Source organism: Aethalodelphis obliquidens, unplaced genomic scaffold (genome assembly GCF_003676395.1).
Source record: "Aethalodelphis obliquidens isolate GAN/ISIS:26980383/991018 unplaced genomic scaffold, ASM367639v1 scaffold82, whole genome shotgun sequence".
Lineage (NCBI taxonomy): Eukaryota > Metazoa > Chordata > Mammalia > Artiodactyla > Delphinidae > Aethalodelphis > Aethalodelphis obliquidens.
The window spans coordinates 7,567,681-7,680,601 of record NW_020838026.1 but is presented as its reverse complement, the minus strand read 5'-3'; the positions used below and the strand labels follow the sequence as shown (position 1 = coordinate 7,680,601).

At 42.5% G+C, this 112,921-nt stretch overlaps 2 protein-coding genes and 1 non-coding gene across 3 annotated transcripts; 1 reads left to right on the top strand and 2 right to left on the bottom strand.

The window, feature by feature from the left end:
- Window positions 1-15,313: 15,313 nt before the first annotated feature.
- On the top strand, window positions 15,314-28,319 carry VSIG10L2 (V-set and immunoglobulin domain containing 10 like 2). Its single transcript, XM_027092931.1, is given in 18 exon segments — window positions 15,314-15,479; window positions 19,520-19,672; window positions 21,258-21,356; window positions 21,359-21,471; window positions 21,473-21,509; window positions 21,512-21,619; window positions 21,879-21,912; window positions 21,914-22,002; window positions 22,005-22,151; window positions 23,092-23,096; window positions 23,219-23,339; window positions 24,028-24,285; window positions 25,854-25,897; window positions 25,899-26,140; window positions 26,573-26,680; window positions 26,682-26,838; window positions 27,530-27,653; window positions 28,222-28,319. Coding segments are annotated over 18 exon segments (2,103 nt in total).
- A 1,663-nt stretch (window positions 28,320-29,982) lies between these two features.
- Window positions 29,983-90,513, bottom strand: CDON (cell adhesion associated, oncogene regulated). Its single transcript, XM_027092917.1, has 19 exons — window positions 90,241-90,513; window positions 88,142-88,414; window positions 86,708-86,854; window positions 85,670-85,813; window positions 84,749-85,036; window positions 82,189-82,458; window positions 77,522-77,875; window positions 73,004-73,293; window positions 71,222-71,396; window positions 68,980-69,108; window positions 65,397-65,600; window positions 63,646-63,827; window positions 63,055-63,160; window positions 58,133-58,255; window positions 54,795-55,016; window positions 52,539-52,789; window positions 49,517-49,596; window positions 33,812-34,086; window positions 29,983-33,215 (listed from the first exon to the last, which is right to left on the bottom strand). The coding sequence occupies exons 1-19, from the start codon at window positions 90,386-90,388 to the stop codon at window positions 33,052-33,054; spliced, it is 3,825 nt and encodes a 1,274-aa protein (XP_026948718.1). The 5' UTR covers window positions 90,389-90,513; the 3' UTR covers window positions 29,983-33,051.
- TRNAA-UGC (transfer RNA alanine (anticodon UGC)) lies at window positions 62,298-62,370 on the bottom strand. The gene has a single exon. It is a non-coding gene; the product is annotated as a tRNA-Ala (tRNA).
- Window positions 90,514-112,921: the final 22,408 nt, after the last annotated feature.

The window sequence follows — 112,921 nt, the reverse complement described above, 5'->3', positions numbered from 1 at the left end:
TCAAATTAGAGAAGATTTAATCCATCATCGTTTATGTCATAGTCTCTGGAAACGTGGCTTTATTATAGACATTTCTTAAAAACAGGCAGTGGAGGTGGGGGGAACCCACTTGCCTTAGTAAAGAGGTGACACTTCAGGGAGCCAAAGGGTTTCACTTTTAAGAACTTAAAGGTGTATCTGAGAATCCTGGATGTTTTCCTGCAAGTCCCATTGAGATGCTTCTCATTTCTCACATTTGCTCCTAAAAAGTGAAACAGTGGGCTTGAGAAAAAGGGGGGGAAATTGATACTCTCCCAGAAAGCCCACAGCCAGAGCTGGGCCCCAGCTCTGTCACAGCAGACTGCCACCAGCAGCCTCAGTGAATGCGCCTGTCATCCCGGTGTGGAGGGGTGTTTCTGGCCTATGTCTTCTGATATCCCATGTGCACGTCACCTGCCCATGTTGTATCCTGTGGGCAGGGCTCAGAAATACATGAAAATCGTTCAGCCTCCTCACCCCACAGCATATATTTATCGTGCACCCTTTTTGCTAAGCACCAAGGAAGAGAGATGAATAAGATGTACCAGTCATTTCAGAATTCAGAGTCTCACAGCAGAGACTCAGAATAAGCCAACATTATTTTAATAATGGTCTTTGCTTAAGGAAGGGGTTCAGAGGAGGCACCCCAAACGCCGTCGGGGCCAGTTTCCCAGAGGAGAAGACATTGTGTCTCCTCTCATAGGAGAGAACGTGAGTTGCACGGTGCCTCTCCTCAGGTACTTAGCACCCCCTTGCAGTCCCCTCAGTAGATCCACTGAGTCAGTGTTCCAGATCCAGCTGATTGCCAGAATTCCCTGGAGAACCTGGGGAGAAAATACAGATTTCTTCCCCATACTGTGCACCAAAAAGCAAACTCTCTTAGGGTAGAGCTCAGAAACCCAGTTACCTAAGGGAGCTGAAAACAGGTAAAGCAACAGCTCTTACAGACCACTGTCTTAGGGAGGAGATGTCGAGGCAAAGAGAAGTCCCAGGGACAGAATCTATAAAAAGTAGAGCTTCCGCCTCTGAAGGTCCACTCGTGTTCTCCTCACGGTATGTCTGCCTTCCTCTCTGGGCCGGATCAGCGTATCCACTCGATACCCAGCCCCCAACACAGCGCCCAGCACGTTATAGGCAGTCAGTGAATACTTGTTCCGTTGAGTGCATATTCCCTTGCCATCTCTTCCTTCACTAACGTTCTTCCTTGATGTTCGCCACCTTGGTTTTGAACCGCAGTCATATGGCGCAAGATGAATAAACGGAAGTGTTTCGAGAGAGTTTGCTCTCTCTCACTATTCGAGAATTGAGTCGGACTTTCCATCATAGTCAGCTGAGCACTGGGGCCTCTTAAGTAAGATTTTGTCACCTCCCTTTCCGGTCCAGATCTGACGGGGTCTCTGTCAGTTACCCTCACAGGCGTCTTGAGCGATTTCCATTTGACAGCCGTTCCCGAAGAGTCTGCAAATAGTGGGCACTCTTCCTGCCCCTTTGCCCCTCACTTCCATTTGTCTCTCCACCTAGGAGGCAGAAATCCAGCCCTGTTCTGTGTGCATCACAGCCTGTCCAGTTGGGCAAGTCGACACTCCCAAGGCGGTCTTGCGGGGCACAGCTCCTCGCTCAGAACTGCCAGCAGCCTTCGCATCTCCGTGCCTGGCCGGGCCAGGGTTGTCTTTCTCCGTGGATGCCGGCCTGAGGAAGAGTACGTGGAGAAGCCAGGAATAGCCGGATGAGTCAGTGCGTCCATGAGCCGGGCTAATCAGCTGTGTGTTACTTGGCAGCAGACAGTAAACCAAATCCATTCGGTTTATGTTGGCCAGCTTCGGACTGTGAGCATATTGAAATTCCCGATGGCGTAGAGCAGGGCTGTAATTTCCAGCGGGAGCCGTGAGTGAACACCTCGCCGCCGCCGGGGGCACAGATTCCTTGGATGCTAGGTGCTGGATCTGAGGCAACCATGAATAACAGGAAAGGCAAACGTGTGGGTCCTAGTCTGGTAGGACGTCTGACAGCCCTTCTCGGGAGACATGATTGCTTTTGCTCTTGAGAAAGTGTTGACGTTCCCGGCAGACATCGGGCCCCAGGAGAGCTCTGGCAGACTGCACGTGTGGTCAACAGTGGAAAGTCTTAGAGGGTCGCTGGGGGTTAAGCGGTACCTTTCCAGGGAAGACCCTGGGAGAGGAGCTGGTTGTGTCCAGCCTTGGTTCGGCTCCTGGTCCCCTGAGAGGTTCAGCCTCCTTCCCGTTGACTCAAGCAGGGGCCCAGGTCAGAGAGAGGACCGAGGCGGAGACAGCGCAGTTGCCGGGGTGGACGCTGCAGAGGGGTCCAGAGCAAGGGGCTCCCCGTGGGCCTGCTGTTCTTTGCCCTCCGAGCCCAGGGGCCTTCCTGCTGCGGTACGGACAGCCCTGCAGGCTGGTCCGGAGGGCACATTCATTTTCTCAAGGGACAGCAGAAGAGTCGGGTCCTGTTAAATCCTAAACCCCACTCTACCCCTCTACCACTTTCAGGGAATCGGCATGTGTTGAGGACTGTTATCATGTTGCAACCCACAGACTGTGAAACGTCACAGCCTTGCCCTGTGCTGCAGGGAGCGTCAGCTTTCTGCTCTGTGAGGAGCCCAGAAGGAGCTCATCCCCGCGTCTTCCGTACTATTTTTACCCACGGCTGAGAAGAGTTGGGACTCTCCCTCCTCCCTTCTGCCTGCTCACTACCCCTCTCTCGGGGGCACTGTCTTCCGGCTCTGAGCCCTCCTGTGGTCCCCGCATCGCTAAGGAGGGATGGGTCAGCCCGGCCGGCCGTAAGAGCCCCTGTATCTGGATGCTGCCGTCTTCCTCCATCTCCCTTACTGCTTCGTGTCTCGGTCGGCTCGGGCTGCTGTAACAAAATACCACATAGACCGGGAGGCTTAAGCAACAGAAATGTAACTCCTCAGATTTCTGGGGGCAGTAAAGTCCAAGATCAAGGTCTGGCAGGGTCGGCTTCTGGTGAGGTGAGGACTGGTCTGCTTCCTCACGGTGTCCTCATGTGGCAGACAGAGAGGGACGTGCATTCTTTCTGGTATCCCTAATCCCACAATCCCACTGTGAGGGCCTCCCCTCATGACCTAATCACCTCCCCAGAGCCTCACCTCCAAATACCATCACATGGTGATGGTGGGGTGGGGGTTGGTTTAGGGCTTCAGCATATGAATTTGGGGTGGAGGACAGACATTATGCCCCACCCACCAAATAATACTTTTCTATCCATCGTTTGAAAATCTGGGTGGGATTGAAGCACCATTATCTATGTTTAATGTGGTTGGTCTTCCACCCCACCTGTAAACATGAAACTTTTAGACTCTTCTCATGAAATACAGGAAACACACCTGAAATGGGATGATTCTTGGTCAAGAGAAACACTGATGTGTCCTGTAAACCCAGGGCAGAGTCCCACTGCCCACGCTGGGCTGCCAGCCCTGCCTCACCGCTCATCAGCCTTGCACTTCTGCTGCTGAGGTTAGAGACAACCAGAAGCGCTGGGATAATGAGAAGAGGATCACGGAAAAGATGGGTCTCCCGCTCTGGTGTTCAGACAACTGAAAGAATTTTCTAAATGAGAATCTTTACACATCTCAAGTCTTTAGTCTTTAGGGAGAAGCATAGGCAACTCTCTGTTGCACTCTTCTTTGGGAATTCATCTTTTCCCGTAATTTATTTTTTTCTATTCAGTAGAATAGCCGTGGGTTTCTACATTCCCAATTCTAGAATACATTTGTCGTGAATGGGAGTAGTCTCTTATTTTGTGTTTAATGTTTTTCTTTTGTCAGGAAGGTAATGCAGTCTCACTCAGTCCCTTAGTTTGTGATTTGCGGCTTGAAATCCCAGTTGGAAGGAAGTGACTGACAAGGGAGCCCTGCTTTGTGGGAGGGTTAGAGCTGTGGTCCTGTACAGCCGCCTCAGGCATGGGTGAGAAGGCGGAGCCTGAACAGGCTACTCTGCGAGGTGGTGAGCTCCCTGCTTGTGGGAATATTCAATCATTCGGAAGCATCCATTACAGTTACTTGGAATGGATGCTGTAGTCCTGGTTCTTGAATTAGCTGGGATTTGGGAATAAAATGACGTCTGAGACTCCACCCATTCTAAGATACCACGTTTCCCTGACGCCACACGGCAGAGCTATGCACACGGAAAAGCATGAGCCACAGGAGCTCTGTACAGAGGAAGACCGTTTCCCACAAGCAAAAAGAAAATGGAATGATTAACTCCTACCTGTACCCTGTCTTAACTTTCAGATTCACTGGCTTCCCCGTGTGACCATCTCATTATACCTATTTTCATCAGCTTATGCAGAATGTGGATCATTTTTAATTTAATATTTACCTTATAAAAGCAATAAAACAGCAAAAAAGTGGTAAGGGAAAATTATCAAAAAGCTCATTACTTCATCATAACACTTATTGTCTTGAAATGGTCCTTTTCATCTTAATATGACTTAGTTAATCATAGTGCATAGATGGTATTGTGTCCTTTTATTTGAAACATTCAAGTGGTTTTTTATTTCATGTTGCTACATAGTCTTTGGAATTATTATAATAATAATTGATCATATTATCCTATGAGGTGAATATAACATAATGCATATTATCATCCTGGTTGAACATTTATGTGGTTGTCGGTTTTTCAACGTTGTAAATAATGCTGCAGCATATCTTCTTGCCCATTATTTTGAATTATTTCTTAGAATTAGAGATGTTATGTTTGAGAACTAGGTCAAAAAACAGGAGCATTTTTATGGCTTTTGATAGTTAGTGTCTAATTGCTTCCAAAGACCAAGACTATTTCAGTTTATGTTACCCCACTGATTTCACCTCACCTAACCAGCAAGGGATATTTTCATTTCAAAATTGCTTGGTAACTTTTTCTGGTTTACATTTCTTTTAATACAAAGTTGCATATTTTTATTTTTGGGCATGAGGTTCATTGTTTGAAAAACCTCTGTGGTGTCCTTTGCCCATTTATCGTATGAGATCTTAATATTGTCCTTACCAAGTTTTGTGAAATACATGTGTGACTTGATTTTTCCAAATAACGATATTAACTTTTTACTGAACATATATTTTCCTAGTTTGCCTTTTTAATTTTTACTATGGCTTTTACACACAAACTATCTCATTTTTGTAATGAAATAATTGAATAATTTTGTGGTTTCTGTCTGCTGGTTCTAGAATGTCAGCCCTGCTCTAGGAAATATTCAGTTTTATTCCTGATTATTATTGTGATTTTTATCTTTAAAAAAGATATTTGAGTAATCCATCTGAAATTTATTCTGGTGTGAGGTATAGCAAATTGGTCACATGTTCCCTTTTTTAAAAAAATTGCAGCCCGCTCTCGCCGCAACTAGAGAAAACCCGCGCGCAGCAATGAAGGCCCAACGCAGCCAAAAATAAATAAATGAACAAATTTATTTTAAAAAAAGAATTGTACGTGTGTAGACAAGAGACTTCGAAACAAAACCGTTGGATACATTATAGGAATGGTGGGGTTGTGGGTGACTTCTACATGTTTGTTGCTTTCAAGTGTTTGCAAAGAATACAAACTCTAAAGAACTCTCAGTGAAGGGAAAACAAAAGCAGTTCTTGGTCCCATGGCCACAGGGGCTGGCTAGGCCACACCACTCATTGTCCCTTCCCTGAGGGACTGCACTTCCTAGGTAAGGTTGCTCTCTGGCTGGGGGTTTTCAAAATATTTTCCAACAGCCTGTGTGAGTTTGCTCTCGTTTAGAAGCATTTGAGGCTGTACCCACGGCGCAGAGTGTGAAGTGTGACAAGCTGCCCACCTCTGGTGCAGATACTGCCTTTATGGACTGCAAGAAAATCCCTCGTGCCCCATCAGGGTTAACCCACAGCCTGGCCAGATGACCAGCGATGCCCTCCACCCACTCCCCTCCCCCGAAAGCACGCTCAGGAAAATCTTGGAGTTAAAAGTTTGCCTTTCTTACTGGAAGAATTTTTATTAGGCCAAAGCGTTGACAAGTTTGTCATTCCCAGAATCTAACACCCTCCCCGAACTCCCTTCGATTTTTAGTACTTTTTCCCTCCTCATTTCTAAAGGGGGTGAAAAACTGTCTCGAGCAGGCAGAAAGTTTTATCCAAGGTGTTTGGCAGTGACTCCACGTGCTGGGAGAGATTTATGTCTCCGTTCTCTGGCACTGCCTCGTGTGAGCTCACTTAAAACAACCGAATAAATGAGTTCACTTTATCCCGTCAAAATGGAAACGAGGGCGGCATGGTACCCAGCTGGGGTCCTCGGGGACCCTGAGGCAATGTTCCTGTCTCAGTCGCTTGTGCTGAGCTCAGCTGTTTTTATGTCTGTCTGAGATCATTAAAACAGGGGAGGGCAGGGAGCAGAAAGACCCGTGGAGTTGGTGGTAGGATGGAAACACCACTTGGAGTCTGGAGGCCTCAGCCGAAAGCATGAACCCAGGGGGTTCGTTTAAATGTCTGCCTCTCACCATCTGGTTTGGCCTGAGTTCCCTGAAGGGCGTCCCCCCAGAGAGGTTTCTTCGTGCCGATGGTCAGAAGAATATTGGTTTTCCTGTCTCATTAAGTCATATTTTTTTCTTTCCTGCGGCCCTACTACCGCTAAGACCAGGGCCTTGTTACTCTAGAAGATCCAGGATTTTCTGGGCCAGGCCCAGGTCCTTCCCTCTCACGTGGGTCGGGGCTCAGGATTCGCCAAGCAGCTGTGTTATTAGCAACGTGATCAGAAACATAACAGCTTCCCCAAAGGGAAGGACTGTGGAGCAGAGGGAAGCTGCGTCTGCCCATCCAGGAGAGGATGCCTGACCCTCCAGTATCCCCTAGGCTAGGGCTTATTCCTCCTTCCAGAGTCCTGGGCTGCAGCTGAAGGGAGGGATGGCTTCTGTCTTAGGGTGGGGACCAGGACCGTAATAACCCCTACAATTTCTCAGCTTTTGAAGATGACAGCACGTCTCCTAGACTGTAAGCAACCTAAGGGTGGGGATTGTGCCTGCCTCCTTAGGAAGAAGGGAGGGAGGGAGGGAGGGAGGAAGGGAGGAAGTAAATCGATCCTCACTAGTCCTGGGAAACTCCCAAGGAAACATGCCATTTGATAAATGCAGAAGGTGAGAGGTCATGGTTTCCATCCTGCAGCAGAGCTGGGATTGGACTTCAGGCCTGTCTGAATCCTTGTCCTTTGGCCCTTCCCCTTCATCAGTATTGCCCAAACTTCAATCACTCTTTGCCTTCGCCTTCTTTGCCAATCTTCACGCTACATAGATGTGTAAATATCTCCTTAAATCAATTTATTTTTACTTAAAAATATAACTACTTTGACATGCTTGTTGTATTTTCTAACATGCATTAAAGCATGATGAGATAACAATTGTCATCCACGTATCACCTTGCAAGCCGCCCAGAGCCGCTCCCCTGACACCAGAGCCATGGTTCTCAGTGTGGTCCCCAGACTGGCAGCATCAGCACCTCCTGAGAACTTCTTAGAAATCCGAATTCTCAGGCCCTACCACAGACCTCCTGCATCAGAAACTCGGGGGTTGGGGCTCAGCGAGCTCTATTTTTCAAACCCTCCAGGGGATTCTGATGCCTGCTAAAGTTCGGGGACCATTGCACTGGAGTGTTGGACCACTCAGGAGTGTCCTGGTTGAGTCACCTTTGCCCCCCCCCATCCTGGATCCTCGCGGTGTCCCCATGACCACAGAGCATATGAAAACAGTGAGTGAAGCGCCACATACATGTTAAATCATTAGTTAGGAAAGACAGGAAGTGTGATGTGAAGGAACATCTGCATCAAGGAAAACACCTTGAAACGTATACGTAAGGATACAAAGAGCCAATGCTGGCTCACTTCTCGGTGACTCCTTGGGTCAGAATTCAGACGTGATGGGGAGGACCTAGCAAAGCAGCTAGCTCCTCGTTGCTCAGAGCAGCTCTGTCCAACAGAACTTTCTGCAACAATGGAAGTGTTCAATATCTGCATTACGCTGGGAGACAGTTCTCCACGGGTCTTGCATTTCTGCGCATTTGAGGCACTGAGTGCCCTTTTTCCTGGACACTTTTCAAGAACCTTTGTAGAGCCAACAGCCTTGGAAGGTAGAGGTAGTGTCTTCCTCCAGAGCAAAGGACAGCACGGTTCCTGCCTGTTATAAAAGATTCAGGTTTTCTAAACTCAGGGTTCTTGTCTAGTTATCGTGACCCACTTCATGCACATATAAGCAGGTATCTCTGACCCTCTTCCTGTTGCCCTGTAGGAATTGGAGCTCAGAAAACTAGAGCAAGAAAATGTTGATACTCTGACTACTGATACTGCTATAAATAATAAAGCCCCTTGTCTCAGACCCTGGAGTCATGTCTTCTGCAGCGTTCACGAAACTGGCAGATTAACTTGTTACCTTGCAACTAGGGCAACATGTGAGATCCCTTGAATTTCTTGACACGTTGTCCAACACGTGGCTATTGAGCCCTGGAAAGGTGGCTAGTGTGACTAAGAAACCGAATTTTTAGTTTTAAATTTTTCCCAGTTTCATTAGGTATAATTGACAAGTACAATTGTATATATTTAAAGTGTTGAACATGATGATTTGATCCATGTATACATTGTGAAATGATTGCCACAATCAAGTTAATTAACACATATTTAATTAACTCACCGTTACCTTTTTTCTTTCTTTCCTTTTTGTGATAATTCTCAGGAATGACTCTAGGCAAATGTCAAGTATACAATACAGTATTACTAACTCTAGTCACCATGCTGTACATTAGATCCTCAGAACTTGTTCATCTTATAACTAAAAGTTTGTACACTTTGACCAATGTCTCCCCATTTCCCTCACCCCCGCCCCCTGGCAGCCACCATTCTACTCTCTGTTTCTCTGAGTTTGACTTTTTTTTTCTTGTTTAAAAATCCCACATATGCCATACAGAATTTATCTTTCTCTTTCTGTCTTATTTCACTTAGCATAATGCCCTTCAGTTTCATCCATGTGATCACAAATGGTGGGATTCGTGATCCTTTTTATGGCTGAATAATATTCCATTGTATATTTATACCACATCTTCTTTATCTTTTTTTTGATCCATTGGTGGACACATAGGTTGCTTCCATATCTTGGCTATTGTGAGTGTTACTGCAATGAAGATGGGAGTGCAGATACATCTTTGAGATACTGATGTCATTTCCTTTGGAGATATACCCAGATGTGGGATTTTTTTTAATACATTTATTTATTTATTTTTGGCTGCATTGGGTCTTCGTTGCTGTGCGCAGGCTTTCTCTAGCTGCAGCAAGCGGGGCTGCTCTTCGTTGCGGTGTGCGGGCTCAGTAGTTGTGGCTCACAGGCTCAGTAGTTGTGGCGCACGGGCTTTGTTGCTCCGCAGCACGTGGAATCTTCCTGGACCAGGGATCGAACCTGTGTTCCCTTCATTGGCAGGTGGATTCTGAACCACTGTGCTACCAGGGAAGTCTGGGATTTATTTTTAAATAGCCACCTGGGGCTAGGGACTACCATATTGGACCACATAGCTTAGAATGTTCAAGTGTCAACTGTCATGACCAGTGGTCAAGGATGCTGTTGAGGGAGTTTCTATGTTGAGAGTGAGTTGGGACTTAGGTGATCTCTAAGTTATTTTCAGTATTTGAGTTTTGATGATTCTGCAGCTCTAGGAAGAGTGGAATTGTGAAGGGATACCTTTTCTTTTTTATTACATCCAGAGGGGTTTTGTGGTACAGGTGAGAGATGAGAGGAAAGGGAAACTGGGCTGAGTTTGGAGCTTGGGGATGGGGAGATGCTCCTGCTGTAGGATATGTCTTTTGGAAGAGGCTTGGAGGCTAGAGAGAGAAGATATGGCCAGAGAAGATGAGCAGACCAGGGGCCCTTAAAGAATTTATCCAGCCCTGCATCCCTTTCTCCCCTCAGCTTGAGAATACCCGCATCTGCCCCAGGCTGGCTGAAGACTCCCTTGGGCCCTTCTCAGCTCCCCAGGCTCCTGGCCCTCTCACCTCCCGGCTCAGAACAATCTCGCCTTTGATTGCTGGCTCAGGCCTTGCTGACAGGTCAGGTCATATGTACCTAATCAGGAGGAGCTGGGGCCTGACGGATGAGAAATGGGGTTTCCCATTTCAATAAAGTTTGTGCAGAATATTGGAAACAGCTGTGGGCCTTGGCGGGCAGTACCAGAGCCTGTGGGGACCTGGTGTTTGGAGGAGGAGGGCTGAGATGGGGGAGCACCAGTGCAAAAGTCTAAAGGGTGCTTTGCCACCCAAAGGCTGACAGAGCTAGTGAGCTTAGTTCAACGCCAGCCTGGAATCCTGGACTTTGAGGAGGGTGAGAGCGCTCTGGAACCAGAGGACACAGATCACGGCCAAGCAGATCTGGACTACCCGACAGATATTTATGTACATCCATTGCCATTTATTTCACAAATACCACACTGATTTCTCTGAAAGTTGCTTTTCTCACGTAACCTCATGAAAATCCTTCTAATTTATTTGTTCTTAAATTGTGGTAAAATACACATAACATAAAATTTCCCACCTTAACCATTTCTAAGCGTACCTTTCAATAGTGTGAAGTATTCACATTGCTGTGCATCCGACCTCCAGAACTTTTTCATCTTGCAAAACTGAAACTCTGTACCCCTTAAACAATTGCCCATCCCCGCTTCTACCCCAGCCATGGACAGCCACCATCCTTTCTGTTTCTATGAGTGTGAGTACTTTAGAGGTATCTAAAGTGGAATCATACAGCATTTGTCTTTGTGTAAATTATTCTTTTGTATAGCTGCATAACGTTACAGTATATGGATGTATGTGTATCACTCAACAATTACCATTATGGTGGGAAAACGCGCCACAAAAAATGCTATAAGGAATTTTTTGTATGCATAACCTTGCATACTGGAGTTTGCCGGGGTTTTTTTTTCCCCATAGGATAAATTGCCAGACATGACATGACTGGGTCAAAGAGATGCATATTTTTAGTTTTTATATATGTGACCAGATCCCTTTCTCAAAAATCCGTGGTAATTCACATACCTGCCAGCTGTGATTAAGAGTGTTTTCTCTCCCACATCTTCCCCAGCCCTTCCCCTTCCCCTTCCTCATTCTTTTGGTTATTCCAATAAATGAAAAGTGATGTCACACTTTAAAAATTTGCATCTTTTTGACTATTAATGACGTTGAGCATCTTTCCATAAATGTACTGACATTTGTTTTGTCCATTTTCGACTAGGTCATTTCTCTTTCTTATTGTGTGTAGGAACTCTTTGTATATTATAGATGTTAACTCTTTACTGGTGGTAATTGAAATATTTTCTCCAGTCTATAATTTGTCTTTTGACTTTGTATATGTTATCTTTTATCCTTCTCAAATTTAAACATTTAAAATTTTCCTCTATAGCTTCTGGACTTTCTGCTTTGTTTAGAAAAATCTCCTCAAACCCTAGATTGTATAAATATTCTCCTAATTTTTTCCTCATTAAATTGTTTTAAATATTTAAATTGTTTTAAATATTGTTTAAGATTGTTTTAAATATTTCCTCATGAAATTGTTTAAATATAAAACCAATATTTAAATTGTTTTAAATGTTTAAATTTAAATACATTTAAATCTTTCATCTATTTGAAACTTGGTTTTCATAACTCATGAGGTAGAGAGCTTAACCTTGTTTTGTTTTTTCAGACAGACAGCCAGTTGTGTCTATACAATTTATTAAATAAACTATCCTTTTCCCCTCTGGTTTGAAATACCACCTTTATCATATACTATAATCCATATGTACTGGGATATATTTCTCGACTGGTTTCTATTTCTGTCCCCTGGATCTATTTATCTTGTCCTTTACCTTTAATGCATTATTTGATCACAGAGATTTATAGTTAGTTTTGTTAAGTCCACTTTTACCTAAATATTTCTTCACTGATGTTGTTTTCATCTTTAACATTATACAAATTCCTTCCAGCTGTCAGAGCCTGTGAATGTCAGTAACTCTTCCAGACAAGCCAGAGTAAGTCCAGGGAAGCCCACGTGCCTTTTCAGGAACCAAACAAGGCAGAGGCCAGAGAGTGATATTAGATGAGCACCTACTATGTGCTCAGCACCACTCTCTCCGCTAAAGCTGGGGCTGGAAGACCAGAACTTCCTGCCCCCCAGTGGCTAATACTTTAATAAGAGTCTTGCTTCTCAGCTCCACACCCATCCTCTGTCCACTGCTTTGCGACGCTGATCTTGGGCCCTGTGAGCCCCATTTCTGCTTTGCCAACTGTTTCCTCGCAGATTCCCCAGTAGGAGTTGCTAAAGGGAGGTTGCAGGATGGAGGAAGAAGGGTGGGCCTCTCCTTGTGTCCGTGTGTTCTCCGTTAAGCGTCATCTCAAGGACACTTCTTCACCCCAGGCCCACCCTGAAGCTGCAGCTGAATCCAGTTTGCAGTTTTTCCAACACTCGCAGCTTCATCATCCACCACCCATCCCCACGTCCCTGCCCCAGAGACCCCACCCCCAGCTGGCAGGAGCCCCTTCCTCAGAGGTCTGGGCACAAGCCCAGGGGTCCTTGCTTCCTACTCAGAGTCTCCTCCTCAGAGGTCAGGGTCCCAGGCTCTGGGTCCCCCTTCCTCGAAATGTCTAAGGTTCAGTGATTCCAGCCTCTTCCTTTGTTTTCCCAGCCCCAGCAGTTGCCCCCCCCATTACACCCAAACGTCTCTTTTGCTCTTTTTTTTTTTTTTTTTTTTTTTAGGTGCACGGGCCTCTCACTGTCGTGGCCTCTCCCGTTGCGGAGCACAGGCTCCGTACGCGCAGGCTCAGCGGCCATGGCTAACGGGCCCAGCCGCTCCGCGGCATGTGGGATCTTCCCGGACCGGGGCACGAACCCGTGTCCCCTGCATCGGCAGGCGGACTCTCAACCACTGCACCACCAGGGAAGCCCTCTTGTGCTACTGAATTAGCAACTTTATATCCAGTTACCAATTCTTTATAGTAAGTTCTCTTCTCAACTGACTGATGGGCCTCTGTCTCCTGTCAGGACCCTGACTGACACAGGTCAGAAAGAATTGAAGTTTTCTGGGGGCCGAGGGCCTGCTTCTCTTGGCCAGCCTGCGGAGAGCTCCCCTGTCTCCTCCATTCCCAGAATTATTTGGCTGCCGGTTGCCAAGGAGATGGCTGACAATTTCCAGTTGCCAAGCCTCCCCCTGGAGCTCTACGGAGACATTCTGGAAACTCCCTCCTCCTTCCAGCTCCCCAGCCAGGGAACTTGGAGAATCAAGCCAGGCTGGGGAGCGGGGGACTGGGAAGGGGGGAGGAGGGAGCAGACCAGGCCTGAAGATGGAGTTAGAGGCAAGAGTTTTCCTTGAGCCCTGGCTTCCTCCACAGACCTCAGTGCCTGGCCTGGCTCCCCCTCAGCCCTGTCCAGACAGACACCCACTGGGTCCAGCCAAGGCTGAATTCTCCAACCAGGCCCTCAATCAGAGAAAGCTGTCCTAACACTGTCACTCCAGACATGATAGAAGCCCCATCGCCAGCTGGAGCAGGGAAGGGCCTGGAACATCTACAGGGGAGGAACCTCAGCCTTGCCCAAGCTTTCTTCTAGAGGAACAGCATTCAACACGCACTCCAACCTGGTGTCACGGCGCAGGCTCCAGGCTATTTCATAATAGACATAACAGCAATGCTAATGATAATAATATCAGGGAGGTGGGTGTGAATCTCACTCCACAAACATATGTGTGCAAGAGTATCTGTTCCTTTATTTCATTAAAATCAAATAAAGTGGATTCCGTACTGGAGTCCCTGCCCCTCCCAGGGTCCCACCAGAATCTTGGAGGTTTATGAGTTAAAACGGAGAAGCTTCGAACCTCGGGTCCCTTATGGTTGCTGCAGACCTTGTTGCCCGAGCCTCCAGGGGGCTCTACACTTCTCTGCCCCCCTGGGTCATGGGCCTGGCCTTCAGATTCATCCTGTCCCAGGGACCCAGGAACCTCTGACCTGTCCCCAGGTCAGGGAAATCTCCTCCTCTCCACTTTAAGTGCCTCCAAATGCTCTTTCCTTTCTCCTGCCCACCACTTCCACTGAGAACACCTGACACCACTTTTCAACGAGTTTAGGCTTTTACAAAAATAGGGAAATGCTAACTTTGGTGTCAAGCAGGTTTTGCATCTGCCCCGTAAAAATCCCTGAACCAATATGGAACTAAAGACCTGGCTAAAGCTGCTTCATTGATTTTATTTTCACGGAGGTGTTTTAAAGTAAAGGTACCCTGACCTCTCATCCTTGAATATCCTAGTATTCATTAAAAAAACAAATAGAAACATTGTCTTACATAAACACAAAACTATTATCACACATAACAAAATTAACAACAATTTTCTAATAGCAGCCTCCTTTTATAGGGGAAAAACTGAGACTGGGAGTAAGTCACTTGTTTGCTGTCACCCAGCTAGTGGATGATGGAGCCAGGATCCGAACGCTGATCTGATTCCAAGATCTGCTCTCGTTTCACCCCCTACTTCTGTACAGTGGTTTTTATGCTTTTTGCAGACCTCTCCTGCTTCACCACGCAGCCAGCTCTTACAGCAAGTCAGAGAAGCGGCTGGTGGGCATTACGACCACATTGTTCATCCAACAGGAAACGGAGGCCCAGAGAAATGGGGTGTCCTGCCCACAGCGGCCCAGGAAGGGCTGTTTGTGGAAGGGCACCGAGAGTGGTCGAGCAGATGGAAGGAGGGCTTGTTACCAGGCAGAGCTGGCACAGACACCAGGCCCCGAGGGGGCTCTACGTCTCCCGCCTCCCCTTCCTTCTTCCCCTGCTCTGTTGTTCTCCCTCTCTTCACCCCTCCATCTAGGGCCCCATTCATTTCCTCTCTGGTCTCCAAGGAGCAGTGTACAAAGTGACTAAGCCGTGACCCCTGCCGGACCCTCTGTCCCTCCTGCCCCCATCCCCTCCTCTCAGCCGTGAACGCAGCGGGAGCCATGTGGACTGTGGAGCCTCTGGCCCATTTCCTCTCCAGCCCTCAGCTCGTCTCCCGCTGGGGTCCCCAGGGGGAGCCTATGGTTGGCCTCCAACAAGGCCCACGTGGACACACATGGAAAAGCCATTTATTTCCAGGATCATCTTCTTCCTCTGCTCCAGCCCAGCTGTCCCCATCCTTCCACATTCTGCTCTTCCCAAGGCCTGGGGGTTCAGAATCAGGCCTGCAGGTTGGCTCAGAGAAGCAGAGATGTGAGTGCAAGACAGGAAGAGGCCGGGAATGAGAATCCCCTGGCCCCGAGTTTAACAAGGGTCACAGTCTGGCGCGATGCTGCCCATAGCGCTGCGGAGGTTCCTGGAAAGTGAGGCAGTGGCCGGAAACCTGGACAGTTGCTGCACCACAGCTCTCCCTCGTCCAAGGATCGGGGAGCCCCACGGAGGTGCTGCGTCCTCTCAGAGTGCTGAGTTCTGTCCAGCGTTGCTCATGGGCCTGGGTGAGGGCCCAGCAAAGCAGTGGAGTCAACATGCCCTGGTACATGGTGGCCAGGAAACAAATGTTTACTGGACTGATAAACAAAACCCTAACAGTACGTAACTGAGAAAGATTTTGAGTCTTCTTGTCAGAGAGAAGGAACTTAGCGGTTCCACGGACCCCTGGTCAGCTCAGAGGTGACATAGCTTCAGGTGGGTGGGGACAGAATGGAAGAGGCCCAAAGGTGGGGAGCCAAGTGGGGCGTGGGGAATGAAGCCGCCGGGGGAAAGAGAGGAGAGAATTAGAGCGCATTCGCGAAATGTGGACAGCAGTGCTGTCTCCTGGAGGGTGGAAAACACATGGCACACCCACCACACGCCTGGCGACGGTTGGGAGCTCAGATTACCATCCAGGTGGAGGAGAGGAGGGCTGGACATGCTGTTTCAAATATTGGATGACTTTCATTTGGAAGAGGGATTTGAATCGTTTTGCAAAGTTTCATGGGAGGAACTCAACCCCTAGGATAGATGTGTCAGAAAAGCAGATTCCAGTTCAACCTAAACACAAAGAGGGCGAGAACGAGCATTGACTGATCGTGCACTGTGGACCGTGGGCTTACGAGGTGCTGGATGTGTGTGGCTGCATCCTCTCTCTCCAATACCCTGAAGAGGTCGTTATTATTATGCTCGTTTTAAAGATGAGGACGATGAGGCTCAGAGCAGGCGCGTTGCTTGCCCAAGGTCGTGCTGTAGTACACTGCCCACTTAACGTTGGTCAAGGGCAGAGGCTGAAGGGCACGTGTCCCGAAGGCTGCAGTGGGGACTCCTGTGCTGCGAGGGAGGTCCCACTGACCCACTCGGAGCCTTCCGCCTGGTTCTCTAAAACTTCAGCTCAAACTAGTCAAGAGTCTGGGTCCTCAAGCACGTCCTCATGCCTCCTCTTTCCTAAGTTTAGTTGAGAGACCCCTGCAGGCTGACCCCTCATAGCTCCTGACTCACACTATCTCCCCTCCCTCCCTCCAGAATCTCCGAAAGCAATGAATATGGGTGCTGATGGGAGCCCTTGGAACCAGGTGGGCTGTGGATGGAGGTCCCACCGTGAGGGTGGAGCTCATAGGGCCTGAGCAGGAGTGGGAGATGAGAAGCTGGGACCAAAACCTGAGAGCCTGCAGCTCTATCTGCTCCAGGGACTCGGCACTGAGCACGCCCAGGGCAAAGAATGGTAGCAGGTTATGCTGGCTTAGCTAATGCTCCTTGGAAAAGGAAGGAGGGGAGAAAGGGAGGCGCCAACCGTATACAGCACAGTACCTTGCTCTTCACTGATGCAAGATCACACGGTGATGAAGAGGCAACGCTGTGTTCTGATCACTGTACTCTTTTGTCTCTCAACAGTGAAGGACCGGGACATCCCTGGTGGCACAGTGGTTAATAATCTTCCTGCCAATACAGGGGGCACGGGTTCGATCCCTGGTCCGGGAGGATTCCACATACCGTGGAGCAACTAAGCCCGTGCACCACAACTACTGAGCCTGCGCTCTAGAGCCTGTGAGCCACAACTACTGAGCCCGTGTGCCCAGAGCCCGTGCTCCACAACAGGAGAAGCCACCGCAATGAGAAGCCCGCGCACCACAACGAAGAGTAGCCTCCGCTCGCCGCAACTAGAGAAAGCCCGCGTGCAGCAATGAAGACCCAACACAGCCAAAAATAAATAAATATTTAATAAATAAATTAATTTTTTTTTTAAAATGAAGGACCCCCTCAGCTTGTCTCTCCAGGGCCCTGAGCTCTGCCATTCCAGTCATGCCTCCTCTTCCCTTCCAGACAGGCTGCAGCTCTGCCCGGGATCCTGGCCTGGCAGAGCCAGGTGAACTGTAGGTGCCAACTTCTCTGGGCCATGGCGGGTTGGGGGTGGGCTGGGGGCTCAGATATTCAGTCAAACGTTATTCTGGGTGTGTCTGGGAGGGTGTTTCTGGATGAGATGAACATTTGCATCAGTAAAATGTTCCCCCTCGCACTCACGTGGGCCTTGTCCCATCAGCTGAAGGCCTGGATAGAACAAAAAGTGGACCTTCCCCCAAATAAGAGGGAACTGCTCCTGCCTGAGCACGTGGAGCTGAGGCATCCGTCTCTTCTCGCCCTTGGACTCGAACTGAAACAGCAGCAGTTCATGGGTGTCAAGCTTGCCAGTCTCTGAACCGGAACCTACACCCTCGGCTCTCTCCCCTGGGCTCCAGCTTGCCGACTGCAGACCCTGGGACTTGCCAGACCCCATAATCACCTGAGCCAATTCCTTACAATAGATCTCTTTCTACAGACACACATCCTATTGGTTCTGTTTCTCTGGAGAATCTGGACAAGTAAACTCCTTCCCCGACTCTGCCTTCCAGGGTCCCCCATGAGACACAGTGGGTTCAACAGCAGCTCCCAAGTCTTCTGTGATCCTGGGAGAAACAGAAGAGAAAGGGTAGAGAGGCTGGGGGAGAAAAGGTAGAGAGGCTGATTCCACAAGCAGAATAGGTTAACTGCAGGGCCAGCATAAACCCTCATTACAAGCCAGAGTCTCCTTTAAAGTTTTCCTGATTTACCCTGCCTGAATTCTCACGTTTTCTCTGGACACAGGGGCTGCTGCCCACCCTGAGGTGGACGACAGTGCTAGATCACCATTCTTTGCTCCCCAAAGAACATCTAACAGGGTTCTGATGCTTTCCCAGTTAGGGTGGGGGGATCAGAATGAGGGGGGATATAGTCAATAGGGTAGGGCAAATAGGGTAGTGCCACCCCCACTAGGTAGGACCCTGACCCCCAGGGACATCTGCCATTCTGCTCAAAGCTGAGTTAGGATGGCATGGGGGCTGAAGACCCTGTGGAGAACATGGAGGAAACTTGGCCGTGGGCTAAGTGAGAGTGGGACACCTGGCTGTCCATTGTCCTAGGACAAGTGAGAGGCCGAGAGCACACGGCGAGCATCTCTGGGCCCAGGAGGAGCCTGCCCGGCATCAGCTCTGACAGCTCCTGTCCCAGCTGAGCCCTGAGGAACCTGACACCAGACATCAGAGCTCATCTCACTGGGGTCCAGGAATCTCACCCTCCCCCCAGCCCCTCCATCAGATAATGGAAAACTCTGATCTCATCTCAGGCTCTCACTCAAAGACAGCTATGGCAGCAGGACATGCTGAGAGCAAGAGGGAGAGAGAGAGAGTGCTGGGATTCAGAGAGCCCTGGACAGCAGGAAAGCTGGTCTCCATTCCAGCTCCAGGGCCCTGACTTTGCAGGTCACATCTAGTTAGGAGCTTGAAAGCTGGTGCACCGACTCTGTGCTGGGCATTATTCGTGTGTGTGTGTGTGTGTGTGTGTGTGTGTGTGAATTTTATCAAGCATATGTAATAGTATATTTATAAAATGAATGTACAGCTTGTAAACTGTAACCCCTACCCAAGACAAGAAATAGAACATTATGAGAGCCCAAGAAGCCCCCCAATGCTAGTGTGAGTTTTTTGTTTAATATTCACAATAATCTTTACAAGAAAGGAGGTACTATTATCCCCATTAATCTGTGAAGAAACTAGAGCTCAGAGAGGCTCAGAAATGTCCTAAAGTTTCAGGGGTCGTCAGCCAAATCCAAACTCTGGAGATGTTTGAGTCCAGAGCTCCTGGCAACACTCCACCAGCTTCTCCCCGCGAAACCTGAGGAAAACATGAGAGGGGTCAAAGGGCATTTAAAGGCGTGTCTGCACCTCCTGATCTCCATGGTCTGGAGGGCTGCACACGGGGGTCCTGCACTGGGCAGGTGGTTGGACTTGATGAGGTTGGGGCCTTTTCCACCTCCACGCTCGGTGTTTTAATTTCATAATATCATTAAAATCAAAGTTCAGAGAGTACAGGGTCCTCCCCCAGGTCTGCCCCAGCCTGGTCCTGCTCTGCACTACTCTGCATTATGGATGGAGTGAATCATCTGGTAAACAATTCATCCGTAATTGGGACAGTGAGGGTAACAGGAGATCAGGGGTGGAGGTGTAGGGAGGGCCCAGGTTGGCAACCTGAGCCAGACCCCCCATTCTTCCAGAGCTGGGCTTCCAGGGAGCCCAAGAGCCAGGCAGGAACCTCGAAGGGGCAGCCACCCAGGGAGACGGGGCCACGGTGGGTCAGAGGGCCCTGAGCTGACCACTTAGCCTCCTGCAGCGGGTACCCCTCTGCCTGCTGCATCCAGGGGCCTCAGGCGAGTCATGCTCAGGCCACTCTGTGCCGGTGGGTAGGCAGGGCCAGGGCACAGAGAGCACTCTGCTTTACCTTAACAAGCCATTAGAGCTTATGCTGAGGGCCGCTGTCAGGGAGTAAGCATGGAGTGACATGGTCAGATCTGGGTTTCAGAAAGTTCCCTCCAAAGCTGACAGTTTTCAGGGAGCTGGGAACAGTGGGGAGACCTTTGCAATAGTCTAGGTGGGAGATGCTGGTAGCGTGGGCCAAAGCAGGGTCCATGAGGTTGGAAAGAACCAGTTTCTGGGTTAAATGTCTTTCTTTTTTCTTTCTTTCTTTTTTTTTTTAGCTGTGCCCTGGGGCATGTGGGATCTTAGGTCCCCGACCAGGGATCGAACCCGCGTTCCCTGCAGTGGTAGCTCAGAGTCTTAAGCGCTGAACCGCCAGGGAAGTCGCTACAGGTCTTTCTTCTTGATCAGTTGAACATCAGAATCTTGCCTTTGATCCCTTCCCTCCAACTCCATGCTGGTCTCCTCTGCTTCTCTCTCTGCGGAAGCTGCAGGGACAGCAGCGGGGAGAATCTGAAGTTGGGAGTTAGACCAAGGCTCCAATCCCAGCTCCTCCACCTACTGTGTGGCTTTAGACGAAGTGATTTCATGTTTCAGAGTCTGGAGGGATGTCATCGTCATTACAGTTAAGATCAGTAGGTGATGCAGGGGAAGAGCCCAGTGCAGGGCACGGCACAGGGGGGCACTCAGTCCACGGAAGCTAGTGCGAATGAGCCCCGTGGCTCGGTTGTCCTCCGACGCACTTATTTTCTTAAGTTTGCTGAGGCTCTTTACAGTATGCTGACCCCAAGGGACAGAAGAACGGGGTGCTCAGGCAGGTCCTGGGGTTCCATGCTGGGCCCCGAGCAGGAAAGAACGCCTGCTGGCCTGCCTTGTCCACGATGACTGTTTACTGCCTGACTCCCTGGAGACTGGGAGCTCCATGAGGGCGGGGATGAGTGGCTCACTTGTCACTGTAGCCTGTGCCTGGCCTGGAGCACGTGCTCCGTAATTAACAGTTGACGAGTGGATGCTCGATGTGCTGACGGCAGGCTGGGGTCGTCTTCCTTTTGCTGCAGTGGGTCTGGAATCCCCCTGGGATCCTTACTCAGCGATCTCGGGGGCCTGAACGGCCGGCGGCCACGTACATCTCCTGAGTCTCGGGAGTCATTTTCTGGCTGATCATCAGATCGACTCCTGGATGCTTGTTAAAATACAGATTCCTGGGCCCTGACCCCTCCCCCCCCAACCCAGGGGATTCTGACTCAGTAGTCTGGGATGAAGCCCAGGAATCTATATTTTTATCAAGCTTTCCGAAAGGTCTGATGGGAAACTCTGCTCCAGTGTCCCACCCCACCCACTTCTACAGCACAGCCTGACAGGAAGCTCCGTGGGCTCCCTCAGAAACCGTCTCTTGTCCACCAACTCCAAAAGGGCTTATGCTGCCTTGTCAAACCCTGCGCAGCCAGCCCACCCTGCAGACCGGAAACAGAGATTCTGGGCAATGACGGGGAGCAGGGGACCCCAGAACTGCCCAGCCTGCATTGCCTCTGTCTCCAGGGCAGCCCCAGGCGACCCCAGGACTACCAGAGGAGGCCCCCTCCACCCGAGGAGTGCAGGGCGGCTCCGTGGAGCTGGGCTGTGGCTCCCGGCCTGCCCCCCAGCGGTCTTCTGGAGCTTCGCCCCCCAAGGCCCACTGATTCCGCAGCTCGTGGCCGTCACCAGCAGAGCGGAGTCTAAGGTGGAGGCCGGGGCATTGGCTCTGGGGGCCATGAGTGAGTCTACAGAACAGAAGCCTGGTGCTGGGGGAGCTGGGAAGGGGGCCCACGGCCACCTGCTGTGCCAGGCCCGACACGAGGCCGGAGGCCAGCTCCACACCGCCCACCCCGCCCTTGCTCTGGCCGTGCTGGCTGCGGGGCTTGGCCAGGGACCCAGGCTGACTTGAGCTGCATTGCAGGCTGCTTTGCATCTATTTGCATGTGTTTCCCATTGTGTTCTGCTGGGCGTGGGTTCTACTGGGCCCTCCTCCAGGCAGTGGGGAAACCTGGGATCATGAAGAAGGGATGCTCAGGGCCCGGTGGGCAGGCCAAACCCTGCCAGCAAGCTCTGGGCTGCTGGACACAGCTGGGCATGACCCGGGTCTGTGATAACAAACACAGGGCCTCTCCTTCCCTTGGCCAGTGCCCGTATCGAAGCCTCAGGTGCAGCTGAGCGACCTGTCCCACGGAGGGGACCTCCGTGGTGGCCACATGTGCAGTGTGGGAGGTCACAGAGCCCGTGACCTTTGCCTGGTAGCATCAGGCACCGGAGGCCCTGGAGAGGCCCTGGTACGGGTCACAAAGCATCTGATCCAGCTGGACCCCGTCAATCGGACACACTTGGGCTGGTATATGTGCCCTGCCCACAACACCGTCAACTGGCTGAGCAGTGATGGAGCCTTCCTGGATATCATCTGTGAGTCAGAATGGTCTTGGGGGAGGGGTCAGGGCTTGCAACCACCTACCCACCTGGGCTTGGCTTCTTGACACACCTCAGGGCCCCTAGGAGTACCCTAGCCCTCCAAGAGGCTCCAGTAGGCAGGAGCTCAAGGCATTGTACCCATTGGTGCCAAATATGGCTCTACTACAAGGGGTTTTCACCTTTTCAAGGTCATGGGCCCCTCTTACCAGGAAAATGTGCATACGTTCATAGTCACAATTTGACCCATAATTTCAGGGGTGGCTCAGGAAGTCTACCTTTGACTGGCTGAACCCTGAAGAAACAGGGAGGGGGCCACAGTGGGAAGAGAGGGTGACAATTTGGTGCTAAGTCTGAGGCTGAGAAGCTGAAGTTAGAAATCAGAAGCTTCTGTTGAAAGCAAGCACGCATAGCAAACAAAGGATTACTTTTCAGAAGACATAAAGATTTCCAAAACAACCAGTGAGGAAGAAGCAGCAATCCATACAAAAGTGGACAAAAGACTAGAATAGTTATTTCAGTGAAGAGGAGAACACATGAAGCTAATTAACTTCTAAAAATTTTTTCAAAAAAATTTTTTAATTTAAAAATGAAATCAGTGGTCTGTGATAGTCTAGAGCTGCACTGTCCAGTAGGGTAGCACTTGCATGACTTTGATCATCTGGGATGTGGCTGAACCTGACTGAGATGTGCTCTGAGTATAAAATGCACACTAGATTTTGAAGACTTAATCTAATATATATATATGGGCTCATCAATACTTTTTATTGTACCTTGAAACTATAATATTCTGCATGTGTTTGGTTAAACCAAAAATATTATTAAAATTGTTTTAAAAACTATTGGTGTTTTTTTGCTTGGTTGGGTTTGGTTATTTTTCCTTTTTGAGATTTGGAAAATTTAACACATCTGTGGCACACGTCTACCTATTGAACAGTGCTGGTCTAGAGGATTTAAGGAGCTAGGGCTCTGTCTAACGATGTCCACTAAGGATGGTGGTCTGTGCAAACTGTGAACTGAGGACTGTGGAGGAGACAGGTGAGCAGTTCTTGGGAAAGAGGTAGGAGCAGAAGGAAGCAGGCAATGTCGCCTGGAGTCACGCAGCCACCCAGCTCCCCAGCAGCAGGGTCCTCACCTGCACCAGCCGGCACCCAGCCCCGGCTCTGCCTGCCCTCTGCGGATCATGCCCTGCGAGTACACGCAGGAAACAGCAGGGCTCTGCCATTCTAGGCAGAGGAGTGGGCAGGGGCCAGACCAGTGGGACCCTGGGATCCGGGGAGGGACTCCAGACCACAAGCTCCAGGACTTGCCGTGTAATGAGGAGGTGACAGCACTTGCTCAGTCCCCACCTCCCAGCTTTTCTCTCCTCTCCAGCCCCGGTCTCCACCCACACTGTGCCCTGTCCTCAGTCCGGGCTTAGAGCCCTGCAACACCCTCCTTACTGTCTCCCAGCCTCCAGGGAGGCGCTCATCCACCCGACCCTCTACTTCTACCACTCTATTATTGCATGTTGGTCTTGAAATATGCCTTTGGCTTTCTCTCTGCCTTGGAAACTCCTACCCGTCTACCAAGACCAAGTGTACATGTCATCCTGTCTTCAAAGTCCTCCTCCCTGAAGCCCCAGAGAGTCTGTCTTTCTACCTGTACTCTAGCACTCATCAGATTGTATTGCAATTGTTCGCTTAGCATCTGTTCCCACTATTTCCCTGGCACATGGTCGGCCCTCAATAAATGGAGAATGAATAAATGACTGAGTGACTCTGTACATGGAGGAATGAGTGAGTGAAACAGTAAATGAAGGAGGGAAGGATGGGTAGGGCTGCCGGCCATTCCTCCTCCTGTAGGGCCATGCCGTGCCGTGTTCCCTACCTAGGGCAGCCCCTCTGGAGCCCCACCTGCTGGACCATGGCCACAATCAGAGACTAGTTCATCATGCTGAGCTGTGAGTGGCCTGGAGCTCCCTGCTGTGCCGAGCTGGTCTGATGGATGGCAGCCGACCTCGGCACCAGCAGCCGCTCCTCGCTGGCCGTCCACCTCCTCCAGGCCCAGGACGACCTGGCTGGCAGAGAGTTCACGTGCCTGGGCACTCGCCCACTCAGGGTCCCTGACGCCCTCTGCCGGCTCCAGCTAGGTGAGTGGGGGCTGGAGACTCGGTTCTGGGGCAGGGTGGGAGCAGCAGCCCTTTGGAATCAGGATGAGGGGCTCTGGGGGACAGCTGTGCTGGAATGCAAAGTACGTCAAGACACTGTGTCACCTCACCTCCCAGGGACTCAAAGTTTTTGATCCATACAATCAGGGGGCTTAGTCTAGGTCTGTATTGTCCAATAAAAATATAATGTGAAGCCTGGAGGGGTGGGATAGGGAGGGTGGGAGGGAGGGAGACACAAGAGGGAAGACATATGGGAACATATGTTTATGTATGACTGATTCACTTTGTTATAAAGCAGAAACTAACACACCATTGTAAAGCAATTATACCCCAATAAAGATGTTAAAAAAAAAAACTATATCGCAAATTATCAGAGAGAGCAAATGAAAAAAAAAATATAATGTGAGCCATATATATATATAATTTAAAAATTTCTAGTAGCCACACTTAAAAAAGTAAAAAGAAACAGTGAAACATTTTATTTAGCTTGATATATCCAATATGTTATCATTTCAACATGTAATGATAAAATTATTAATGAGATATTTTACATTCTTTTTATTTCGTGCTGTCTTCAAAATGTGGTGTGTGTATTTATAGTGACAGCACATCTCAACGTGGACTGGCCACATTTCAAGGGCTAAATAGGCCCATGTGTGTTTGGAGGGGGGAGCCATTACTGGACAGCACCATCTAGACCATGAGGGATCCTGTCACCCTCCTTTGCATCAATTTGCATGAAATGTGCCTGACTATATTCTTGACGTGCATTAATGTTTCAGGTGCCAGAGGTCTCTCTCTGCCTCTCCCACTCCCTCTGTTCGTTTTTGGTCTGATTTCTTTCTCTGTCTTTGTCTGGCCCTGGCAGTCCTATTTATTGCCAACTCAAGAAAAAAGGAATTAAATATTGAAGTAAAAATTTCAGAAAAGCAAGCAGCAGAGCTGTCACCTAGAACAATTCTCACAAAATGATTCATATCTTGGTTTCCAAACGTTGGGTGACTAGCGTGTTTGCAGGGAGGTCCACCACTCAAAATATTTCCTTCCCTTCTTACTCAGTCTCGGGACTGGAAATTCCATCATAGGAGATTCATGGACACCTGAAACCCTGGGTCTCTAGGAGTCAGTCCATAAAAACTGAGCACCTGTTATGGGTCCGGTCCTGTGCCCTGGTGGAGAGGTTGTGGGCCTTTAGGGGGAAGGAGGCCCTTTGACATGTGCTAGGAGGAGGTGCTTAATGCAGAGGTGAATAGGGCAGGGGCCCCACCTGTAGGAGCTGCTCTGTGGTCGGGTGGGAGAGGAGCATCGAGGAACACAGCTGCTATCAGTAAAGCCTGGAGCAGATGGTGACAGGAATTCGGCATAGAATGAGAGCCTGTAAGAGGAGGCAGACCGGGCCATGACAGGCTTCACTGTCAACCCCACAGGCCCCGTCTCCTCTGTCCCCCACCATCTCCTCCACTGCCGGCCAGCACCTCACCTCCAAGCCTCCCCACTAGCCCAGACACAGGGGGCACCTTCTAGCCTTACCCTCTCCGTCCCTGTGGAAGCCCCACAGCTGGCAGTGGCTGAGCCCTGGGTGTCAGTGCTGGAGGGGGGGAGACGCCTGGCTGGGATGTGCCCTCCTCGGGGGCACGCCAGCTGCCCAGCTCCTCTGGCTGGGATCCCAGCAACGGCAGGTGGAGCCAGGCACTTCGGGGTTCATGCTGCACCCTGAGGGTGCCCAGCTGCGCCTGGGTGTCCGGGATGCGCACCCAGCACGCCACACCTGCCAGTGCAAGGCCCGAAATGCCTTGGGCGACAGCAGTCGGAGCATCCTGCTGTAGGTGCTGAGTGAGTGAGGGGTGGCGTGCGTGTGGAGGGGGGGATGGGGAACCTCCAGCCATCGCCCTCTAGGTGGAAAGGCACAGCGATTCCCTGCTCCAAAACTTGGAGGCGTTACCTTTCTCAGACACAGGGCCTCAGAAAGCACAAGCCCCACGTGAACGTGAATCGGATGCACCTGAGTTCAGGCAAAAAGGACGCCACGCAGTCAGAGTAATCTCCTGGTTCTCCATTTGTAGAGGAGGAAATTGAGGCCAGTGTGTAAGTCTAGGGTAACACAGACTAAAACTACACGGAAGTGGTCAACGCTACAACCCCGATCTGCACGTCACCAGCTTTTCTCAACAAAACCGTAATAAGCATGCGCGCGCACGCGCGGACATGGTTGTTGTTAGGTGCGCACACGCCTGTGTGTGTGTACCCACCCTCGCCCCGGGATATCCAGCTACCCGCAACGTCACCTCACCGTCAGCCGCCTAACCTACGGGAGACGCCAGAGCGAGGTGCAGCTGCCATGGGCCGTCCGAGGCCCGGGGGCACGCAGAGCATCTCTTTCCTGGGGCTTGGGAGACCGCAGCTGGTGACATCGAGCCGGAGAGCAGTGGCCGGCGGCCGGGGGGCTTGGACCCGAGGGTCCTCTATGCCTTCCACGTCCTGGCTCTGAATCACCGCACAGCTGGATACCCCTCTGAGGTGAAGACACCAGGTGCCGTAAGGCTAGCGCCGTGGAGCAACCCAGGTTTGCTCCACCGAACCAAACCCGGGGGCATCTTCCTGTCCCCACGGCATCCCCGACTCTGTCCCTTCGCTTCCTTCCTCCTGAGTCCCTCCACCCCCAGTCTCTGTCCTCTTCTGCACCCTCCCCTCAGGTGACCCCCACTGCTATCTCTCCCCTCTGTCCCCTCCTGGGGAGGTTCTGGAGGCCCAGGCCTAGGGGTGGGAGCCACAGTCGGCTTGAATCAGAAGAAATAGGAAAAGGGGAGGTGCAGGTGCTGGTGATTAAATAAGGATGGGGGCCTGACTCTGCGCCTCAGTCTCACCTCCTGGGACAGAGGTGGGCTCTTGGCTTCCTGCTGCTCTTTCTCCACGCTGGGAATTCCTTGCGTTAAGGCATCCTTTCCTTCAGCCCCAGGCTGCCGAGATAACTGGTCTGCTGCCTCCCGTGCCAGATGTAGGGGGCTTGGCTGGGGACTCAAAACCTCAAGAATACAGGCACACAGAGCATCTCTTTCCTGGGGAGACACCTGGTCTCCAGATTCTCTGTGTCAAGGCTTGCTCTTGATCACCCACCTCAGGTAGAGGGGGAACCGGATGAGCAGGGCACAGCCTGCTTGGTACCCTATAAGCCACTGTTGCCAAGTTCAGCAGCGGCTCTAAACCTATCCCGTGCAACCCCGCCTAGCGGACCACCCCCTTCAGCGCCTATCCTGCAGTGCTGGATGCGGCAGGCACAGGAATGGTAGTGGCAACGGTGACCTCTCTGCTGGTGTTCCAGTATGCTGCCCGCCACCTGGACACCTTCCCCTGTGAGTGGGAAGCTCAAGGGCAGGGTTGCTTGACCCTGTAAGGTGGCCCCATAAGATATAGACTCCGCTGGGCAAGGAATCTAGGCTCTTCCTTAGTTGTGACCTCTCCCCAGTGCTAGATGTCCATCAGGGCTTCAACCCCCAACCTCAGGCATCTAGGGCCACCCCCTTCTGGGTTCCTGAGTGTCAGGGAAGGGAGGGTTATTCTCCCAACACCTGTGCTGGTTGCTCAAGAAACGCACCTCTTCCTTTTCTTCCTACCGGCCTTGGGCGGTTGCCTGTTCCCAGGTGAGTATGGAAGCCCAGTCATTCTGGAGGTCAGGAAGGCTGGGAGAGTGTAATTGCCACTAACTTTACTCTCACACTTCACCCTCAGGGAGCAAAGTCACCAATATCGGGGTTCAAGGGGTGGCCCCGAGGCAATGACAGGTAAGCTCGATTTTATCCCCAAAGCCAGGAAACAGTCCTGAGTTTCATGCGTGATGCTCAGTCTCTCTTGTCCTCTGGGAACAATCTGGGGCACCCCCAGGGCATCTCTCTCTCCTTTGCTTGTGTCTGTTCTTTGTAGGCACTGAACCACCACCCACCACCCCAGGTTCGCATCCTGCACAAGAATCCCCAGGGGCTCCAGTAAACGTCACCATCACAGTGACTGCCAAACCATGAGGCCTCAAGGGGAAGGTGCCAACACGCTTAGGGGAGAAGGTGGGGACGGGAACACCCCCTCGGTCATACTGAGTGTTAAAGCCAAGGTAGCTAAGACCCCAGCTACCCCTTCCCACTGAATATCCGGCTTTTACAACCAGCACGAGGCTCAACTGCAGGGCTTCTAAATGACTTGATTATGAGACAAGTCCTGGCCCAGCTTGTGGAAGACAGAGGTGGAAAGACGAGGAAGACACACGACTGGGGAGAAGACGAACCGGCTGTCTGAGGGCAAGTGAGAACCACGGTGCCGGGACCAGTGTCTGGTGCCGTAGGAGCAAGCTGCCTGCTTCCACACCAAGTCCGTGAACCGAGAAATCCCTCGATAAGTCACACGTGATGCTCTCACCAGTGGAGGATTATTCCGATTGCAGCTCCCACAGGGAAAGGCTGACCTGGCTTCAGCTGGGCTCCAGGTTGCCCTACTGGGAGGAAACTAGGGGATGGGAAGCAAGATCTGCAGGCATGTGTGCCCTTCATTCAACTCTAGCAAGAGATGTGCTTGTCTAGTTCTTTCCACATCCCAAGTTCCTTCCCCAAGAACACGAGCTTCTACTGTAGGACCAGCTGAATCAGGGCTGGTAGCAGAGCCAGGTGCCCAGGGCCTTTGTCTCCCTTTCACCTTTCATGTAGGAATAGCACCGAGCCTGTCGTGGGCAAAGGGCCTCACAGTTGCTAGACCCCGGAGTCCGTGCCAACGAGACGGGACAGGGTTCTTGCCACCAGCCTTGGGGAGCTGGCTGAGAGGGGACCCGGCCAAGCCAAAGTCACACTTTGTCAGCCGCCAGCATGACTCACTGACTCCAAGCGTGTGTGTCTGACATCTGGGTGAAACACAAATGCGTGCTTGTTCCACTGCCTGGAAGAGTCAGCAGAGCTGCCTCCGCAGGGGACTCAGATGAGAAGAAACAGCGAGAGAGCCAAGGGATCATCCTGCCAGGAATCAGGAAAGTGGCGCCTGAGAGGAGACGGAAAACTGACAGAAACTAAGTTCTCCTTAGGTTCTCACAGATTCAGACTTCATTAGACGAGGGGTTTCGAGTTCCCTCACAGCTCTCAGGACGGGGGCTGAGGTTCAAGGAAGGCTCTTTTAAATCTGGGGAATACAGCAGAACAAGGCGGCCCCACCCCGTGCAAAAGTCCCTCTTGGCTTTCTGGTCTAAGCAGCCCAGACACTGAGTTTTTCAGGGCAGTAAAGCAAAGCTGCTTCTTGAGACTAAATTTCTACCCTGGGGTTCATAGGGACATAGGTAAACGGTAAAAATAGGTGAGGTCTCAGAAGGGACCCCTCTTCCTCACTCTCCTGCTGCTTCTCTCCTAATTCTTGCTTCCTTCCAAAGAAATACTGAGTTCCCCAAAGGGAGTCTGCCTGCTTCGACAGAGCTCCTTGGTGCACGTATTTTCCCAGCCTCCCATAAAATACCTGTCCTGGATCTTTTTCCTTCGGGGCCTGGATCTCTGCAGTCAGAACAGAATGGATTAACTCACTGGGCTCTGGGATGTGCATAGGGGATTTTCAGGGGAGGACAGGGGTCCAAAAATGTCAGAGTGAGATGTACACCCACCCCAATCACAGGCTATAAGCAGCTTTACACAAACAGGGAGCAGTCAGAGGATCCCCATCTTCACGTGCTATTCTACATGAAAGCAGCGTTCTCGTTTAATATAAAATCAAATCAACAAAATAAAACCTGTCAAAGCTACATCATTTAAAATATGTACAATTTCAAACATTACCACTTTAAGGAAAATAAAACATACTTTTCAATATGATACAAAAACATGCATCTTAAAAGTCATTGCTTTAAAAGAGAGCAACGCAGATGAAATTCAGTTATAAAGTTAACTTCTTGGCAGTACTGTAGCGGGAATGAGATTTGCATCACAATCAGCTTAGTAAGGATGTATTGGCCCTTGAGGACTCATTCAACAAAAACAAAACCCAGAAAGAGTTGCTTTTTCTAAAGACCACTTCAAAAGGTTTAAAACATTGCCGTTCCACTTACATCTTGTAGCGCACCCATCACCAGACGATCAGCGCATAACCAAAAGAAGGGAAAAAGGAGCTAGTGAAATAACATAGTAGGAGTGGGGGGAGTTTTATGCGAAAACAAAGACTCACAGCGAATTCTAAGAGGAGAAGAAACAGAGAGGCCTGACGGATTACAGGATCACTATTACGCTGAGAGAAGGTCAAATTCCCGTGCGCGGATGGTAGTGAGGGGGCGTCATGGAGAGAAATGAGGGCTCCGGGAAGACCAGGCAATAGGCTCAGAGCTCTGCCTGTGGAGGACAGAGGCAGCTTCTCTCGTTGTGGAGTTAGAGCATCCGAGGAATCCCATGGCGGGGCGGGCCAGGGCTTACAGAACTGGACCAGTTCCATCAGGAGAGTGAACCACAATGCTTTCGGAAAGCGGTATGGAAACACGGAAGGAGCTCAGATTACAGCTCCAGGTAAGTTCAAATGCTGGCTCTGTGGCTCACCTGTGTGACCTGGGGACTTTACCACCTACTTTGTAGATGTGTCTTAACAGTTAAGATTTGAGATAGCAGTAACAAGCACCAGCACAGTGCCTGGTACACAGCAGTTACTTCACAAATGTCAGAGCCATCGCCCACGCTGTACTTTCCTCTGACTTCCTGGCAAGTGACTTAGGTAGGACTGTTTTGGGTGACTGTGCAGGGCTAAAAGTTCAGAACAACTCACGGTTAGAGAGCACTCATAACTCCTAAACATGAAGGCAATTATATATATATTTATATTTATATATCTCAATATATAAAGGCATTTTTTATAAATAAAATACAATAAAAGGGATAACACTTAAAACAGCGTTACTAATAATATAAATAAAGCAGTCCACAATGAGATTGCCCTAAAGGTAAAGTTGTTTTCTCTTCCTAGTGGACAAATCCCGTATTCAAAGTCAATCTTTAAAAGCAGTTTATGACCTAAGGCTCATGCTAATACACCTCTGTTTCCTGAATCAAAATGACTGCCTACAAACATTTACTCCCCAGTTTTCTAAAACTCCCTTTGTGACTGTATTGCCGTAACTTGACTGGAAACACAGGGTTATGTCTTTATATTCTGTGTGCTAGGACTTTGTCCTTTGCTAGCCACAGAAGTAAGGGACACAGCTATCCCCCTCCAAAGCTAACTGCATCTAAGCAACATGAAGAATAAATCCAGTATACTGCAGGCATGGACGTCTGGAATGGAGAACTTGACTGCAGCATCCCTGATACCCGACTAGGAAATCGTATCTACTACATTCTACTCAAAGTAATCCTTGCATAGTGACCCAGCTCACAAAGCACATTCCACTAACAGTTCTATTTATAAAGTATATAGACATATGTAAGGGGATATTGATGCATTTATATAGAAAGTCGATTAGTACAGTATGCTAGTCTATTTCACTGCAATTGTTGGGAAACTGTAAACGTTTTCCACTTATGCTGGAATTGCTTGACTCTTAGGTAGGATCTGTTTCTTCCCCAAAGGGATATGCACAATCCAGAAAAGAGCAGTGATCCGTAAAGCTTGACTCAAGCTATTAAATACACTTAGAGTGTTGTTTTGTTTTGTTTTAGATGTGGAGAAGAAAAGCCTTCCAACGACAGCTGCAAACGTCCTCGTCACTCAGAGGCGGCAACAATTGTGATTTATGAGCTCTGCTAATCGAAGCTTTCGGTGCCTGTTACAATGATGACATTCAGAAAAAAATGTCTGGAAACTTCAAACCTCCAGATTCTTTTCTGACACTCCCATCTTCCAGGTATTGCCCAAGTTGGAAATCAGAAAACATCGATTTTCAGGGGCTGTGGTACCATGACACATCCTATACTAATGGGAGAGCTTCCGCCGAGATAGTCCCCCTGGAACCTTCCCTTTTTTCTTAAAATGCACATCTTTCTCTTCCAGTCACTACTCGCAAGTCTTATTTTGCTCCTACTCTTAGAAACAGTCAAAAAGAGCCCCATGGTGACCATGTTATAAACAAATGCAATTTAAAATTTTAGTAGGCATTCTTTTTCTCTCTGGCCCTGGCTCCCTTTCTGCTTCTGCAATAACCCAACCAGACTTAACCACCACCATGTCCATGACACTCTTTGTGATTAGTGCCTAGAAAGCTGGACATAACTTGTGCCCATGTGCAGACGGTCTATAGGTCAACTATCACTTCTGTGGAAGGCACTCATCAAATTCACAAGACATCTGCTATTACAAACATCAGGCTACAACTGTGGTTGACTACAAATGTTCTCAGAAAGTCTGATGACATGATAGTGAAAGACAGCTTTCCTTCTGAAAAGTTCCAATGGCCTGTGCAATTCTCTCTTAGATGAGTCAGCCAATAGGTGGGATCATTGTAGGAGGGGCTCTTACTGTCGCTGAGGCTCTTGGACAACGTGGAATGATCCCACTGCTATCATATGATAGAAAACTATGCCAAACCAGGTTGTTTACTACTGAGGGGGAGGAAGAAATAGGGAGGGAAACTTTTAAGGCATAAATAATATAAAAGGGCACACATTTTAAGATACATTCATATGACATTACTACTACAAAAAATAAATAACGATTTTTCTCTGAATTGAATTAATGTCCTTCACACAGTCCATCCCCAGGCCTGTTTTGTGCAGTTACTGGCTTGAAGTGGAAACATGACGAGGCACCGACACATCCTCAGGTTTCCTGGGATTGCTGAAGGACCCCTGAAGGGCTGTCTACAGGAATGCCAGGAGGAGACCATGGTGTCTTTTCAGCGCAGTCCTTTGAAACAGGTGGCAAAATAAGAGGATTCCAACTTAAAATTTTGTTCTCTGTTTCTGAAGGCACACAGCTGTCTCCTGAAAAACAAAGGTTTGGAAATGATAAAGGCTGATTTTTATCAAAGCAGTCTACAAACATTACCTTGAGCAATAAAGAAAGAATCATGAGCAAAATCAGAGCCCAGTTACATTTAGTTTGAATTTGAGGGAGACAGTAGGTTTAAAAGGTTTAAAATAAAGTTGAGCTCTCATGAACAGTTGTACAATTCATCTCAGGGTTAAAGGAAACCCCTTAAAAGCCCCAAAATTACCATCTTAAAGAGAGGCTACAACTCCAGAATCAATTCAAATGAAAAAGCTCAGGATCACAAAATGCATCCTTCTAGCAAGTCTACTTTCAGGTACAAACTGAATCAAAGCCTATTTGGATTTATTTTCCAAAATGTTCTCAGGATGAACAACCTGAGATGAATGGTGTGCATAACAAAATTTCAAAGAACTCTTTATTGAGTCAACTTTTTTTTAAGTATCCAATATCCCCCCCCACCCAATATCTAAGAAATATGTGAGTTGATCACAGGGAGAACATTCTGAAAGCATCACCTTTCCTGATAACAGTTCTTAGTTAACTGAAGACTATCTAGAAACTTAAGATTTATAATGTCTTGCTGTACCTCTGTTGAACTCTGCTGCAACTTCCACACAATCAGAGCTGGTCTCATTTCTATTGTCTTGACAGCAAACATGCTGAGCAGGTCTTCGTGCCTTGTCATCTTTGATGCCCTTCTCAGGTGACTGACCACAGTCGGGGACTGTGGAAGCCAGACATACAGGCATCTTCATGTGAATGAGGGGCTTCATTTCCAAACCATCCTGAGGATAAGGTGCTACCACTGGGACCACAGGAAGGGGGCTGCTGCTGAAAGTGCTGTTGGTTTTGGTGAAACACCTATAAAGGGTAAACCAAAAGAAATAGAATTGTATCTAGAGGGATCAATAATTAAAAGTCACTCATTTTGAAATATCATTTGGTATTTTGTATTCACAGATTCTTAAGAAAGATTGATGCTTAGAAATAACTAAATGATTCACTATGATGTGAAATATCAAAACTTAGAGTTAAAGTGAAATACAACAGGAGAATGCATCAAAAAAGCAAACCAATTAAGAATGGAACTGTATATGATGACCTATCCCATGTTTCCTTTGCCCTAGTCCGCTGTCAGAAGTTGTCTTCATAATTAAATAGCTCCAGAATGTAGCACACAGATGAAAAAGGCCATCCACACTGGAAGGAATGAAAGAAAAAAAGAGGAAGAGGACAGAAAGCTAAGAAACTTTGGTCACATGAGGGAAATGACCTTATGAAAGAAAGCCAACAAAAACACACTGCTTTGAAATCAGATATGTTCCCTCTCACTCTTGGAAAAAACACTACAAGAACTAGACACCCAAAATCCAGGTTTTATTTTTCAATTTTTTTCTTTGAAGAATTAATTGGTAGAATTTATTAGTACTGAGCATTCACTTCAATTCTGCCCTACTTTTATTTCTTGCCTTCATCCAAGATACGTGTTTTCTCTAATTTTTTCCTTCCTGTTCTTCAGATTGGATAATTTCTATTGATCTTCCAGTTCATTGACTCTTGCTTCTGTTTTCTCCAATCTGATTTTAAGCCCAATCAGTAACCTTTCCATTCCAGTTATTTATACTTTTCAGCTTTGGAATTTCCATTTGATCTTTTTAATTGTTTCTATCTCTCAGATGAAATTCCCCATGTGAATTCATTGTGTGTATATCTTCAAGTCCTTGAGCATATTTGTAACAGCTGCTTTAAAGTCATTGTCTACTCGTTGTGATATCTGGATCATCTCAGAGTCTGTTTCTATTGACTATTTTTTTCCCTTGAGTAAGTATCACATTTTCCTATTTCCTTACATGTATAGTAATTTTTTTAACTGGATTTTTCCCTCTGATTTTCTGGTTGATCTGTTGGCCTCGACCTCCATCCTTCAACACCTTCAGTTTGTGTTCTTGACCCAAGATTGGAGAATGCCCTCAGGCAAAAACCCATAAACAAATGTCACCCATTGTCTTTCAAGGTTAGATTTATTCAGTTTCTGCCTGTTTCTGGTTACTCTACAATACTTTCAAATTGTCCAATTTCATCATTATTACCTGTGGATGATCAAGCTAGTCCATCATTAACAGAAACTGGAATCTAAGAAGTATTTATATAAAAAATAAAAATATTTTTTATTTATAAAATTAGGAGTGAGAAAGGTCTGGAGAAGACATTTCATTTGGCTTTGATCTGGGTTTGTTAGGTAGGAAACACACAGGACTGACCAGTAGTATGATGGAGCTAGGCATGTTAGGGAATAAAGATAAGAATTCTTTGGACTTCCATCCTTTGAACATGGGATGGTATGTTTCTGGAGCGTAAGAAAATCAGTAGAAGGAAGTCCATGCAACTGTTACCAGCATTTCTGTTGGTTCAAGTTATTAGAAATACCAAATCCTAAGCATAAGACTCGGAACCTGGAAGAGAATAAGACATCTGTCAGGAAACCAAATCCTTAATTTAAATAAGTCCAACTTTAATTTCAAATAGAGAACTATATTCACTCTACACTTAGTAGAATTCAGATACCAGTCACCTGGCATGAAAGCAAAGTATGTCTGTCAGGTATTCATCTGCACAGAATAATTTGACTACAGCATTATCTAATATGACTGTAATTTTAACTTTTAATAGTACAGGAAAGATATATACCTGATTGAAAGAACATCTGTGTTCCCATGCAAGTGTTAAGGCAGTCAAAAGTGGAGGGAGCACTGGTGTGGAAGAAAGTTCGTCGGAGCACTGCGCTGGACAGATCATGACTCCAGGAGAGTGTGGCATTCCTTATGGGTCTGATGTACATTTTATTCAACTCTGAACTTAAAAATTTTTTCCGGGGTGCTGACGAGGGTGAACACGAATCTCTTGACATCCATTTAAAAACGTCCATGTTATCAGTCTCTTTTTTCATTAGTCTCTTCCACTGTCGCAACACCCAGGGAACCTGAAAATCCCCCTGAATGTATTCAATTCATGAGAATCCACAGACTGTAAACAGGGTACTCACCCAAAATGTGGGGCAAGTCCAGGGGAAAAATCTTCTTGTTATCTTTTTGTTTTTTGTTTTTTTTGGCCGTGCTGCATGGCTTACAGGATCTTAGTTCCCCGACCAGGGATTGAAGCCGGGGCCACAGCAGTGAAAGCGCTGAGTCCTAACCACTGGAGCACCAGGGAACTCCTGGAAAAATCTTTTTGCATTCAAACTACTACTAATGAGAATTTAATAGATATTATATATCTATAAATAATGTTACTTAGAAGAACCCTTTATTCTAAAGCCATTTGCTGATACTTTCTAAATGTCAGACACTGTGGTAGACACTGAAAGTATAAAGATAAATACAACAGGTTCCAGCTCTCAGTCTAGCAGAGGAGAAAAAGTAAACAAACGGTTACAATATAATGTAGTAAGTGTAATATAAGAAGGTATAAAAGACACTGGGAGCGCTCAACTTTGAGATGGGCTATAGATGTATAGCTGATGAGAACAGGGTACTTCCCACATTCCAGCTAGAGACCAGTGTGTATTCCTCCATGCTATTTCAGACTCCAGCGTCTTATAATTGAGGAAATTACAGTAGATGGCAATTGTGGAATTAGAGAGTAAGAAGGATTCTGATTTCAAAAAACCATAAATATCTCTGGTCAGGGGAATCTATATGGCTACCATGATTCGCTGGAAATCATCCTTAAAAATTAAGTTCCTGGCTTCTGGCTATGGCCGATTAGTTTATATCAGAACAACTCTCCTGCCAAAAGCAACTTGGCAACTAAAAACGATGGAGAAATTTTAGTTTAAATCTGTCAAAATTATCAGAGAGCTACTCCAGCACTTAAGTGGCTGAGATTCCAGAAAGAAGGTAAATGTGAGTTTCAGCACCACTTTTCCTCATGAGGCATCTGCCCAGTTCAGTGCAGGATGAAACGCTAAGACGTCAGCAGGAAGTGGCTAAGGAGCTGAGCAGAACTTCTGGCAGTTTCCTGGGGCTGGGAAGACAGATATTGTAGCTCAGAGCCTACCAAAGAGAAGAGGCTCCGTAAAACCCCCCAGGCTTTTCACTGGGACCCTTGAAGGGTTACACTGTAAAAATAACAGTGAAGCAGGAATAGACAAGGCTTTTAAAAAGACTGAAACTCAGCATTAAATCAGCTCAATCGCTGATTGGGTTAAAATGATCTGCCCGTTGCCTAACTGCCTGCCAAAAGCAAAAGTAAATTCTTTCTGGGGCAAGAAGACATCTTCCAGAGACTCTATGAGTTTTTATATGCAATGTCCAGAATTCAGTAAAAAATTACGTGGCATTTCTGGAGACAGAAACAAGAGAAAACTAAGTGATGCGGACATTGAGTTAGGAGACAAAGATTTTAAAAGAACTGGATGAACATATTCAAGAAAACAGGTGACAAGATGGAGAATTTTAACAGAGACTTAGAATCTAATAATAATTATCATTTGGAATTTCTAAACTAAAGAGTAGAATACCTAAACGAAGAACTCAATTCATGGAGTTAAGACCAAATTGAACACAGATGACTAGAGGTTTACTAAACATGAAGCATGTCTCTGCACGGTCTTCAGACTGAAGCACAGACACAAAAGGATGGAAAATACATAAAGAAGCTTAAGAGGCATACGAGGCATAGAAAAAAGCTCAAAAATATATGCAGGCACACCTCATTTTATTATGCTTCACTTTATTATACTTCGCAGATAACGCGTTTTATACAAACTGAAGGTTTGTGGCAGCCCTGCATCAAGCAAGTTGATCAGTGCCATTTTTCCAACAGCGTTTGCTCACTTCTGTCTCTGTGATACATTTTGGTAACTCTTGAAATATTTCAAACTTTTTCATTATTATTATATTTGTTATGGTGATCTGTGATCAATGACCTTTGACTGTAGTTGTTTTGAGGTGCCACAAACACTGTTGTCTTATTTTAAGAAATTGCGACAGTCATTCCAGCCTTCAGCAACCATCACCCTGATCAGTCAACAGCCATCAACATCGAGGCAAGACCCTCCACCAGTGAAACGATTATGACTCACTGAAGGCTCAGATGATGGTTAGGATTTTTTTAAGCAATAAAGTATTTTTAAATTAAGGTATGTACATTTCTTTTGGACATAATCAAAAAATTCATGTGACTCACTTTATTGCAATATTCAATTTATTGCAGTGGTCTGGAACCAAACCCTTGATACCTCCAAGGTATGCCTGTAAAGTTGGCATCTCTCTGGAGGACAGAAAAGAGAGAATGGGATAAAAGCTGTATCTGGAGAGATAAAGGCTAAGAATTTTCTAAAACTGATGACAGTTCAAGCCACAGATTTAAGAAGTTCTATGAACCCCAAGCAGAATAAATACAAAGAAAATTATACTTTCAAATGTGAATAATTAAACGGCTGGAAGCAAAAATACAAAGTGAAAATCATAAAAGCAGCCAGAAGAAAAAGACATTATCACCTTGAAAGGGAACAACAGCTGTATAGATGATTCTTCAATAGAAACAACAGAAGCAACAAAATAATGGAATGACATTGTTAAAGCACAAAAAGAAAGTAAATGCCAACCTAGAATTTAATGAACAGCAATAAATACCCTTTGAAAAGGAAGATGAATTGAAGACATTTCCAGACAAAAAATCTGGGAGAATATGTAACCCTCAGACCATTACTACAAGAAATACTGTAGGGAATTCTTCAAGTTGAGGGAAAATGAGTACCAGCAGACAACAGGAAGAAATACAGAAAAATCTACAAACAGGAAATGAGGGAGAGGGTGTGGAGAAAAGGGAACCCTCCTACACTGTTGGTGGAAATGTAAATTGGTGCAACCACTGTGGAGAACATATGGAAGTTCCTTAAAAAACTAAAAGTAGAGCTACCATATGATCCAGCAATCCCACTCCTGGGCATATACCTGGAGAAAACCATAATTCAAAAAGACACATGCACTTCAGTGTTTATTGCAGCACTACATACAATTGTCAGGACATGGAAGCAACCTAAATGTCCAATGACAGATGAATGGATACAGAAGATGTGGTACATATATACAATGGAATATTACTCAGCCATAAAAAAGAATGAAATAATGCCATTTGTAGTGACATAGATGGACCTAGAGATCATCATATTGAGTGAAGTAAGTCAGACAGAGAAAGACAAATATCATATGACATTGCTTATATATGGAATCTAAAAAAATGGTACAAATGAACTTATTTACAAAACAGAGTCACGGATGTAGAAGACAAACTTATGGTTACCAAGGGGGGAAGGGGGGTAGGGATAAATTGGGAGATTGGGACTGAAATATACACACTACTCTATATAAAATAGATAACTAATAAGAACCTACTGTATAGCATGGGGAACTCTACTCAAACCTATATGGTCATAATCTAAAATAGAGTGGTTATATGTACATGTGTAACTGATTCACTTTGCTGTACACCTGAAACTAATACAACACTGTAAATCAACTATACTCCAATAAAAACTGGTTAAAAAAAAAAGAAGGGATGAATAGCAACAAAGGTAATGTTGGGAATTGTGACTAAATATCGACCGCAAAAAACAGTAACTCTACTGTCTTAAAGGATTTTAAATATTTATAGAATTAAACCACATGACAAAAATAACAAAACACTGGGGAAGGAACTGGAGTTAAAATGTTCTAAAGTATTTTATTGTCTAGGAAGTAATAAAAGTACTAATGCATGTTAGACTCTAATTAAGATCATAAGGTCCAGCACCAAACACACAGTAAATGGCATATTGTATGACCTCAAAAATGCTGAATAAATAATAAACATTAGAACATCAGACTTTTTAAATAACCTTTTCTGTAAGCAAGTAAATTTATTATCAAGGAGCAACAATTAAACTAATTGGTCAAGATACCTTATAACAGACCATACCTAAAACTAAGATAATACACGTAGATTAAAGTGAGAATGAACCAAGGGACTTCCCTGGCGGTCCAGTGGTTAAGACTTCATGCTTCCACTGCAGGGGACACAGGTTCGATCCCTGGTCAGGGAACTAAGATCCCGCATGCCGCTCGGCATGGCCAAAAAAATAAAGTGAGAGTGAACCATACACTTACCCCTTAAGATTTTTGTACCACAATAGTAGTTATCTCTGTCCTTGTTCCATACTAGTTCTGTTGTTCAGTCTTTCTTCTACCTGTTGGCTTCAAAGTTCTCTGACTTAAAATTCAGTCTTCTGGAGGACAGGCAATGCCTGTCCTAGGTGGCAGAGAAAGCTCTTAGTGACACAATGGAGCGCAGTCAGGCACTTAATGAAATCCCCAATCATGATGTAAAACAAACTAAGTGAGCTTCTGGCTTGATGTTCCATTTCTCTGCAGGAATCTGGAAGTAATACAAAGGTGCTAGAAACCTGAAAGACAAAAGAGGATCAGGTCAGAAAGAGAAGTTTTCATTTAAAAAAGTAAAGTTAAGGTGTAGGAAAAAAATATACTTGCCAGGATTTGAAACACCAGGGCAGTTCCCTAAACACAAGATATTATAAGTTAATAATTGGCTTATATAGATCTAATATGAATTTAATTTCATAATGCTGACATAATATAATGAAGACTCACCAGATAATAAGATGCCTTAAGTTCTTCTGTTGTTTTGTTCCTTTTAGTTTCTTTTCTGTCCTGCTCATTTCTTTAATTTAAAGCAAAGGACGAGATTTTTAAAGGAAATCTAAGGGTAGTCTAACAGTTTGAGTGTAGAGCACTTTCGTGAGAATGAAGGTGAGCTACATGGATGGGACAGGACCGAGGGATGGTCAGGACAGAAGAGCCAGGGCCAACTACGATGGATGGTAATTAGAGAGCTGATACTGTCACCTGGTTTTATGTGCTGGGAGTGAACAAGCAGAATACACATATGTTTTAAAAGAAATTACAGATATTTAGCAAGAGAAAAGTGCAATTTCCTATTACATATTCTTTAGCAGCTATTTTTCAGGTAAGTGATATAGAAAATCACAGCAGTGCATACTTTTATTCCGAACTGTGACTCTCAATTAACAGGGTGGTGCTGGTAGTAACACCGTCATTTGAGTTAGACTGTTAACATGATTATAACCCAAATTTCAACATGATAAACCAAACTGATTTAAAATTTTATAGTATGCCGAACCCTAACTCATAATCATCAGTAATTAACCACATAGATAACCAAATATAAAAAATTCAGTCACCTTACTTTTAGTTCATTTCTGGATGTCTACATGTGTTGACATAAAAATGGCTTCAACTTGGGGGCTACATGCTAAGATATAAGCACAGAAGTCATAGTCGATAAAAAAGGAATATGATACCTGTTCTGAATATAATTAGGCATATAACATGTACAACAATTCTTTTACTGATAACGCTTTAATTAAAATTTCTTTTTTTAAAAAAAAAACTGGCTTTATTTACTTATTTATTTTTGCCTTTCTGCGTGGCATGTGGGATCTTAATTCCCTGACCAGGGATCGAACGCATGCCCCCTGCAGTGGAAGCACAGAGTCTTAACCACTGGACTGCCAGGGAAGTCCCTAAAGTTTCTAAAGCAATCAGATAATCACAAAAATAATACCTGTATATACGTAAATGTAAGAGACCCAAATCTATAACAAGTGAGAGAGAGAAAAGGGCAAATGTCTGTGTCTGCAAATGTATCACATTCATTAAGATGCTCTTATAGGGGCTTCCCTGGTGGTGCAGTGCTTGAGAGTCCGCCTGCCGATGCAGGGGACATGGGTTCGTGCCCGGGTCTGGGAAGATCCCACATGCCGCAGAGCGGCTGGGCCCGTGAGCCATGGCCGCTGAGCCTGCGCGTCCGGAGCCTGTGCTCCGGAACGGGAGAGGCCACAACAGTGAGAGGCCCGCGTACTGCAAAAAAAAAAAAAAAAAAAGATGCTCTTATAATGTACATCTTACAGTTTACACGATACAAAGAGCTTGTAATTTTACTATCTTAGGCTTCTCAAACAATCTTTCAACTGCAGTTATTATTGGCTTAAAGTGGGGTGAAAGTTTTCACTGAGTTGTCTGTGGCTCAATGAAACGACTTTTCCTAATTTTAAAACATTGAGTAAATAGAACTCTGTGCATCATGCCACATACAAAAATCTGTGCTGTTTTGCAAGAATTCAGGTAGTCTGGGACCTGTTAGTTTATTACTAAGATATCTTTTAGTAAACAGGAGAGGCCTGTCTGACCAAGCTGTAAGATAGGAGAATGATTATTATAGTGTCATAAAAATAAAATATTCTTCCACCAACAATCTGAATAGCACAGACTAGGAAATAAGAAATTGGAATAGTAGCATAGGATTGTTCTCGAAAGAATACATTGCTTTAGTATTTGACGAAACATATTTTGGACATTCCAGTAAAACTACACAGCACCTCTAAAATATTTTGCAGAGAAGTATTCCATTTCTGATTACACAGCTGAATATTTGTTAAGCATGATTATGTGCAGAATAACTCTGATTAGATAATTATATACATTTTACCTTAAGTTTCCTCTTTTGATTATCCCTGGAGGGCAGGGACTAACTACCCATGAGCCTCTTGGATGTGTGATACTTATTTTCGTGAATGTGCTTCATGAACTTCTTCTGAAACGGTTTCATTTTGGTGGTGGTTTGTTTTAATATCTGGCTCACCCCTGCTGTTTCCTCTTGCCCCTGTGTCTGTTGTTTTGCTGAGCTAGCCCTTATTTTGGGGAAGTCATCAGTAACTGTGCAATAGAACGCTGATGACATTCCTCCAGGGCCCATAAAGGTTCTCCATTCTCACCGTACACTCTTGGTTGGATGTTGCAGTAGGAATTTCCTTTTGGGAATTAGTTTCTTGGTGACTGTCACCCAACAACATGTTGGGTGACTATAAATGACTGAGTGCATTACTGAACATGGCAAGTTCACACACACACACACACACACAATCCTACAAATAAAAGACCAAAAGTACTAGTCTAACCATGTGACTCCCTGACAACAGGATTGGGTCTCCGTATCAAAAGCAGGAGATATGTAACTCAAAAGGAAGGTACTGATCAATTAAAGCAATTAGACATAGTTCTTTCAATATTTTTCTTAGGGAATCAGGCTGATTACCATAGATGGAAGAGAATCCAAATGTTAGGCTTTGTCGTGTTTCCTTCCTTTGGTTTTATGGCTAGTTCTGAAGTAGCTGAGTGGACAGGGATAGGAGATGGGTTTAGTCATAACAAATTAACCTGCTGCAGGAAAGGAGTCCAGGAGTCCTGGATAAGCAGTTGTTTTCATACTTAACAAACCAACTGGGCAGACCAAACTCTAGGTCTGAAAGAACTACGACTATAATGAAATGTTTTCATATTCATCTCCAGACACTATTTTTACCTGCGTATATCTGACAGCAGTGGAAGGTTTCAAGTTGGTGAAAGAGCACCTGCAAACCCAACAATACACAGACTTTTAAGGTGATCATTATGTAAAAACTTGGAGGTCATTTATATCTATGTGCTCTAAAGCACTATTCCGAATAGCTTTATTTCTCCTCTTGACCATCAGCCAGGTATAGATAGTACTTTTTTTTCCAGATGGATTATATACATTTTTCCAAGCTGATTTTTACTTGGCTACTTCCTGCCCATTTCCAATCTCTCTAGGACCCTTAAAGTTAATTTTTTGTTCCCTCCTGACGGGACCTCTCAGTTTGTTCACCTGTGAATTTCATCAGTGTCCCCTCTACTCTCTTACAGATTATCAAGACTGATGGTAAACAGAGCAGATTTAATGTCAAGCCCTTCCCATTAAACTAGCCAAGCAACTGACAAACCCCATTTGACTACATATCCAGAACTGCACTACTGCTTTTTGAATTGAGGAGAGGAGGTGGGTAGAAAGCTATTTGATTAAAATCTGTTTAACTCTTGCAGTGCCCAAACTGCACAAGACTCTCAGCTGAGTCTCTTGTGTAGGGGGCTGGCTCCCTGAAAAGCCTCATTAAATATGCTTCTTTCTAGCTGTTCATATAGGGAGCTATTACATGCTACTCTCAAACCTGAAAAGCTCACATGGACTGAACCCAGTGAGGCAGGCAGTCTTCTACAAATGCCACAAAAGCCCTAGAAGCAGATAAAACTCCGCAGATTGCTGGAGTGCACACGCCCCTCTTATCTGATGTCAAATCTGCATGTCAATGTGCCAGTTTAGACAAGAAAAGCAAACTTTTCTATGACTAAAATAGAAGGATGAGAAAAGGGGCCTAAGGTTGGCAATGACTTGCTTCTTAAAAGCCCACTCTAAGAAATACATTCAAGTTTAAACCTAAGAAGGCAGAAAAAAACGAACTGGGGTGGCAAGACACAATGCAGGCAAGATTCCACGTGGAAAGGCCTTCGTCAGTTCTCAGGCACCTGTGGACTAAGACAGCTGCCCTGGGTCAAGGTGAGTTTGATGAGGCACCCCCGGGGTCTAAGGGGATGACTCCCAGGTGTGTGAGGGGTAGACAGGTATAAGCTCTTTCCTGCAGTGTTTCCTCGTTCAGTGACGGCATCCAATTACCTGGACGCCATCCTTGACACCTCCCCCTCTGCTGCCTCCTCACACAATTACTCATGTCTTTTTTAAAAACTGCACCTCCTAAAACTCTCCAACCCACCTACTTCTCTCTGTATCTACTGCAGCTATCTTAGTGCACTATTTCTCATCTGGACTACTGCCACAGCCATCCAACTGGTCCCCTGTATCCTTTCCTGCGCCATCCAATGGATTCTCCAAACTCTATCCTCCAGGAGTGCTCTATCACAATGTTCTTCTACTTAAAATCTTTCACTGACTCGCCATGGCTCCGTACCATCTGATTTCACTCATCTTCTACCTCTGACCCTTTCGCTTACGAGGTTCCTGCCACATTAGCCTTCTTTAAGTTCTGTGAGGATTCCGGCATTCTGCTTTAAAGATTTTGCATAAATGGTACCTTGCCTTTGCCTGGAAAGCTTTAAACCTATCCCCATCCTCTTTTACCTAGTTTTCCAAATTTTTCAGAGCAAAAGGGAAGTCTTTCCTTTCTACTACATTCTTTACTTTGTCTTTAAAGCATCCAGTTTTAATTATATATTCACTTTTATGATTATTATGTCATTTTTTAAAAAGACATGTCTCCCCATCAAACTATAAGCTCAGTGAAGGCAGGGACAATGCCTGTTTTGCTCACAACCGTAGCCTCAGCACCTATCTTGGCCCACTGTAGACCTTCAACAAATGTCCGTTGAATGAATAAATGAATGAATGAATCCTCTTTCCCTTTCACTCTCCTGATTTTCACACCCCTTTCCTCATCTCTTTGAAGATATATCAAGGCAATAAGCAAAAAATAATAAAAGAGAGGATTATAAAAAAGATGTCTAATCACTTTAAATACCTAAGAAATAGGGACTTCCCTGGTGGTGTAGTGGTAAAGACTTTGCCTTCCAGTGCCGGGGGTGTGGGTTCGATCCCTGGTCGGGGAGCTAAGATTCCACATGCCTCGGGGCCAAAAAAAATAAAACAGAAGCAATATTGTAACAAATTCAATAAAGACTTTAAAAATGGTCCACATCAAAAAGCTTAAAAAAAAAGCCTTAAGAAATAAAGCAAACAAATACCTTAAATAATTAAATATATAAAAATAATCAAACTGCCACGGTTATTGTCTCCATGGGTGATCTCACCTATTCTTAAACTCTATCACTTTGATACAAATGACTCTGAAATATAGAGATCATTGTCCCAATCTACCCCCTGAACCCAAGACCAGCATTTTCCTGTGTCTCCTTGACGTAGGTACCCAACTGGCAGTTGAAACTCTAAAAGCCCCAAACCAAATTCATCAACTTTCCTCCATATATCATTTTATTAAGTTTCTTATGTATATGACTATCACCATGGCAACTACCAGGTCATTCGTGTTTGAAACTTTCTACTCATTTGAACCTCCCATTTTTTCCCAGATCCCAATCAGTCAATGGCCAAGTCCTAAAGAGTCCAGCTCTAGAATCTCACTTTTCTCTTCCTTTCCACCCCCATTCCTCACGTGAAGCTAAGGCCTTCATTACACATGTAGTCACACTGGTCTCCTCCCTCCGATCCGACCAGCGTCCTGCCTACTACCATTAACCAGCTTATTATACACATCTTGCACAGATGGCTCCCTTTCTTAAAAATCTTCAAAAGCATCATTGTGCCACTAAGCCCAGTGTTTCTCAACACTTAACCCATATCCCCCTTTTTGATTAATGTAAAAATCTCACATCCCTCCTGTATTGTATATTACAGAAACAATAGGGATTTTTTTCTATTCCTTAAATATAAAACTACAAGATTCAATGTGCTTCTTCAAACTCTACTCACTATACTTCAAGCTCTGGCTGTGAGTCACTATTATTAACTGTTGGCTCTCTGGAGGGAGGGCTTGGGCCAGTACCTAGGACATGGTGGGCACTCAATAAATGTTGATTAAATAAACTAGTAAAGCCTGACAGTAAGGGTCATCCATGATATAAACTCAGACTGGTTTTCCAGTTTTATATCCTGCTCCCTCTATTTGCATTTCTCCAGCTAAATTATGTCAGTGTTTCTCAAAGCATGGTCCCAGGACCAGTAGCACCAGTAGCCCTGGGACTCATCAGAAAGGCAAATTCTCCGTCCCCACCCGAGACCTACTGACTCACAAACTCTAGAAGTAGAGCCTCATAATTTGGGGTTTTACAAGTGCTCCAAGTTAATTCTAGTGTGTGCTGAAGTTTGATAACCACTGAACTAGACTATTTACCCTCATGTAAGCATTATCCTTCCTCCTTCCACGACTCATGATTCCTTCTGCCTGGAAACACCTCAGAACCTATTCCAGTGGCTAGTGTAAATGTTTCTTTTGACTGAAGAGCGAAAAACTCTAAAATATCCCCTGGATAGCCCTCATATGTCTTAACTGAAATTATACCTCTTTTTGTGTACACGCTCTTTTCAGTTGGCATTAGGAAACGCAAATTTAGTCTTAGCGATAATGTCGACATTCTAAAAGTATAAATTGACGAAACTTGTGCATATTTGGGGAGCCCATGATATATCACCTGCCTCTCAGTATTAGAAGCTTATTACAAATTTTGCCATCTTGGGGATCTTGAGAGGGGATACCTGTTTTCAGTTGCAACGTTAAATGAGTTAGATGCTTTCGATTTAATGATCCCAATTTGGCAGAGTTGAAGATAGGTACTTACTGATGTTCATCTGTGTCAAAACCACGTAAGCGCTCCTGGAAGCCAGATGAGCCACTTGGCTAACCTCGGAGGCAAGGCAGGTAAGCGAAGGTTTGCCCTAAACAGGTAGACTCTGAGGTAGGAAGAAGGTTTAGGCCAGGGAGAAACAGAAGCTGGCTTTCTCAGGCTGCAGAGAATTCACCTATGCTCCCAGATAAAACCCCCATACATGAAATGCAAGAGGCCATTAACTTGAAAACCAATAGAAGTATAATTGTCCACTGTCTTACAGGAAAAAAAAACCATGTATAATAAACCCCCCAAATGCCACATACACACAGGCTCACACATACAAAAATGGCCATGAATGCAAGATGGCAGAAGTCATTCAAATTCTTTTAAGGAAATGGGATGTATTTTTGGTACTAGGATATGATACCTCATTATAAAGATGACGAGCAGCAAATTACCAAAATCTATAATCAGAGTATGTTGGGAGCAATTTTACACTATCTGGGACAATTCTCCATTTTTCAGATAAGGAATAGCCTCAGAGAGATTACATAACTTTCCCAAGATCATAGATTTAAGCAGTGGCAAAGCCTACATTTACTTATTCTTAGACCTGAGGTCCGCTCATTCCATCATTCTAACGTCTGGGTTGAATCACATTTGCTGATGGCCACAGGAACCACAAAGGATGTGTTTTAATTAAGTCCATCTGATTACTTACCAGGCGTATAAACCATCTGTACCAGTTCTTTAGCATGCTCCTAACAAGTTGTGATAAAGCCTTTGACAAGCTCAGGACAAAACTGTAGCTTCACTGTTATGAGCATCTTAAAATCTAGCTAGGGTCATACAGAATTTTAAAGTGTAACAAGCAAATCTTAGTACACAAGACAGGCAGATGGCTCTTGCTAATACAGAAACCCTAAGATGGGTTAAGTAAATGATTAAAAAAAAAAAAAAATCTCCAGAAAGCTTTATTGCGTTTGCTCTGCAACTCTCAAAACACATGATGAAACAATGTACTTTTAATTCAATGGTCGACCGATTCCTTCTTCAAGTTCTGGTTTTGATAACTCCCAGATGCAACTGTTAACTTCATAATTCGTTTTAGAAAATATGGGTCAAATCCCATTTCAGTAATGAAATAACCAAACTCCAGTGCATACTCCAGGTATTTTATGTACTAACTATAATATGATTTTTAAGTTGCAGAGCTTTAGAGTTGGGAAGGACTTTTGAGACCATGTAATCAAACACCATCATTATGTAAGAGAAAGAACTGAGATTTCTGACAGATGCAACTTCAGTACAACAAAATATTTGATAATCCTTTGGGATTAATACATAGAGAACTAGCATGAAAGCTTTCTGAATATCCTGTCAAAATTTAAATGTACATTTCACTCTACTTATTTTTATCTTGTCTGAAGTATTCTGAGTACATATAACTCTTAATTTAGAAAAACAGAAATTAAAAGAAAGCAAGATTATGCTACTTAATTATCTTAAGGTTTTAGAATTTTTAAAAAATTGAATAATCTGATACGAAAATTTCAGTAATGTTACTATGAAAAAACATTACCATACACACAGGGTTTTCCCCCTAACATTCAAACATGCTCTCATCCAGACTATAGAGTAGAAAATATCACATAGCATAGAAAAGAATTCTACTGAAAACAGAACAGGTGAGAAATGATAAAGTCTGTATGCAGAGAATGACACTAATTCAAAGATTTCAAAAACATCAAACCTCTTAAAAGTATCTCAGTGAGAAATAAAGTCATCAATATTGTCAATATATCTAAAGAAACCAAAGCACAGAAAGGTAAAAATTGTAAAGCTGGGGCAAAAACTGAGTAACAGCCTTAAACTTAAGACTCCACATTCTGAGATTTTATAACTTAGGTAAAATTGTAAGTACTTCCTTTGCTGAAGGGAGAATGACAAAGGGAGCCACGTAACTATTCACAACCACCTGTGCAAACACAGCCACATACCTATTGTTGTTCCGACAATTTCGACAACTAATGCACTCCATCGGGTCAGTCTGAGGTACTGTCGTGTACAGGCCACCACCCTTATCAGGAAGCAAGTACAGGGAAAAAGAGAAAAAGAGAGAGTGCTGAAGGTGCCATAGACTCGTAACCACATCATCTCAAATGTAAAAGCCGCCCCAACAATAAATGGCTACGTGTATATTTTAACCATCTCCCTGAGCCACGTTACGTTTATCACTATTTACTGTATTCACAAATGAGTGCTGCACAATATTAAAAGTGTTCTCCAAAAAGTTAACTCCTATGTTTTCTGCATGTATGTTTGTACTGGAAAGAGGCAAGTAAACGAAGGGAGAAGTTTAGTCACTTCCCTTCAGTGTTTCAAATCTAACGGGCCCCAAATATTCTATGCGTTATAACCTCCTATCCATTTTTACCTTCCTAGCAGTCATGGAAAAATTTTATGGGATGCCAGTTGGAGAAACAGGGTGGAAATCTGTTTGAATGATGTCACAAGATAAACCCATCTTCATTTTCCTGTAATTATTTCGATTAGGTCTGTTCACTTGACTAGACGAAGTCTTAAAACATGTTATATTTTTCCAGATGGAGCAGATTCTCAGCCAGCGGTGACTTGGAGCGGAGTATTAACATTTTGCTGTTGCTTTTGGCGGAAACTGCCCAGCAATTAAGAAAAATGCCCAGATTAACACATACCTCATTGTAAAATGTTCACTTGACATATACGATGGCAAGAGCTCTTCAAAACTGAAGTTAGGGCTTGAACCAGCCTTATGGTCAGAGTCAAAATTCTGCTTTCGAAAGCAAAACAGCAGAACTGAATTTGATAAGGGTGAGGGAGGCTGTTACACTGCACCCAGACTCAGAACAGGCCTTCAAGGTTAGGAAAAGTTCAGGCAATCGTTTCTCCCCAGAACACTTTCCACTTCCATTCATCTCATAACAACAGCCAGAATAGAAGCAAACCAAAAGTACCGAAAATTTCTCTCAACATTCCTGAGCCAACTAGCAATAGGAATTTTTAAGAAAACTTTGAGAGAAAGAATATTCCTATGCTACATTCAGTCCATGAGGATAAACTCCAAAGCTTCCGAAAAAAATGAAGTTAACGACCTACAGGATGATGCATTTATTTGAATCACTAAACGGATTACAGTTAATTCAATCATTTTTATGATCAACAGCATTTAAAATATGTCCCTGGCTTCCCTGGTGGCGCAGTGGTTGAGGGTCCGCCTGCCGATGCAGGGGACACGGGTTCGTGCCCCGGTCCGGGAAGATCCCACGTGCCGTGGAGCGGCTGGGCCCGTGAGCCGTGGCCGCTGAGCCTGCGCGTCCGGAGCCTGTGCTCCGCAACGGGAGAGGCCACAGCAGTGAGAGGCCCGCGTACCGCAAAAATAATAATAATAATAATAAAATAAATAAATAAAATATGTCCCTATTTCCACCTTCCCAAAAGAGAATAGTAAGAAAATGAATGAGTTAAGATCACAGAGGATAACCTCTAAAACTGTACACTTAATGGGGCAACTCTTATTTAAATAGCAACTCATTGTTCAAAAACCACAAAGTACTGTGTTCAAATACTAAGGCAAGCATCAGAGTTATTTTTTCTTCTTATGGAAACAGCATGTGCTGTTCAAAGCGTCATGCTCTCTCCTTCAGCTTCTTGGACAATGTTAGTAGTTTGGACTAGGAATGGTGACAAAAAAAGTTTAGAAAGTCTGAATATAAACCATGTCTTTCCACACAAAATAATGAAATCATTATTCTCGTTTGGTAATGAGATGCACTAAAAAGCAAATTAAATATTTTTTCTATGACATACTAAAGCTAGGTCACAGGAAAGCCATTCGATTTCTAGCTTTAAGATACAAATATATATTATAGTTTTGTTCTCCAAAGGTAATATTTTAATAAAGCTTTACTACCGTTGAAGATTAAAAAAAAAAAAAAATCTCTAAACTTCTCCAAACTTTAGCACATTGTGGGTTATGGGCAAATATATCTTGTCATCAGAACAATGACAAAAACGTAAACGAGTGCCTAATCGACCAACTAAACATATTATCTATCTGACTGAAAAACAATGTGGATGCACATCCAAAGAACGGAATAAATCAAACTGCCTAGTGCAGAGAATCTCTTTCACCAGCACAAATCTAAAGTACGTCCGTCATTCTACTCTCATTTCAAAAATTAAACTCTATCAGCTGGTTATCCCTGAAATATAGTAGTTTTAAAGGTTTATCACCCCTTGTGGCTAGAGAATACTAATATTGTAAAACGTAAACCACAGAAACACACATGGGGCAAAACAGATCAAAAAAACCTCACAGGGGGTCAGAAGTGACAATCTGGTGGCCTGCAGACATGCTGTGCATGGCCCACGCAACGCTTTCTAAAACCGGAATTAGTTGCCAACGTGTAAAAACATCTGGTGATTTCACCTAGATGTACGGATGTCATGAAAAAGCAGAAGACCAGGCCACACGGGGCCCTCAGCTCTGCATACAAACAATGGGCGCTGAACCGGGCCGCTGCTTGAAGACAGTGCACAACTCTCCCACGCCTCCACCGCTTCTGTCCCATCCCCAACTTGCTTCACTCAGTTTCAAGATCTGCCTGACTCGTCTAAGCATATGAGCTTTCAGCGTTTGCTCTGAATAAATCAAATTTAAAGTATTTGGTTTGGTCCACGCTCAATGGTATTTCCGCTTCATCGCAAGAATAACTTCCAGTCTGTTTGCTACTGGTCCTGTACTTCCAGTGCCAAATAATTAAAAAATATAAATCAGATTGATTAATATAACTCCTGCCTGATAATAGAAAGCTTCCAAACATGACTCTGGATCAAGGGGCTGCCGGTGATACATGCTACGTCCACTCCAGTGAACCTGTGAGCTTTCTATATTGGGAAAAACCAAGCATGCTGGCCCCGTTCTTGTATCCTGGCACCGTGGGGCACAGGGGCGCTTTTATTTATAATTGGGTCCCTTACATTCACTAGATGACGAGGATGTTCAAAATCCACACGTGTCCTGGTTAGAGAGCTCGTGCGCCCAGAGTAGAGTCCTCCATTTAAGCTCCCGCTGACTCCACTGGGGAGCTTATGGTGGAGATGGGAGCAGCCATTGCTGAAGCTTCCATGAACATTTCTGTTTATTCGGCTTGTGCCAGGCAGAGTGGTGTATTCCACCATCTGCCCGGTAACATCTGACCCTTGGTAGAGATAGCCTGGTGGGTCATATTCTGTTGAGAGAGAACAACAAAAAGAAAAGGTAAGATACGGAAACGGACAATTCTTCTTGCTTAGGAAGTTTTATTAATTAAACCCTTAATAAACTATAACTATACTAAAATAAAATACTCTAAAAAAGTGTTCGCTTACAGCCTCCCTGTGAGATATGCTTTAATAAAATTATTGCTGTTATTTCCTTTACAGGGTGGAGTCAGCCAGGAACTGTAAGTTAGTTATGACTCTTTTAATGGGAGGAGAAATTAACCAGAAAGAAATTACTCAAAACAGTAAACTATGCAAGCTGAAACTATCAAAGTAACGGCAACACGACAAAAAGGTGTTTAAATTCCCCTGTGCTTCCAAGTGCTGAAAGAAATTGTACAACGACAGGATAAGTTTAGGTAGGATATTTCAAAAAGCAATAAACACCACTTTTAAGTAAAAGGATGGGGTTGGGGAAACAGTCACTATTCATATAGTTCTTTGGTTATTACAGCCAAGTTGGAAGTTTTGAGGCACCAACGGCAAAAGGCTAATTATTCCCTTTCCTTATATTAAAAGCATTTCAACAACTACCTCAAATATCTGATTCCCAGAGGCACACCTACCAGATATATTTAGACAAAGTGAAATGTCCTTTAGAAAGTATATTATCTAAACTGCACAGGATTCGTTGTCAGAGTTTTGATCGATTCTTCACAGGTATTGGAGGCGCCAAGACTGGACTAGGTGTTCCTCTTCCTATGACAGGTGTGTTATTATCACAGGTGTGTTATTATCAGTATACCTGCTTCTCTTCTCCACTAAACTATAAGGAGAGGGCATTATACCTGCACTGTCCACCACAGTGCAGAGCACACAGGAGAGAGCCAACGAGTATCTTCTGAATGAACGACGGAATGAACATTACCGTCATAAATTCCCATCTTTCAACATGTTATCAAGTCATAAAGGAAAATGACTTTAGCCAGATTAATCTCGCTCAGACAACCAGATCAATACTCTTCTTTTAATGGTTCAGCGCACTCTCACACACTCAGAGTCAATGACATTAAAACCATTTAGAAAAAGACCCAATCAAGGGATGGCCAGCTCTTTCAGCCTGGTACCGCCACCACTTCTCTCCCTGCCTATCTCCTGGAAGGCGCCAAGGCAATAAAAATACATCACTTTCTACCCCCCTTCCCCGCCCCACCCCACCCCGAGCTGTTCACTAAAAAGGGACCACGGGCAGGAACCGGCTAAGAGCTGCTCGAGTGCCTGTCACGGCTGGGGTCTTCCTCTGCTCTTTTCTCATCTCTTTCTCCTGGGGCCAAAGAGGAAACCAAAATACTTCCTCCCAGCAGAGACTAAAGACTCTGATTGATCTGACTGTGCTCTTTTATGATAGCTGAGGGAAGAGAAATGGTAGGAACGTGAGGGGAAGAAAAATGGGGAAAGAAAAGGGAACAGGGTTCTAATGTACCATCACTGACAGCTCGGACACTCCTACTACTGGACACATTTGGGGGTGGGGACGCCACTCTGCAGAAGTTTTAGTACATTAAGTACCGAATCAGGACTGTAGTACCTTCATCTGTGTCATCCCAGGACAGTAACTGAGAAAAGTCTTCACTACCCTCCTTTCCATCATGCCTTTTCCATTCCTCGCTGACAAGATTTGGACCCGTATGAAGGGGCTCCTGCAGCAATTCCAAAGCTCACGCTTCAAGTCCTCATCCTCTTTGGTGGTCCAACAGAGCCAGAGTTTCCCAGCACTAAGTCGGCTATTTACATAGAGACCTGCTTAGTTTGGGCTTTGTTGTTTATTTCTCCTGGGCAATTTAATTTGATGCTCCACTTACTTTGGCTTACAGCTAGAACTGTTTTAAAGTCACCTCCACTGAATGAAGAGTATCGAATGTGTTTTATACCACGACACTCATACGTGAACGTGTTAGAAATCAATATTTATTCTGACAATCTTTCTCTACTGATCTTTAGAAAAAGGGAAGGAGACACTGATGGATGACTTACTCTGTATGGGATTCTGCTGGCGGTTCTTCCACAGGCACATGGCAATGAAAGCCATGAGGATGAGCACCATTACACCCAGAACGCAGCCGACGATCAGATACAGCATGTCACTGCTTCTGGCGGGACTGCTTGCGGGCCCAGCATTTCCTCCACTCCCCGAAGAATTTGGAGGGGTGCTCAGGTCTTTGACAGGGTACTCAGAAGCTCCAGGAACCCGTTTCACTAGTTGAAATATACAGGAAAACATGATGTCAGAGTGAAGACAGACTCCATGAAATGGTTTACTCTCCGAAGGAGGTCTGGTTAGGAATCCAAGCCAGTCTGTTTACGCTTGGTACTGAGATGATCTGACCACCAGTGAGTCACAAAGAGGACTCAAAAGTTTAAAAATCTAATGTCAAGGTTTTAGGTCACAAATTCTAAAGAAATTATAAGATCAGAGACACAGATGCACTTGGTCTAACCCAAGCTGCTATATGATTACCTGCTCAATTGTACTTGCAGAAGACTCCCAAAGAGTTGACATAAAACTATTACAACTTACAGATGGGACAAAAACTCCTTTCGATCTGATATACTTTGAGCTGAATGAGACTCACGATTAGATATTTTATGCCTCTCGATTGTGAATAATATTAGAAGACATGACTCTGGACTACTAGAACAATTCTATACAGTTCCGAAAACCTCACACATAATATTAAACTTCCCAAACCCAAAAATGCTGGAGTCCACATAGACGCAGTGCTCTTCCCTAATTCACTGGTCCTCTGGATAATGGCGACCACAAAAGCTAATAACAAGTGGGACACAAACCCCATTTTCTCTGTCCCCAAATAACATGCCGTTGATGCTTTAACTGTCATAGAAAAGCAGTAGAGCATAGTGGTTGATGGCCGGATCTCTAGAACCGGACTGCCCAGGTTCTTAACCTGTTCCATCACTTATCCTTAGCTGTAAGACTTTGACCTCCATGAACCAGTTTCTGCAGGTGGAAAATAGAGATAATAATAACAGCCCCATCATAGGTTGTCATGAAGAGTAAAGCTCTCAGCATGGAGCCTGGCACGCGGCAGTGTTCAATCCATTTTGTCATTATTATTAGTTACTATAGTATACTTCCTGTTATCCTAATAACTTACAGGAGCAGAGTGTAAAAAAAATCTACTTTAAAAAAATCTACTTCAACAAACATTCTATTGGGGTTCTCTTTTCTAGCAACTTCAACTATGCAGAACAGGGCTGGAAATCAGTCAACGAGAGGCTGCCTTTCCAAGGAAAGAGCTCTCCATCACTGAAAGCTGGAAGAATACCTGGCAGAGAGTCTCTGTAGGAAATTTCTACTTTGGGTGGTATGTTGGATTATACAATTCTAAGGTCCCTGACAATTCCAAAGACAACAAACAAGTGTCTGAGACAAAAATGGCTGTTACAGATCGCACATGAAATACCATGATTACTCAGGGAAGTCCGTCAGGTTTATTCACTCTTTATTTACTCTTAATGTATTCAAAATTCCACCAAGCTTGAGGACCAGTTGCCAACCTCTCCCTGATGTCAGAAACTTTTGCAGTGGATGGTGAGTGACACGGTCCCATTAACATGAATAAGAAGAGACAGCAGGAGCATGACATGAGCAATGTGAGGTGAAAACCATAAAGAGAAAGCAGAGAACGAAAGGAAAGTCGTGACAGTCTATGATCTTTAAGGGTGGGGGAAAGAGGCTGGCCTCCAATATGTACTGAATTACTAAAGATAAGACAATTGTTGTTCACAGCAAGAACTCTGAGTCATTTCTTTAAAAGGAGAAATCATGCATCAGATGTTCTACTTAAACAGGCTGGGACTGTGTAACACATTAGAAACTCATTCAGTATGAACAGCTAACATTTTAAAGTTTTTTGTTTTTCACTGATCTGAAAGTCTGTAGGTAGAACCTTTGATTCCCCAGCAAAGTCAATTAATAACACTTGGGGCTTCCCTGGTGGCGCAGTGGTTGAGAGTCCGCCTGCCGATGCAGGGGACACGGGTTCGTGCCCCGGTCCGGGAGGATCCCACATGCCACGGAGCTGCTGGGCCCATGAGCCATGGCCGCTGAGCCTGCGCGTCCGGAGCCTGTGCTCCGCAACGGGAGAGGCCACAACAGTGAGAGGCCCGCGTACCGCAAAAAACAAACAAACAAACAAACAAAAAAAATTAATAACACTTAAAAACAGCACAGTTAGCACATTATTGTCTGTGTTTTATGTTCCGCCTGGCTAGACTCTTAAATGTCTTGGGAACAGAGATGAGAAATTTCATTTTTATGTAATTTTGCTCCAGGTTTCACAGCACTCTGGAGGCAAGTAAGAAATGCTCATGAACGTATCACAGTGTTCAGTACAAAAAGGTACTCAAATATATGCTAAACAAGTGAAATTCAAGGTAAGTCTACAGGTCTGTGTGTATATATGTTTAAATGTGAATTTAATATGTGGGATTTGCAGCAGGAAGACACATGATTCAGAATTAAACAAGGAAACCGAGTCTTAGCTTTATAATTCAATCTTTCTGAGCCTGTTTCTACTTTGGCTATTTCTATTATCCAAGTGTGGTATCTTCTGTTTTCAACGATGGTAATATTTTACAGCTAATCTATGTCTGCAGGCAGAGCTGAGAATTTCACTTTAGAATTATCGACTAATTCTGAACTTTACTAGGCTTCATTGAACGAGTAGGTAGTGTTATACGTATCTGTCATTCAAGAAACCACTTTAAACGTACGTAGTGCTTTTCCTTAAACACCCTTATACTTTTTTTTTAAGGATTCTAATTCTCACAGCAGTCTCAGATAATTAGTCAGCAAATATTTCTGTTCCTTCATGGAGGAAAAAAAAAGAAATGACTTACTCAGAGTCACACAGAAGTTAATGAATACAATGAACGCTTATGTAAACTATTTTTTTTTTTTTGCAGTACGCGGGTCTCTCACTGTTGTGGCCTCTCCCGTTGCGGAGCAACAGGCTCCAGACGCGCAGGCTCAGCGGCCACGGCTCACGGGCCCAGCCGCTCCGTGGCATGTGGGATCTTCCCGGACCAGGGCACGAACCCGTGTCCCCTGCATCGGCAGGCGGACTCTCAACCACTGCGCCACCAGGGAAGCCTTTATGTAAACTATTCTTAAGGCAAGTTCTCTAGCCGACAGAAGGCTAGACTGTTGGGATAGTCTAAATGGACACACCTAAAAAATGGTCCAAAGTTTCTTTAGTAAATATATCGACAGTCAGGAGGAATAATCCAGAGTTCAGAACTCTAGTTCTGTCCAGGGAGAAAAGCACTAATTCTGACCCCTCCCCTACCTTTCGTCTCACAGATCATCACGTTACTAAACTCGCTCTCTCCTCCTTCATTGAAGCATTGCATTTTAATATCATAGGAGGTTTCTGGCTGCAGGTGGCCTATCATGTGCCACTGCTTTGAACCTAGAAAGGAAAAATAAAAGATGAGCTTTACAACCCACAACCTAAGCAACAGTGTCAATAAAATCACTTCGTAATTTTGAAATGAGGTTGGAGCAGCGGCCACCAGCATATAGTCAGTTTGTGCGATAAAAGTGTACTTCATATAAATATTTTAGCAATGCACAACAGATAGATAGCATTTCTATTACATGGCATGAAAAAATGGTAAAGAGAAGAGAGAAACTGAATTAAAGCTCTACCTGTGTGTGGGCAGACTTTGATTCATTACAAGTAATTAGTAGTAAGTCCTTCATAAAATACATGTTAATTTTATGCATAAGTAAAACAAAACAAAAAACCACCTCAAGTCCTTTGATCCCCTACTTCAGCCCAGCAAGTCAATCACTCTGTCCACCTAACCAGAAAGCAACGCCACGTATGAGGTCAGAAAACAGTGCCTTACCCAGAACAAGTGACCACTTACAAGACAGGCCTCAATGAAACTCTCAATTCCACTGTAATAGACACAACATGATCCAACATATAAATGAATGCCTGAATTCGAGAACAGTTAGAAAGCAACGTCTACTATGGGAAACTCTTGGCTACCGCTCCCACCATTTCTTTTCTTTTGCACCAGGGTCTCCAAACCACACAAGCATCTCTAACAGAATGATTCTGTTATCCACAGTGCGCAGCCAGCATTTCATTTAGAAACACTTCTAAACTGAACACTCCAGTATAAATGACTCTCCGTTTTTACTTCTGTGGACCTGTGACAAACTTTAATAAACAGGGACACTTCTGCCAGATTCAATGAACTCTTCAAGCACTTTTAATCCTTCTTAGAAAACACCTCTTCAACCTGTTTCCACTGTTTCTTAGAAACTCAACTATACCACCAACTGATTTAAGAGTCGATTAAAGGGGAAGAAAAACAAAACCAAACCAATCCACGCACACAAGTCATATCTACTTGGCTGACAGGACCAATAGCTCTGGGATCCTTTCTAAGTCAACACAGACAAAAACACCTTGACCCGGAAGCACCCTGACGCCTTTCCAGGACACCAACACAAAGCCCCTCGTTCATATTTTATAAGCCCCATATTTTAGAAGGAAGAGAATCTGCTTGTTTTAGGATCAAGGGACTATGAAAAGCTCAAGAAGTGAGGAATTCTGAATTCTATGCCCCACTTATAAGTGTAAAGAGGACCCTAAAAGAAACTTGACTCAAAATCTACTTGAGATAGGAACAGATCTACTTTTAAATTCCAAAAACTTTTCTAAAAGACTTCAACTTTTTTCCGTATCTTTAGGTCTTTCCCAGCCTTCCACTCACCTATCACCATTCGCTTGAATAATTATTACACTAGATTTGAAGTTTTCCTTTCATAGCACTAGTAAAAAAATGGAATTAAACTAAACTTCTGATACGTTTCTAATAAGAGAGAATAAAGTAATACATATTTTGTTAGATTAACATCCCGTGTTATGGTAATTATTCCAATTACAGGAAATATGAGCAAAGAGAAAGTTTTACGGCTCACTGATGAATAAGACACTTAAGTGCATTATTAGGTTTAAAATAAAAAAATAAAATAAAATAAGATAAAAATAAAATAAAATCAACCAACCAGCATATCCTTTGCTTAGCAAGCAGATTTTTCTCCAAGAATATTTTAGAAAGGGTAAAAAACCAAAGCACAGGCTTAAAGATCAGGATGACTGATAGTTTGATTTACCTGGAACTCAACTTAATTTACAAGATTAAAATATTCATCACGAAAACATGGTATGTTGGAAACGTTGAGTTTATCTAAACGTGGAACCTAATTCAGAAGATAGGCTAACTTAATATAATTGCTCTTCTCTTACTGTATTATTTAACAATGTAATTGTGTTTCAAAGCTTAAACAATTTTGAGTCAATATACATAAGTAATCTAAAACTTTAAAGAAAACTTTAGGTACAAAGGATAAATACTTCTGCTTCTCGCTTTGGGAAAACAAGCCAATAGTTTCCAACTGCTACAAAAAGAATTTCAAGTGCATAAACTTGAAAATAAGGAAGGAGCGAATTACACAGCACAGTGAAGCCCACTTAAACATCTAACTGCTCCATCTATTACGGTCATAAACAAGTTCTCTGTGAACCACAAGGCAAAGCTCACACGTACAGATGCTTGTAGCGAAAACAAGGTCTTCTTTAGAGCAATTTCCCAGTTCCACACTCAACAGTCACATCACTCAAGTCTGCAAAAGTTCAAAGATTTAACTAGAGAATATAGTTTAGAAACTCTTTATCAGCGGATTGTTTCTAGAGTAAAACCCAGAAGGGTGGGGAAGAGAGTGATACAGATGGAGACAGAGGGATGTTCATTTTACTGACATTTGCCTTGTTTCCAACGATTTTCTAACAAAAGTGTAGCCTCTCTCAAAAGATTTTAAAAATAAAAATCTGAGAGCCCCACTCGCCTAACCCAGATAAACTAAAATGAAGACCGAGCCAGGACTAAAGTGTAGATCAGTCACTAACAATTCTTTCCATTTCGTTTTTTAAACAGCTTTTTTATGAAGTAAAATACGCATATGGAAAAGTACCCATCACTGTACAGCTGAATGTTCACGAGCAGAACACAGCCATGGGACCAGCACCAGGTGAAGAGAGAGAGGGGTCCTGGCTCCCCCATCCCCATCATGCTTCCTCCTCCACTGCTCCCTCAAGGCAGCTACCATCTCAACTTCACAGAATCCTTTTGCCACTAACAATGATCTTTCCACATTTCCCCAATTCTTAACGTCTAAAGCAGATTTGGGGGACTCGTTTCTTTCCTACTTTTCCAGATTAAGAAGAGAAACAATCACTCTTTCATTCAAAAACTATGCTGGGTAGTAAAACTTAGACAATAAATTTTTCATCATATTACAAAAGTAATTCCATTGGATAAACAGTAAAAGGAATGCTGCGATATTTCAAGAAATGTGACGGTGCATATTAAAAGTAATTTATTATAAGACTACTTGTAACAAAAAACTATGTGGCAGTATTTGACGTCAAGAATTCAGAGGAAAGAAACCTTGGCCTGGGACGATTTTCTGACACAATCCATTAGGAGATTAATATTTCAAAAAAGAAGAATCTTGGAGTGAAAAAAAGACCTTGGAAGAAGCCTTCCTCCCAAACTAAGAATCCCTTCCAAGATATCACTGAGAAACAGGCACCCAGCTTCTACTGAACACCTCCTGGATTAGGGAGCTTATTATTTTGTGAGAGATCCATGTTAAAAATGCAGTATTGGAGGGTTCTTCTTCAAAAAATTCCCTTGTAGCCCCCCTCTCCCACCCCAACAGATTGAGTTCCTCTTAAACATCCTAGTCCTTAAATACTTGGAGACAGCTGTCCTGTTGCTGGTTCATCGTCTTTTTTCCAGTCTGATCATTCCCAGACACTCCACTGTTCTTTCTGGACTCCAAGCATTCATTCATTCCTTCATTCAATAAACACCAAACATCTCATCGCTGTAGGACTTGGGACACAGCTGTGGGAAAGAAGGCCCTTTGCCCACAGGGAGGTTAACATTTAGTGGGGGAGACACACTTTAAGCAAATAATTCCGTACACACACACATACACACAACTAAACTAGGATAAACTGTATGAAGTAAACACAAAGCGCATGGTTAGAAATCACAAGGGCATCTCCTGTCAACGGGAGGGGGTTCTCTGAGCAAGGAACATTCAAGCACACAACAGACAGAAGTGGAGGTCCTAGATGAAGCCTTGGGGGAGGTAGCTGGAACTGCCGTGTGTCAAGGTCCCGAGGCAGGAAAGATCTTGGTGCACACGAGGAGACAGAAAGAAGGCCCATGCGTGATGGAAGACACGGTGAGAAAGGGAGAGTGTGTGACACATAGTGGAGGTGAGGCAGGCGCCAGCCAGACCGTGTGCGGCCCTCAGACCACAGGCAAAGTTCCAGATTATATTTTCTTTTTCTTTCTTTCTTTTTTTAAAATTAATTAATTAATTATTTTTATTTTTGGTTGTGCAGTGCAGCTTGTGGATTCCCCAACCAGGGGTTGAACCTGGGCCCTTGGCAGTGCAAGTGCGGAGTCCTAACCACTGGACCACCAGGGAAGTCCCTGGATTATATTTTAAATGTAGTCAAAAGGCAGTTTCAACAGGCTTTGTGCTCTCAGCTGTTTTCTTCTCTACATATATTCAACTTCTCAGCATCTCTAAAAATGGGTAACACGCTCAAGATGTGATCTTTCTAGGACAGACTTCAATGGAACTGTTGCCTGAGACATTCTTTTTTTAATATAGCTAGAAGTTGTAATTGATTTTTATATTCAGGCCACTATTCATTTAAACAAAACAGAAAAATTTTTTTCAGACGAACTACTGACAAATCATATCTCCCCCCACTCTTTTGTAACTGACTGTTTCTTTAAGCAAATGTAAGACGGTATATATACAGTTGACCCTTGAACAACGTGGGTCCACTTTTACACAGATACTCCATAGTAAATGCTACACTACTACACAGCCTGTGGTGGGTCGAACCTGCAGATGTGGAGGAACCCTGGATATGGAGGGCCGACTGTAAGTTATACGAGGATTAACGCCCCCATTCTTCAAGGGTCCACTGCACTAAATTGGAAAAATTATCTTTCTTTGGGAAAAATTCAAAGTAATAGTACCTATACCATTTCATTTTTTTACTCTATCTTAACCTGGGATAATGTTTTTCATAATATTTATAAACCCTCTCCCTCCAAAGCTCCTTTATTAGGACTCCCACTTGTCCTTGTAACTTACCTTCTACAATATCCCTCTTGTAATCACTGTCATTGTCACTATCTGTTGGCCGGTAATAGATATAAAATCCTTGAATGGGAGTGTTATTGTTACTTGATGGAATGTACTAGAAAAGAGAAGCAAAGACTTGTCAAAGACAAAAATAAACGTAACTTCCACATCCATTAAGATTTATTTATCTGTGTGGCAATATTTTTTTAGCTTCATTTTGCAAACATCCTTGATGGCCATTTTAAATTTAATTTAAAGGTATTCAGAGGTATTAAGAGCATTTTAGCTTACTGCAGGGCTAAAGAAAAATAAAGCAATATATCTCACGAGGTTCAAAGACATAAAAGTACATTGGGTTCAAAAGGAATAAAACATGAAATGGCGATTAAGTTAACACTTGGATGAGAGCTGAGGAGACAATCATTTTATTTTTAAACCTGCCCCTCTTATAACATGTGCTCTTACACAAATATCTGTGCCCTTCAATTTCCCCTTACTTGAAAGTTCAAAAATTTGCCGTTCATAGTATTGTGTCACAAGATATTAAATTAACATGGCCAAATCAGAAACTCTTCTCATTAGAGAAGATGTTTTACTTACCGTCCACTTGAGCATGATCTGAGTATCACTGACAGCTTCTGTGTATGCGATGTGAGGTCCAGTTATTGGACGGTTAGAAAAACGATTGGGGAACCCAGCCACCTGATAAGGACGAGAGGCCGAACTCCGAAAACTCTCACCATAATGGTTGACAGCAATGACCCTAAATTTGTATGTTGAACCTTTTGTGGGGGGGGAAGAAAACCATAATTTTTTAAAAGCTATAATAAGACATCTGAAAGGACAATATTCAAAATGCGACAATTGTGCTTAAGTATCTCTCTACAATGACAACAACATCCTCGAAAGCCTAGATGGTGAATAGATTTCAACACAGTTGCCAACTCCTATTCACTGGTATTGCATGTGTTCACTGAGCGTGTTCAAGATTACAAGACCTTATTGGGAGTCACTGGGAGAGACGGATGATGTCCGTCATGGAACGGGGCAGGGAGAAAATGGGAAAGAGCACGTTACTCTTTCAACATCCTGTTCTAAAGTCATACCCATCAAATACAGGACTAGCTGGTGTATCTGTGCTCAAAACTAGGTTCTTTTCCCTTTGAAAGAAACAACTGAAGCGAAGTTTAATACGGTGAATACGTTTGTGAAGAGGCACTGTGTGGGTGATAGCAGATGTCACTCTGCTCCCGCTAATAATAGGATAAGGGGAGCAGATTTAAGCTACAACAGAAGGTATCTGTTTGGATTAGATATTAAGAACTTAAAAAAACCTCTAAGGATTGTGAGTTTCTGAAAATCTGAATCTAAAGAATAAATTAGACTCCTAAAGCAAGTTGCCTAAAAGCTCAAAAATAACCCCTGGGCATCTGAAGACAGTCTTTTCTGTCTGTAAAATGTTCCTTAGCTTTGCCCATATTTAAAACTGCCATCTTCTCCCAACTGTACCTACATGTTCCTGGGCTCCTCATGTTGCCTGTTTAGACAAACACAGGTATTTGCTACTAAAGTACATTTAAAAGTCCATCAACAAAAATGGTCATGAAACCCAAACAAATAAAAGTAAAGAAAGTTGACTTGTGATTACTGCTTTTCTCTTTTACAGTTTAATTTCTTTCATACACTGGGGAGGCTGGGGGAATCCCCTGCTGCTGAAACAAAACTTACAGAACAAAGAGGTGTTAGTGTTGTCTCGTCTTCATTGCTTCAAATAAAGCAATGGGTCTAACCATGCTCAGATGCATCATCAGATCGATTTTAGTGAAATAAGCAATTTTTCTCTTAAAATATTCATTCACAGCAAAACAGACACACACACACACACACACACACACACACACACACACAAAGATGTCACCACAACACTGTTTCTATTTATCCGCAGTTAGAAATAATCTAAAGCCCAGAAATGATGAATGGTTAAGAAAATCATGGTGTACTTACTTGGTAGATACAGTTATTAAAAATTGAGTTTCTGAAGAATTGTTAATGATATTGGAAAATGCATATGATATAATATAGAGGAAAGGGGTCACAAGATAATATTTATGGCACGATCCTGGTTTGTATTAGAAAGGAAAAAAGACTAGAAAGAAATACAAGAAAATATAAACAATGGTTATCTCTGGATGGGTGGGTTTCAGGTGACTATTCTCTTTTTATATTTTATTTTCAAATTTTTATACAATAAGCTCATACTACTTTAACAATTAGAAGAATATGAGATTATTAAGAATTTGCATCTAAAGTCAGCACTGATAGTTTAAAAGAAAATGTTTGCATATCACTACCTGGCTCTAAACTACGCACTTCCACAGAGAGTTTGGAAGGAGGAATGTCTTCAGCTGCCACCAGCCAATCGCTAGTCCGCATCCGTTTATATTCGACCTTGAAGGCAGTGATTGGAGACCCCCCATTTGCCCGAGGAATCCAAGTGACATAGACGGACGTCTCTGATGCAGTGGAGATAGTGGGCCGATCAGGTGCCTCTGGGACTGGAAATGGAAACATTCATTTCAATAACCCGCGGCAGCAGAGACAAGAATGACTCAAATGGACTGCAAGGGATAAATCCCAAACATCATTGTCTTAACGGCTCTTCAGCAAACTTCTTTCCAGAGTTAACAGTATTATGACTACCCTCCAGTCCTCTGTTAAAAGCTAATGGGCAATGAAATCTCCAAGTACAGCACAGAAGGAAGGAAGAGTGAAATAATTTATTAATTTTTTTTTTTTTTTTGCGGCACGTGGGCCTCTCCCACTGCACCACCAGGGAAGCCCCAAAATTCATAAATTTGATAATTAGCTCTGAAACACTGAAAGTTAATGAGTATGATCATTATGACCATGCTATGATTCCTGGCTAAAACAGTGAAGACGTCATTATTACCTGGTGCTTCAAGTCTGACTGTGGTTAAAATTTACAGTAAATTTTCAAAATGATGTGTTACTTAAATGTTTTTCTTTACCCATTCAAGCTACAGACAACATATTCAGCAAACGGTCCACAGATTATATTATTATATTAGCTATTACTATGGTAGCCTATCCATAATCAGTAATGTAGCCATTACTTTTGTAGGAATGCTACTCCAACAAACAGACTGCAAGCAGTAAATAGGGATAAAGCTTAACCAATAATATCAATACTAATAAAAATGGGAGGAGAGAAAGCAGGAAGGCAGGATGCACAGTTAAGTAAACAGACAAGTGCTATCAGGAAACTGGTAATCCACGTGATCACGCACATGACCTTGTAGAAAAAGTGGGTCAGAGAGCTAATGTCTGGCGGTTTTCGGTTAGCACTGCCGAGGGGAGGGTATGTCCTAGTCCCCAAATGGGAAGGTTTCAATTCTGTGGCAGGTGGAAACCTCAGCAGTGAGTTCATCAGTCATTTAAACCGTGTACCTAACACTTCTTGCTGACCAAGCAATCTTGTGGTTATAAGGGGCTTCCCATTTGGTTCCCAAAGGAAAGGATGCAGATAGAAACAATCTGGTCTGTATGACAGTGACATTAAACTGCCCATTTCAGTTTACATTAATCACCTGTGAATTTTGTAAGCGTGAGCTGGTTCTCAAGAGACCAACTCTCCTTTGGCATGCTAACAATCAAGTTTCTAGAGCTAAAACAAGGAGGACCAACTCTGGGCCGTGGTTACATCACTCTGGTGAATTACTCCGGGAGCCCGGTCTCTGTCCAGCCTCGGCCTGGCCTCGAGCAACAACCCTCTGTCTCAACACCTCTTCAATCTGACTACCAATACACAAGCACAAAATAATGTTGCATATGGTACCTGCATGGAGAAAACTGTGGCATTTTAAAAATAAACTGCTTAATGGATAAAAAGAGGAAGATATTCAAAGCAGGCAACTTGGCATGATACTTACTGTATTCCTTTCAAGTTAGAAAGCAATGGAAACAGAATGAATAGAAGTGTTAGTGAATCTCTTTTTTTTTTTAATACCAGATAACCAAACAACTTCCTACGTTGATTCACGTGAGGTTAAAACTCATCAAAGAATACCACAGACCAAATAGAAAAAGAAAGTTATTAGGGGAAGATCTCTACGGAGGAGAATATCATCAATACCTAAAAGAAATAGTGTGTGACTGTTAGGAGACAGAAGAAAGAATACTGCTCTTGGCGTTCAAATATCTGACTGTGAACAGCAGTTCCACCACTTTCTGGATGGTGCGTGACGGTGATCTTTCTGGATGACCTTAGGCAAGCTGCATAACCTCCTTGAGAGTCTCAGTGTCCTCATTTGTAAAATAGCTATGCTACCTTCCTCACAGGGAGGTTGTGAAGATTAAATAAATCACTTCTTTATGGTTATCTCTGCTTGGATAACTCCAAACTCATGATTTCCAGAACAGAATCCACCATCTTCACCTAAAGATTCTTATTACCTATCTTCGTAAATGGTCCACGTTGCCCAAGCCCAAGGCACCATATTTCTTCCTCTCATTCAGTGTAGATTCAACTCCCTTTATCTCTCACCCGTGTCCTCCTTCTCCACTCACACTCCACTATCTTTATTTCTAAGCCTCACCTGTTGCCACTCCTCCTGTCCCGTCTCTAAAATCCTTCAGGCTTCTTTATAGCTTCTGGGGAAAGACTAAATTTTTAAGTACATCATATACGGCACCCACCCACCTCCCCACTGTAGCATCACTTCACACAGCAACCAGTCACGCTCAATAAAATCTCTGAATCTCTAAATGAAATAGAACATGTCATTCATCTGTGTCTGCACAAGGAGGGGTCTCTGCCTAGAACTCCTTCTCCTATTTCTTCATCCAGCGGTAACATTCTTATCTTTGAGGCTTAGTTCAGGACGCCTCTCGTCACCACTGGGCCTCCTTCCTAGCAAGTGAGTGATTTAGATATTTCTCTTTTGACCTCACAACAACAAGGGTGGAATCAAAATCACTGTTGTGGATTAATTTGTCTGTCTTCCCTACTATATTGGTATTGGTTTAATTGTCTGTAACATCCACTATACTGTAAACTTCTCCAAGGGCAAGACTTATTTTATTTCTGCTGCTCCAGCATTTAGTACAATGTGTTAAGTCATAAGGTTTTTGTTCTTCCGATGTCAGTTTTATACCTATGAAGTTGACACTCCTATATCTGCTTAAGGAAGCGGAAAGGTTCCTCAGAAGTAAAAGGACTCAAGAAAAAGCAGCTCATGATATTGAAGATGCAGAGGTGCTCCAGAGGGGTGTTCAAATGTTGTGGCTTGCTTTTGTCTGAAACCAATGCATGGAAGACTATAAAAATAGGGAAGAGAAGCTTGAAAATTCTTAGAGCTCAGCAATAAAATGTTAAGCCTTCCCTAGATCACGAAAAGCACATTATGTTGTAACAGTAGAATTCATGTGTGATTAAGTACTAAAAAGAAGTCTTTTGAAAATTCTACTGCTATGGCATCTAAAAACCGTAAGATATAACAATAATGCTGAGTATGCCATGTAGTCCATTCAATTAAAAAAACTAAATCTTACTCTAGGTACCATCATACATTTTGACAAATCATTTTTTTTTAAAAAGTCAGATGTTCAGAGTTCAAATGTAAATTTGGTTTCCTTGCCAAGAGGAGACAGAAAACTTCCTTTTGTGAGTTATAAAAACTTAGTACCATAACATTTTGAATTTGAGTTTAAATACAAACCATTGTACTGGGTTACCAAGATCTGAATATAGGACATTTAAAAAATGGTTGAAATAGAACTTAAAAGAGCTGTATGGTAGTATATAATCTGAATAGTAAACGAACACCCTGTGCCACTCCACCCCCAAATAATCTGAAACAGGTCAGTTACATCTGAAAACAAGCAAAATGAATAAATGAAGGGTCTTCTCTTTACCTCCACTGTGCCTGGAAGGATCTGTGAGTATCACTCCAAAGTTGTCTGCAGCCTCTGAAACAACAGGGCGCTTAGGGATGCCGACAGGTGGAGAGGAGACCTGAGTGTTTTTGGATGATGTTGTTTTCTCTAGAAAGATATAATAATAATACAATATAATATAAGCATCTATGTATAAGTAAGAAAAGATACTATGAAACTCACCTGGCATATAGATATAAATATATAAACTTATCGTTACAGTGTCTAAAATTAAAACCTACATTGTAATTACTTAGCTAATATGAGGAATTAACTTTAAAAATTACTTTGGCTTTTTGTAGTACCTATGACTAAAATGTGTCTTTCTTCACCAGGCTAGCTTTAATTTACACATAGAGAAAATGACACAAGCGAAAAAGCCAAATGACTAGAGTGAAGGTTTTCAAACTATTCACTCATTTTTCTTTTTACTGTACATATTTCTTACTTCTGACACATAAATTCATTATTTAAGAGCTTCTGTTAAGCTTCTTCATGAGAAAGCTGTCATGTTAAGTTTTAAAATTTCAAGAGGCAAAAAGTGAAATTGGGTGATTGTTTTAAAACTGAAATACCTGCTTACTATTCAGTATTTGTAGGTCAGACTTTATAAACAACTAAGGACTAATTACGGAAGTTAACTCAAAATACATTTCAAATAAGAAATACTCATTATTTTTCAGGCCAGACTCACTAATTAGATGAAAGGGTCTTTTTCTTTTTCTTTTTTTTCGTTTTAATTAATTAATTAATTTTTTTTTGGCTCCACTGGGTCTTTGTTGCTGGGCGCGGGCTTTCTCTAGTTGCGGCGAGCGGGGGCTACTCTTTGTTGCGGTGTGTAGTGGCTTCTCTTGTTGTGCAGCACAGGCTCTAGGTGCGCGGGCTTCAGTAGTTGTGGCACACGAGCTCAGCAGTTGTGGCACACAGGCTTAGTTGCTCCGCGGCATGTGGGATCTTCCCGGACCAGGGCTTGAACCTGTGTCTCCTGCATTGGCAGGTGGATTCTTAACCACTGCACCAGCAGGGAAGTCCAAAAGGATCTTTTTCAAAAGCCAATAGACAATTTCTTCTCAATCATCAGAACTCCTTTTTAATACTGTGCCACCCTAAGAATACTCCTCTCTCCAGTTCCCATCTCTGCTCACTGAAGTCTTTTTGTTCATTTATGGCCAACCTGCAATGGCATCTTTTCAATCAAGCTACCCTCACAAGCTACCCCACAGAAAGACTATCCTCTGGCACCTTCTCTGTAAGTCTTTCCCAGTCCTTGTCAGATCTGGTTTCTCTCCCTATTCCCTTGCCCTCCTCCAGTCTATCCTTACCCTACAGCCAGTATGTCCCATTGAAACACACAACAGATTGTGTCACAACTCTGCTCAAAACCCTCCAAAGCTTCTGGCTCACTCAGGTTCAAAGTCAGTGTCCTTGCAGGGTGGACAACGTACTTAGTGCTTTGGCCACTCTGTCAATTCCCTGAGCGTTCTCCCCTCCCCACGTACTTTACTCCCATCACTACGGCCCCTCAGTGTTCCTAGGGCACACCAAGTACACCCACCCCAGGGCCTTTGCACATGCTATCCTCTCTACTGGGATGTTCTTGCCCTAGATACCCACATGGTTTTCACGCACCTCCTTTAAGTTCTGCTCTGCTCTCAACTACTCATTGAGGAGTTCTCTGGCCACCTGCTCAAATTGTGACAACTGCTATCTCATACACTTCCTATACTATACCCATCCCTTAATTTATTTCTCTTGTTAACACTCACCACCTACTAATGTTCTTATCACGTATCTCTCCCAACTAGAATGGAAGCTCCATGAGGGCAAAGGAGTATTGTCTATTTTGTTTATTGCCTGGCACAGAGAAGCCATTCAGTAAACATTAGCTGAACTGAAATTTTGCCTTGAGTTGGTATTTATGCATATATGTTACCTTTCTTAACAAAGCAGAAGCTCCATTAGGATGGATCTTGTCTTGATCATCTTCATTTTCCCTGCATCACCTACCCTACTGTCTTACCTATAACAAGCCCTCAAAAATATCTGTGAAATACTGGATGGAATAGAAGAATACAACCATCCAAACGTGGCTTCGAAAGTTACTATAAAAGGTTTATTTAGTAGCTCTATAAACAAGAATCTCTACTACCCCAAAAGACACTTATTATTAAAGTGACATCAAGACAGCCAACTCCTTCCACTTAAGGAAGATTATATTCACCTTTGCTGGTTCGGAAGGTGAGCATGGCAGGCTGTCCTTCACCTGCTGCACTCCTTGCCACCATCAAAACTTCGTAGAGACTCGACGGCTCCAGTTCCGTTAAATGGAGCTCATTTTCACTTCCTGGGACTCGAACTGTGTGCCATCTTCCCACCACGCCAACACCACCTTCCAGCTGCTCAAGGGAAAATAAGGCATTTTTTTAAAAAAACGAGATACAGGGCAGAAGAATCTTCCATTCCAACTGGATAAAAACTAGAAATCATTCAATTCCAGATGAATTTTGGGAAGTAATACACTATCAAAAGTGAAAGAGATGTAACACCTCTCCACATTAAGAAATAGAAGGAGCCCTATAGCAAGAACTTAGGGATTCTCACTGTGAAAAGATTCCTGCTCCATTAGCTGCCACTAACTTACGGCCTCAAGCAAGTTATTTGATCACCCAGTTTGTTTCCTTTTCTTATAATGGAAACAATGCTCCTTTCTTACTGGGCTAATGGGAGAATTAAATAAGTATACAATAACATGTATTAATGATAGTATATATTATGCATGATATATGATAAATCAAAATATATATTATGTATGTCTATATGTGTATAAATTATATAATTATTCATTATATATTTCCAACAGTCTTGCTTCATGTCTTGACACTGTTCAATGTGAGCTCGAGGAAACAGAAAGAGATCCAATCCGTTGGGTCTTGATTAATGGAACCAAGAGCCAACATTACATGGGAAGTTTCACGTGGATAAGAATACAAGTGAAACTATCCGCATCTAGAACCATCAGGTTACAAACGGTGAATAAACTCTCAAATATCACCATGTTAATTTTTCCAGATATTAAAAATATTACTATAAGGGGAGGGATGGAGTGGGAGGCTGGGGTTAGCAGATGTAAGCTTTTATATACAGGATGGATAAACAACAAGGTCCTACTGCATAGCACAGGGAACTATATCCAATATCCTGTGATAAGCCATAATGGAAAAGAATATGAAAAAAAGGATGTATCTATAGGTATAACTGAATCACTTTGCTGTACAGCAGTAATTAACACAACATTGTAAATCAACGATACTTCAATAAAAAAATACCTAAAGAAAAAATATTACTGTTAAATGATGGATACCAAAATGTCTTGAACATAGAAAATTATTTTAAATATGAGTGCATCTCCTCCCATTTCATTTACAGTCTCATTAAACAAAGAGGGGAGATTTTTTTTCATTTTGCTTTAATAGAAGACTGTGGATGAAAAACATCATCTGAAAAATCAACTGAGACAATCAAGGTTCATCATAATAAATGACCAAACAATGTAAGGTTTTAATACAATTAAGAAGAGAACTTGAAATGAAAACATTTGTCAGAGATTATAAGGGACAACTTTGTTCAAACAGTTGTTTCTAATAAGAAACTGCTTTTTTACTAAATAAACTGCATTCTGCCATCTCAGAGAGGGAAGGAATTACTTTCTAAAAATTGGTTTATAGAATTTTATACCCAAGGGATTAAAATATTTGATTAAAAATGTCTAGAAGCTACTGGGTTCTTAGAATCCCAATTTGAGGGGAAATTATTTGTACTTCATTCTTACTGCTTTTATAAGACTGGTAAATCCAACATGATTGCTGGCATTTCTCTCCCAAACTCATCATTCTGGGACACTCCTGTTTCCTGCCACTCCACAAATGTGAAAGATAATAAGCATGTGTTATACACAGGATGTGAAGGTGTGGGAAGGGAAAGATGATAAATGAGAAGACATTACCTTTCGATACTTCACAAAATAGGCATTGATGGGCAGCCCGCCATCCTTCCCCGCCCTCCAGACCAGGTTGTACGTATCTGGTGTGTGCGTCTGTGGGGGGCTCAGAATGATGGGGGCATCGGGGACAGAGGTACCACTAGCATTTTTCTCTGATGATGATTCTGTAGCACTGGAATGTTCCTTCAATGGAAATGAGCTCAATAGTCCAGTTTCTGAACCATCACTTTTGTCATTCTGAGTGGGATCAGAAGGTGTGACTATTTCTGCTTTTGTATTTGTTTCAAAAGGAACTGCAGAGAAAGGGAGAAAGAAAAAGAGGAGATAGAAGAAATTCATTATTTCAGGGTCTCTCATACAGTGATCTAACACACTGTCAGCATGGTTTGAGCCCTAGAAGTTAAAGTAGGTAACATTTCAATTTATGATTCATGGAAACATCTAATCTCCAGTAGCCATCTCTTATGCATGAAGGAGCAAATTAATTGTCTGAAAAATCAGTTCTACGATGCAGGAGTTTAGTAGCTGAAAGGACGCCATTCTTCCTTGCTCGACACCAGCATTCCCTCTTTTACAACAGCAATTTGCTAGTGTAACCTCAGAAGATTTTAAGTTGGAGAACAACTTTAACTCTAGTTGGTAAACGAAACACAATGAGTAATGCATTCCCTTGGGAAAAAAGTAAAATAAATAGTAAAGAAAAGGTCAAGAGTCAGGCTATTACCTACTGGGTAGCTAGTCTCCAAAGATACCTCAATATTCACACCCTTGAGCAGTCCCCTCCCACGCTGAATCCCAGCTGCCCTGTGACTCGTTGTAACCGACGCCAGGCCCAAGAGAGGCTGCGCTCTTCCAGGCTTAAGCTTTAAGAAGGCCTGGCACACCTACTATAGTGCTGCCACATACAGATAGATGCCCAAGCTAGCCGTGGAGAGGGGTGATGGGGGGGAGGGAGAGGGGCAGGGGGGAGAGAGGGAGAGGGAGGGGACGTGGGTGAGCACGTATGGTGAGGAGAGAGCAATTTATGAAAACAAACTTCCAGCACAATAAAACCCGAGGGTTGACAGCCTAGTTCCTCTAAAGCACTATTAATACTGGCAATGAAAAGTCTCCTACTTTTGTGGAGGAAGGGAGCTGAGGAAACAACGGCAGAGTTTCTTTTCCACAATGAAGTCGGATTCCTGGTGAAAGGTGGGAGTGTATTAGGAGAGCTACTGCAGTTTCACAGAGAACCGATCAAAAAACAGGACTAACAGTGGCAGGTCGGTTCTCTGGTTCTCTGTTTGTTTAAAAGAGAGAAAAGGTGTCCCAGAAGCGTCCTCCGTCAAAGAAAACAAGAAGCTAGTGGGAAAATAATAGAGAAGAAAACTAATTAAGGTCACTGACACAGCTTCCAAATACTGCTCCTGGAACAGTCGTGTTTATCTAGTGAGTCAGAATGTGGGCTGGATGTGAAGGGTGTGGTGGAGAGCCTGTTAATGAAGAGATGGACTCTAGCAAGTAGAGGCAATTAGCTGTGGCTTAGGGCAGTGGACAAGGACCTTTTTATCATTAGTGTTTCATGGATCCTCTGGGCAGGTCACCACCGGGAAGTGGTATTTGGCTGTAGGAGCGTTTGAATACCACACGCCTCAGTTTATACAGAGGCGTGAGAAAAAATGTTATGCTACAGCCTGTGTCTACTGCAGAAGTATCAAAATTCCACTTGTGTTCAGGCTGCAATGAGACTTCCATAACTTTTATCAAAAAGGGGATTCAATTAATTTTCTTCTACCATTCCGGATAACAGAATTTGAGCACTCACAGATACTAGATACAATTCATAAGGCCTTCACAGTACTTTCCAAAGGTTTTTCACATACATGATCTCAAGTTATCTTCAAAATAACTCTGTGAAATGGTCAGGAGAGACATCTAGCATTTTTTAAGGTAGAATGTTTTTTGAATTGGAAAACAGATTGATAAAACTCTGGCTTTCTAAGTACTATAACTATGGTAATGTCTATGAATTAATGACTCTGAGTTGAAACCAGTTCAACAGGGAACGGAACCAGATCTGCCAAAGTTGTTCCCACTGTGACCACTCAAACCAGCAACCCCACCCTAAACTATTTAGGACCCCAGGCCAACTCCCATTATAGTTTTGAAAAGTTACAACTCACTCTACAAATATTTGTACATCCAGGACCTCAAAAACCCAAGGTCTCTGGAAAGAAAAAAAGGTGGGGGAGAGAGTCATCTTGCTTACCCCCCCCCCTTCATAACAAATAAAGTAAAGGCTGCCAGCATGCTAGAATTTAATAATAAGCTCAGATTCCCATGGGAAGAAGTGGGTTGTTATGTGCTGTTCTGAGCTTTAATAGACTCAGCTAGACTTCAGTAATTACTATAGAGCACGTAAAAGAAGCAACGAAGGACCACTCAGGTAGGATGTAGCTCATGGGGTTACTATACATAAAAAATGGTATTTATCAAGACATAAAATCCTGGGAGTAGGGGGATCTTAAAGATCTAGAAAGATCGAATCTAAACAAGTTATGTATCTTCTAAGGTCTTCAGATTTCTCATATTTAAAGTGAGGGCCTTCCCTGGTGGCGCAGTGTTTGAGAATCTGTCTGCCAATGCAGGGGACATGGGTTCGAGCCCTGGGAAGGGGAAGATCCCACATGCCACGGAGCAACTAAGCCCGTGAGCCACAACTACTGAGCCTGCGCGTCTGGAGCCTGTGCCCCGCAACAAGAGAGGCTGCGACGGTGAAAGGCCGCGCACCGCAATGAAGAGTGGTCCCCGCTTGCCACAACTAGAGAAAGCCCTCGCACAGAAACGAAGACCCAACACAGCCACATAAATAAATAATAAATAAATAAAATTTAAAAAAATAAATAAATAAAGTGAGGCAGTTAGACAACTAGATACTTACCTAGTTCTATCAGCTATGACTGTGATGTCTATGGCTCCCTTTACCCTTTATTTACATAAAATAATCACTTCAGGGGGGTCCAGTGGTTAAGAATCTGCCCTCCAATGCAGGGGACGCCGCAGGTTCGATCCCTGTTTGGGGAACTAAGATCCCACATGGCGCGGGGCACCTGAGCCCGCGCGCCACACCTGCTGAGCCCGCGCGCCACACCTGCTGAGCCCACGCATTCTGGAGCCTGCACGCCACAAATAGAGAGCAGCCTACGTGCGGCAAAGAAGAGCCCGCATGCCACAACGAAAGATCCCGCAGGCCGCAACTAAGACCCGACACAGCCAAATAAATAAATAAATTTTAAAAAATAAAAAATTTAAAAGAAAATCATTTCAGCCAAATGATACCCAAGCAGTGCCTGCATGACAGCTGTCTTACAGCTAACAACATTGAGCAGAGCCACTCCTATTTTTGCTTAGCAGAACAGATATATAAACACACACATACACATACATATACACATCCATATGCGTGTATAAATTTATGCAACACTTAACTACCTTCTTTATTTAAGGATTATTAAGGTCTACTAGTATCAGTAACTATTTCTTCTTCCCTAAACACTACCAGAAGGGATAATTATAATTTAATAATAATTAGATAGTAATAATTGTAACTTAATACGTAGTATTTATTGAAGGCATTCTACTTCCAGACATCATTCTAAGCACTTTACAGGTACAGACTCCTTGAATCCTCACACCAGCCCTATGAGTAGGGCACCCTCACCAATGCCCCCTGATATAAGATTTGGATGTGGATTAAGTCAAATTTGAATTAATTTGAATAATACTGATATTCTATATACCAGTACTCCAAATTAAGTCATCATCACCCAAAATCAGTAAAATATAAAGAATATTAGGGCTTCCCTGGTGGCACAGTGGTTGAGAGTCCGCCTGCTGATGCAGGGGACACGGGTTCGTGCCCCGGTCCAGGAAGATCCCACATGCCGCAGAACGGCTGGGCCCGTGAGCCATGGCCGCTGGGCCTGCGCATCCGGAGCCTGTGCTCCACAACGGGAGAAGAAACAACAGAGAGCCGCGAGCCTAAAAAAAAAAAAAAAAAAAAAAAAAAAGAATATTATATTATACACCCTATTAGAACAATAACTTTGAATACGGTTGAGGCAAATGTACAGATGGGTGTTGTTTGACAGTACACAGGACTCAACATTCCCAATAAAAGCCAACTCTTTAGACTGGATACTATCCTTACTAAGGGCCCACCTGAAAATATTTGCAACGATATTTTCAGCTTAGAAAACCAAAAGTATTAATGCCCCAAAGTCATACCTTGGGCTTGCTCCCAAATGAAAGTGTCCTATAGAACAACTACAAGCTTAACAAACTCACCAGAAGTGGAGACCAAAGTTCATCTGGTTCGCATAAGGCCAAATACCAAAAAATGCAATTCTACATTTCACTGTTGTTGGTAAATACATATATATTTAGAGGTTGCTAGACTCATTGAAATCTACTTCCAATCACTTTATCCCCTACTGTCAAAGGAAACCATTCACCTGGGAAAAGATACTAATGGCAACTCACCAACAGCGAGGACGGCTTCCGACTGTGTGGTGCCGTGTGCGTTTGCAGCTTCGCAGGTATACTTCCCAGCGTGTTCCCGAGTAACAGCCTGAATATACAGAGAGCTTGAGCCAGCCTGGGACATGATGAAGTACACAGGCTCCAGGTCAGAACCCCCAGGTCTTGATAAGTGTGGTTTCCGGGATTTAGATCTAAGAACTTGAGACAAATGGCTGGTTATCAGTCCATGCCTGTCGTACCAACGAATGGCTGGAACTGGCACCCCGGTGGCATTGCAGGAGAAAGTCACGGAGCCTCCAGAGGCCACCTCTGCACTTGCTGGTGCCGTAATTATAACAGGCTTGAGTCCACTGTCTGTTAAAAAAAAGTAATTCACATAAATTAAGAACATTACAGTATCTACAATGCAAAATAATTTCATCCTATTACGTAAATGTTGTGTCGTGCGCAAGTAGCTGTCTTAGAAACATCTTTTATATGTGTGTTTCTAAACAGTGTTTTACATGCAGAACAGTGTGGTGAACATGTGCATTCACTGAAGTAACAGTGCTTGCAATGTTGTTAGCAAGTAGTAATGATCATAGTCATGATTAGAACAAAGATATCTCCTTCCTTGTTAGTTTGCTTCTCGACTTTCACCAAGTAAAGCAGTCAATCAAAAGTAGAATTTTTCATCGTGTGGGCTCCTAGACATTTCCCACATAGGTTGCCTGTGCTTCAGAAAGAAAGGAATGTATATAAAGGAATCCACAGAGAGTTTTCCAGTTTGCATCCTCAGCGCATCTGACCACTGTAAATCCAGAACACGTGAGGCCAAAACCTCAGACTTTAACATGAAAAAGGTGTAAAGAAGTATAAAACTAAATAATAGTCCTTCAAAAAGACAGTCAATTCCAGGGCGCAAAAATCTGATCCCAAAAATCCTGGGAGAAAAACCTGTTCTGAATTACGGTTGACAAACATATTTCTGACCAAATACACGAACAAATTTTTGTTTCTAAACAAGTGGCACCGACTCTTTCCTTCTGGTCTCAGGTATTTTTTTGGGGGGGGGGGCGGTATTCTTAAGTGATCTCACAATGGAATATCGATTACAAATGACATTTTCTCCAGCACATCTTTCTCCTTTTCCAGTCCTACTTCCTGTGTTTGACGAAGTCTATCAACAATGATCAGATTTCTGAAATTTTACTAATCTAAGAACTATAAAATGCTTTCATGGGTCGTAACCTGCATTTCCCTCAGTACTAATGAGGTTGACTATCTTTTCACATATTTATCTGCCACTCATTTTTCCTCCTCTGTCAAGTGCATTTTGTCCATTTTTCTGTCGGATCCTTTATCCTTTTTGTAATGGTTCTGAATTCTTTGTAAGTACTAGGTACTGCTCTTTTGCTAGTTACATATGTTACTAGTATCTTCTCTCAGTTTATTGCTTTGCTTTTCATTTTTAATGGTATCTTTAAAAAATAAGGATGCTTTAATTTTAATGTAGTCATACCAATCTTTTCTTAAAAATTAGCCTAAAATGCCTTGTTGAAAAGTTTTACCCAGATCATATAGATATTCTTCTATATTTTCTTCAAAAACTTTGCCATTTTGCCTTTCATATATAGGTCTTTAATCCACTGGAAATGTGTCTTTGTGTACAATGTGAGTTAGAGATTTAATTTCTTCTCCATTTTGATAACCAATTATCCTACATCAACTCTTGAAATGGATATCCTCCCCTTGGTGATCTGCAATGCCACCTAAGTCAAATCCTTAGTGCAAATCCTTGTTGGTGGTCTCTGTCTTGTTCCAAGAGTCTTATTTGTCTGTTCCTGCACCAATAATACAACACTGTCTTAATTACTATAGATTTTTGTGTATATTCTAATATCTGGTAAAGCAAGGTCCCCACTTTCTTGTTCTTCTTCTTTTAGAGTGTCTTTTAAATTACTTTTTCTGTCTGTTGCTAATTGTAATGGTTAATTTTCTGTGTCAACTTGACTGGGCTAAGGGATGCCCAGATAACTAGCTGTGTTTGTGAGCGTGTTTCCAGAAGAAATTAGCATCTGAATTGGTAAACCGAGTATAGCAGATGGCCCTCTCAATGTGGGTGGGCACCATGCAATCCGTTGAGGGCCTCAGTAGAACAAAAATGCAGAGGAAGCGCGAATTCTCTCTATGAGCTGAGCCATCTTTCTTCTGCCCTAGGACACTGGACATCAGTGCTCCTGGACCTCTGGCTTTTGGACTTAGGTTGAGACTTATACCATCACTCCTCCTCCCACAGCTCAATTGCATCATTGGCTTCCCTCCTTCTCCAGTATGTAGATGGCAGACTTGTCCTCCATACCTGTGTGAGCCAGTTTCTATAATAAATCTCCTCCTATGTGTATATTATAGATCCTCTTGTGTTTTGTTTCTCTAGAGACACCTGGCTAATACACTCGTACATAGAAAGGCAACATTCTTGTTTATTGGTCTTTATCCAGCCACCTTGCTAAAAGCTTTTATTATTTCTAACAATTTGCCAACAAACTATTGAGGATTCTCTATATTGACAACCATAGCAGCTGTGAATGAATAACGACTGCGTTTTCTTTCTCTCTTACCCTTACATCTTTCATTTCTTTTTCTTGTCATTCTGTACTGATGCGAATCTCCACTATGATGACAACTAAAAGAGATCTTAAAGGGAATGCTTAAACATTTCACCATTAAAAGTAATGCTTCCTGTGAGTTTTTGTTAGATATTCTTTATCAAGTTAAGAAAGTTCCTTCTATTTCTGTTTTCCTAAAAGTGTCTATCATAGATACTGAATTATGTTAGATGTTTTTTTGCTTCTATGGAGATAATCATATTGTTTTTCTCCTTTAGTCATTAAATAGGATGAATAATACTTTAAATTTTCTGATTGATTACTGGAATATCTCCTTAGTTAAACTTTATCTTTACTGATCCTATTTTATCTTCATTTTCTATTTAATTGATTTCTGCCCATATCTTTATTATCTCCTTTCTTCTGTTTTCTTTAAATCTATTCTCTTATTTTACGTAGTTCACTAATTTTCAGTTTTACTAGCTTTCTTTTATAAGCATTTAAGGCTATAAATTCTATGTTCCTTTTTCCTATATCCCACACAATTTGACACTCATTATCATTGAAAGAATTTTAAATTTCCATTATGATTTTTGACCCAGCTATTGAGAAATATAATTCTAAGTTTCCAAATACATGCCATTTAAAAATTATTTTTTGTTATTAACATCTAAATTAATTGCACCAAGTTCAGAGAACTGGTCTCTATCATCCTGATTCTTTGAAATTTGAAATATTTATAACTCTCAGACAAAAGATTAATTTCCCTAATATATAAAGAACTCCTATAAATAAGAAAAAAGACCAACAACCTAATTTAAAATGGGCAAAAGACAATGAACAGGCAATACACAGGAAAGCAAATTCAAATGGCCCATAAACACATGATGAGATGCCCAACTTCATTCATAATAATAAAAAATATATAGATCAAAAGGTACTTTTTTTTTTTTTTTTTTTTTTTTGGCAGTACACGGGCCTCTCACTGCTGTGGCCTCTCCCGTTGCGGAGCACAGGCTCAGTGGCTATGGCTCACGGGCCCAGCCGCTCCGCAGCATGTGGGATCTTCCCAGACCGGGGCATGAACCCGTGTCCCCTGCATTGGCGGGCAGACTCTCAACCACTGCACCACCAGGGAAGCCCAAAAGGTACTTTTTTAAAAACCTATCAGATTGGCAAAGACTAAACAGAAATTTTGACACCACCACACCTTGGTGAGGATATGTGGAAACATTGCTAGTGGGAGTGTAAACTAGTAACTATTTTGGAGAGCAGTGATATCTATCAAAATTACCAAGACATACATGCTTTTATTCAGCAAGTTCATTTCTAGGAATTTATGTTAGAGATATTCACACATGTGCAAAATAATCTATGTAGAAGGACATCCATTGCAGACTTCTTGTAATAGTGAAGGATTAGAAACAGCCATCAATGAGGTACTAGTCAAATCATCACAACTATACAACGGAAAACTAAGCAGCCATTTTTAAAAAGAAATGAAAATACTCTTTAATGTACCATATGAGAAGATGTCCAAGATATGTGTGAAGTGAAAAGTTCAAGGTAATTTTTAAGGTAAAATTCAAGGAAAAATTTTTAAGGAAAACTTCAAGGTAATTTATATGAATGCTACCACCATTTAGGTTCAAAAAAAAAAACCAGACATTGTTATTAAATGCACACAAGCTCACATGTTATATGTAATTGATTATATACATGCATACAAGGATATTCAAGAAAATGATAAAACTAGTTAGTTCTAAAGAGAAATCTGGCTGGCTGGGGAACATGAGTGAGACTTTTACCATGTGCTTTTCAAAATTATTCCTTTTCAAAACTATGCGGTATCTGTTGAAAAAATATTATAAAAAAATTTTTTTAATGAGCGTGATTAAATAAGGTTGCTTATTCATGGAAATGCCTACCTGCAACGAGAAAGGAACATGGAAAATGAACACTGCTCTGTTATGGTGATAGGATTATTTCCTTTTCTGTAAAAATGATTTAATTTTTAACCAGAACAAAACCCCATCTGTAAAGTAAAATCTCCTATGATTACATGACCTAAAAGCCTACCGTTTTCAATTTCCAGTCTCCCAGTAGACTGCGTAAATCCAATCCCATTATCTGCTACACACTGATACAGCCCAGAATCTTCCATGGTAACACCCCTGATTTTCAATCCATTTCCCACAGTTAGATGGCGTGGGGAACGACGAATGGGCCGTGCGTTGTGAAACCAGGTACGGTTGGGGGTTGGGTTCCCATGAACTTCACATGTGAATTGCACCGTGGCACCCAGAGACACTGTCTGATCCTGCAGTCCTTTAGAAATGGAAGCATGTTCTAAAAATAAAACAAATAAGAACTAATGAGAACCTACTGTAGAGCACAGGGAACTCTACTCAATATAATGACCTATATGGGAATAGAATCTAAAAAAGAGTGGATTACATGTGTATGTATAATTGATTCACTTTGCTGTACACCAGAAGCTAACACAACATTGTAAATCAACCATACTCCAGTAAAAACTTAATAAAAAATAAAATAAACATAAATTAAAGTCTAGCCCTCAAGATGTACTTTTTAAATTATCACATGAGTCATACAAACTCTCCTCAAGAACTAGTTGAAACCGAATTGTATTATTTCCTCACATTCTCCCATCCACCATGGTCATCAAGAAAAAATTAGAAATGTATTTACTTTCCTCCAATAGGATAAACCATATGTTACTAAAACATTATAGCCTCTTTTTATAGATCTCTCCTCCCACTTAACCACCCTCCGCCAACCCAACAAATGCACACACACATACATACATGCAGAGTTTCTAATCTTTGGCTTCTCTGAGCGTTTGTTCCAGGTGATCTGTTTGAAATAAAGTAATCATTTCCCTGGATTTCACACTACGCAAAAGCCAAAACAGAAGAATGCTTATTTGGAAGTTAAATTCTTTTTATGCTCAATTCTGCTTTGAGGTTACATGTATTCTGGGCAAAAATTTTCCTTTCGTATCCATCAAGTCACTTTTTTTAACATCTTTATTGGGGTATAATTGCTTTACAATGGTGTGTTAGTTTCTGCTTTAAAACAAAGTGAATCAGTTATACATATACATATGTTCCCATATCTCTTCCCTCTTGCGTCTCCCTCCCTCCCACCCTCCCTATCCCACCCCTCCAGGCGGTCACAAAGCACCGAGCGGATATCCCTGTGCCATGCGGCTGCTTCCCACTAGCTATCTACCTTACGTTTGTTAGTGTATATATGTCCATGACTCTCTCTCGCCCTGTCACAGCTCACCCTTCCCCCTCCCCATATCCTCAAGTCCGTTCTCCAGTAGGTCTGTGTCTTTACTCCTGTCTTACCCCTAGGTTCTTTATAACATTTTTTTTTTCTTAAATTCCATATATATGTGTTAGCATACGGTATTTGTCTTTTTCTTTCTGCATCAAGTCACTTATTACCTGGACAGAGTACATCATGTATCGGCATTTGTAACATATGCCCAAATTAAATGACTATGCATATTAATCTAGTCCTAATTAGCATTAAATTTTAAAGCCCACTTGCCATACACTTGTATTAATTCCAGTGTAACCTACGTCAGGCCACTGTTGCACATAAACAGGTGTAGAAGCTTTACAAAAACTATATTTACTATGAAAACTTTTTTTTTCCAGTTTTCATGAAAATCTGTTTTGATAAAGGAAAACATTTTTGCTGCTACACATGACAGTGAGACAGGTAGCTGGAAGAAAGGAATAGCTTTGAGATAAATAGTATATATAGAAATATGGGTGAAAATAACACAAATTTTATGAGCCAGCTAGAGTGAAAGCATTCCAAAAGGGAAAATAAAATGAAATGATTTCTTTTTGAGATGACATTTTCTAGTCAGTACTCTGTCTTAGTTACGATTACTGGACACTACACACTGATACAGCCCAGAATCTTGCATCCTGTTCAATTCCAGTCTCTTTCCTCCACGTCATCGAGAAGGAAGAACCAGCTCTGTCAATAAGTCCCCTACATATGAACCAGTTCCATTCCGAGAGTGCGTTCGTAAGTTCAATTTGCTCATAAGTCCAACAAAGTTAGCTTAGGAACCCTACTAACAATCGGCTATATAGTATAGGACCAGCTACACCACCACTGCTTTTACACTTGCTTCAGGACATCCTGGGCTTGAAATAAAGATACTGTACTACTGTACTCTATATAGTACTGTGCAGTACCCAAAAGCACAGCCACTTGTAGAGGATGCACACACGTGACAATGTACACCAGACACGTGAACTAACTTACGTGATTAGACATGTGAACGCACGTCTGCATCTTTGAAAGTTTGCAACTTGAAGGTTCGTATGTAGGGGACTTACTGTATTGTGTAACCAGGTTGGCGGTGAGGTTCCCAAGAACATCCCAGGTGAAACTCTCTGTGCCACCCAGAAACACTGCCCAACTCAGCAGTCCTTTAGAGAAATGAAGCTCATTTTGGTACTGGGGTAGCTATTTCTAAGGTAGTCTCTATTCCATTTATGGTTCACAAATAGATCTTCCACTCAAACATCAGTTAGACCAGAAAAATAGCCTGACTTGAAAAAACACTTAACAAGTAACATCTTACCAAGTACATTCACCACGTAAGTCACGTGTTTGGTGTCTCCAGACTTGTTTCCCACCACACAGGAGTAGTTGCCGGAGTCTGCCGGATCAATGCTGTCCGTGGCAAGATGCGAATACAACCTTCTCCACTTGCTTCCCGGCACAGCGTCCTGACCGTCCTTCAGCCAGTGCACATGAGAAGCTGGGATCCCACTTACCACACACTCCAGGGTCACAGGGCTACGAGAGAGAACAGCTAATGCCTGTGAAAGGGCGGGGTGAAGAATGTGAAAATCATCTGAAGAAGGGCCTGGAGAAAGAAGGGAAAATAAAAAATCATTATTCTTATGTATTCACTTCCACCCTCTTCCTTAGCAAAGCTGTGAGCTTCCCCATCTTCCCATTTATTCTTCTTTACACTAGGAGGTCCTGTTTGGTAACTAAATCATTTTCAGTTGAGAATTAAATTTAAAAGCCTTCATGATCCTTTAGAGCTACTCCTGAATTAGCAGTTTGGAAATGTTGAATTTCTCAACAAGTATGTGGACTGTTACTTAACTATGCTTTGACTCTTGGTGCTACTACAACTTATCGTATCTCAAAGAGAACAGATAAATATTTTTTTGTAATTCACAGTTAGCCACCAATTTGATTACCCCTGATACAAAGTGATATTTGCTCACTAATTTCTTTTTATTTGAGCAAAGGGCAAAGTTCTCCACATGAATTCTATCCTGTCATCTTGACCAAAATTCTCTTCTAAGAAGTCATTATATTTTTAAAACATATACAGTACTATGCTATAATGCACTTATGCATGTAAAGACTTTCTCATGATAAACAAACAGGATCTGAAAGAAAAAGGAACTCCCACTTCCCAACTTTTTATGAGAAATGCTTCTGAGGACTCTTCCCAGTGACCACGATTCCCCCAAATACTTACGACTCACAAGGAGCTTTTGGCCAATGGGTTCAACTTTTAATTCATGTGTGACAGGATTAAAAGCTGCACATTTATATGATCCCTTGTCCTCTAAGGATACATTCAAAATCTGAAGATTCCCTGATGGAAGGATTAAGTAATTCTCTGAGGAAGGAAGGGAATGCAGTTAGGCCTCTCTCTTTATGAAGGACACAAGTTAAGACTAACAAAGGTTGATAGTTATGCTTTAAATGTAGACGTGACATGAGCAGCAAATAAGCAATCGGGGAAAATCCATTAAATGAAGGAAAAGGAAAGTCAAAGCAGAACAAAAAAAGTCAACAGCACTACAGTAACAGAATCAAACCCATCAGAGCCCCAAGGCAACAGATCACTCCCTGAGAACACCACAGCACAAGAAACATATTTAGACAAAGATACAACGACCGCAGCTGCCACTTTGGGCAAACCCCTGCCTGCAGCACTGACCACCCAGTAGTCATTCACGTCTTCATTCATTTCTTCTCAACAATATGTACTGAGACCCTATTTTCTGCCAACAATGGCCTGTGCACAAGTGATACAACAATGGAGCGAGCAGCTAAAGCAAGCCCTGCACTCATGCTGCCAGTGCTCCGATGCAGGAACAAGGCGGCAGAGAAAGGGACAGATGACAAACCAGCAGACAGTCATGCATATGACACAGGGCTACGGAAAATGAAGCTGAATAAAGTGGACAGAGCAACACAGCACATCATTTCAGATAGTGCCATGAGGGCGATCTTCTCAAAGGAAGTGATATCTGAGTAGATTCCTGAATGAGTTGAAGGAGTGAGCCTTGGGGGTGCGGGGCTGTAATCATTTCTGGACTGTCTTCTATACTATGTTCTATTTCATACTGTAACCATGTGTCTAAACTACTCCACTTGACTCCCAATAGTAGACACAATATATCTTATGTGTTTTTGTGTCTACAGCCCCTAGCACACAGAGCTTAACGGTAGTTGGTTAATCACATTTGTTCTCTGGGTGCCATTGGCTTGTCGTAAGAGGTCTCACCTGTGGAATGTTTCAGCCACTTTCCCCGGATTTTATAGCGCACCTCAGCTTTGGGGTTACTATCTGGTACCTTGCAGCCAATGAAACCAGTACTTTTTTCTTCTGCTGTAATAACATGCTTTGTTGATGAACCAAAATCACCAAGAACTAAAACAAATAAGTAAATAAGTAGATAGATCAATCAATAAATGTAAATTTGAACTCTCTTTCCCAAAGGAAATTGTAAAGCTAGAAACAACATCTGCACCATGGCCATTTGTGGCAGCTAATCCCAGTTCCCAAAGTAGCAGGATCTTTTTATCTTAGAAAGCAGTTGGGGTAGGGGTGCACAGTTGAGAGCTGGGGCTTAGTCATGGCACCCTTTTCCAGAAGACAATGCTTCCAGGAGACTACAAGGCAAGCAAACTGTTCTTGAAACATTAGGGAGAACTATAAAGCCTAATTGTTCCCATTCTGTCAAGATAAATCCTTCTTAATCCAGTCTCTCATCAAAACTCACTTTCCCTATGCATCCTTATTCTGTTAGTAGCTACTCACATGGCAATAAAAGGGTTTCCAAGAATGAACCTAGGATATCAAAAAAAAAAAAAAAAAAAAAAAGCAGTGTATCGTTTGAATTACCTGAATATCCTAACTAGGTCTCAATTTCTCTCGGTTTAAGTTGACTACAGCTGGAGCCTGCATGGAAGGGCTCTTTATTATTGCCAGTGCTGAAAGCACTCTGCAGCCTGCCCCTAGGAATTCAGCCCTCCGGTGTGTGGCTTGGAGCTGTCCACGGGTCACAGCTCTACCAAAACATTTACTCTTCTCAGTTATGACAAACTCACTACTCCTGGGGAATCCAGATTTGTTCTGTAAATAGGGGTGCCCTCACAAAGACGCTTTCCATTACTGGAAGCCATCACCGTTTGAAAGGCAGATGGCTCAAACTTACTAAGAAAACCACACATACCAGATTTTTCCATAAGTTCAATACTCAACATTCCTTTCCTTACAGTTATTTTTCTACCCCACTTCTTTAGCCTGGTTTCAATTAAATACATGAAAATCACTCTGTAATCAAGGCAAATAAAACAATTAGATGTGCAAAAAAGATAAAGGATGGCATGAAATAACTGTCAAAGCGGACAACAGCTTTTTTGGTTGTTGATATTAAGGACTTTTAAATACTCACAAAGAAATTCAGATTCACGTTAGAAAATTGTCCTAACGCTGCACAAAATAATGTCCAGATCCCTTGATACAGAGGAAGACACTAAGCAAGGCTCAAGTATCGTCCCCCAGGTTAAACACACAGCGAGTGTCAAGGCTGGGATGAGAACGCATACGTGTCTTACTCCAAAGCCCACGCTCCTCCAAGTACTCAAAAAAATGCAAGTATTAACAGTAATTTCAGGAAAAAAGCATCTGTAACAGGGACAAAATCAGACTCACCTGCAGTCGATATGGTTGCAGGACCACTCACAACGGCGCCAATGCTATTGTTGGCAATGCACTGGTAATAACCCGACAGGGAGGGGTTAAGAGAAAGGATAGTCAACGTCCCCTGGTGAACCTTAATCTGTTCCACATTTCTGTCCAATCTTTTTCCATTATGCAACCATGAGATACGAGCAGTCACAGGTTTAGCAGAACAATGCAGTACTACAGGTCCACCAAGTTTCTGGACGGCAGACAATGGCTCAGAAATAAAATAAGGTGCCAAGTCTACAAGGGAACAGTCCCCGTGTGCAAAGGGGTGGGGGGAGTGGGAGAGAAGAGGAGACAAGGGGAGAGAGAAAGAAGAGCAAGTTTAATATACTTCATCTGAATCTACAAAACGAAAGGCAATCCCTTACTTTATACGTTATGGTCCTGAGAGCTTGTAAGAGTTCTAGGAACATTCTTATATTTTGGAAGAAAGAAGGCAACATACCAATGGAGAACTTAACAGTTAGGGCAGCACAGATGAGAATCCTTATGATATAAATAAAACAAAATACTAATTCTATAAATGAGAAATGGTAAACTGCTCTTCTAATGAAGTAGCTTTTAAAAAATGGAAATTAAGAATCTGAAAAAGAGAAGATGACTTTCAAAATCAAAAGAATTCTCTTCCATATTACCAACAGGGTTTGACTTTAAGAGCAAATTATTTTCTCAAAATAATTTGACTACTTCCCTTTAATATAAGTAATGTTCAACTTTTAAGAACGCAGAAGTAGAAAGTTAGGAAGCCACACTGAAATACAAAGTCTATCCTTTTGGGGATATGAGGATAAACGGGGTATCAATCGTAATATTTTTATTTGGTGTTTGGAATAGTTTCATTTGTTATGTCTATTCCTCCAGTAACTTGGGGGAGAGGGGTTCTTGCGCTCAAGTATCAAAACAGATCCCTCCCCTCCACCCAAAAATGAGGGCGGGGGACAGGGATACTAATAATCTGGTGTAATAAAATAGTTAAAAGAAAAAAATAATAAATTTCTGAATCTACTTTTATAGGATATTTTACCAGAAATAAAGATTAAAGGAAATGCCTTGACTGAATCTGAGGTTGCTATTTAGCCAAAAAAAAAAACCCAGAAATAAAACCACTAAATCGGGCTTCCCTGGTGGCGCAGTGGTTGAGAGTCCACCTGCCGATGCAGGGGACACGGTGTTCGTGCCCCGGTCCGGGAAGATCCCACATGCCGTGGAGCGGCTGGGCCCGTGAGCCATGGCCACTGAGCCTGTGCGTCCGGAGCCTGTGCTCCGCGACGGGAGAGGCCACAGCAGTGAGAGGCCCGCGTACCGCAAAAAACAAACAAACAAACAAACAAACAAAAACCACTAAATCAATTTTCCCTTACTAAGTTGATTTTCCCTTACTAATTTTCCCTTACTAATTTTCCCTTACTAAGTCTAAGTCCCTTACAGTATTTTTAACAAAGATAATAAACAAACATTACTTAATAAATAAACATCACCGTATTTGTATATACTCCTATATAAATCTTCACACTTATCTAAAATAAAAAGAAATGCATATGGGCCATGAATTAGCCTCAGGCTTACATATACATTTAATAATAAACACATTTAAGCTTTTTAGTAACCCAGAGTTAGGTAATAAATTAGGCAAGATCATGAGAGACCTGGGATTTGAACCAAGTTCTCTCACTCCAAGTTGAGTACTCTTACATACGGATTCTAAAATTCCTCTTTGGTGGTGTGTAGTCAGCATTTTATTCCTATCATAATTTCCAAATTCAGAGATTTGTAACATATCCTCACTGAAAAAAAGCATGTTCGGAAAATATTTATTTTCAAGACAACAAAAGGAATAAATTATACGGACAATGATGGGAAGGCCTGCGAGTGCCCAGAAGCACTCCTAAGAGATCCTTAAATTGCTTAATGAATCAAAGTTTTAAAATCATTCCACTGGTCAAACAAATCTTAGAAACGTCTTTAGAAACCATCACTATCGTCGAAGCATTAAAGTCGAAGTTCTTCACAGGATTGAGATGAGGAAAAGCTTCAGGCCCAAACTACCATTCTTCTCCTCTTACCTGGACTCACGGAAGAGCACAGAATCGGGAGAGTAACATAGAGCAGTGTCTGTAAGGGTCCAGCAACTGGATGCATAGCGCCAGATTGCAGAAGCGGGCAGGACAGACTTCCAGGGCAAAATCCAGGCCTTGGCTTACTAAAAGACATCAAAAAAAAAAAAAGGAAGAATTCTAAAGTACAAAAACAGTTGGAATTTTTTATCTGAATAGCCAGCCCGAGTTATGAACACAGTGGCTGCCCTCTATTTTGAAAGCTCCACATAGACTGCGTCAAATACAAGGCATTCAATGATCCACATCTTCCCAATTCACAAGCTAATCTCTAGACGTTAAATTAAAGTTAGAAATTCTGCTCATTCTTCCAAGATACTAAGACACTTATTTTACACAGAACCAATCGTTCCAAATGAATACATAATGGCCTTTAGCGCCTTTCTCTTTGTACATCTCACAACCATCTAAAACTCAACACAACTCAGATGCATTCCTCCTCTATGTTCCTTAAAACAGAAACAATAACAACAAAATAATAACTAACGTTTATATAGTGCTTGTACGAGCCAGACACCATCTCAGTGCTTTTCATACATTAACTGAACCTTCACGACAAGCCTATGAGTCAGGTACTCCTGGTTTTCTTCCCTTTTTTCAGGTGGGGGACTCATGGATTGTGCAGAGAATACCAGGGGCAGGCCTGTGTGGGGATCGAGTTTGTCTGCAGAAATCCAAAGACCACTGTGGTGAGAGTGGGATGAGCCAAGTAGAGAGCACACGGGAAAGCCGGGCTAGACCCTGCCCAGCTTCAAAGGCCACGCTGAAGGTTTTGGCATTTATTCTAAATGCGATGGCAGACCCTTGGAGGACTTAGAGAAGGGAGGGATGGGATCTCATTATGCTTTAAGGAGATCACTGGCTGATGGAGACTAGACTGAAGTGGGGCCGGGATGGAGGAGGGAGACCAAGTGGGAAGTTACGAGATCGCTGGGGAGAGAGATGAGCACGTGGTGGGTGAGTCCAGTGAGTCAGCTGTGGAGGTGCTGAGGAAAATCACCGGCTTCAGAACATACACTAAAGCTTAAACCAAGCTGATGAAGGTTTGGATAAAAAGTGTGAGAGAGGGCTTCCCTGGCGGCGCAGTGGTTGGGAGTCCGCCTGCCGATGCAGGGGACACGGGTTCGTGCCCCGGTCCGGGAGGATCCCACATGCCGCGGAGCGGCTGGGCCCGTGAGCCTGTGCTCCGCATCGGGAGAGGCCACAACAGTAAGAGTCCCGCGTACAGCAAAAAAAAAAAAAAAAAAAAAAAAAAAAAGTGTGAGAGAAAGAGCTATATCAAAGACAACTCTTAGTTTTTGGTGTAACAGAATAAGTAAAAGTTCTGCTTCCTGAAATGGGGAAGACGAGCAGGGGAAACGGCTGAAGAGGAGGCTGCTCAACAGCTGTGCTTTGGCCATGGAAAGTCTGAGATCTGTGAGGGATCCGAGTACCAGTAACTAGTCGACAGTTGCATATAGGAGTCTGGAGCTGTGGGAAGAAGTCAGAGCTGAAAATGCAGGTGTTACATGTACTAAAGCCTTGGCGCTAGATAAGCACTAAGGAAAATATGATAGAGGAGGAAAGATACTCCAACCTTTAGACACTGAATAGAGGAGAAAGAAGTAATAATGGAGACTAAGAAGAAGTAGCCAACAAAATAAGAAGAAATCCAGGGGCATGTTGCATCTAGGGAGAAAAATGGAAAATATTTCTGGAAGAAGAGAGTAATCAACCCATCTCAAACACTGCTGAGTAACAGAGTAAGATAAGATGGCATCAGAAAGCCATGAAGAAGACCATGGGTGATATAGCAAGAACGGTTTCAGTGGAGAAGGGACAAAAGTCTGATCAGTTCAGGATAGGATGGGAAGGGAGGAAATGAAGAAACAGGCACAGAAAACTCCTTCAAGGATTTGCTATAAAAGGGCAGCAGAAAAACAGAGAGAATTGCTGGGGATGGATGGATGGCAGCCATGGAAATGTTTGTTTATGTGTTTTTTTAATATAGAGATAATATAACACATTTACAAAGCTAAAAAAAGTTTCACAAAACCCAGCACTGGTAAGGATGTGCGTAAAAATCACTATAATATCTCGTTGGTGAAATATAATTGGTAAATTCCTTTTGGAAGGAAAATCATTCATGCAACAAATATTTACTGAATCTTTATTATATGATGGGTACCATTCTAAGAGCTGGAGATAGAGCACTTAAATATATATGTAAGTAAAAATAAGTAACAGACAAAAATGTATACCTTACATTCTGTGGGAGAGATGGAAAGTAAACAAGATGAATAAATTCGGAATATTCACAAGGTCCATGCCATCCTCCAGATATGGTTCATTCCTTCTCTGTGCTACTCTACACCTTGGTCACTATCTACCACTGCACTCACTACCGTGCTCTGCAATTTACCTGGTTACATAACTATGTCCTCTTTGAAGGCAAGAATGATGTCATATCCAACTTTGCAAATTCTAATGCCTAGCAGAAAAGAGGCACTTGATGTTTCTTAAAATGAAAGGAATACCTTAATGTAACGTAATTCCCAGAAGTACCTTAGAGAGCAGTATTTAATGAGAACTGTTATCTCTACTGAATTCAGTGTAACCTAGCTATATTTTTATTCTTTCATTCACTTATGCATTCATATATATGATTTCAAAAATTAGCAAACATAAAGTAAGCGCCTACTGTATGCCAGGCACCATGCTAGGCTAGAGATCCAAAGAGTGGTTATTGTGTCGACAAATTCTCCCCTACATTCCTGCTTGGCCAGGACACAGAATCTGACTACAGAATACAACAAAATGTAATGCCAGAGTTACATTAATGACATTTTAGAAATGAGAATTCTACGTGTGTACTCATCTGTGAAAAGAAAGGTTAATTCTAACCATTGATGAAACTGGGTAGTAATACAAAGTAAGGCACCTTAAGTATGGCTTTGAAGAAATCAAATATCTCCCAGGATCTGCTCACTTCTCTACACCAGGTACTCCAAAATCTCCAAGTTGCAAACTCAAGTTTATCTACATCGTGGACTATCAGTTCAAGGAATGCCTTTTAAATGTTTTCTTGCTGAGCTCTTTTTTTTTTTTTTTTGCGGTACGCGGGCCTCTCACTGTTGTGGCCTCTCCCATTGCGGAGCACAGGCTCCGGACGCGCAGGCTCCGCAGCATGTGGGATCTTCCCGGACCGGGGCACGAGCCCGTGTCCCCTGCATCGGCAGGCAGACTCCCAACCACTGCGCCACCAGGGAAGCCCTTGCTGAGCTCTTCTAAAAGTGGGAGAAAATACTCTGGTACCACCCGCTGGCAGAAGGGGCCAGCTGTGTGAAAACCTTTTTGGTTTATTTGAATTCTTCCCTTGGTTCAAGGGTAAGAACTGACACACCATTGCTAAGCAGTCACGGCAGAGTAAACATTCAAACAACTTGTTAACAGGAGGCACCTTCCTGAGGACAAGGAAGAGAGTTTCTTCCTTTTGCCAAATCTTTCCTCGACTATTTATTTATTGAAAAGCAGTGAAACAAATTCCAGAGTCAACTTTAACCCCAGCACGTGATCTAGTGAGTTACTTTACAGCTGTCCTTTAAAACATCACAGCTCATTATTGCTACCTAAATATTATCACACAGGAATGTGCCTATCTTTCTATTAGGTTAACGTGCTGTCAGTTGATTTGAGAGGTTGGAAAGAAATTATGACCCTCACAGTCACTGACTAAATATTTGTTGACTTGGTTTATATTTCTCTGTGGCAAGCCTGCTCAGCTTGTTAGAAAATTGTGATATTCAGGACAACAACCTGGGTTCTGTTGCTCTACGGGTCAGGTGGCTTGAAATTATATTCAACAGCCACCAAGAGCAACCTAGGTCCAACCTCACAAACAAACATCCCTGACCATAAGGAGGGTTAGAGGATGTATAAATCAGGGTATATGCATTAGCACTGCTGGAAAGTTATTCAATACTATGTCACTTTCAAAAGTACTATATTTGTCGAAAGAGGAAACTTCTTAATAATATTAGTGCTATTGCTACTTGACTAGTTAAGTTATTGGAAAACAAGAAATATATTTTAACATACATATCTAACATCTATACATAAATATATGTGTATACTATAAATGTATATAAGTATATACAAATTTTATATATTTTTAATTTATATACACATACATATAAATATGTATCATTTCCCTGCATTGCTCGCAAATGAACAATTTGTTTGGCCAAATTTATCATAACTGAACAAGGTTCCTGCCATCTTCTCACACACAGATCAGTGGCCTTAGCACATATGTCATCTTTCTTACCCACAAAAATTTACCTTGGCAAGGGAGAAAACAGCCCTGATTTCCTCTGCATAGAAACTGTTATCCCATCCTCCTTTTCTGATCTGGAAACAGTGGCCGGCAGAGAAAAGGTCCACAGTAAGAGGACACCAGCCCACCCCATCACACGTCACTTGCCAAGGCTGTCTGACCTCTGTTCTAGCATACGTACCATTCAAATATTCTCATGTAAAAATTCAAAACAGAATTTGGATTTAAATCATATCAGATAAAACAGAATTCTGATTTAAATTACATTGCCATTTTTCAGACTGCAGTGTTTTTCTCATTTAGAATATTTTTTTAAGCATCCAAAGTGGTTAACATAATGCCAGGTGATATTCTAAACAAAATATTCAAGGTTTTCTTTCACATATTCTACAGTGAATATGCTATTTTATCAAGTAGAAAATTGTTAACAGAAAGTTTCTACAAATACTCAATGACAAAGAAAATTACACATTTAGCATAAAAATGTGGAATGAATGTACAAAAAAAAGGCAAGTAAGCATGACAATTCTATCACCTAAAGATAACACATCAATATCTCAATCCATTTTCAACTAATCCTTTTCATATGGTGTATATTTACATAACTGAAGATCATAATATATATGGAATATAGTTTTAAATCCTGCTTTTTTCATTTATCATCTAATGATCATGTTTATTGAAATTTTTCATACACATAATTTGTAACAGCTATAGATACTTATTGAATGTATGTATCAACACTTAATTTGCTTAGCCATTCCCTATTGGTTAGGCTCCACTTTTTTATATGTGTGTCCATATGTATATTTTTGGTTTTGTGGGGTTTTTTCGCTATTACAGATAATACTGCTGTGAGTATCTTTGTCCATAAATCTTTAACTACTCTTCTAAGCATGTCTTTAGAACTGACTTTTAAAAGTGAAATTATTGGGCCAAGGAGTAAAAACATTTTTAAGACTAAATATATAGATGGTTGAGGTTGTCGTCCAAAAAGATGGCAACGAGGCACAAGCTGATCCCCATCAACCGCCACCAGCACGTGGGGGGAACCCTGCTCACCAGCAGACTGTTTATTTCCTTACACTGAGGTAAGCGAAGTGTGGATATCAAACATGAATTTGAGAAATTAATTAAAATATTTTATAGGGTATAAAGCAACATTCACTGTCTAATCTGGTAGGGGTTTCTCTAACAATATTCGAAATTTATATGAAAGTAACTGCAGAAAGAATAACAATAATGGACACCGCAGGCTACCCTGATCAAACCTTGTCCATCTCTGAACTTTCAATTACAAAAAAACACCATGGACACAAAAATCTCTGCTTTTTACCCAAAATTCACTTCAAGTAAGTTAAGGGGTTGTGTGTTGAGGTTGTTATACTGTGTGATTTTAATTTATAACGTGTATTTGTCTGAAAAGAAATCTGTACGCAAGAACTGCTGACAGACGCTTTCTGGCAGTATTTGCTGGCGTTCAAAATAGTAAGTTACCATTCATTCCCAACCATTATCCTCTCTTCCTTACTGCTTTCCGTGTCCATTAAGCATATATATACCCCTACTTCCCTAAACTACTAGAGGTAGTAAAATAACTCAAGGACTTGGACTTTAAATTGGGTTTGATCTTGTCTTACTACTGGACACTGGCAAAGGCCTGATCAATTTCCCATGTGAAAAACACAACCATCAAGGCTTATCCAACTCACTGGTCTCAGAAGGAATTAACATGGTCGTGAGGAAGTTCTTCTACCTCCTTCCTATACTCAGAGGAAGTTAAAGGCCAACATCCATTATTTTCACTGCAGTTCTGAGTGGCTGACTTAAGTGTCTGAGAAGATGCTCAGTGGTCACTTTGCTCCCAAGAAAGCACCTGGCAGTACAGTCTCTTCAGAGTACAAAAAAAAAAAAAAAAGCACAAGAAAAAGAACAGCTAAGTGTAGTATCCCATTCAACCTACAAATCAGGATCAGGGGATAACTCTTTCCTCCATGCGGTAAAAATCTTTTTTTTACCCATTCTCCTCCCCACTCCCCACTCTCATATGGCCCAAGTGCTGCTCCTTGAGTCCTGGCCTAAAGACTAGCTGGTGTCTCCTGAGTTACAGGGCTTTCTCTAGGCCTCTCCTGCCTGCAGAGAAGGCAATTTGTCTCACATTACAAACTGTACTTTTAAGCCATCCCAGGCTTAAGAGAATTTCTGTCGGCAAAGGGAAGCTAAAGGTATGCCTCGTCTCAGAATAAGAAAGGAAATAGTTCCCTAACATTTACTTAACTTATTGTTCAGGTTGTGAACTTCATGCTTTTATAACCCCTTTTCAACATGCTGCCAGAATAATCCTTTGGGGAAAGTCCTGAATTTCTAGATTTGATTCCTCTGTTTTTAAAGGAACGCCTTTGCTTTCCTAAAGCTGTCTCTCTGAACTATCCCCTCCCTAGACTCCTATATCAGACTTTCTTATAGTTTTCTTTGAGGCTTAGGGAATAACTGGGATTAATTTGTGAACAAAAACTCAGCTTTGGGATCAGTACTGTTCTTCAAAATAGAAAATTCTTTAACTTAGTTTTCTTTTTTAAAGGCATCGTTTTCTTCATGAAATAGTAATTTCCTTCTTAAAAAAAAAAAAGATTGATTCTTACTTTCAAACCCTCTATTTCAAAACATCCTATTTCTCTATTGTTGAGAAAAAATGAGTTTTCAGAAATAACTAAACAAAAGAAAAAATAAAGCATGTCTACTTTAATTTTTTTTATTAGGCACTGATTAATTCAGCACAATTTCAGTTACGGAAGTCCAACACAATATATGCTTTTTTTTAACCTATTGAACCACCTTGACCTTAATCACATCCAGCTTTAAATCTCCTCTCAAAGTTTTCTTCATTCTGAATATTTGAATAATTTAGCTAATCCTGCACAGATTTCTCAAAGAATCTTACTTTTTCCAAGAAATATTCATCCAGTCAATTAATTCCATACGTAGGGCATCTACTCTGGGCAAGATCCTGGGAGGGTACAAAAATGAGGAAGATGAGGAAGGTATAATTCCTGAACTGAAGGATACTGCAGCCTAATTAGGAAAAGAGGGCTTGAATTAACTTTGGAATAAAGAAAATGATAACAAGTAAATGAGACAGTAAAAAGCATTAGAAGAATTCAAAGCAGAGGAATTCATGTTTCATTCAACAAATACTTAGTGCCTGCCTACTACGTGTCAGGCGCTGTGCTATGCTGGAAACTCAGCCAGGGAGAAAACAGGCAGCGTAGCTGCCTTCAGGAGGTTTTGAGTCAGGTGAGGACAGGTGACAACTAAAGAAGCTGTTCAAACACAGCCTCACCTAACAGAATGAGTAAATGTTTTGCCACAGGGGCTCCTGTGAAGTTATTCCATGTTGCAGATGGCTTCTTTTTATTTGGTATAAACTTTTATATAACTTTTTCAATCAGAAACTAAACAATGGAACTTTGATGTTACAGCTTCGGTCAAAGACACACCCACCAGCGGGGATGCATCATTTCCACAACTGGTGGAACACTTCGCCGCTTAGCCTTTATTTCACCATAAGGTGCTTTTGTGTGCTGTAACTTTAAGTGCCATGGGACTGCAAGATAACTACATGCCTTTAGAAGACTTCCTGTCTCCAAGTCCACTTCCCGACTCCCCCGCCTCTGAAGGACTTCCTCACCAGCCCTCCTTCACCAGTCACCACCCTCAAGTCTTCTCTTTCTCCTTTGCTGAGGACAATAAAATCACTGCAATATATTTAGGAACAAACTATTCATTTACTTTCAAAATATTGTTTATCACCTACACAAATTTGTTTTTATTGCTTAGTTGATCTATTTTTCTATCTGTGAAAGCAGTGTAGCTCTCTTGGTTTGGGAGGGAACACATGATTTTTTTTTTCCACCAAAATCAATGAAAATGGCTTTCACCAAGAAGCGAGGCTTTTTAGTGGAATTCCCTGGCGGGCCGGTGGTAAGGACACAGTGCTTTCACTGCCGTGGCCCCGGTTCAATCCCTGGTCGGGGAACTAAGATCCTGCAAGCCACGGGGCATGGCGAAAAAGAAAGCAGCAGCAGCAAGGCTTTTAGGAAATAAAGGTTTTCAGGAATTAAAGTACGTAAGTGAGGAAGGGATAGGTGAGCCCCAGAATAAAGCAAGTACAGGTGCTACGGGGAAAACAGAAGGGTTACCCAACCAAGACTCGGCGGCTGAGAAGACTCCCCAGAGGCAGCGATGATTCGGTGAATCAGATGGAGAAGTTCGGGAGGAGGGAGGACAAGCAAGGGGAGGGACGTCTTCCAAGCAGAAGGAAGAGTCTGTGTGCAGAACCAGAGGCAGAGAGCAAGGAAGAATGGGCTGGAGAGGGGAGTAAGGACGGGATTGACAGGTGACAGGTAAGGCACATAGGTGAGTAGAAGCTAGAGCATAAAGAACAAAATAAATCGGGTTAGGGTGCTTGGCTTTTTTCCTGAGAGAGGAGTATGAACAGCTTTGAAGCAGGCCAGGGACAAGATCAGACTTGTGCCTTTGAAAAATCATTCACACTGCAATGTGGCGGATGACTGAAGAGGGTTAGGAGGCTGCTGTGAAAGAGAACGGGGACCTGTACTAGAGAAATATCAGGGGATAAATGTAAAAGATTTAAAAAGTGTTAAGACATGGACATATTTAAAAGCTATTGGGTTGGCCAAAAGGTTCATCCAGTTTTTTCCATAAGATGGCTCTAGTAACACTTAGTTGTCTTTAACTTCATTCGAAACAATTTTGTTAGATTGTACGTGACAGCTGTCGCATCAGCGTGCATTTAAAAAAAGACTTATCAAAATTGGTGAATTTTTGTGTAGCCATATTTAGGAGGTAGAATTGAATAGGACCTGGATAGTGAATGATGTGCATTGGGAAGGAATACATCTCTTAGACATCTTTGGAATCCATCGTCTGTCCACTTCTGTTTCCCTACTGCTTCGGCCATAAAGAAAGGCATGAAACCTGCTGTCCAGATCTCTCATTTGGACAAGCGAGTTCGTGGATGCCGTGCCTTCCCTAAGACAGGAAACGCACAGACGCAGCAGGGCTCTCCGTGGTTTGTTGTTGCTGTTTGGAGGGTAGCAGAGAATGGAGAGGATGCATCTTAAGGTGTGGAGCTAATGAGCTGAGTTGGAGAGAAGAGACACTCTAAGAAAGACCTGGCAGGCAAGCGGAAAGAAGCCTGAGTGCTTAGGAGAGATGAGGGAGGCGTCTGCACACAGAGGAACTGTTATCCCTGCGGGGGAGGGGCCTCGAGCTGAAGCCTAAAAATAAAATACAATACAATCGCCTTTCAAGGGGTAGCCATTCCTCACTCAGAATAACTCATATTATCAATACTACTAATAAAAAAGATTTTTGTAACCAAAAAGGAAAAGACAGAAAATGATATTCTAGGGATGGAATCAGACACTCAGACTTCCTAAAAATGAGTTTCCAAATGTCGCTGAATTTCACACCCATATACCTTTCAAAGGTACCACAGTGTAGGGTAACCAGACGCATTCCTTCACTAAAGCCTTTGATCAGTGACAGTCTTCATGCTGCCCACATGGGGTCCCGAGAAATGAGAGTAACAGCTGGCAGGCATCCTTCAGTGGTCTGACTGGAGGCGTGGGTAGGGGCAGGTGGAGGTGGAGGAAAGGAGAAGGGAAGAAAGTGCTTTCCTAAGTTCGGTGGCAACAAACACACCCTCTAAGAGTCAGCATGTTCATCTCTGGGGGCTATTCTCGGTGCTTTTAGAGACTAGAGAATCCCTTCAAGCAGTCACGTGCAACTGACAAAGATGCGTCCTCCGACCTGCCTCATAGCTGGGACGCAGGACGAGGAACGTATATATCTTGTGAAAGTAGAGCTGCAGAATGTCCAACACCCAGGCCAGGTCAACAACTGGCAGAACTCTCTTCTCACCAGAACTCAGTCCTCCTTGCCGTGAGAAATGCAGCACTCTCGGCGGTCCCCGCTTCATGAGCTCGGAAGGATCACGCAGTCAGGAGGCTGAACATTTTTTAAAACATTGACACCTACAGACTTCACAACCTTCCCCCACTTCTCCTGAGTCTCAATCAAGTCAGCCAAGCATGCACACTGATCCTGCTGCTTGCAGAAGCATTTCCTTTCACTGTGGACCATCAAAAGTCAAGGAAGAAAATGGAAGTGACTTGGAGTTATGGCACCAAAAAAGGCCAAACGAGCAAAGAAATAATCAACTCCACATGAGCCACTTCAGCTCCAACACAATGAAAAGGGCCTAGGACTAACCCCAGGAAAGGTCACGGAGATCAAAGGTCACAGTAGAAAAAGGCAACAGTGAGGGGCTGCCAGCTGCAATAGGAGTCAATGTGGTCTTAATTACACTCCGAAAGGGAAGGGGTCTGAGCGAGAGCCAGTTGGGTTCTATTCACAATATTTGTGTGTTTAAAAAAAAAAAAGTCAAGTGTTCCTGTTCCACTGTCTTTCAAAGAGGCTATTTCTTCCTGCTTCTAGAGCACAGGAAACCAAGAATTGCGGAGATAAGATAATTCTGGCATCCACAGTGGGCTGTACAGGAGCGTTACAAATATTTAAAAGCACAGCTGCATACAGACAGTGAAATTCTAAAAAGTGACTTGGGAGAGATTATTAAAAACACAGAATACAGCAAGTTTCAAGGGGATTACTCTGCAAGCATCACAGAATCAACACTTGCCACAGATCCAACTCTCAGTAGATGTTCAGGTTTGTCATCGGAACTGGCTTCACGGGAAAAAATAAGAGAGCGACGGGAACCGCAAAACACATGCCAAATGCAAAATCTTAAGTTTGCAAGGAACCAGCTAACCCTGAACAGGGTGATATTATAAAGATCCAGACAGACACCTGGCTAACCGCCTTTGATGGAGAATGAGGAGGAGGAAAGTGACGACATTTAAAGAAGAGCTCTAGATGGTGTGTTAGGTAATAAAATTAATAGAGTTGTTAATAAGGCCAATGCCTTGCTCAGACCTTACCAAATGGAACAAATTTTCCCAGGCCATGATGAAAGACACCCTCATGGGGTTTGGTTTAGACTGCATTTTCATAACAAGGAAATAAGAATTGAAGGAGAAACTCGTTTCCATGAAATATATTCTAATGTATACAAACACTGAGGAAAAAGCAAAATAAGAAAAATTTAGAAATCTAAGAAAAAATATCTTTGCTGCAAACAAACTTGAGTCAATGCTGGTTGAGCACTGGGCCTCCTTCAGGATGATTTTTATATTATATGACCTGCTGAATTATGAGTTTCCTAGAGATCTGGAACATAGCGATACTAGTTTCCAAGTACCTCTTCCATCTTTAAACTTGGCTGCATAAATTAACTGAAGGGGTCTAGATTTCTCAGGAGGCCTGCTTTGTTCAAGCTGGTGATGGGAATTAGGTGAGACACGGCTTCATCAAAGCTGTCACAGCACCGTGTCTGTGCACCAAGTACTGAGAATGGGACTCTTCAAACACGTTCATAAGTTGGCACACGAGTCAGTCACAGATTCCTGTGCAGTTAGTACGCAATCCCCACAAACAGATTGAGAAACCTGAAAATAAGTAAAAATGCACATTGGTCTGTAGAAAGAAAACTTGCATTCCCGGAAGCTTTGATAGACAGATAAAATCAAAGAAATGATCAAGATACAATGCCTTGATGAAGTGAAAACAGAAAAAGAGATCAGTTAAGACTGGGATATCTTTCTAAACACAGCACAATATAGCATGAAGTTTTAGTCCGACTGGAGAGCCTGAGACGCAGTTTTAGCATTGGGTCCAGCCTGTCCACCAGAAATGAAGCAAAGCTTGTTGGGACAACTCTGCTGGGCTGCACGTGTATCAGGCAAGAGCAGCTGCTTCGTGACATTATATTGGGCAACAGTAAACAGGACGGTCCAAAGAAAGGATTCAAGGACACACTGATACAGGAGACACACACACACATATACAATACACACAGATACCACTGGAACGCCGTAGCAGCAGAGAGACCCAAACGGGAAGACAGATAAACTTATTCTAACGATGCTCCTCTTTGCAAAACTTTTCTGGAAATCCTTTGTTAATCATTTTCAGTGTCCATGTATAAACAAGGTATAAAAATAATCTCATTAGGTTATAATTACACCTGATTTTTAACCCCACATAGTCTTAACTCTATCAGCATCACCCGATGAATTCATTAATGGTTATTTCCAAAAAACTCAAGAACACCAAAAGTTTTTTTAAAGTGCCGTAAGAAGTAAAGGTAATTCCAAAAGAACCTCAAATTACTCAGTACAATAACAGCAACGTGAGATTAAATATACAGCTTCCTGAAGAGACGGACTTCTTTAAAGACACAATTCTCATTTGAATATTTAAGTTCTGATACATTTCTTAAATACTTCATGTCACACTATTCATGTCATAGCTGACATTTATAGAATACATGTTATATGTTGATACATCCATGTACCTTGTAAGCTGGAATTTTAAGGACTTATTGGCTTCTATGCACAACTTGAGGAGTTTTTGTTTTGTTGGTGAGATTTAGAAGAGAGTTAAAACTTTATTCTTTACATAATGAAGATGATTAATTTAGGGCTTAAAAGTATAAGAGTGCTGTGGATTGGATCCTTAGCTTAATTTTCTAAAATCTCTTCATTCAACCCTTTTTCTAAGACAAATTATGAGTGGAGTTGGAAGCTGTAGTCTAAAAACACAAAAAGCAGTTTCTTGTTCATTTATACCACAAAAATGTATTGAGTACATATATTCAAGGTAGCTGGGCGGAGGGGAGATAACATAGAAGTAGAATAAGATAACAGAGACCAGATCTCATTTCTTAATCTCTGAATCTTTAACTCTTGAACTGCATACAAACAATAGCAGTTAAAACTTTTTTGAGGTATGAAAAAGTTTCCAAAAGTGACAGGAGTCTGAATTTTTTAAATAACGTATTTTTAAATATTTAATAAGTATATTTTAAATATATATATTTTTAAATTAATAGCTGGTGGTCTACAGTGATGTATTTCTTTCTCCTAGAGAATGTTAGTCAGTTAGAACATTTACTAATTTAATGTGGCTTAGGTTCTGTCTGCAAGTGGGGAGAAAAAAAAAACCCACAATTTTTTCCCCAGCTTCAGGATTCTATGACACACATTTTACAAGTGCTGTGTTTAAATGAAAAATCACTTAAAAGCTTGTATGCACCTCTCACATTAGTTTTGCCTCATCTTTGGCAGACTCCCAAAATGACTGAACTAATGAAAGACGAAAGGGGGAGTAAAAACAGCAAAGGTATCCAAAATCAACAAAATTTCAGCTCTAAAAATTAAGGCAAAAGCATATAGTTCAGCACTCCAGGTTGAAAGCAAAAAAACAGACTGTTCGTGTTCACTCTTATTAAAAAAAAAAAAAAAAAAAAAAGCCAAGTTGAAAACGAAGCAGGAGACTAGTTTATGATTTCATTGTAAGAACTTGGAGAGGCGGCCCCTTTACTTTGTTTTCAGGTAAAGAAACTGGAGAAATTTCCCTAGCAAACCTTCCTGCTTTGTGAAAGCGTCACCCACCATCTTACAGTCAAATTATCTGTGAGGTTTTCACAGAATTCTTGAACCACTGCTAGAAAACATGTACATAATGGAAAAGACAGGCCTTCTCACGAAAACTCAGGGTTTACCTTAGCAAAGAACCATTGGTTACGAAGCAAACAGCGATGGCAACTTGAAAACTACTTCGTCATCAAGCTTTCCAAGAACTTACATTTAAAACGCTTCCTAACTCCACATAATCGTCTTCTTTTTCTCTTCCCAGCTTCCCTGCCAACCTGAGTAAGGACTTAAGAGGAAAAGCCCAGATGGCAGGTGTGGGTGTTCCAAAACATCAGATATTATTTTGTTTCTTTGAATTACATTCTTTGCTTGAACAGCCTCAGGGTACAAATAAAACATACTACTAATTAAAATAACCAACAGCAGGACTAATAAAACATCTAAAAAGCAGCTTTTATAGAGAGAGAGACTTTTTAGGTGTTTGCCTCCTGACCTCCGTATACGGAACAATGAAGGTACACTTCAAACTAAGTGAGGCATTTCCATTTCTGTTGGGGAAGGATAAAAAGTCAACTCTTAAGGCTGTGGTCAGAGAGAGAATCCTACTCAATACTGATGCATCCTAAACACGTGGGCATAAATCTTACAGATGGAAAAACATCTAGCATGAGACACAGCAAAGAAGCCATATCCAATTTGGATAATTGTACACTGATAGTTTACTAAATTTAATCTACAGCAGTGGTTCCCAGACTTTTCAATTTCAATAACCAGGAATATCTAAAAATAAAACAAACACCAGTACGTCCCATGTAAGAGTGCCAAGCATTTACCAAGTTAAAAAAAAAAAAAAAAGAAAGAAAGGAAAAGAAGAACTACCATCTACGATCATAGTTTCATTGGATCAGAACAAAACGTAGGCCAAAAAGTCATTTCAGAATAAATTTAACTTTAGGAAGTAATCACTACATGTCTTTTGGTTGGCTGTTTCTCGTTTTACTCCAAACAAATATAAAATTATAAACCACGCTGGTTTGAAGAGCAATGTTGAGAAACAAGCTAAAGACTTAAGTTTTCACTGTCTTAAATCAGTAGATTATGTTATAACAGCTCATCACCAACATTTGGTTACAAAATAGGCTGAATCACATGTCCCTTAATGGAGCATTAAATGTAGATATCCCTTAGCTTTTCATCCTGAATGACAACCAACAAATTTCCCAAAAGGAGTGTTTTCACTCTTCGTAGTACTGACAGGTTTCTGCCACTCAAAAAGACCCCCTGCTCCCAGTGCCACCCCTACTTTTCCTTATTAACACTCCTCTCCAAAACAGGCCAAACTTTTAGAACTTATTGGGAAACTGTTGTTTCAGAGGCGGGAACCTTGTCCTATACATCCCTACATTCAACTCACAAAATTCCTGTCGTCCCCTTGCTTTCTCTGTAGATCGTTCTTAAACGTACTTCTTTCCTTATACAGTAACGGCCTTGATGTTCATTTTAATCTGATTCCTCCTGAGTAAACATTGTAGCCAAGGAGGAGTCATGCAGAGAAAGTACAGAATTTGGTTTTACCTGACGCATTATCCTGTGAAAAAAAAGAACTACGCTAGATATTTATATCTAAAGACTTAAGACATAAATGTAAAAACTTTCTACCGGACCTGGATTAAACACTAGTTTGTCAGTTCCGTGAGGGAAAGGAACCGTGTCTACTTTGCTCACCGCTGTATATCCAACACCTGGCAAGTATCCTGCACAAAATGAGTGCTTAATGAATGTCGATAAATGAATAAACGTACACTGAGAGAAACGCAGCAACGGTTCCTAGGAATTACGACATGTCTTAACACACTACTAATTTAATATGTTTAAAAACATTCTAGGAAACCAAAAGAGAAATGATTGGAACAGTCTAACACTCTAAAACAGATGCTGAAGAGAATCAGTACTAAAGCTTTATGATCTGTCCACTGAGTTTATTTGGTCTTCTACAGAAGCGAACACTCATTTACTTACCTTTTGTGATGTCAATTTTTAAAAATCAATAGCTGTTATATAACATACAATTTGACAGGTACTGAGGCCAAATGACTATCAAAGTACATGATGCAGCAGTACAGAAAAGCCATACACAAAAATGAAAAGAGTTCAAATAATGCATGTTATCAAGAGGTCCTTTTAAATCTAAGAGGAAAAAAAGGTACTAGAGCTAACACCGGAAGCCTTGTTACTTTGCTCACCAACAGCAGTGACTCGGTAGTCAGCAAAATATTCATCTTAAGCACTCTAAACAGTGGGTAAATGGAAATCTTACTTTTAGGATCGCCACAAGGATTTGTAGCTAAAACAAATACAGCAGACTCTCTTCACACACTTATGACAGAGATCGGTGTTACAGACTAAAATATCAGGTTTTTAATAGTACATAGTCATGTTTCCTGCAATGGGATATGAACTTTTGTATAGTCAAAATCATGTAACCAAAATCCTACCACACAATGCTATTTCTAAATAAACTGGGTCAAACCACAAAGAGGTTTATAAATTTCCGTAAAACCATCAAGTCAATCTGTCTCACATCTTGTCAACACTTTTCCTTAGGTCCAGAATTTGGTAAATAAATACCTAAGGAAAACCACGTACATTTTTTAAAGCAATCTGCCGCAACGCTGATTTAATTTATACATACACGTCAGGTAGATTAGTCATTCCCTGTCAGTATCAGGCAATATCAACTTGCTAATTTATTCACACAAATAAATAAGTTTGTCTTTAGGATAACTAATAATAAAATTAGGATATTAAAAATATTGTACAAGTATTGAAATCAGAGCTACCAGAGAAATATTCAAATGTTTTAGCCAGTACGTCTCAGTCACCTTTTTGTCCCAGCACAAGAGAGTAATGATACATTCCCAGTGGTAATCCCAGGTCATTGGGAAATGATTTTAGGAAGCAGGTCTCTACATGCAGTGTGAAAAACCTTGCCAAAGAATTCTGAAACTCTTTGCCACCCTTGCCTCTTGCTTTCACTAGGCAGAAAATTGCTTTGTGTAGAAATACATACATTTATAGATAGATATAATACAGATACATACATACATATATATATATATATATATATATATGCATCTTACCAAACATCTGTCTTTTTTTTTTTTTTTGCCTGCACCACAAGGCTTGCAGGATCTTAGTTCCCTGACCAGGGACTGAACCTGGGCCCTGGCAGTGAAAGCGCCGAGTCCTAACCACTGGACCACCAGAGACCTCCCAGCCCCACTTAATATCAATTGGCGAGAGCTCTCCCAGTGATCTCCGTCTCAATACTAAGAACCAGCTTCACTCAACGACAAGCAAGATCCAGTGCTGGACACCCCATGCCAAACAACTAGCAAGACAGGAACACAACCCCACCCATTAGCATAGGAGCTGCCTAAAATCATAATAAGTTCACAGACAACCCAAAACACACCACCAGGCGCAGTCCTGCCCACCAGAAATAGAAGAACCATCCTCATCCACCAGAACACACATACCAGTCCCCTCCACCAGGAAGCTTACACAACCCACTGAAACAACCTTACCCACTGGGGGCAGACACCAAAAACAACGGGAACCACGAACCTGCAGGCTGTGAATAGGAGACCCCAAACACAGTAAGTTAAGCAAAATGAGAAGACAGAGAAATATGCGGCAGATGAAGAAGCAAGGTAAAAACCAACCAAACCAAAGAAATGAAGAGGAAATAGGCAGTCTACCTGAAAAAGAATTCAGAGTAATGATAGTAAAGATGATCCAAAATCTTGGAAATAGAATGGAGAAAATACAAAAAATGTTTAACAAGGACCTAGAAGAACTAAAGAGCAAACAAACAATGATGAACAACACAATAAATGAAATTAAAAATTCCCTAGAAGGAATCAATAGCAGAATAACTGGGGCAGAAGAACGGATAAGTGACTTGGAAGATAGAATAGTGGAAATAACTACCACAGAGCAGAATAAAGAAAAAAGAATGAAGAGAATTGAGGACAAGCTCAGAGACCTCTGGGACAACATTAAATGCACCAACATTCAAAATATAGGGGTCCCAGAAGAAGAAGAGAAAAAGAAAGGAACTGAGAAAATATTTGAAGAGATTATAGTTGAAAACTTCCCTAACATGGGAAAGGAAAAAGTCAATCAAGTCCAGGAAGCGCAGAGAGTCCCATACAGGATAAATCCAAGGAGAAACATGCCAAGACACATATTAAGCAAACTATCAAAAATTAAATACAAAGAAAAAATATTAAAAGCAGCAAAGGAAAAACAACAAATAATATACAAGGGAACTCCCATAAGGTTAACAGCTGATCTCTGAGCAGAAACTCTGCAAGCCAGAAGGGAGTGGCAGGACATATTTAAAGTGATGAAAGGGAAAAAACTACAACCAAGATAACTCTACCCAGCAAAGATCTCATTCAGATTTGACAGAGAAATTAAAAACTTTAGAGACAAGCAAAAGCTAAGAGAGGGCTTCCCTGGTGGTGCAGTGGTTGGGAGTCTGCCTGCCAATGCAGGGGACACGGGTTCGTGCCCTGGTCTGGGAGGATCCCACATGCCACGGAGTGGCTAGGCCCGTGAGCCATGGCCGCTGAGCCTGCGCGTCCAGAGCCTGTGCTCCGCAACAGGAGAGGCCACAGTGGTGAGAGGCCCACGTACTGCAAAAACAAACAAAAAAAAGCTAAGAGAATTCAGCACCACCAAACCAGCTTTACAACAAATGCTAGAGGAACTTCTCTAGGCAGGAAACACAAGAGAAGGAAAAGACCTACAATAACAAACACAAAACAATTAAGAAAATGGTAATAGGAACATACATATCGATAATTACCTTAAATATAAATGGATTAAATGCTCCAATCAAAAGACACAGACTGGCTGAATGGATACAAAAACAAGACCCATATATATACTGCCTACGAGAGACCCACTTCAGACCTAGGGACACATACAGACTGAAAGTGAGGGGATGGAAAAAGATATTCCATGCAAATGGAAATCAAAAGAAAGCTGGAGTAGCAATTCTCATATCAGACAAAACAGACTTTAAAATAAAGACTATTAGAAGAAACAAAGAAAGACATTACATAATGATCAAGGGATCAATCCAAGAAGATATAACAACTGTAAATATTTATGCACCCAGCATAGGAGCACCTCAATACATAAGGCAAATGCTAACAGCCATAAAAGGGGAAATAGACAGTAACACAATAATAGTAGGGGACTTCAACACCCCACTTTCACCAATGGACAGATCAACCAAAATGAAAATAAATAAGGAAACACAAGCTTTAAATGACACATTAAACAAGATGGACTTAATCGATATTTATAGGACATTCCATCCAAAAACAACAGAATACACTTTCTTCTCAAGTGCTCATGGAACATTCTCCAGGATAGATCATATCTTGGGTCACAAATCAAGCCTTGGTAAATTTAAGAAAATTGAAATCATATCATGTATCTTTTCCGACCACAATGCTATGAGATGAGATATCAATTACAGGAAAAAAACTGTAAAAAATACAAAGACATGGATGCTAAGCAATACACTACTAACTCACCAAGAGATCACTGAAGACATCAAAGAGGAAATCAAAAAATACCTAGAAAAAAATGACAATGAAGAAACGACGACCCAAGACCTATGGGATGCAGCAAAAGCAGTTCGAAGAGGGAAGTTTATAGCAATAGAATCCCCCCTCAAGAAACAAGAAAAATCTCAAATAAACAACCTAACCTTACACCTAAAGCAATTAGAGAAAGAAGAACAAAAACACCCCAAAGTTAGCAGAAGGAAAGAAATCATAAAGATCAGATCAGAGATAAATGAAAAAGAAATGAAGGAAACGATAGCAAAGATCAATAAAACTAAAAGCTGGTTCTCTGAGAAGATAAACAAAATTGCTAAACCATTAGCCAGACTCATCAAGAAAAAAAGGGAGAAGACTCAAATCAACAGAATTAGAAATGAAAAACGAGAAGTAACAACTGATACTGCAGAAATACAAAGGATTATGAGAGATTACTACAAGCGACTATATGCCAATAAAATGGACAACCTGGAAGAGATGGACACATTCTTAGAAAAGCACAAACTTCCGAGACTGAACCAGGAAGAAATAGAAAATATAAACAGACCAATCACAAGCACTGAAATTGAAACTGTGATTAAAAATCTTCCAACAAACAAAAGCCCAGGACCAGATGGCTTCACAAGGCGAATGCTATCAAACATTTAGAGAAGAGATAAGACCTACCCTGCTCAAACTCTTCCAAAATAAAGCAGAGGGAGGAACACTCCCAAACTCATTCTATGAGGCCACCATCACCCTGATACCAAAACCAGACAAAGATGTCACAAAGAAAGAAAACTATAGGCCAATATCACTGATGAACATAGATGCAAAAATCCTCAACAAAATACTAGCAAACAGAATCCAACAACACATTAAAAGGATCATACACCATGATCAAGTGGGGTTTACCCCAGGAATGCAAGGATTCTTCAATATATGCAAATCAATCAATGTGATACACCATATTAACAAACTGAAGGGGAAAAACCATATGATCAACGCAATAGATGCAGAAAAAGCCTTCGACAAAATTCAACACCCATTTATGGTAAAAACTCTCCGAAAAGTAGGCATAGAGGGAACTTACATCAAAATAATAAAGGTCATATATGACAAACCCACAGCCAACATCGTTCTCAATGGTGAAAAACTGAAACCATTTCCTCTAAGATCAGGAACAAGACAAGGTTGTCCACTCTCACCACTATAATTCAACATAGGTTTGGAAGTTTTAGCCACAGCAATCAGAGAAGAAAAGGAAACAAAAGGAATCCATTTGGGAAAAGAAGAAGTAAAACTGTCACTGTTTGCAGATGACATGATATTAAACAGAGAATCCTAAATATGCTACCAGACAACTACTACAGCTAATTGGGTAAAGTAGCAGGATACAAAATTAATGCACAGAAATCTCTTGCATTCCTATACACTAATGATGAAAAATCTGAAAGAGAAATTAAGGAAATGCTCCCATTTACCATTGCAACAAAAAGAATAAAATACCTAGGAATAAACCTACCTAAGGAGATAAAAGACCTATATGTAGAAAACTATAAAACACTGATGAAAGAAATTAAAGATGATACAAACAGATGGAGAGATATACCATGTTCTTGGATTGAAAGACTCAACATTGTGAAAATGACTCTACTACCCAAAGCAATCTACAGATTCAATGCAATCCCTATCAAACTACCAATGGCATTTTTCAAAGAACCAGAACAAAAAATTTCACAATTTGTATGGAAACACAAAAGACCCCGAATAGCCAAAGCAATCTTGAGAAAGAAAAACAGAGCTGGAGGAATCAGGCTCCCAGACTTCAGACTATACTACACAGCTACAGTAATCAAGACAGTGTGGTACTGGCACAAAGACAGAAATATAGATCAATGGAACAGGATAGAAAGCCCAGAGAAAAACCCATGCCCATATGGTCACCTTATCTTTGATAAAGGAGGCAAGACTATATAATGGAGAAAAGACAGCCTCTTCAATAAGTGGTGCTGGGGAAACTGGACAGCTACATGTAAAAGAATGAAATTAGAACACTCCCTAACACCATACACAAAAATAAACTCATAATGGATTAAAGAGGGCTTCCCTGGTGATACAGTGGTTAAGAATCTGCCTGCCAATGCAGGGACATGGGTTCGAGCCCTGGTCCAGAAAGATCCCACATGCCTCGGAGCAACTAATCCCATGCGCCACAACTACTGAGCCTGTGCTCTAGAGCCCGCGAGCCACACTACTGTAGCCCCCACACCTAGAGCCCATGCTCTGCAACAAAAGAAGCCACCACAATGAGAAGCCCACGCACCACAACTAAGAGTAGCCCCCGCTCGCCCCAATTAGAGAAAGCCCGCGCATAGCAACAAAAAACCCAACACAGCCAAAATAAATAAATAAAATAAATTAATTTTTAAAAAATGGACTAAAGACCTAAATGTAAGGCCAGACACTATAATACTCTTAGAGGAAAACACAGGCAGAATACTCTATGACATAAATCACAGCAAGATCCTTTTTGACCCACCTCCTAGAGAAATGGAAATAAAAACAAAAATAAACAAATGGGACCTAATGAAACTTAACAGCTTTTGCACAGCAAAAGGAAACCAGAAACAAGAGAAAAAGCCAACCTTCAGAATGGGAGAAAATATTTGCAAACGAAGCAACGAACAAAGGATTAATCTCCAAAATATACAAGCAGCTCATGCAGCTCAATATCAGAAAAACAAACAACCCAATCCAAAAATGGGCAGAAGACCTACATAGACATTTCTCCAAAGAAGATATACAGACTGCCAACAAACACATGAAAGGATGCTCAACACCACTAATCATTAGAGAAATACAAATCAAAACTACAATGAGGTATCACCTCACAGCAGTCAGAATGGCCATCATCAAAAAATCTACAAACAATAAATGCTGGAGAGGGTGTGGAGAAAAGGGAACCCTCTTGCACTGTTGGTGGGAATGTAAATTGATATAGCCACTATGGAGAACAGTATGGGGGTTCCTAAAAAACAAAAAATAGAACTACCATATGACCCAGCAATCCCACTACTGGGCATATACCCTGAGAAAACCATAATTCA

Bases quoted from the DNA above. Each gene is read 5' to 3' on its own strand.
- CDON (XM_027092917.1), bottom strand. From the start codon at position 90,388: ATGTCTTTTAGTAAGCCAAGGCCTGGATTTTGCCCTGGAAGTCTGTCC. The intron at 77,876-82,188 runs GTAGGCTTTTAG...TTTTTTTAACAG, and splicing joins GAGACTGGAAATTGAAAACG to ACAGTGGACTCAAGCCTGTT. The intron at 69,109-71,221 runs GTGAATATAATC...ATATCTTTCTAG, and splicing joins CACCTTCCGAACCAGCAAAG to AGAAAACAACATCATCCAAA.